This window comes from Scleropages formosus, chromosome 1 (genome assembly GCF_900964775.1).
Source record: "Scleropages formosus chromosome 1, fSclFor1.1, whole genome shotgun sequence".
Taxonomy (NCBI): domain Eukaryota; kingdom Metazoa; phylum Chordata; class Actinopteri; order Osteoglossiformes; family Osteoglossidae; genus Scleropages; species Scleropages formosus.
The window spans coordinates 34987160-35131338 of NC_041806.1; the positions used below are offsets into that span (position 1 = coordinate 34987160).

The 144179-nt window shown below is 43.0% G+C and overlaps 4 protein-coding genes across 6 annotated transcripts; 2 read left to right on the forward strand and 2 right to left on the reverse strand.

The window, feature by feature from the left end:
• Window positions 1–5474: 5474 nt before the first annotated feature.
• On the reverse strand, window positions 5475–11476 carry tdh (L-threonine dehydrogenase). Its single transcript, XM_018743459.2, has 9 exons — window positions 11338–11476; window positions 9110–9303; window positions 8883–8925; window positions 8337–8407; window positions 8020–8169; window positions 7665–7837; window positions 7404–7494; window positions 6936–7205; window positions 5475–6703 (listed from the first exon to the last, which is right to left on the reverse strand). Exons 2-9 carry the CDS (start codon window positions 9291–9293, stop codon window positions 6564–6566), a joined length of 1122 nt encoding a protein of 373 aa, XP_018598975.1. The 5' UTR covers window positions 9294–9303; window positions 11338–11476; the 3' UTR covers window positions 5475–6563.
• Window positions 11477–20085: 8609 nt separating this feature from the next.
• mtmr9 (myotubularin related protein 9) lies at window positions 20086–33843 on the reverse strand. Its single transcript, XM_018743444.2, has 11 exons — window positions 33778–33843; window positions 32667–32849; window positions 31414–31522; window positions 31206–31331; window positions 30639–30812; window positions 26873–27090; window positions 26220–26381; window positions 25181–25322; window positions 24551–24771; window positions 22293–22444; window positions 20086–20324 (listed from the first exon to the last, which is right to left on the reverse strand). The coding sequence occupies exons 2-11, from the start codon at window positions 32846–32848 to the stop codon at window positions 20161–20163; spliced, it is 1650 nt and encodes a 549-aa protein (XP_018598960.2). The 5' UTR covers window position 32849; window positions 33778–33843; the 3' UTR covers window positions 20086–20160.
• A 13927-nt stretch (window positions 33844–47770) lies between these two features.
• xkr6b (XK, Kell blood group complex subunit-related family, member 6b) lies at window positions 47771–109981 on the forward strand. Its single transcript, XM_018743456.2, has 3 exons — window positions 47771–48350; window positions 105300–105496; window positions 108953–109981. Exons 1-3 carry the CDS (start codon window positions 47779–47781, stop codon window positions 109921–109923), a joined length of 1740 nt encoding a protein of 579 aa, XP_018598972.2. The 5' UTR covers window positions 47771–47778; the 3' UTR covers window positions 109924–109981.
• A 19944-nt stretch (window positions 109982–129925) lies between these two features.
• On the forward strand, window positions 129926–143724 carry ccm2 (CCM2 scaffold protein). 3 transcript variants are annotated; one of them, XM_029258128.1, is made up of 11 exons: window positions 129926–130110; window positions 130239–130340; window positions 138242–138418; window positions 140227–140310; window positions 140830–141013; window positions 141230–141366; window positions 141735–141870; window positions 142073–142130; window positions 142396–142537; window positions 142775–142913; window positions 143167–143724. In XM_029258128.1, exons 2-11 carry the CDS (start codon window positions 130311–130313, stop codon window positions 143445–143447), a joined length of 1368 nt encoding a protein of 455 aa, XP_029113961.1. In that variant the 5' UTR covers window positions 129926–130110; window positions 130239–130310; the 3' UTR covers window positions 143448–143724. The 3 variants fall into 3 exon arrangements, with proteins under 3 accessions (XP_029113961.1, XP_018598958.1, XP_018598959.1); XM_018743442.1 differs by having other exon boundaries at window positions 129926–130015; XM_018743443.1 differs by lacking the exons at window positions 129926–130110; window positions 130239–130340 and adding an exon at window positions 137111–137257.
• The last annotated feature ends 455 nt before the right edge of the window (window positions 143725–144179 follow it).

The window sequence follows — 144179 nt, forward strand, 5'->3', positions numbered from 1 at the left end:
TGCACAGTCTCTTTAAGAACAGCTCCGCTCAATGTCTCAATGTCCAACATAAAGCAGTTCATGTACTGTCCTGTGTAATTAATGTTAGGGTGTGTTCCTTTTTCTCTTACTCCACACAAAGGGCCAAGTTTACCACAAGACTGGCCTGTAGTAGCAGGAATTACATCATTTCCTCTTTCTTGCCAGTGATAAGAGACCACTCCGTAAAGGGGGCCTGTAGTGACCAAAACTGCCAACTGGCTGAATGGATTCAAAAGTCACAGTGGAACATGTAATAAGGACCCCTGCATATAAAATATCTCTTCATGCAATAAAAAGATTTGCAGTGCTTCAGTTTAGTGATCACTGTATTTGACACGGTCAAATGACAAGGGATGACATCATCGCTGTACACGAACAGACTTGTTCCTATAGCAACAGGTTTCTTGTAGATGAGATGTGATAGTTCCACATCTTGTCTTACATACACTTTCGCTCTAGTTACTAACCAACCAGTACATGTCCATGTAACTCCAGCTTTTCAAGAACTCAGCCTCCCCGGTGTCTGAAATTCTATCACTCTCAATAAAAAAAGGTACAATAACACCATCATTGCTCACATAGTCTCCCACTGGCTGATGGGAGGGTATGTGCCTGGAAGGAGGGGGCTGGTAGGCCTGAAACAAGATCCACGGCATAACTGTGCTACTCAACAGTCAGGAAGCTGGAAAAATCTTGCCAGAATTCCTTCTCACCGTGGCAATACCCCACACGATCATATCCGAGAAGGTAGTCTCCAGGCTGTGCAAAAGATCTCACCGGAGATTCCGCTTGTTCCAAGATATCTTGGTGTGTTATTCACAGACTCTCCCTTACCATGAAAACCACGAGTATTTGTCATGAGACAAATGTGACACGACAGCACTTCTTCTTATCCGACTGATTGCTTAGTCACAGGATATCCAAGCACTAAGGTGAGCTGAATGGTCTTCACAGATTTATAATGTTGCTATGCTCTTGTGTATTTTTATGACTAGAAAAAGATTTGTGGGGGTGCGGTGGCGCAGTGGGCTTGGCTGGGTCCTGCTCTCTGGCGGATCTGGAGTCCGAGTCCCGCTTGGGGTGCCTTGTGACGGACTGGCGTCCCATCCTGGGTGTGTCCCTTCCCCCTCCAGCCTTACGCTCTGTGTTGGCAGTTAGGCTCTGGCTCATCATAACCCTGCTTTGGTCAAGCGGCTTCAGCCAGTGTGTGTGTGTGTTTGTGTGTGTGTGTGTGTGTGTGTGTGTGTGTGTGTGTGTGTAGAAAAAGATTTTGATCTTGAACCACTTTAGTGGTTATAATGAAAATGTTGAACAACCTAAAATTAATGAATGAACTTGATTCCATGGCAAATTTGAAGAAAAACCTTGAACTGCAAGATCTAAACATGTTTTTCCCTGAATTAGGTTTCCATGCACACAGAAAGCACCTTCTGAGATATTTCTTGAATGCTGAGAGGAATCTGACAGTTCTGAAGAAAAGAGGGAGGTCATTCCACTATAATGGAGGCAGAACCAAGAATCTTCGCGCTTTTCATTTTGGACCTTTTGTGTGTGGGACTGCCAAGTGGCTAGAGGTGGAGGATAGCAGTCTGGCTGGGATGTAGTGAACAACGAGGTCTTGTACATATCAGGTGGCAGATAAGGTTTTGTACTCTGTAACCAGAGTCTTGAATTTGATCCAGGCAGCTATAGGTTGCCAGTGCAGGAAAACAGAAGAAGTGATACATGGGAACACTTTGGCAGGTCAAACAGAACTTGTGCAGCAGCGTTCTATATCAGATGGAGGGGCTTGATGGGCAGACAAAGAGGAGGAAATTAAAGTACTCCAAGAGGGATATCACCATGGCCTGGACCAGAGGCTGCATAGAGTTTGCTATAAGGGCAGATGGAGAAGAGTAGGGGGCCGAGTACTGAGCCCTGTGGAACACCAGTTGACAGAGACTAAGGGGAAGACAGGAAACTATGCCAGACCACCTAATAATTTCTGTGTGATAAGGTGGACTCAACTCTTCTTATATTATTTTGATGCAAAACCGCCAAAGAGAGGAATGTGTTTGACAGTAACAAATGCTGCTGACGGGTTAAGGAGAATGAGGACCAAGGAAAGGTTTGGTCCCCATCTCAGTGACTAAATGTATATATGCAGTTGTTCATGTAATGTAAATTGGTTGATACAGCGGTACATGACAAATTGTCTGTACTCAAGAATCACATGTCTGCATCCAAATCTCTGTTTTCTGTTTTTTCTCTGTTCTCTGCCACCTTCTGTTGGTGCAATGCTCTTTCAGTATTGTTCTCTGAGATTTAAGTCACTTTGGAGGAAACCATGTGCTAAATGAATAAACGCAAATGTAAATGAAGAACCACTCATATGGTGGAAGGCCAATTATATTGTGCCATGACTGTAACTTGATCTTCCATCATGTGGGGTTTCACAGCACTTCATCCTCAGCAGCCCTTGTTATTCAGCCAAAGATATGACATACCCTGGTCCAAGAAATCAAGTAACAAGATATGTTGTTGGTCTCTACCAAAATATCCTTATTAAGTAATCAAACACATGCTTGTAGGGTTCTTGAAGTTCAATCAATGCCATTCAGGCTTTCTACACCCAAAGCTCAGTCACATTGTAGATGGGATGTTGATCTGGATATAATAACAAAGGTATTTAGTGGTATTCATTGCTAATTCTAGCCACCATAAACACAATACTGACATAAGAATGATGTGCCCATGTGACAAGCTAAAGCCTGGCAATGGCCATGGCCAACCCACAAGACGGACAGCTGCTCCTGGGAGCAGCCTATTAAATGGGTTAATAAGTCCAGGAGCATCTAATAATCCAGTGGAACTCAGTAACTTTGGTTTACATTGCTTTTGTGGTCTGCTGGTTATGTGGCTTTTTTCTGTTGCAGTTGTGTTTGTGATACTTCAGACACAGGAAGAAAAATTAAAAGAACCACAAGGCTGCTGTTGCATGCTATACCCCATGGTTGCAATTATATCATATGGTGGAGTGATTGCCACATATGGATAAAGGTCCAATACACAGTGTGTACAGTGACTTGCAGAAGTACTACATCCCTTGACCAAGTCTCATTGCAAGGATTCACAGATGGTACACCGTAGAACTTAAAATTATTTTAAGGTGACTTTCTGTTTGAAAATATTTAGGGAAAAAAACAAATATGCTGCTTGCTTAACTTTTCTAACCCTGCACATTAATTCTTGGGTCTTCCTTTTGGTGCAATAATAGCTTTAATTCATATAAAACACATATTTTATTAAGTTTAAACAATGTTTTAATGTTTTTGCTCTTTTAGCAAAATTTAAGGTGCGGTGTATGGTGCAAACATAACACTACCCACAAACACCACCCCTATAGTCCAGTATGGTGACAGCAATATAGTGTGAAGATGTTTTCCATCAGTGGTGCCTGACAATGTTGTTAAAATAGAAAGAGGAATAGATTGAGCAAATTACAGGGAATAATGTAAGAACACCCACTAAAAAAAAACCAAGCCTGGGAAAACACAAGGCCAGAAAAACACCGGAATGGCCCAAGAATGAAAAGGTGAACGCCCAACAGTGACCTAGTCAAAGTCCTGGTCCTTGACTCACTAACAATCTGAAAAATATTTGAAAACTGCTATGTACAAGTGTCATCTAGCCTGAACAACATGAAGCAATCATCCTTGGAAAATGGGCCAAAATCACTCCTAGTGTTCAAAGTCTCACCAAGTTCCATACTTACCAAGGCTCTACCAAGTATTAACATGCGGTGCTTAAATACTAATACAAACAGCATGTCCTTTAAATTTAAAAAAAAATATATATATTTTCTAAAATGAAAACAATGTCACTTTGAAAGACGGGGGGTGTGGTGGTGCAGTGGGTTGGACCGGGTTCTGCTCTCCAGTGGGTCTGGGGTTCGAGTCCCGCTTGGGGTGCCTTGCGACGGACTGGCGTCCCGTCCTGGGTGTGTCCCCTCCTCCTCCGGCCTTACGCCCTGTGTTGCCGGGTAGGTTCTGGTTCCCCGCGACCCCGTATGGGACAAGCGGTTCAGAAAATGTGTGTGTGTGTCACTTTCAAATTATTTATGTTGAGTTCTACCATTTTGAAATTGAGTATCACAGAAAATAAAATGAGAGAACTGATCAAGAGGCAAGGATCTGAATGTATGTGTCAGGCAGGAGCACAGCCGTGCCCACCTCATCAAGTCCAAGCCACACCTGATTAAGAGCTGAGGATCAAGTGTGGCCTTACAATTAAAATGGACAGATGTAGGACAGGGAATTGGCACCCTGCTGAGCTGCGCTTCGAGGAAGTGTAAATGCCGTTGCAAATAGCTCTTTTTTTGTGTTTTTCATTAAACTGTCAAAGTCTGTCCTGTACTCCCTCATGCCTGGTCACATCCTGAACCAAGAATGCATCTAGTAAACAGATATAAAAGTAAATATATACAATTTACATAGATTTAGCAATTTCTAAGGAAGAGTCTCCAACAAAGCTACATACACTATAGTGCAGGAATGGGATCTGCCTGAGACTGAATTACATTTATTTAGCAGACACTTTTCTCCAAAGCAACATCCAATGAACTCTATGTAGTGTTATCAGCCCACACACCTCATTCACCAAGGTGACTTACACTGCTAGATACACTACTTACAATGGGTCTACTCATCCATACATCAGTGGAACTCTCTCACTCTATGGGTGAACCTGTACAACATGTCTTTGGACTGTGGGAGGAAACCCACACAGACACAGGGAGAACATGTATACTCCACACAGGCTGAGCGGGAATCAAACCTACACCCTCTTGCACCACCCAAGCACTCTGAGACAGCTGCGCTACTCGATGTGTCACCGTGCTGCCCGTTCCAGAGTACAGCCTGAATTCTGAATTCTACAGAAAGCAGAACTACGACCTCACAAGAGCTGTGAAGGAAGTAGGAAACATTTTTCTTGGGAATTTCTGCAACCTTTATTGACCTGTAGGTTTTATTCGCATACAAATTCAGTCCCCAGTGCAATTTTACAATTGCGTACTTAGCTTTCTTTATGAACTACTATTTCAGAGCGCCCTAAGGTTTGCTCCAAAGGAATGCTGCAGTGAATAAGAGTGTGTCACACATACAATATATATGCTGTACAGGTGGGCAAATGTAGAGAGTATGCTTCACCATAGTAGTTATGTAACTATATTTTTTGTTATGTGATCTTCACATGACTGTGGGGTGTGGTGGTGCAGTGGGTTGGACCACAGTCCTGCTCTCCGGTGGGTCTGGGGTTCGAGTCCTGCTTGGGGTGCCTTGCGACGAACTGGCGTCCCGTACTGGGTATGTCCCCTTACGCCCTGTGTTACTGGGTAGGCTCTGGTTCCCTGCGACCCTGTATAGGACAAGTGGTTCTGAAGGTGTGTGTGAATATATATATATAGAAAGCTTTGTGAAAATACAGGTATGCTACATGAAAACAGTTCCAAATTTGAGTGCAAAGGTTCTCAATGTGAAGAAACAAAGAGAAGTGACTGTCATTCCATCAGCCATATGCTATGCAAGAGGAAAACTGATTTAAAGATCCTTCAGTTGGAGACCTGAAGAATGTAAATAAAAGAGACCAACAACAAAAATAACAAATCATAATTCATTTGTATGATCACTGGTACATCTTCCTAAAACAATGTAAAAGCCAAATTTGGCCATGTACAGAATAAATATCTCAAAGAATAAATAGCAAAGGAAACTACTGATGACCAGTAAAAAGGACTTTACAATAAACCTGTAACTCTGCTTTTCGTATACTTTTACAGAACTCTGATAAGCATCTCATATATGATGCTGTCAGTATCCATCAATACTATATTTATGCATCACAGCACCGGTACTTGTCAAACCCACTTAAAAGTGGGTGTTTCCAGTACAAACATCTGAATACCAGTTCTTTCTTTAAATGAGCCTTTAATTAGAGGGCTCCAGTGCAGCCCATTTGCCATTTAATGTATCACAGTAATTACATTAGTGACTAACATTTTGCATAGAAGCAACCCTTTGGCTGGAACCAGCCCCTTGAATCCATCAACTGTTGTCTTTCTTTATAGATCTGCACAACCGAAGAGAATCCACAATAAAACAGCACACGGTGCAGCTTCACTTTAACAACACAGCTGATATGTTGAAACTTTCTCAGATCTGAATGAATGTTGAGTAGCAGCTCAGAGCCATAAGCATACATCTCAGGGGCTGTAGCTAAGTGCTGCTACGTTCCCTTTCCCCTCACTCTGGAGGAGTAGGACAATGACGGCTGCCCAGCAGATGAACCAGAATCACACAAAGGACATTCAAATCCCTTTGATGCTTAGAGGAAGTCTGAGGTCATAAGGCTGCACGATTGTGCAACTGTAACTGCATTTAAAGGGGTAAAAAAAAAAAAAAAAGGCTGTTTCGATACAGAGAGAAGAAAGACTATTTACAGACCATGCGTCTCCGTTATCGACAGCTCAGTTTTTACACTATGTACAAAAGGCATGGACCCGCTCAGTTAGCACGAGCAATTCGAGAGTCGGATCCGATAAAGTTCAGCATCGTCTGGACCAGCTCAGGGAGGTCATAGTCGTGTTTCCAGCCCCAGTCTTTCCTGGCGTTGCTGTCGTCAAAATTCATGGGCCAGCTGTCAGCTGTAGAAACAAACACGGAAATATTAAGAAGTTAATATGACGACAAGGTGTCCTTCAGGTATCTGTATACCACTTTCTCATTATTGCAGAAGGCAATTGCAGAAAGGGCAGCTTAAGGTGCCATTCTACATACAGTTTACACAATCAACGTGTCATTTACCATGTGAATGAACAATAGTGTGTTATATTGTACACACGGCCCCACCCAGTTTGTCGGAGTGGCATCTCTTACCTATTGCCTGTCGAACGTGGTCCACTTTATAGGTGACCTGCATGTCAGGCAGCTGCTTTTGGACCTCGGCAACCAGCTCCTCAGGCATGAAGCTCATGGCATTGATGTTGTATGTCCGCATGGAGAGGGATTCTGCCGGGGCCTCCATCACCTCCAGCGTAGCACGCAGGCAGTCGTCTATGTACATCATTGGCAGGCGCGTGTCTGGCTTCAGATTGCACTCGAACTTGCCCGTCTTGACTGCATCATGGAAGATCTGCACAGCATAGTCTAGGATGAGATAGAAGATTAGACTGGGAATTTAGCAGGGTATAAGTGTGTGAGCTTTCCCAGCAATCAAAGCACTTTCAAAGATGACCACTCTGCACGCGCGCACACACACACACACACACACACTATATATGCAAGTTCAGCTCAAAGGAATCAAATGGTCCTGAACTCTTCCAACGCTACACTCAGCTGTCTCACCTGTGGTTCCACCACCAGGCTGGGAATCAGCAGAGATGATGCCTGGGTAACGCAGACAGCGGAAGTCCAGGCCATACCTGTGATGGTAGTACTGCAGACAGAGAGAAGGTGGCCAACAGTAAGAGTCCTGCACAGGCAGCTAGGCATTTACATTCATTCATTTAGCAGACATGTTTCTCCAGAGCGATGTACATCTCATAGAAAATATTACCTTAGAGCACTTCCTCAGGATTAAAAACACTACAAAGAGTCTACTCTCACCTCCCCCATGAGCTCAGCATGAACCTTGGAGACACCATAGATTGTGCGAGGACGCTGCACACACAGGTCGGGGGTAGGATTCCTGGGCGAGGAGGGGCCGAATGCTCCAATGGTGCTGGGGACAAACAAGCGCAGGCCATGCTCTGCTGCAATGTCCAGGATGTTGTGCAAACCTGAAGACAGAATCCATGAGCTCTGGTTATTCAGAGTTTCCCAGCTCCAAATCAAGGCCCGTATAGCTCGGACCACTGAAATTTCACTCTAAGCGTACTAATCTCATTAATGTACAACACGTTTGTCATCGAGCCTGTTATAGATAGACGCAGTCATGTGAAGCGACAGGAGCATTCCTTACCAGTGATGTTCACCGAGCGGGCTAGGGACACATTAGCCTCCCCGACCGCGCTGAGGAGCGCGCTATAGTGGACCAGCCAGGTGATGCGGTTGTTCACAACTATCTCGCGTAGGTTCTTGTAGTCCAAGATGTCCGAGTAGATGAATGGACCTTTGCGGTGCAAAACAGCAACGATTCACTGATAAACCCTGGTCATGGCCATCGCTGAGCATTCAGAGTATAAGGTTGCCTCTACAGTTGCGTGTAATATTGCACAGACTTGTTTGTGGGTCTGCAGAGATTTGTTCATAAGTAAAACCTGTATTAAGTCCACTCACCACTATGAAAAACATGACTGGGTGGTTTTCTGATATCTGACAGAATGACATTGTTGTTTCCAAACCGCTTCCTGCAAAGCATAACATCAAACAAAGCTCACAACACAAATCAAAGAAAGTCATCTTGGTCAAACACAGTGTGCGAGAGTGTTCCGGCAAATATTTACATTTATCTGACGCTTTCCTCCAAAGTGACTTACAGTGTTAAGCTACTTACAATTATTTATTGATTTATACAGCTGGGCAATTTTTTTTTTCTGGAGGGTAAGTATCTTGCTCAAGGGTACTCCAGCTGGAGGTGGGAATTGAACCTGTGACCTTTGAGTCCAAAGACAGCAGCACTAACCACTAAGCTTCCAGTATTGAAACCCCCTAAACAAACATTTTAACCCCTCAAACACACACAAGCTAAATGGTAATCCACATAATATACACCGGGAGTAATTTCATATGTATTTAGGACATTTTAAGGGTATGTAAAAATACAGAGCGCAAACAATTGAAATCTTTTGGTGTTCCAATAAAGTTTGAAGGCATGAACCTTACCTCAACAGGTTAGCAAGCCCTACCCCAAGCTGTCCAAGGCCCCCTGTAAGGAGAAAAATAGGGGTTAATACAAGCTTAGCATAGATCAAGTGTTTTCCAAAACAATACAGTGTGGGCAATATGGGCAATTCCTTGGATTGCCATAAGCATCAGAAGTTATATGCAGAAAGCCTTTGACTGTCTATTTCAGGCCGGCAGGTCCAAACGTGCTTGGCACGCAAACATACCGGTGATGAGGACTTTAGGGTGGTCCGTCTCAGAAAAGGAGACGGAGTGAAAGCTGGCGTCTGACGTGACTTGGCGGGGAGAGAAGCTGATGTGGCGCACAGCAACGGTCAAGGGCTGACACCCACATCCAGAGCCCTGGAGGGCCTGTTTGGCCGCATTGCTGAGGGCTCTAACGACAGGCATCTCGAAAGACCTGTGAAAGGCAACATAAAAGTTCGGGGAGAAACAGGTACATCTAAACATATACATCCATTCTCTACATTTGAAAGAGAGACCTTGAAATTTAAAAAAAAAAAAGAGAACCAAGCACAGCTCTCTATTAGACTCAGCGTTTTCTGCTTCTTTTGTACCATTTAAGGCACCTTGAATACAGAGATCATATTCCGTTGCATTTGTCAGAACTGCTTCTGTTTTCAGCACATTCTCCGCATCCAGCTAGAATGGCCATAAGTGTGGCTACAGACAAGGTGAAAGGCCAAGTGTGATGTAAATCAGGACCCGCAGTGCATTTAAGATCGCTCAAGGGTGACAAGGGGGGAGGATCTGCTGGATCGCAGGGGATCGCAAGCGCTCCCCGTGTACCCCACCGAGGGGAAGGGGCACTGGACCCCGATGGAGCGCAACTCAAGATGACAAGTGAAAAAGCAGCTGGGGGGGGGGAAGACTGACTGTGATAACCTGGTGACTACTACGTTTCACTGAGAAACGGGTTTCGCCAGTAGTTTTACCACAGTGTTTTAAGAGAAATGCTCACATTACTCATCGAGTTGCTTGGACTTAGTGGAGAAACAGGACTTTGAAACGTTAGCTATAGGTTCATAAATACACACAGCACAACATCTACTGTTCCAGGAGTTCAGACTATTACAACGGGAAGGTTATTATTTACTACAGCAAAAACCCCCGTGTTCGACGTATGTAAAAAGAAGACAAAGTTCTTTTCCAAGTTTAAGCACGGGAACACCGAGTTTCCAGCCCAAGCGCTGCCCCTGAGGGAGGGGTGGGGAGAGTCGGGGGGGTTCCATGACTCCTCCAGCTAACCTCAGCGTATTTATAGGGCCCGGCCTTCGTTTTCAGCCAATAGCAGGGCAGCGCGCGGGAGTGGGTGTGGCCACGGCCAAGACACAGCGTGACTGTCCGCTTTGTAGCAATGGTTTCCAAATACCTGACCATATCCCTACGGTCCACTTCGCTGTAATTCTTTTTTTTTTTTTGTTGTTGAAAGAGTTAAATATTAAACAGTGGGCAAATACAGTGTGTACTCTAAAGGAAGAAGGAACAACATTTAAAATTATAGTCCATTTCAGATCCATTTTTAAATTCGCCCTCGGCTGGATTGAGGCGATTACGTAGAAGCGATTTCTATATCCAGTCTAACTGGACAGCCAGGAAACCGCTGTGAACCGCTACTTACACTGAACACTGTCTTCTATCGAAAATACGCGGTCATGTCGGCAGACACACCACCTCTACGTCGTCTCCGTTTGCCCAAGCTACCATTTGTCTTTTTACACAATATAAATGCAAGAAAAATAACATATTTTACAATAAAACCTTTACAGTGCACCCTAAACTGAGTGAGGCCATGAAAAACGCTTAGAGAAAATATTAAAAGGTAATGATGAATAAACTGACACGCCGCAAAAATAACGGGACAAAGAGGAACCAATTTTCCGGAAGATCGGTTACAGTACAGCACACACGGGGTTAAATTAATGTCATGATTATGTATGTGTGTGTGTATATAAATATATATATAATATTATATGTATTTGTATCGCTAGGAAAAAAAGACAGCACACATATTATAAATACATGAGTCATGACAAATTGAACAAAAAATATAAATAATACAAAAAATAGATCATATTCAGTTCTTTTCAGGCTGCATTCCATACAATACCAAAAAACGAAGATAATTCAATGATACATGCTGTGTAATACTCTGTATTATTATACAGTAGTATTGTCCTTTGAAAAACCACGATGGATTGCAAACTGCTTCCGGACCATTTAAACTCTCCGCGAAGTTACTGTAAGACCTTAAAAACGTTCCTGAACGCAAAGTCTCAAACTTGTTGAATTAAAATATTATGCCCTGCTAAATTACAACGCAGAGCAGTAGTCAATTGTGAAATACATGTTACAAATGTCTACACAATCTATTTTTCTCGATATTACTACTGCACGAGCCTTAAAATGCGGTTATATGTTAACCTTTACTTACCAACAAGAAAATAATAGAGTGGCCGAAACGAATGTTTTTTTTATCCCTTGGCGGCTGACAGTCCTAAGGTTATCAACTCTTCTGCGTCTACGTTCATACACGTGTTATCTCGCGACCGATATTGCATCAGCTTTAGACGCCAGTTATATCTTGAGCCATCTGCTCCCAGCAGAAGCCGGTTTCAAGTCTGATTGGACGGAAATCTGGGGGTGCGGCTCCCGCCCCAGACACGCCCACATTACGTCAAACATGCGGTACCGCCCACATTTGCTGCCCTTGACCCCCTACTGTTCCCTGTCTCATGTTGACGCTCAACTATCGACTGTTCCACCCAAGTGTGCGGGACTTAGTCATTATGGCGAGTTTTAAAACGGGAATGGAGAGGTTGTATAATTCACGAGCAACAAGAGTGTAGCCTAATCCTGACGCAGTTTTCACAGTGACAGTGAGTCGAGTCATCTGAAGAAAAATTCTCAATTAATCATTTCTAATATAATGCGCAAGTTGTATGTTCTATGAGGTGGTCGTCTGCTAAATGAATAAATGTATGTAAATGTAGAGAACAGATCTGAGGATTTTTTTGTTGAACCCCAGAGACAGGACTCTCGCTACTGTCAGTGAAGGGCTCCAGACCTGTTGTTTCCCCTCTGTTTTAGGGTGACCACAGCCTCTCTCTACTAAAGTTGAGAAGACCTTTTGAGGAAAACCACTTTTCTCCAAAGAAATTTACAGTGTTAAGCTGTAATCGTCATTTTGCCATTTGTACATCTGGGTAATTTTTATTGGAGCGATTCAGACTAAGTATCTTGCTCAAAGCTACTACAATTCAAAATTCAAGTCTACAACTTATTCCTTTAGCTGATGTTTTTCTCCAAAGTGACTTACAATATTTAGCCGTTTACCACTATTTGCCCATTTATACAGCTGGGTAGTTCTTACTGGAGCAAATCAGGGTAAGTACCTTGCTCAAGTGTACTACAGCTGGAGGAGGGATTCAGACATGCAACCTTTGTGCCCAAAGACAGCAGCTCAATGTAATTGGTTGTTTCACTCATAAAAAATGTTATCTCCTCTGTGAAGCTAAACCAATATCCAGAAATGTCTGCATGACCCATTATCATTTAGCACTTGTCAAATGAAGGGTCAAGGTGGCCTGGAGCCTATTTTGGAAGCACAGGACATACTTTACTTGCTTTCCATGTAAATGAGACAAAGTGCTTCATTAAGCTACTTAAAATTATTCATCGCTTTACACATCTGGGTAATTTTTATTGGAGCAATACAGGATAAATACATCAAGGACACTAAAGTAGTGGATTGGATTTAACCTGTGACCTTTGGTTCTGAAGGCAGCAGCTCTTACCGGTATGTTACCTGCTGCCCAATTTATTTCATCAAATCTACAAAAGCTTTAACTGTAAGTTGGAGGAAGTGGAAATAAGTGCTTGAAGGTAAGGTGATAATATGTAAAATTTTGAAGCATTCCAATTCGTATGAATATGGCACTCATATTAGGACTCGTGCAAGGCAAGGACCCTGCATTATGATGTAAAGTTTCTCTCCCTCATCAATATTTATCTTACAACAATAAGTAAGGCCCTTGCCAACAGGACAGAAGTAGTTATCACATCAGTTATACACCCAGATCAAACTGGTATTTACGAAAGACAGACATTCTAAAAATAACACGTGCCACCTGTTCAATCTTAAGATACAATAAAAGGAATTTGACAAAGTTAACTGGACTTTCCTTTCGACAGTTGTAGAAAACCTTGTCTTTTGACAATCTTGTGTCAACTACTTTAAAAGTTTGTACAAATCACCTAGAGCAGCAGTTGTGAGGAATAACGTCTGAAAAGCACCATTCTATCATTAAGTAATGAGGGATCTGTACTCCGCATGCAGCAAGTTAGAATACCTACGTATCAGCATTTCTATCAAGGTGTCAGAGCTGTTTCAAGTCAACTTTGAGCCACTGTTAGGAAGATCACCTGTAGAAATTTTCCTTAACTGCGTAGTTGGATCGAACTGGTTGGAAAATTACCATTAGTATCACTGGATGAATATCTGTGGTCAAAATGATCACCCTGCCAAAAGTTTACTTGTTCAGCAAGTTCCCAGTCACTCCATCTAAAAATGGCTTTGAGTCATCAAAATTGCAATTACAGGTGATCTCCGATTTATGATGGTTCGACTTTACGATGGTGAGCTGGCAATAGACATTCAGTAGAGTACAGTAGGGGACCACCTGTACTTCAATTTCCAAAAGTCTTTTTAATTACACAATTTTACTGTTTAAAAAAAAAAAAAAAAAACTGGATCAAACTTTGCTTTACAGAAAGAAAAGGAACTGGGAGGACTCAGTTCCCCACATTTCACAAAGTACTGTCTAGCAAATCAGTCACAATGTTATACACTGGTTAAATCCTGGACCAGCGCATTCCTTGGATTGAGGTTAACCAGTGATCTTCAGATTTATGACCATCGCTTTCTTAGTAAATCAGTAAAACACACTTCAGTAATTCGGTAATCACAACAGCTCTAACAGCTTGGTTGAAGGTAAACTATCGCTGGAGTTACACTGTTCCCCTGCAAGTTCACCCCAGTCTGGTGAAAACCACGTTTTTTTTGATAACTAAGAAAACATTCATCTTCACTCACTGGAAGCAAAATGGAATACTGTACCTACTCCATATTCTTAGGATAACTTTCTGTGCTTTAAAGACTTAATCCACATGCACAGCATCCTATGACTTCAAATGTCATTAAATCTAAAATCTCCATTCATAATAATCGTCAGTCCATCCCCATTTATTGAAAGCATAAAACAGATAGCTAATTCAAAGACACCTCTCGTCAAACGTTTTAAACCATTACTACGCTAAACACCACCACATTCCCTCCCGTTGAAGAATGGTAGAAAGATTTATCAGTAACCACAGAGCAACTTTCTGGATTCAGATTTATAATATATCATTTATATAATTATCACATATACTATTAGTATGTATTATATACTAATATATAGTATATAAGAATGTTAGTTTATACAACTCAAAGTTATGCACAGATTGTTTCAGAACAGAAAATCAGACGTGTATAATGATGAGTCCATTTTATTGACTCATGTATCCAAGCGACGTGGTATTGCCCAGTTCATCAGTTTTTGAGAGAGGTGGTTCATGAAAGTTTCATAAATTGCAGTGTCCCACTGTCTCCAGAATTGCTCTTACATGATGACGTTTCAGTTGTAAACCCACCAATTAATCACATACACACATTGATTGAAACCGCTTGCCCCAAGCAGGGTCGTGGGGAACCGGAGCCTAACCCGGCAACATAGAGTGCAATGCTGGAGGGGGAGGGGACACACCTAGGACAGGATGCCAATCCATCACAAGGCACCCCAAGCAGGACCGGAACCCCAGACCCACCAGAGAACGGGACCCACCCAAACCCGCTGCACCACCGTGCCCCATCCATACCCATTAATGTCACACCAATATTTGTGGCTATTGCCAAGACAGCCAAAATCCTAAACTGAAAATCTAAAAAGATCTCAATTTTCTAATAGCTCAGTCCTTTAATGGACTGAAGTCAATCAGCTCTCTGCACTTCATAAACACTAGTCTGAAAAATTTAAGGAAATCTGGTCTACGGTCCTTAAGTCTTTAGACTCGCTGGTTAATTAATAGCATAAAATTTTCAGCTATCTTCAGACTTAAGCAAATATGTACAGAAATACATTACAAATCAATGCCTTCTCTTAGATAGAGCTAACCATGATGGTGAGAATTGTCTATTATGATTTTTATTACTAACAATTTATTGCTACAACAGTCCCTCTTTGCTATATTCTGTCTGCTTCTTTTTAATTGCAATTTTTACTGCATTCTAATTAATGTGCAATGAGTTTACCCATTTACCTACCCCATTTTTTCATTTTCCCCCCCTCTTCTTTTTCATGTGAAGTACATTTCGTGAATTTCATTAGGTCTTTTTTTTTTTTGTATCTCAAGACTTACATTTAATACACTGCATCGTCCTAAGTACCACCTCATCTATGCTCCTGACGAGTGCGACACTGGCACTTGATTGACTGAAAGCACCTTAGGTTTCCAGCCCCACAATAGAAAAACCTTAGAAGCCAGGGTCTCCTCAGCCTTGGGTGGGTCAACTGGGCGAGTCACCTGGGTGAGGATGTCTGATATTGAACGACATCCCACGAGCCCAGCTTATCTCACTAATGATGTGTCCAGGTGCACTGCAAGATGCGCAATATTAATGCAGATGGGTTCCATTTGACATCATGCTGAAAAATGAAGTATTTTGTGTGTGCTCTCCCATCATTTCACAAAATCTACCATTTGACATTGCAATTTCTACTGCAAATTTCACCCATTTCCAGTTGCTGCAGTGTTGAAGTTTTAGAGCCCCTGCATGTCTCTGCTTGTTTCTGAAGTACTGCCGTTTCATGCTGGAGGACAAACTAAACATACTACATTCGCTAGTAAATTGGAAACAAACCAGCCTGTTACATCTAGCCCTCCCATCAGAAAAAAAGCAGATCTGTTAAAGGACTCATCTTTACAACTACTACTTATAACAACTATTAAATAAGAAACAGTGAGGGACAGCTGGTAGTGTAGTGGTTAAAGCAAATGTCTTTGGACCTGAAGGGTGCTGGTCTGAATCTCACCTACTGCTGTAGTATCCTTGAACAACATACTTACCCTAAATTACTTCAGTAAAATTGCCCTGCTGTATAAATAGGCAAATAAAGTAAGTTAACATTGTAAGTTGCTTTGGAGAAAAGTGTGAGATAAATGACTAAATGTGAAAACAAGAGTGGTGAGATGAACATTGCAAACATTTGCCCTTTACTTGCTAATTTCAAGCCAATAGCTGTATGTTCATAACCCTATTATTTATTATGCAGGATACTTTTAATAAGCTTTTAGACTAATGGAAGTCAATATGTACACTACCTGAGCTTGAACTGTCATATACAGCAAAACAACTTCCTTACAGACTATATCAATCATTAATGATAAAACCACACCTGGAATAAAATACTGAAACATTTCAGAATGTGCAAGCAATAATATGTACAAAGTAAAGATGCTTAAATTTTGCAGTCTTATTTCTGCTGTAGAGAAGGTCTTTGGTGATCATTTTGGAACATGTGATGCAGAGTAACATCAGAGGTCTGGCCATTTGTTCCCTACTATCAAAAATTAGATTACTGCCACTAGTGAATGCGCATTTGAGCGTGCCACCTGGCACGTAGTATCCTTTGCTTTCGATCTAACAACACCATACAGAAATCTATACTTTGTGCACTTCAAACCACCTATATAACAGGAATGCCATGTCATGCTAAAAAGGACATACCATGTAAAACTGTAATAAAAATAAAAAACATGAAAAATTCAAAGACAAAACTATTTTCAAGTTCTTTAAATTTTTACTGCTATTGTTTTACCTGTTCAGGAAAAAAAATGGCTGCACTGTAGACATACTTAAAAATGCATTATATTCAACATCAAAAAAAAACTCAAAACAGCAAGAGTGTAAAAAATGCAATTAAATGTCAAGTAACATTTTCCTCATTTGTTATCTCAAACCAAAACTGATCAAGTTACTATGCTGAAATCTGCAGACACTTTTATTACCATATTAACATATCTTCCTCCTTGAAATAGATTTTACTGAAAACGGAGAATTAAATGCAGTAGTGCTCAAATTCTCAGTATTTCCATCAAATTTTTCTTTGAACAATTACCACAAATATAAACACGCAGTTCTCAACACAGAAAGGCCGTCAAAATATATACATAAAAACCTGGCAATAGCTCCTAAAGGCAAGAGAACATACTATCTACAGTACCGTGTACATATTAAATATGGACCACAATACTTGGAAATAGTTTCAAATAAATAATGGGCCAAATGATGTTTGCTTTAGTTTCTGGGTAGTATTCTTTGTTTTACACTACGCTGATTTTTGTCATCTCACTTTGATCTGACGTTAACCTGCTCGTGGTAACAAAATACTTTGAACAGGGATGTATTACAGTTACTGTCAACTACTCAGTTCACTGTGTTTCTTGCACAGAGAAGGCAAGAAGGTAAGATACTGTCTTGTAAGCAAGACCAATTTAACACACATTTATAGATTACAGAAATCAAAAAAACAGCACCACATGATCTACTGTGTAGAATAAGGGTTAATTTCAAGAATTGTTTACAAAGATATTTTGGCATTTGAAAAAAATCCAGGCTTACAAGAGAATACTACTCTATTAGGCTGACACTTCTATACAACACAAAAACATGACTTAACACAGTTGACTTGAAATATCTATGGAAAAGTATCAGGGAAGAATTTACACTGATCAGTCACAACATTAAAACCATCTGCCTAATATTGTGTAGGTCCCCCTCGTGCTGCCAAAACAGCTCTGACTTGTTGAGGCATGGATTCCACATGAGCTCTGAAGGTGTCCTGCGGTATCTGGCACCAAAACGTTAACAGCAGATCCTTCAAGTACTGCAAGTTGGGAGGTGGGGCCTCCATGGATCGGACTTGTTTTTCCAGCACAACCCATAGATGCTTGATCGGACTGAGATCTGGGGAATCTGGAGGCCAAGTCAATACCTTGAACTCTTTGTCATGTTCCTCAAACTATTCCTGAACAATTTTTGCAGAGGCCACTGCCATCAGGGAATATCATTGCCACGAAGGGGTGCATGTGGTCTGCAACAATCTTTAGGTAGGTGCCATATGTCAGAACAACACCCACGTGAATGCCAGGACCCAAGGTTTCCCAGCAGAACATTTCCCAGAGCATCACACTGCCTTCCACCAGCTTGCCTTCTTCCTATAGTGCATCGGCTGCCATCTCTTCCCCAGGTAAACGATGCACACGCACCCGGCCGCACACGTGATCTAAAAGAAAACGTGATTCATCAGACTAGGCCACCTCCTTCCATTGCTCTAGAGTCCAGTTCTGATGCTCACATGCCCATTGTAGGTGCTTTTGGTGGCGGACGGGTCAGCGGCTACACAGCCCCATACACAGCAAGCTGCGATGCACTGTGTGTTCTGACACTTTTCTATCATGCCCAGCATTAAGGTTTTCAGCAATTTGTGCTACAGTAGCTCTTCTGTGGGATCGGACCAGACGGGTTAGCCTTCGCTCCCCACGCGCATCAACGAGCCTTGGACACCCATGATCCTGTTGCCAGTTTATCTGTTGTCCTTCCTTGGACCATTTTTGGCAGGTACTAACCACTGCATACCGGGAACGGCCCACAAGAGCTGCCGTTTTGGAGCTGCTCTGACCTAGTCATCTAGCCATCACAATTTGGTCCTTGTCGAAGTCGCTCAGATCCTTACGTTTGTCCATTTTTTCTGCTTCCAACACATCAAATTCAACAAGAGACTGTTCACTTGCTGCTTAATTTATCCCACCCCTTGACATGTGCCATTGTAACGAGATAATTTTATTCACTTCACTGGCCAGTGGTTTTAATGTTATGGCTGATCGGTGCATAAACTGCACCAAACATACAGGGAAATGTAAGAATAAAAACATTCTCCCCATCCAATGTTTAAGAAATGCTCTGCGTTATTCTGTCACAGTACAGCAAGGTCCAAGATAACCAATGTTTTTCACTTCACCTGTCAGTGGTTTTAATGTTGTGGCTGGATGGTGCAAGCGGTGCAAGTGCTGCAATTAGACTGAAGGGAACATGGTGATTTGGATCTGCCTTACAATTGTTTGCAAATCACCAAATGAAATCTGAACTGGATTCAGACTACACAAAATACTCAGTTTTACAAAAATATGGTCCTTGTGAATTTGAACACATTGTCAGGGCAAGAGTACTCCAGACATTTAGACCAGCATGTTGAGAGGTTTTGGTTTAAAGTGAAATCATGAAATGGCAATGCCATATCATAAATCTACTGTCTAATAAGGCATGCATGAGGAAGTACACTGGAAATACATTACATCTAGCCTGAACAGTTAACCTACAGAGGAGAATCATACACAACCAAAGGCACAATCACACTGTACACATGTACAGCAACATTACTGTAATGTGGTTACCATATTATTTAGAGACTTTCCTCCATAATATTAATTTGTATTACAATATTCAGGTATTGCATTTCCTAGAAAAATTTATGTAATTTGTTTTAAAGTCAACTGTTAAATCTGTCCAGATCTTTGCGATATCTAATAAACATTTTAGTCCGAATTTTACCATCTTAGCTCACACGTTGGATCTGCAGTGCCAGCATGCATTAAAAAAAATCATCAGTTTTGACATTTGTCACTGTAGTGCTCTATATCTTTCAATCATGGTCCTGAGAAGTCTTTAAAGTCCCAAGTGAGTGGCCTTAAGAGTTCTCTCAATCTGATCAACCTATCAGCACAGTGTCTCAGTCACACAGGACTTGCAGTTGTTACACTCGACCCAGACTTCCCAGGACTAAGAATGGAGATAGCCATTTTTAGTGTTATATTGTACATGAAATGCAGGAATGTGTGCTGAATTAGTGTGTGAAGAACAGGACGGGTACAGCGTACCTGTGCATGTGTGTGTTAGAGGATTGGAGGAAAATTAATGCATGCATCTGCATGTGTGCGACGCTGTGGAGGAAATGGTCGACATGTTTGTGAAAGGCTGAGAATGGGAACTCTCTGTCTGTGTGTGTGTGTGTGTGTGTGTGTGTGTGTGTGTGTGTACTTGTGCACGTGTGTTTGTGTGTCAGGCTGTGGACAGGACTGTCATGTGTATAAGACTCCACTAAGGTGTCTCAAGCAGGCCATCCCCTGTCTCCAGCTGGGCCAGCTGTCGTCGCAGGGCGTTGACCTTGCTCTGCAGTTCTTTGTTGTACTCGATGATGTGAACCATCTCATCATAGGCCTCATCCAGGCATTTGGAGGACCGGTTCCAGCGCAGGAAAACCCCTGTGTAGAAAGGCAAGGCAGTAAGGCACAAAAAAAAAAAGTGTTCTGACCACTAAAAAAAGAAGACTACTGTGATGCAGTTATTTCAAGCTTAACAAGTGATCTTTAAATTTATTTTAAAAAAGCAATAGACTAGTCATTCTTTTAGTTCATAATGCATCTTTCAACATTCCCCCACAAAACGTACTCCCAACAGCAGCTTTACATCTAATGATGGGGGAGTTCAGAAAGAACAAAAAATGCAGTGAGTAAGATGCAGGAGGATTTCTGTTTCCCAAAAACACTAGTTGTACAACGACCTCAAGTTCACTGACTTTCTGGAAAATTGTCATCAATGTAATGCAATAACTTTTGGGAAAATTACCTCAGATTAGAGAACATTTAAAACAAGGCCAACTCTTTTCACACGTACAAGGAGGAACTTTGCACCATTCAACAACTGAGGCAAGGGCAACAGTAAATGAGAAACTAGACAGTCCTAGGACTCCTACCATCCAGATATTATGACTGATGCCAATCTATCTTTGCTTCCATTAAATATGATGGCTACAGTTAACCTTGGCATATTTGATGGTTCAGTTAAAAATCTGAGCATTATGTGAACTTCAGGTTTGAGTCCATTCATTCACACCTCTGAATATTAACCTTGTCCTGGGACAAGACTGCATGTCATGTTCACAAAGTTCCATTTACATGGAATAAAATAAAACCCATAGTTCATTCTACCACCTACAAAACGATCACTGGTGTTTTATGGGAGAGAAGGTGAGAATTGTTGTGCATTTCAGGAGCTGACCATTTATTGAAGTTGTGAGGTTTTTGAGCTTTACCAGTTACTACCATTGCTTGTCAGAAAGATTTTTTTTTTTTTTTTTTTTAATTACTAAAATGTGTAAATATGCATGCAATGCTGTTATTGCTAAATGTTTCCACCAGAAAAGCTTTCAACATTCAAGTCAAATATAAAATTGGACAACATTTTCTCCCCTTTTCAGGACTAGCATGGCTAAGACCCTTATGGTGTTAAAATTTTGAAGCTGAAGTAGGCAGTAGGTACAAGGCTAAAAGGAATGAACCACATATGTTCACTGCCCTATCAAATGTGAAAAAGCAACACATTTATAGTTGAAGCTGTGTCATTAAACTGCCAAAATCATGCATCTTGCAGATCAAAGTGGTCCCCCTATATCATTCCTGAAGTGATTGCAATGCCCTTTCCTTTGTGATATTAAAAAAAATTTACAGTAATGCCCTGATGTGAGTGTCAGGGTGACTCCTGGAATCCTTGGATGTCATTAATGAGAGTCACGCAGGTTCACATGAGCTCACTGAAACCAAACACCAACAGGGACCTGCAGGATATGTAACATATCTAAAAACAGGGTACTGGTAGATTACTTTTCCTGACCATATGTGTGTAATAAAACTCAATACAACCCAACAACTCAACTTCAGAATGGCAAAAAAGAACTGGCCTTATTTATTAGTAACCTGACAATTTTTGAACACGGGATAAAGCAAAATTGTGCCATGTCAAAGTTAGCGCACCAATTTTCAGTCATAAAACCCTACAAATGACACAGAAAGTGGGCACTTCTAACTTAGGAAATTCAGCTTCTTTGTATTAACTACAAGAATCATTAGCATACAAGTGAACATGTCCCTTTTGCCCATCAGTCAGGTGCCAAACTTAAAAAGTGTCCGAATGAATTTGACTTTTACCAACTAACACTGCCCTCTAGTGGAACATAAATACTCATATGGCACCACACAAACACTGCATTTGACTATATGAAAGTTATCTGCAATATTGTGTTTTCTATGAAATTGTGTTGAAACAATATTCAAAATTAATTTACTTCATTGCCACCTTAAAATGTTAGCCAGATTCCTACATTCCCCCCTCCCCCTCCCACCAAGTCTGTCCCAAGGGTAGACAACAGGCACTAGATATCAGGCGGCCCTTACCCTCCCACAACAGCAGGCTCTGTGGGGCCACCGAGGGCCAGATGACCAAGTTGTTGGGCTCATAAAGTGGGTTGAGGAAGCGCTCCATTTCCTGGGGTCGGTTCACCCAAGACCACAGGGACACTGTCTTCTGGGGGAGCTTAAGCTTCAGCCTGAGAGAACCCCACCCAAACACACAGACAGGTTATGTCCTCTTCTTTCCCATGCCATACTAAACATTAAATAGAGGTTTCTATCATTATGAACTGCAAATTCCAACGTGGCTGTGCTATTTCTAGATCACCACAAGTTTATAAGATATCATGGGGGGAAGCTTTATTAAGTGTATGGTAATGGCTGCAAAAGATTAGCAACAAGAAGAAAAGGAAAAAAAACCCCAGTATTCTCAATGTCACGAGTCCAGGGTTATTTTTGGTAAGAGCATTCTTACATCAGTTAAAATAAAATGAATGAAAGGATGAGATCACATGGATAGACCTCAATTTACACAAACTTTCCTAGGAGAACCTAATACTCCGGCCTAACAAGTATGCAAAATTGTATGCAGGAAATTCTCAAAATAAACATGAGATACTGGCTTTGAAGCTTCAATTACACCAAATTAAGCTCTGCTGTCTGAAAACTCACAATTAATATAGCTACGTTAAGTAATGTCAAAACGAATGATATTTTATCTCAAGGTGTAAAAATAAGCTCAACAGCGGTCGCAGATTATTAAACGTCATGGATCAAAGAGGTTAAAAGAATATAAATTTAACCACAGCAGGGTTCCACTTTGCAAACATTAATTTTATATGTACAAGTGGAGTGTGGAATAATCCATATTTAAGAACGTAAAAAGCAGGGCAAGGTAGTCCTTAGTTTTAGTCTGCATTAATGCAGCTTTTACTGAGTTGATTAAATATATTAATAAACAATACTGAAATATATTGATAAATATATCATTTTAATCTTTAAAGAGTTTCATACTGCAGGGGGGCACAGCGGATTGGACCGGGTCCTGCTCTCCAGTGAGTCTGGGGTTCAAGTCCCACTTGGGGTGCCTTGTGACGGACTGGCATCCCGTCCTGGGTGCGTCCCCTCCGCCTCCAGCCTTATGCCCTGTGTTGCCAAGTTAGGCTCTGGTTCGCCGCGACACCGCTTGGGACAAGCGGTTTCACACAATGTGTGAAAGTTTCATGCTGCAGTATAGATTCTGTGAATTTCAAGTGTTTCTAGTTACATAATTAGCATGCATTACATTACGTTTATTCTTCTAGCAGATGAATCTCTCCAAAGCAACGCACAATGCAATGTAAACGAAAACGCATTTAACAGCGAAAGACTAGCTTTAGGTTCAGACAAGCAATTGTCAAAAGTTACTTTGTACGATAATTTTTCCTGATGCTTATTACGTGAGTTGCTGACTAAAAAACTAAGCCTGACAGGAAATGCAACAGCGATAAGGAGACAGTGGGAACTCTAGAATGCTGAAAGGAATTCAGGAGTTCTGAATGCAACACCTTCTTACAAGACACCCACTACACCTCAGCCACAATCAAGAAAATCCAGAAGAAACAAGTTGCATTCAATCTGTACAGCTGGAGGTAATTATATTCTGCACATAAAAGCCCATTATTGCCTCAGTGAGCTCTTATAACAAACTTTCAGTTATGACTAGAACTGGCTTCCTGATGAAGTACACAGGAAATGGGTTTCAGTCGCAGCATTACTAATAAGAGGGCCTCTTTAGATATGATGCTCATTGACATGCTGAGGGCACAACAGCAGAAGGCACAGCTAAAAATAGGCTCTAGTCTCAAAAGCAGGTGACAGTGTTTTTAATATATCCCCTACCAAACTTACAGTCCAAATTTCTAATCATTCTCATCATTACTTGTTGCAAAACTCTACGTGACTAGCAAGGGACCAAAACATGAAGCTCCTGACAGCTCATGGTGTCTCTGAACCCCCCTAAACTCACCACCATCTCCAGTTACATGCAATATCACGTTTACCATACTCTCTGAACTTAAGCGTCGTTTTTCTTTAAAGAGAGACAAGTGGCTGATTGATTCAGCCCTGTAACAAAAAGAGCATCTTTAGATGCTTCCAAATTTCATATAATAAAGTGTGGTAACTGGATGGATTCAAAGAGCTTTGCATTTCTTGTACATATTTTTGTGTATTGGCAAATGTGGAAAAACTGTATGTATGTGCACAGGGAGTACGGTGAAAGTGTATGGTGTACATGCACTGTGCTTGTTTGCCACACCAACCTCTCGGCAGCGTTGTTGCCCAAGAAGGTGCCGAACTGCGAAGCGTAGGCGTGCTCAAAGAGTAGCACGAGAAAGTGCTCGTTGAACTGGAAGGAGCAGGGGAACTGGCGCAGTACCTGCCACACGCAATCCAAGAAGAGCAGAAAGACAGGCGCCTCTAAACGCGCCTTGCTGTTGGAGTATGCCGACTGTGCGCACCGCTGCTGGAACGGGTGACCAGCCTGCAGCAGGGGCCAAAGGACAGGGTTGGGCAAGAAATTACAAACTATCATAAAATATGATGGAATTTACCCACAGTTGACATTGACGTCAAGGAACAACTAATTAACTAGTTTTTTTCCTCTACCACTAAATAGCTGTGATATACATTTAAAAGCAAAACTAAAACTGAGCATACATGTCAAAATGCAGATACTTGTGATATATGCTGGATTGTGACAAATTATACTCTAAAATCACATTTCTGCAGCCAAACCTTTTCTTCTGTTGATGTAATGAATTCTTCTCTGAGATGTACGTTGGTTTGGAGAATGTATGATGAATGAATAAATGTAAGTATCTCAACTAAATTCAGTAATATTATTAGCTTTATATATAGACTGCACTGTGGCTACCTCCAAGGGGTCTTACCTGCAGCCACTCCCTTTCCACCAGAGACTGGAAGCCTCGCATGGTCCTACAGCATGGGTCCAAGATAATCTGGGCCAGTGAGGTGACCTGGAGCGTGGAGTCTGTGCCCTCAGTACCATGGACAAGCACAGAAGCACCCTCCCTGCAGTTTTGGGGAGGAAATATCTATCTATAAGATCCTTAAACTTACAGTTCTGAAGCCATATGGCAAATCTGAGTCTGTGCACCAGCTTTCACAACATTTAGCAGTAACAGGGACTCTACAACGGTTTCCGCAAAGTTCAGGGAATAGCAAAAATTGAAACAAAGCAGAGATGATACCTGCAGACCATGCTGAATGACCCAGAGTCACAAGCAGCTTAGAGCATGTTGGGCTGAGTTCCACAGAAAGTTGGGAGAAAACAGGCCCAACATGAGGCATAATTAACTGGCACAAAGACATCCATCACACCTAGATATAAATTTCAGAGTAACTGGGAGATGTTACAGGTCTCCCAATCTTTGGGCAGAGGAAAAAAAGCCCCGCATAAGTTAAAAACCTACAATTACTTGTGTGTGTGGAGGGGGGGGGGGGGGGTTGATTGACTGTACATATCATTATTCTGGGAAACAGCATTCATTTTCATTTCCTGCTTGATCTGGTCTTCCTATTCTCCCTTCTTAAAGTTTTATTTATTGTAATGTACATATTTCAAAAACGCTAATCACGTGAGATTATGTCTGCCGATTCATCTGAAATGCAATTCTTATGAATTTGGAAAGTGACAGCAGGTGAACATGCTATTCTAAACCCAACATCTGAGTTTCAAAGGCATCTAAGAAGAGCAGGAAGTTTTCACTACTGACAGCATCACACAAACATTTGTTTTTTCCTACTTTTCTCTATTTTCTCTTTAAGTGACAAAGTGTGAAGCTCATATCTCAAACACAGAAAGGGACATTGCTTGGCTTCACTGTAATGTCTCTGAGAGACTAAGATAGATGGGTAGACAGACAATTGTCCCTACAGATAGCAACATGTACAAAGATGCCACCTCACCGGTCGATGCACTGCGCAGCGAGGCAAGCAGTGGTGACAATCTCTTTGACGTGTGTCTGCCAGTTAGAGGCCTCCAGTTTGCTCAGCCAGCGATCCATGCTCTGCGACTGGTCATTGCACGCCTCCACCAGCTTGATCAGGCTCTCCTGGAGGATGTTGTACCTGCACAGCCATTAAGAAAAGGCAAGTTCATCCTAGTGCCCCAGCAATTTGTTCACCAGGTTATAAATAACACTACCTGTAGTCTCAATGTCAAGTCCCCACATTCGTCTAGTACACAGTAGAGAACTAAAAGGTCTGTTTGTAACTAAAATGCATACAGAATTTAACTTTCCATGTCACTGTCTAAAAAGAGCTCTACTGGATATTTGGTGTAAAATTTTTCTAGAACAGCTGGGAGTTTGACATTTAATAATTTTATCATATTCCCCAAGGCTATTAGTTTGTAGAAAACTAATCTTTATCATGATAGCCAACATTATTTGCGTTTTATCAGCATATTTACATTTATTTATTCAGCTGAAGCTGTCTCCAAAGCAACCTGCAGTGTTAAGCTACTCACAATTAATGCACATCACACCAACATGTGAAATGACTAGCAGTACATATGATCTAGAGGGAGGGAATGGATCAGAGGCAGCATCAACTTTCACCTCTCAATGGCTTTGTGGATCCTCCTCCACTGTGGGTAGCTGGCCTCCTGTTCAAAACCGCCGCCCCGCGCCTTGGCCTGCTGTGCCACATTGATGGCACGCGTGTCGATGATATAGCCACGCTTGCCAGGGCGCAGTGTGGCATTGATCAGCTTCTCATCCTCCTTGCAGCGGCGCCCATTGGTGCCTGTCAGTGGCTGCCCGGCACGCATCATTACCTGCCAATGGAAAAGAAGGAAAGGTGCACCGAACCGTTAAGATCACTGCCACACAGGAAATGTGGAACAGCAAACCATAGAATCCTGTACTCGATGTAGTTACTTAATGTAATTATTCATTTAGCTCATGCTACTCTGCAAAAGGAATTGCAGCATCAAGTTACTTACAATTTATCCTTTACACACACACACACACACACACACACACACACACACTCTGATACCCACCTGGGTAATTTCTACTGGAACAATTCATGGTAAATACTTACATCAGACAGAGCAAGCAACAGCTATAACTGTACCACCCACCGGTTTCTTTCAAACTTTACAGGTAAATTTCTCATACTGTTACAGAGACAGACAGGCTGCTTCTCTCAATAGAAGCAAATTATCCTCCCACACTCTCACTTGTTGCCTACCAAAAACACCTGCAAAACCAGCATTTTGATGACTCAAGCAGAAGAAAGCAACCTATGCACAGAAATCTTTACCATAGGAATTTCTACACTTGCAATAAGAGTAGAATAAATTCCTTAACATGACTAATAGGCGTCGCTGATGGAAACCAAGAAAGGGAAGGAATCGTTCATCAGGTCAGGCATCATCATTCGAAACTCACACCACCTTATCAATGATGCTTCTATAAGGGTAAGATTGTAGATACCACCCTGGTTGCCTCTTATCTGTCTTATATTTCCGGAATATTTCTAGTTCTGCTCCTTCCATCAAACAAGGGACTAAACGCTATGCAATACTTGCAGCCTGAAGTGTGAAATTACAGCATAACACAGTTATAAAACATGCACTTTTTTCTATAAAGACACTTTTAAAAGGCAGCCGATCACTAGGGCCAGAGAAGATTTAATCATCCAGAACTAAAGATTTTACATATTCTGCAACTTGCACCTCTGATTTCTCTTTAACTACGCATTCCTTTTTCTTCTTTTGTAAAATATGGTTTCATAAAGGCAAATTCAATGACAAGTACATTCAGGGTTAAACAAGGTTCAGCTGCAGGCAGCTAGGTAGGTCATAATATAACTTTGGTTGTGTGTAACAAAAGTGAACATTTCATACCACTGTGTATGTGTACCTTTATGAAATACCTAGCTAAAAATACCCAAACTGTATAAATACACCTGGATGAAAATGGGACTTGATTTTGGCAAATTTATCCAAAATGAACTGATATGGCTTCAGTAATTTGATTAACTGTCAGATAAGTGACTTAAAAATAATATTAATAAAGGGTATACAGTGAGAAGTGCAAGTGAAGCAAAATTAAGTATTTTGTTGTTTTAAAATTTGTTTTTCAGATTTTCATTCAGGAGTCAGTCTTTTGATTTAACTCAAAACCCTACACCAAACAAACTGAAAGAGACTGGCATTAAGGCTTGACAGTGCATTTCATGAGGAAAACATCAAGAATCCGGATGTTGATGGGTTGCACCCTTGAGGTAGCTGTTGAATGTAAGCAGTATGTGACCAAATACTACGTTCACACAATTTTTAAATTTGTTCCAATATTTATGCTCAGATGAACAGAAAAACTGAATTTTTCCTACATTAACTTGTATTAGAAAGTAATGTTTTAGCCAGACATAAAAGCAGACATTGTCTACTAAAGTCTCACATTCCACTAAATTTCATGAGTATCGGGGGGGGTTTACACCAGTGTCCCAATACTTATGCTTCTCAGTGTGTTTTCATTATTACAACAACTGTGGATGTATCATGTAGCAAAGTTGAAAACTGCTATTCAGTGCTATGTAAGAAATGGAGATAGAGAAGTCCTGAAACACACGGGCTGCCGAGAAAAACTGTGTGCTCCGAAGAAGGACGAAAGATGGGGAGGGTGTCAGTGGGTGGAGTCATGGGAGACTACAGAGGAGAAGAAGGGGAAAGAGTGGGCGAAGAGAGAACAGGTGATTGATTGCCTCATTTGAGACGCACAAGCTATGAGAAAGGAGTCATTTGGCAGGAGGTGAGGACACAAACAGGAGAGCCCAGAGGGCCTGAGCCAGAGAGTCACAGACCAGCACAAGTAGCTCATTTTGATGTGTTGCCATAGACAGAGCCTAGTCATCATGGCTGGGCTCAAGGCGGGCAAGTCAAAATTATTTGTCTATGAAGAAGAAAATAATGCATCCCTCCCATTTTAAAATTCTAGCAATTACAAAAGATGGTGATGTGAGATTGAGAAAGCAGATGCTGGAGGGGGGCAAAAGAAAGCAGGGCATTATCTTTCATTGAGATGACACCACAAGCACATAGCACAAAGGTCTAAGACAAAAGGCAAAACTGAAAGTCACAAACAGCAATTTCAGATCACCTTACTTTTTAATGACATTAAAATAAATACAAAAAAACAGCTGTGTTATTCGTTTAAGTAACACTGTCTATGTAAAGAATATAGCAAAGGCTCGGGAATCTAAAAGCCATTTCTGGCTTTCATCCACTTCCAGTTTAATTACACATACCCCAGCTCTTCTCTGAGTATATGCCCTGTCTCGAGAAGAGACAGACAGCGCAGCTCTGGTGCTGAAGTAGCATAACCTGCCATTCTGACACTGAACAATAGTAGCCATGGCAACAGCCTGGGCTAATCCTGTGACTACTGCTACAGCAGTAGACAGGGGTAGAAGAGGAAGATAGAGAGGGGCGGATAGCCCCTTGTGACTGCGGGCAGTCGATGTGACACGCTCCCAAGCGAATTTAATTAAGCAGCACATATAAATAACTACAGGAGGAGTCCCAGCAGCCAAGGCTCCATTTCCTGAGGCCTGAATGGGTTTTTATCTCTAGTAGCAGACATGAAACATCACAGAAGACGGCAAACACGTTAAACAGTGGGAACCAAGCATTTCTTTTCTTTAACCATAAAAGCAAATAAAATGTTCATTTGCAAAGTTGGAAGAAATTTTCAAGGACATTAGAAAAGCAGCTGTTATTTTACATTTCACAAAAATAAATTTCTACTTCAGTAGCTACTTGTCTAGTGCTAAAGAGCTGTCTATACTAAATTTATTTTCCTTACATGTTTATCTAAATTATACTGATTTATTTTTCCCCCATGCCTGTCACTATGTTTTTGCTGTCACTACATCGTCGACATGTGTGCTCCTATGGCTTTGTACAATTTGCATCTGGATTAATAAAGTTATGATCCATCTATATATTATACTTGTATCTGATAACTAAAACAAGAACAAAATCTGCATGTTAAAATTTAAAAACATATTTAATAAGTAAAAAAAGTGGTATTTCCATTCCCCCCCCCCCTCAGATTTGTAGTTTATAAGTGCAGTATGCATTTTCTTTAATTTAAATTAAGCCAAAATGTATCATAAACCATTTAAAACAAAAGGTTCAAGCAGGATTTACAATCCTTTGGTGATCTGGCAATTCTTAGAATTACAAATTTTTAAAAGATCCCACCTGGCATTGGCACTGGTTATTGAAATTCCTGTGTGTATGAGGGGAAAAAACTGGTGTACAATTGCTGCAGTAAAGACTGGAACTGATAGCAGACCCACAGTATTCCTTACCATGCCATTCTTCTTGTGGTAGTAGCTGAGCACAGGGAAACGGCCTCCATGCCTGAAGGTCGCAACCTTCCGGAGGGTGTCGTCGTCTACAGCTTTTGGCACAGCCACCAGTTGGGGGTAGGTTGGACACACACCAAAGTCCTTGTTTACGCTACTCAGCCTCCACTCATCTGTCTAAATAAATCCATCACATGTAAAAATACCTCCTTCGCTCAAACCTTTAAGAAGCCTAGTCTAATCAGGCTATCTTCAATAGGAAATTGTTGGAAATGTGATGAGAATTTGATAGAAATTGTGCTCTAGGGATTCAACAAAGGCATATCCAGTTATTTTCATGAACTGACAATGCAAGTAAGGTCAGAGTGATCTGTAGTCTAAACGGAGGGATTAGGGTGTTCCCTGAATAAGGCACCACTCCTTTGCAAGACTTAATGAAAAATTCTTCACATACTACAAGATTAACAAGTTCGATCAAAAATGGACACGAGGCCTTCACTCGTTCCATATGATACACTGGGACAGGAATATATTCAATAACTAATTATTTCATACTGAGCAAAATCTTACCAGGGTCTCTATTTCTTTGAAGGCCTCCTCAGGAAGAAACATATTCCACCCATCCTCAACAACTTCAAACATTGGTCGGTAGAAAAAAGGGTACATGAGTGACACAGAGTCCAGGGTTGACAATGCCTAAGAGCAAAGAAAGACCATGACTGAGTTCATAGAGCTGTTTTCAGATATCTGACCACAGAAAGCCATTTGTGCCACTTACTTCAATTGAACTGGCAATGTTGAGGCATTCTTCCATTCCTGGGATATCCAGCTGAATTATTCTGAGGTCTTTGCATTTAACGATAATGGTCCCCAGTGAACCAACAAACCTGTAACATAGATTGATGTTACCACCATTCAACACAACCAGGGTGAAACTCTGAAAATGCAAAGATGCAGACTAAATGGCTACATAGGCCAAGACCACTGCCATCAACATGGTTAGAAGTCTATAGCTTCAAATACTTTCTCATAAGTAAAGAAAACTGCACTTTACTGACTGGGAGTGAGTCACTCTGTTACAACAATGCATGGAAATTTATGGGAGGAACCACAGAGCTGCAACATGATGAAATGAGTTCCCACACAATTACAATGTCTTAGGAGGAAGACATTGGATGGCCACAACTTTTTAAAGTTCTTGTGCAACTGAACAAGCTTAATGATTATCATCAATGACTGATACAGTTTTATTTTCTTCAGCATTGCAAGCCTTCAGAATAAATACGATGTCACTAATTAAAGTTAGCAGCAATACAAACAAGTGCAGCAAATCTTTGGTTTCAGTACACCACACACATTTTGATTTCAAAGTCAGATGGAGAAGCAAAAGTTTGAATTTAATTTTGGTTAGATTATGCACCTCTAAAGGAGAGTCTCTTCTTTAAGACCATTAAATGAATTGGATGAAGGCTAAAGACCCCCCTTCAGGAAAAATATGTATAAATTCCAAGTAAATACTGAACTCAGTTCAATGCACCGAAATTTGATTATATTCAAGAATTATATCACATACAGTAAAAATATAACATTTGTTTTATTTTGTGCTTAACCTTTATTTCATCATTCTGCATGTCCCACCCCCAAAGCAAGCCTGTGCTTCATGCCTCCCTGGGAAACATCCATGAACTCCAGGTTAAAAATCCCTTCTCTAAAGTGATTCACAACCTTATTGACTTACTATATACAGGTAAGCCAGGCAAGTCACATACTTCGCCCAAAAAGAACTATAGCAAGGTGCTTCCCGGGAGCTGAGCAGACAGTTTCCTGTTCACAAGTCTGTAACTTTAGCCACCACACCCATACACAAAAAAGCAAGGGCTGCTGACATCTGAGTATAAAGAATAGGAACAAAGATAAGAGAAAATTATAGAACAGTGGAAGCACTTCTAGTATGTTGTTATAACAGCACTCACATACATGATACAAAAGAAACAGTCATGTGGGTGAACTACTTCCTGCTTTATCGCTAACCTTTTCTCAATGTAGTCGATGTTGGAGTGCAGCAGCCACAGCTCCTCGGTATTGTCCTGCCGGGATGACAGGATTAGATGGTGTCCCGTCAGACACAGAGTGCCCTCCACCGTAGGCATGAAGGGACGGTGCAGCACAACCCCGTCCACCCGAGGGGTTTTTATCAGCTCGGCAAACTCCATTCTAAAAGAGAACACAATTCACTTCATTAAGATACACAGGATGAAAAAAGTGGTTCCCAATAAACATTTAATTTCTCTCCATCTTGGAAAAAATATGTAAGTGAAAATACTGGATAAGCTGCTGCTTTTGAAGCCAAACGTCACAGGTTCAAATCCCACCCCCAGATCATGTAATACGCTTGAGCAAGGTACTTACCCTAATTGCGCCAGTAAAATTAACCAGTTGTATAAAAAGGCTAAATAACAGTAAATAGTTTAATGCTGCAAGTCGCTTTCGTCAGCTAAATGAATGAATGAATGTGTTAAGCCTAGGTAATATAAATTCACGCATGCGCAGTAGTTTTATTCATATTCAAATAGGATAGGGTTCACTTAGTCTCGACGTATCCATCCCCCAGACTTTATGGATGGATTAAGGCCAATAAATCGACATTTCTTACGAAGTAATAGTTTGTTCGGCTGCACGACCAGGCATGATTATGATCTGAAATGGACACCGAGTGATTCAACTCACTCCCTAGGCTACGCCTAGCAAGCAACGTCATAATCATGATCATCATGTTGTTGCCACAAGCTCAGCTAGCATTGCACACAATCATTGCGAAGTATCCACTGCACTGCAGTGTGTTTATTATCAGCTTACTGCACGATTGATGTCTTCCTTAGTTAGCTTTCCCTCGTCGGATTCGTTTTATTGTGTGGTGGTGTGTGTAGCTGAAGCGAAGTCAGGTTTTTTTTCTCGTCTCGCAGCGTGTCGACAACATGATCATGAACATGTTACATGACCGGCGACGCGGGCGGGAAAAAAAAAAAAAAAACACGTCGACGCTGATGAATTATTTGACAACTAACAACACAAAACAAACGTAAATTCTCCTGTCAGGAACATAACACAACTAAAAGCGTGAGTTGTTTGCGTTTAGCCATACCTTATGTGGAGCCAGTTAGCTCACTCCTGGAGTAGCTGGAGAAAGACGGAAGTAGATTTCCCGCACCCGAACACACACCGGTGGGAACCGCTGGAATCGACCAATAAAGGTTCCGCTCGGATTCCCAGGACGAGCCGTTGCCGCGGCTGTTGCGCAACGGTAACCACGGTAACCATAATCACAATGCGAATTATTCTCCGGCTTGTTTGCGACATAAGGCATCACAGCTGGGCTCAGTTTATGCTGACACCGATTTTGTTTTGTCTTCCCCGTGCCAAAGTGACTGAACGATTCGTAGTTTTTCAGACTTTTCCACATAAGTGGAATTGGTTAGAGTTAGGCTGAACTTTTCTAAGATATTCTGTCCCTGTATGCCCGTTATTTCTTATTAGAGAGAGGGATAGTAATTTGAAATGCTTATATTTGTTTTAATCTTGGATTACACATATTCATTAAAATGATGCTTTTCCTCCAAATCATCTAGCCACTTATATTATACCATTTACCCATTTGTTCTACTATTTATTCCAACATTTTTTAGGTAAATACCTTATTCAAAGGTATGGTAGTACAGGGTGGGATTCAAACCTGAGTTTTTCAAGTCCAAAGGCAACAGCGCTGACTGCTATGCTATCTGTTACCCCACTGTACATCTAAAAACATCTTGTTTAAAGCGAGAATAAACGATGACACGGAGGTTACACTTTGTACATGTCATGCTGGGACTGGACTTTCTTGAGAAGATGGCAATGTTTGGAAAAGTTGGAGGAAAATAAAGGACACACACACACACACATTTTCAGAACCGCCTGTCCCATACAGGGTCGCGGGGAACCGGAGCCTACCCGGTAACACAGGGCGTAAGGCCAGAGGGGGAGGGGACACACCCAGGACGGGACGCCAGTCCGTCGCAAGGCACCCCGAGTGGGACTCGAACCCCAGACCCACTGGAAAGCAGGACCGTGGTCCAATCCACTGCGCAACCGCACCCCCGATAAAATAAAGGACACCCAGCAGTGAAATGGATGGGCTCAGTCAGAATGACTATGACCCATCCTTTCAACTATAAGGAAGCCAAGGACAGAACATTCTGGAAGCACCCTAAGCACACAAACATTTACATTTATTCATTCAGCAGACGCTTTTGTCCAAAGCGACGTACATCTCAGCAAAAGTACAATTTATGCATTAAGAGAAGGAGACATAGCTGCAGACATGAAAGTCTCAAGCAACACACACTCTGGAACCACTTGTCCCAAGCAGGATTGCGGCGAACCAGAGCCTAACCCGGCAACACAGGGTGCAAGGCTGGAGGGGAATGGGACACACCCAGAATGGGAGGACAGTCCATCGCAAGGCACCCCAAGCAGGACTCAAACCCCAGACCCGCCAGAGAGCAGGACCCAGTTAAGCCTGCTGCACCACCACACTCCCTCACACCCTATGCGTGTGATTGCTAAGAGCTGACTTGAAGGCACTTAACAGTACAAAATGCAAAATTCAAGTTAGTTTAATACGTAAAGGAAGTTCTTTTCCAGTTCACTGAAGTGCGATTACATCACTTTTATTACTGGACTTGCAGATGTGTGGGTTCAGTATGTCCAGAAAGGGTGTTCCTGAGAACTTCTGATTCACCCACATAAGCCCAAAAAGCATCATGATAAATTCCCTTTCATATGTACTGCAAAAGGTCAGGGACTTTTTCTTTTGGCCAATAGACCTTTCAGTGGAAATTTAGAAAATCACAGAACTTAGGATGACAAAAATCCTTCTCAAGAAAAGCATCAGCTAATGGACCAAATATTACAGAGCAACCTGGAGTCATCTTGTAACCACCCAAATTAAATCTCAGTTGGCAGAAACATCAGATATAGCTGGTATCCATACAAAATTGGAAATGAAACAAGATTATTATTAAAAACACAATCACACACAACTGTGGCAAGTAAGTGCATTAACTATATTCCAAAAATGCCAGCATGTAACCTGTTTTATCCTCCACATCCCGAGTACTGCAGGTGGAGCTGTACTCTAGATATCTTGACTGATGTGAAGTCTGATGCTTCCCGTCAGATCAGCTGATGATCTCCAGTGGACGAGATAGTCCGAATGGAGAGTGCTTGCTGATCTCAACCTGGCAAAGCTGCCCTTGAATGTAGAACCAAGGGGAGTCAGAGGGGTTAATAACAGCACTTCATCCATCCATCCATCCATCCATCCATCCATCCATCCATCCATCCATCATCAATATCTGTTTGTTTAGTGCTATGTTAGAGTGAGGGGGGGTGCAGTGGTGCAGTGGGTTGGACCTCATCCTGCTCTCTGGTAGGTCTCGGGTTCAAATCCCACTTGGGGTGCCTTGTGATGGACTGGCGTCCCGTCCTGGGTGTTTCCCCTTCCCCTCCAGCCTTACGTCCTGTGTTGCCGGGTTTGGCTCCGGCTCCCGGCGACCCTGTATGGGACAAGCGGTTCAGATGGTGTGTGTGTGTGTGTTAGAGTGGTCCAGAGCCTATCCTGGTAGCATAGGATTTGAGCTAGGGTACATCCTCGACAGGATGCCAGTCCGTCACATGGCAATCACGTTCACTCACAGACACACAGTACAGGCATTTTAGTATCACCAACTCACCCAACATACATACTTTTAGTCTGTGGGAGGAAATTCAGGCAACCATGAGGAGAACATGCAAACTCTCCACAAAGTGAACTGGATTTGAACTCATGTCCATACCAACAGCCCAGGAGCTGAGTCACCAACATGTTACGCTGCCACGAAGTTCAAGTATTCAGTAAATAAAGTGTTACTAATGATTAGCAGTAAAAGTGACTTGATAAAAATAGAAGAGATGTGAGCTGAGCAGAAGTACATTTATAAATTTTCTTGAGTTTTTTTGACAAAAAAAAAAAAAAAGGATTTTTGTGAAAAACTCCACTGGGAAGTAAAGCTTCCCCCAAAATTGTCTTACTGTAAGTTGAAATAAAATTAACTTTTTACCCTTTTTTATAAACTACCCTAAATTTTACAGAGACCTATTTAAGGGACCTAAGAAACAGCATGATAAATTGACATTTTCTGGCGATAATCTTTGTTGCAGTATTGAGAATTTTGCTTCATGTGGCAAGATTTTTACTTAGATTAAGTGACAGAAAGGTATTACTACAGTCAAGTCTGCTACAGACCAATGCTTTCATAGTACAGTTTCTGCATCTTGAGCAAAATGATGTCTTACAATATGTTGATGCAAGAGGGAGCATCATACATACTGTACATAATGCACATACTGTAAGTTTTGAAAGGATGCATGAAATCCCACCAACAGAATATTAGTATAGAAACAATAAACTGTCTTTAATTAATTTCCTTCAAGCAACAGGATATGTGTTTTTCTCAGTTCAGGCACTCAGTCCATATTCATGCAATATTTAATGTGAAAGAAAACATCTGCTGTAGGACTGTTAGCTTAGTTTTGCAGCTGCAGATACAGCAATTCAGTTAAACTGATGAATGCATTTGTTTGTCATCAACATAGGAAGGGAAATGTATGAATGTCTGTAGAGTTTTCAATAAAAATGAGAACCCAGAGAACCATCCCAGTACAAGCATGGATCATATTTTTACATTTATTCATTCAGCACACACTTTTCTCCAAAGCGACTTCCCACAAACTATATGTAGTGTTATCAGCCCACACACCTTATTCACCATGGTGACTTACACTGCTAGATACACTACTTACACTGGGTCACTCATTCATACATCAGTGGAACACACTCTCTCTGTCACTCACACACACACACTATGGGTGAACCTGAACAGCATGTCTTTGGCCTGTGGGAGGAAACCAGAGCACCCAGAAGAAACCCATGCAGACACAGAGAAGAACATGAAAACTCCACACAGACTGAACGGGGATCAAACCCACATCCTCTCACACCGCCCAGGGACTGTGAGACAGCAGCACTATTTGCTGTGCCACTGTGCTACCCTCATATCTGTGTTATACCCAGTTATTGCTCCATTGAATCCCTGATCAAACAGAAGTTGTTCAGTACTGAACTGAAATCTACAATAAATACACACACACACACACACACACACACACACACACACACACACAGAAACCACTTGTCCCGAGTGGGGTCACGGCAAGCTGGAGCCTAACCCAGTGGCACAGGGTGTAAATCTGGAGGGGGAGGGGACGCACTCAGGATGGGACGGACTCAGGATGGGACACCAGTCCATCACAAGGCACCCCAAGCAGGGCTTGAATCCCAGACCCACCAGAGAGCAGGACCCAGCCAAGCCCGCTGTGCCACCGCACCCCCCACACTAAATAATATTTTACGGAACTTTTTTACAGAAAGTCTCATATCATTGAGGTAAGGTACACATCTGGGAACATGACATTCTGATGTGATACAGAACACTGGACAAAACCTCAAGTTATATTTTTCTTTCATGTGGCAAAAGAAGGGGGGGTGCGGTGGCACAGTGGGTTGGACCACGGTCCTGCTCTGCGGTGGGTCTGGGATTCGAGTCCCGCTTGGGGTGCCTTGCGGCGGACTGGCGTCCCGTCCTGGGTGTGTCCCCTCCCCCTCCGGCCTTACGCCCTGTGTTACCGGGTAGGCTCCGGTTCCCCGCAACCCCGTATGGGACAAGCAGTTCTGAAAATGTGTGTGTGTGTGTGTGTGTGTGGCAAAAGAATGCTGTTCACTTTCTCACACACACTTTCAGAACCGCTTGTCCTATACAGGGTTGCAGGGATCCAGAGCCTACCCGGTAACACAGGGTGTAAGGCTGGAGGGGGAGGGGACACACCCAGGATGGGACACCACTCTGTCACAAGGCACCCCAAGCAGGACTCGAACCCCCAACCCACTATGCTACCACACCCCCCAAGAATGCTGTTAACCATTTGAACTGTGAAATAATTTAAGGAAGCATATATTTACCTTTGTCTCAGGCTCTTCACCCCTAGGAGAGGAAGCAATGTACCTTATCTTAAATGTAGCAGTAAAATGTATTAAACACTTGAAAAATGACACATTGTTGATAAATGGTGTCCTATGATGGACTGGAATCCCACCCACGGTGTACCCCCCAGCCTTGGGCCACTGACTCCAGGATAGGCTCCAGATCATTACAACCCTGAGCAGGACAAGGACTTACTGAAAGGGAGAAGAAAAGACTGTATGGACCAATGTACTGTACTAATGTGCTCTAAGAAGAGATTCCTGAAGGGGGCGCAATGTACACGACTGGCCTCCAGTTCATTCCAGATTATTTCATTTTTTTCAGTGTAGGGGTCAGATTTTAAAAAAAAAAAAAGAAAAAAAAGACCATGTGGACAACTAGTCGCATGCTTTGTTTGCATAAATGTTGGCTGTTTTAATTCTGTTAGTAGAACACTTTTTAATATTCGTTTTAATGTTCACTGTTTTTAATGACGAAATGAGAAAATATCCAGCCATATGCCATATTTACATATTTAAATATTTTCAGGATCTACTTACATGCAAACATTTTTAAGACCTTGCCACATTCTGTCTGGGTTTTTTTCCTTAAGTAAAGGCTACCAGCATCTGAACAGCATTCCCAAATGCCACTTTATGTAAGACGTAGGATGAGGGAATGAGCAGACTCTATTTTCTAAGAAAGCTCAGATCTTTCAATGTGTGCGGCAAGATGCTGGAGATCTTCTACCAGTCTGTTGTTGCGAGCGCTATCTACTTTGCTGTGGTCTGCTGGGGGAGCAGCATCAATGCCAGAGATGCCGGCAGGATGAACAAACTCACCTGTAAGGCCGGTAGCATCATTGGACAGAACGTGGAGACGAATAGGAGGTCACTGAACAAACTGCTCTCCATCACGGACACTCCATCCCACCCACTTCACGGCACACTGCAGAGACGGCGAAGCTCATTCTCTAACAGACTCATTCAGCAACGCTGTCGTAAAGAACGGTTCAGGAAATCATTCCTACCGTTCGCAATAACGCTGTACAACAGCTCACCTCTGTGTTACAGATGAACTATTCATCACTGTTGTTAGTTCATTTTGTTACTACTCATAATGATTATATTACCATTCTGCACAACTTGCACTATATACTGTTGCACTACTTGCACTACATACTGTTTTGATTTATTTATTTAAATATACTTATTTAGTATTCCTTCAACTGTATATATAATTGTACATATTTTTATCTTGTATTTTTCCACTTGTTTTTATGTTTTTTATATTGCAAGTATTTTCAGACTTGTATTCTGCTGCTGTAACATAATAATTTCCCTTGTGGGATCAATAAAGTATATCTATCTATCTATCTATCTATCTATCTATCTATCTACCTATGTAAACAGTGTGTGGAGAGAAACAAATTAACTATATTTAAGAATCACACGTGCAACTATGTCTCTCTTTCTCTTAATGTAATGCACACATTGTGTTCTCTATGAGATGTATGTCACTTTGGAAAAAAGCGTCTGCTAAATGAATAGATATCAATGTAAATGTAAGCAGATGGTTGCCTGAAGACCACAAAAAGGTTGCTGCTGGATCCTTTATTCATCCACAAATATGGTACAGTTGTGTGATGTGTTAAAATACAAACAGTTTGTGCTGCAGAGGCAACATGTCTGTCTGCAGACCAGATAATGTATGCATAACCCAGCCTGTGATATACTGACGGAAACTGAATATGTAAGAGGGTTGAAAACACAAAATAGCTGCGCTTCATCTAAGGAAAAACTGCTTTGTCAGTTTTTTTGGCTGTTAAGAGACATGCTAGACATATATAGAAAAAAATAACTGGTATAGAAGTAAATCGTTCTGTCTTTGCAATGCATGTTTTATGCAACAGGACGAAACAGAAAACATGTAGAGATATAATTTTACAGGGTTCTTATAAATTAACTGTTATGTCTGGAACCCCTGGTTGCAGAATGCAACATTTTTAACAAGCACATTAGGATCCCCTTATTCATTTAGCTGATTCTTTTTTCCACAGCAACTCATAATTATTTATCCATGTGGGAAATTTTTACTGGAAGAGTTTAGAGCAAGTACCTTGCTCAAGGGTACTACAGCCAAAGGTGAGATTCAAACCTGCAACCTTAGGGTCCAAAGACAGCAGCTCTAACCACTACACCACCAGCAGTCCCACAGATCACACCTATCTATAAATCTATGACTTAAATGTCCGTATTATAATGTGACATATATGAGGCATATGGGGGTGGACAAAATAATGGAAACACCACATAAAAAGGGAGTTTAAATCAGAACTTACAGACAAAGATGCAAAGGTGAGCTATGCTACGCTGGTTGCCAATTAGCGGTGTGTGACAGTTACAAAAGAGGTCTGACTCTTAGCACTTTTGTACATTTTCAAAGCAACATGAAGCAACTAACAGGGTTCGAAAAAAAAGGTTAAGTGGTCAGTGCCTGAACTGCAGGTGCATCAGTCACAAAAACAGCTCAGTTGTTTAATTTGGGAGGAGGAACAGTCTCAAAAATGATGAGAGCGTATGGCAAACCTGGACAAACTGCATCAGCAAAGAACGGTGGTCTGAAGTTGACGACCGCTGACAGGGGATACACGGACACTTACAGTTGATAGTTAACCACAAAAGCACACCCTCAAAAATTACTACAGAACTGAATCAGCACCTCTTTGACCCAGTATGATCCAAAACTCTACATTGTGAGCTCCACGAACCTGGAATTTATGGCAGGGCTGCAGTGTAGAAAACACTTGTGTCCGAGGCCAAAGCATGAACATCCATAACCTGGTGTAATGAGCACAAAAACTGGAGCCCTATGCAATGGGAAAAAATAATATGATCTGATCATTCATCAAACATCCAGATGGGTTTACTTTTAGAGAAAGGCAAAGGATGCCTTCAGCCCACCATGTCCAGTGCCAGCTGTTGAACATAGTGGGGGATCTGTAATGATACCAGCAACCGTTTCATTGGTGTCATTAGGCCAAGGAAAGCCAGGCCATTTTTGCAGGACTAGGTGGAACCCTGTGGTACAAACACCGTTCCCTCATGATGTTCCCGTATTCTTGGATGGCAATGCCTCCATGGACACCAGGATGAAAGTCAAACGCCTTCCATGGCCTCCCCAGTCACTAGACCTAAACAATGGGAACTTTTGGAGCACAAAATGCAAAGCAGATTTCCACTTCCTTCATCCTTCAAAGAACTGGAGGCTTTTCTTCTTTCTAAAAATGGTATATGGAATAACCAAAACTGAGCCAATTGTTAAAACTGGACAGCCGCCCTCATCCTGTCTCAGGAAGGAGGTGAGGGATCACTAAATTTATCTTAAATAATCTCCTATGCTCCTATAATATATGCAGTTCCTCTGAAACAAGAGAATGGAACAGCATCCTGAAAGGTCATTACTAAACGTCTCTGTCATACTAACTTTTGAACTATCTGTGAGATTTATAGTGGCAAAAAAAACTGCTGGAACAAGTATAAATTATGAATGAATGAATGAATGAATGAACGAATGAGCTTTATTGCCAAGTATGTTTACACATACAAGGAATTCGTCTTGGTGATAGAAACTTCCGCAGCACAGACAGAATGACAGTGACAAGACACAGATAATAAAAGTAGAGTGGGCAAATACAAGATAAGAAAGAAAAATATATAGAATATAAAGTACACAATATATAGAATAGACACTAGACATTATATGTTTGTACAGGTATGTTATATACAATGCAAGGGAAAGTAAATAAGAGACATGATGTGAAAAATAAATATAAATATAAATAGCGTTGTTTATTGCACCAGTTTACTCCCTAGGGGGCATTTTGCTGTTCATGAGGTAGAGGGCCTGAGGAAAGAAGCTTTTCCTGTGCCTGGCTATCCTGGTGCTCAGTGCTCTGTAGCGCCGGCCAGACGGCAAAAGTTCAAAGAGGAAGCGGCCTGGGTGCGAAGGGTCTAGGATGATTTTGCCAGCCCTTTTTCTCACTCTGGACGAGTACAATTCTTGGAGAGTGGAGGGGAGGGTGTGCCGATGATTCCTCCAGCCGTCCGGACTATCCGCTGTAGTCTTCTGATGTCTGATTTCGTAGCTGAGCTGAACCAGACAGTTATAGAGGTGCAGAGGACGGACTCAATGACTGCGGAGTAGAATTGCATCAGTAGCTCCTGTGGCAGGTTGAACTTCCTCAGCTGGCGAAGGAAGTACAACCTCTGCTGGGCCTTCTTCACAATGGAGTCTATGTGGAACTCCCACTTCAGGTCCTGTGAGATGGTGGTGCCCAAGAACCTGAATGACTCCACTGTTGCCACAGTGCTGTTCATGATGGTGAGTGGGGATAATGCTGAGGTGTTTCTCCTATTGGTACCTTATGGTACCAATCTTAGCGTATGTGACAACAAACTAAATGTTACTCTGTAGAGTGAAATACAGTGTTTCTGTGCTTGCGTGGCACGTTCAAAGAAACTGAGCTACATGCCTCCGTTCTAGAGGTATTTAAAACACACTCTGTAGAAGAGTTTGAGTTTGAGTCGGAACAACTTGAGGGTAATGAAGTGGACGGTTTTCTCTGGAGCGTACATTTTGCTTCATAGAAATTAACAGCCTACATTTGCCAGAGAACACGTCAGTATGAGAAACACTGCATTTTGAACACTAAGCTAATATTATTCTGGAACAGCAAGGGAACACTGACGATAGTACATAATTTATTTTAAGCATATTTAAAACTACCGACATGCAAAGCGCTACCTACGCTCTCTAGCCACTTTATTAGGTACGAATGGCCGTTTACTTGAACAACTCGGCCACATGGACAGTGAGCCACATGGTGTCTTGATCTATAAAGCATGCACACAGGGTCAAGAGGTCCAGTAATAGTCCAACTGGATGTTAGAACTGAAAATATCTGTGATCTAACTCTGGATGTGTAGTGACTGTTGGTGCAAGCACGTTGGTTTATGAAGAATAACACGATAGCTAAGGGATGTGGTGGCACAGCAGGTTTGGCTAGGGCCTGTTACTGAGTTAGGCTCTGGTTTGCCATGACCCCACCTGGGACAAGTGGCTTCAGACAGTGTGTGTGTGGTGTGTGATGGCTAGGCAACTATCCAGTCTGTGATAATCCTGTAGGGGAAAAAGTCTTGCTGAGAAGAATGGCAAGACCTGCGCAGGATAACATGCTACAAGCGAGCGAGTAAGAGCTCAGTAAAACAGTGGTGAGCAGAATGACATCGCTGAACACACAACCTTTTTACTACTATGTTTTACATTCCGTATATTATCCTTTAGTATTTTGTAACTTAAGAGTTGACGATCAAGAATTAGATAATTGAGATATTTTCCTTGATTTCTAAATGCCCACGGTAAATTCTTAGGCAGATCATTAAGTAATCTTACTTAGAAACAGAAAAATGGGTCTTCATTCTGATGCATTCAGTAGAGAATTGTTTAATTCTTAACATATTCGTCAAGTGAAGGTATTTTCTTTAAATAAAAAACGACTCCGGTTTGCAGTGTAATGTCTCTTAGCTCACAAAGTATTCTGTACCATGAACTTTACCGGACACAGCCGTTGCCTTTCAGAGTATCAGAGGGGTACTGTCTGGCACATATGGACATGGAATAAATAACACACAACATTAGAGAATTTTATAGAAGATCAGCAGGGCTGCTTTGCTCCAATTCAGGTTTCAGTCACCTGTATAGTAAGGAATCCACTGTTTCTTTTATGAGTCACACACACACTGTCTGAACCACTTGTCCCATTTGGGGTTGCAGGGAGCCAGAGCCTAACCTGGCAACGCAGGGCATAAGGCCGGAGGGGGAGGGGACACACCCAGGACAGGACACCAGTCCATCGCATGGCACCCCAAGCGGGACACGAACCTCAAACCCACCAGAGAGCAGGACCTGGTCCAACCCACTGCGCCACCGCACTCCCACTTTTATGAATCAAAAATCTGTAATTATCGTGGCGGTGGACTTTACCAATTCCGTGCGAGTTCATTTTGCTCAAGGAACGGCTGGCTGCACGCACACGCACACCCCGCAACGCGTGCGCGCCAAGCACGCGCCTCCCTGCACTTCTGCGCACTAATGTGGAAATAATATGCTTCAAGTCGACCGCCTCGCGGATCTATTAAAAAGCAATTTATATTTAATATGGCCTGTAATGAAAATGAAAATGGGCACGGGGGTTGTTGGAAGGAGAGTGTTTCTTTCATCGAAGACAGCATTTTTCCCACAGTCCCCTCACCATCGCAACCACCAGCTAACACTCCACTCGCCCATCCCCCCCCCCCCTCCCACGGCAACACACCACTGTGACAGTGAGAGGAGGCTCACACGATCACTCTTGAGAGGATGTCGTCTGGTGTCTGTGGCATCCTGCGAACCCACAAGGGTGAGCGCGTGCCGAGGTTAGAACGGCTCGGCGCTGATCCCGGTGTTTTCGGCCCGCTGCTCGAGGGGGCGGGGCACGTGTCGTTCGCACGGCTCGATGCGGCCGAGGCTGTCGGCTGGGATCCAGAAACTGACAGCGAGCGATGCAGGTGATGCGTCTGAATCTCAGCCATCCACGTTACAGCGGATCCTCTCTTCTTTTATCTCACCATGAAAACGTGGATCTCCGCTGCTGGCACATCCATCATCAGAAGGCGTGTAACTGTGTGAGGGGCATCTGCAAGGAAACTTTCAAGAAATACATCACACCCCCTCGGCAGCCAGGAAGAGTTTTTGAGTATAAAACCATGCAAACAGTTCATTTGACAGACACGTTCATTGTTACTGTATTTGAAGGCTGGAGTCCTGGTTGCGAACACGCAGTATTTCAGCACCGGACAGCGCCATTCGCGCAACTGTGGCAAAGGGGACATGGCGCTCCTTTGTCGGATGTCGTTTATAATTTTTAACCGACGCTTTTCCGCAAGGCACTTTACAACAATCAAGTGCTATTACTGCGTCAGTGCAGTATAAGTACTAACAAACATGGGACTCGAACTTAGAACCTTCAGATTACGAGGAAGTAGTGTTAATCGGCAGAGATTACCCCGCACATCGCTCCACATCCCATCGTACCCTGCCGATCTGCAAAGGTTTTCATCACGTGGTCACTTCAAAGATATTTCTTTTGACAGACGCACAATTTTATGTGATCGCTCCGAAAGATCAGACTAATCATTATTTTTTCCGCCTGCGATCTTTCAATGATGTATTCATTATATGTATTTCTAGCTCTTTATAATTAAAATTTGCCGAAGTACAGTAAGATATTTGTCCGTATTTTGCGGTTTACCGTGCCAGGATTGTGCAGTATGTAAGTGCCTTCGTTCTTAAGAAACAAAACGCCGGCTAATATGAACACATTCACAACATTGAATTATACTGTGTTCGGTTGCGACTTCTGCTTGTATGCACGCAGGTGTAAGGTGGATTTCTACTATGAAAAGGAAGAATAATGAGAAATCAAATGTCTGCAAAACCGATAGCACAGTTATTTATTTCTTTATAACTTTACTTCCTCTTGCATTTTTGACAATAACCTATTCCTTTGGAAAGGGGAGGGAGTAAAATATTCAATTTACGGGGTCACCTTCACATCTGAAACACCAATTACCGGATTATTCCTTAACAAAAAAAAAAAAAAAAAAAAAAAAAAGACTGGGGAACGGTGCGTGCTGTAATGAATTCTTAATATACTCCACAGTTCATGCAAGTGAATCTGTCTATTCCAGATGCTCTGTGCTTTCTATATCGCAAAATATTTATAGGGAATCAGGCGCTCCGCTACCATTCCCACCCGGAGCTCGGGAGCGCTAACCATTACGTCATACTGCAGCTGTCACGTCTGAACATTTTAGAACGCACTACACGACATTTCAGTCTTAATAAACTTGATCATTAAACTGCTGCAACATACCTGCTGGAAATGTTTGCTGCTTTCGTACCTGAGTTTTTACAGATTATTTTCGTGTTAGCTCCGTCCCTGCGGTTTTTACTTTGCGCTGAAGAATTCAAAGAATTAACATCGACCTCATGATATGATATGAACTAAGAGAGCAGCAGCCATAATTCTGACCTAAACATAAGCAGAGAGAACTAATATATTTAAATCCATGTGCTTTCTTGGAGAGCGCAAATATGACACAAATGACACTCATGATAAAGCAAGAGGAGGAGGAGAAGGCAAACTACAACATCATGACGTCTCTTCTTGTGCCGGATGCAACGTGTTTTGCCAAGATGCTCTTCACAGTACATACAGTGGATGGTGCTCATGTGGAAGTCTAAGCCATCATCATCATCATCATCATCATAATAAATGTTGAAATTGCAAATCATAATGAATACATCGATGAATACTGTGTGTTGGTTACATTATACTGGAGTCACCTGTACTGATTTTTAAATCACTCGTAGGAAAACATGAAGAAATAGATTCATCCTTGGGATTATCTGTGTTGAACAACGTCATGAAGCAGATTACAGTAGTACATCGCGTAATGCCCCCACCCCCACCCCCACCCCCACCCTTCACCTCCCCATCCGGAATTCAACACGAAACACTAGGTGGCAACAACGATTAGCAGGAGAAAGGGAGCCAAGTGAGGTGGCATGGGGAAGATGGGCTGCATTTTGGAGCATGTTCACGGTGAAGTCGGTGGATTAATAACAGCGCAAGAAGACAAGCACGGGGAGAAGAAAAGAAGTGCCTTGCTAAACATTCGTCACCTATTTAAGAGATCCGCGCTGGGACACCAAACAGACGTCACCATACGTCTTAAGCCCAGCCTTAAGTCCACCTTGATGTGAGACCCATGCGTTGGATCTTCATGCGGACCAAGAGCTCCGCGTCCATGGCCGCGCACCCCTGCGCGGTAATTACGTGCGCGCTAGATGGCAATCAAGTCTGGGGTACGGTGGGAGGACAGGTGTCGCGGAAGTGACGTCACCAGAGCCGGAAGCCGGAGGTGGGAACTTCAGAGAGCAAGATGGCAGCGAAATCCGACGGTCTGGGGGTCGTCGCCGGTTTCGCCCAGCTGCACAACCTGGACGAAACGGCGGGGAACTGCGAGGAGGAACCCGGGGAGGGCAGCTCGTTCCACATCTGTCACTGCTGTAACACGTCGTCCTGCTACTGGGGCTGCCGGAGCGCCTGTCTCCACTATCTGCTGGGCAAGGGGAAGGAGGCGAGGCGGCCGCAGCAGGAGGAGCGCCTGTGGTTGGACTGCCTGTGGATCGTCCTGGCGCTGCTCGTCTTCTTCTGGGACGTGGGCACGGACCTGTGGCTCGCCGTGGACTACTACTCGAAGCGGGACTACCTGTGGTTCGGACTCACCCTCTTCTTCGTACTTGTCCCCTCCGTGCTGGTGCAGATCTTGAGCTTCAGGTGGTTCGTGCAGGATTACACCGGGGGAGGTCTGGGGGCGGTCGAGGGGCTCAGCAGCCGGAGAGCCGCGGCGGGTCTCACCGCCGGCGCCCCGGGGAGGAACAGGTGCTGCCGGATCTCCGTGTGGATCTGGCAGTCGCTCATACACATCCTGCAGATGGGACAAGTGTGGAGGTGAGTAAGCGCAGGTGAGGTGGGCTTTTTGGAGAACACGTGAATTAAACGTCCACACCCGTCCTCCTCGCGCACACCCACCCTCTGCTTGCTCCCAGCACCGCGCACCCACCACCCCTCCTCACCTGGAATGACCTGAGGCGCGTGCATGCGGGCGGGCGGACGCGCTCGCGCCGCGCGCATTCTGTCTGTCCACACTGCTCTTTCTTCCGCTCGGTTTTAAAAAAAAAAAAAAAAAAAAAGGCGTTGCTTTTTTGAGAAACTTGTGCGCTCTCTGTGCTGGTCTACCTGAGCCCGGAACGGTGGGGGATTTTTTTTAAATCACTCGAGGACGTTTTCCCGTGGGGGCGGCGGGGGTGGGGTAGGTGTGTGTCAGTGGGGCTGGAGTTAATGTGAACTTGACAGAAGGAGAGGAAGGGAACGTGGATGGGGGGAGAGGTGAGGAGGAGCAGCAGTGCTTCTGGACTCACTGCCTCACATCCTCTCGATCATCCACCCTCTCCTCTCCACTCCAGTCCTCTCCTTCTCCTCTCCTCTACCTCTCCTCTCCAATCTTCTCTGATCCTCTCCTTCTCCTTTCTTCTCCTCCACCTCTCTCCTCTCTCCTTCTCCTCTCCAATCCTCTCCTCACCTCTTCTCCTCCACCTCTCTTCAGATCAGATCACAGGCAGACTGCCCCCAGCATTTCCCAGCTGCAGTCCAAACCAAAGATACACGGCAAGGGGCTTTTTTCCTGTGGGCTCGTTCGGTGTCTGTGCTGGATTTGTGAGGCTGCAGGTGTGTGGAGACAGACTGCTAGAGAGACTACGGAGACTACGGAAGGGTGATGTGACAGGGCAGCGTGTTCAGCTACGTGTGTAACGCTGAGCCGATTTACTGGTAATGGGAGCCTTACATCTGTGTGTATCTGTACAAGCGTGTATTTGGGTGAGGGTGACCTCTCTTGCAGTGAGGTTGCGTTGACAGCGATGATGTGAAGTCTCATCACAGTCTTCAGTACTTGGAATTATCTTTTCTTAGGGACATAGACTCATGCTGTGCAAAAGAACGGTATTTCTAATTCACTGTTAGTCCCGGACAGCTGTACCCGTCTCACTGTTTGAGATTTGATTTTTACAACGTGAAGGATCCTTTGACGTGCGGTGTCACTCAAAGCTGTCATGTATCAGACAGGATCAGCTGTCCGTTGCCATTTAAAGAGTTAAATCATAGAATGATTGATCGATGCAGTCTCTGTAAAGTATGTAAATATGGTGTAGTAATTTATTATATAGATTTACAGTGCTACAGTGGGTTTAATAAGTCTCCAGCAAAGGATTTTGATCCTCCTCTGACAACACTTTAATGGTGAGGCACAGTGCTACTGTTTTGTTCCTGAAGATACTTGTGCCACTCTTACACATGAACAGTATGTTGCCATCTGGCTGTATGTAACTTGTCCTTGTCACCCTTTACATTGCCAGGATCACAAAAGCAGACATAATACACCTTCAGCTAATCGGCAGTATAACAAGTCTTCAGTTACACCCAAAGCTTTCCCTTAATGCTCGAGTTTTTTTTTTTTTACAGCCTTTATTTTAAGTACTTGTGGGTTGATAAGGAAGGCACTCTGAATGAGAACGTGTCATCTGTTAGGATCAGCAAATTGTTTTTCTGTTCCTTTTTTCGAAGAGAGTTCAATGAATAATTCAGACAGTGATATGGGAAGTGTTCTGTGGACAAAGCGGAGGAAGTGAAGACATGTGTGCTATTGAAAAAGACATCACTACTGACAGCTCAGCACCCTGAGGGAAGGATCATTGGCACCCCTTCCATCTCATTCATTGCGAACTGCTGCTGTACTGGCCCAAAGGCAAGGTCACACTAGTCACATCCTCACCCCAGCGTAGAGTATTGGCCTCTGACAGATCTGGTTCAGGCGTTGCTTCTTCGGACACTGCTTGTTTCTCACCGTAATATGATGCATGAAGCGACAAGGTTTTAACTGAAAGAATTTCTCACATTCGCTGAAACTATATGGCTGTGTAAGGAGAACAGTTCCACATTTATGGCAACAGCTGGTCAAATTCTATTTGATGACATGCTTCTTGTAGTGACTCACCACCTAGTGTTTAATGGGATTTAACTGGAGTGGCAGATTTGCTCAGTTAGCCATTAAGCGGATTTTCATAATAAGCCTTCTTTAATTTTTTTTTAATACCTATATTTTTTTACCCTTTCGTAGTAAAGTATTTTCTTTTTACAGCATTGATAAATATAAATATTTATTTCAAAATTGCATTTTAATATGCCAGAATATTTATTGAAACATCAGCAATTTTTTCTTATGTTACTTGCGCTGCCTGTAGTTTGCTGACACTAGTAGGGAATATAATGTGATTTTGGCTGAGAAAAATAAATGGGCTTGAAGAAATGTTTCCTGTCACGAGTCTCAGTTGGTGACTCTTTGAGCAACTTATCCCTTCATGTTTCCTACAGTAAAAATGAACAGGTAAACCAGCATAAGCCAAATTAATGTCTAACAGAACAAACTCACAATAGATTTTCCTAGATTAAAAAAAGTTTCTCATTGTTTTGGACCGTTAAGTGCTGGCAGCATGCTTTCTCTCTCTCCCTTTTCTCAAATACACATGGCTGAGTTGTATTTAGTTGGAGCACAAGCTTGCATCTTAGTAATTTTTATTTCATTATTTGTTTTTCTTTTCTTTTATAACAATACAGGACTTTGTGTCATTAAGTTGGAGTCATGGGAGTGTATGAAAGTGTTTTACCGTTGCCTTCTTCCACACATCTCTGTTGACTGTGAGAGAAAATGCACAGACATGGGGAAAACAGGCAAACTCCACACTGGCAGAGGGGCCTCAGATCCAAAATCATAGCCCAGGTGATTCGAGGCTCCAGCACTACCTGCTGTGCCACTCTGTCGCTTTGTTTAATGTACTATCAGCAAATCTGCCTGCTGCATTTGGGTTTCAGTAACGTGAGCTTCCTGTGCTGAATGTGAAAGTACTTTAAATGTCTTCATATGAACAGAAGCATAACCTTAGAGCATTTAATGTCTGTAAAACTGAGTGGAATGCAAATGCGTTCAAAATTGATATAGTTATGTCTCTCAAACACAGGTATGTTTATCCTGTTTAAAATCAGTTTTATATATTTGAAGAAGACTCTCTCTTATAACTCTTGGGATTCTGCTAAATTCTTAAAGAATTCAGTAGTTTCACTGGGCTATTCTTCAGAACAGACTTATTTTCATTAAAAATTCAGTAGTGAAAAAGTCATGTTCTCAAGTTGTATGAAAACGGTTTTTCTCAGAAGAGTTCTGTATGTTCTCACTAATTTATCAACCCATCACTTTCAAGACAATGGCTCAGCAATTAGCACTTGTCTGGTGTTAATCCCACCCACTGGTCTGGATCGACTGCTCAAAGATTCATGGTATCTGAGCACCAGTAATGATGAAGCCAAAGTCACTTTATTTGCTGGCAAAAAAAAAAAAAAAGAAAATCATTGTGTGCTTTAAGAAAGTAAACTTTGCTCTTGGGAAGGGCTGAAACCACACACTATTGCATTAGCACAGTGCCTTGACACTATAATGTCCTTTCCACAGAGAACGGAGTGGAAGTCTCCGCAGGAGAAGAACCATTTGAATATATATAACAACAAGTCCCACAGCGAAATGTTATTTAGAGTTTAATTTATTTTTACGGATGATAATTTTTGTTGTTTCTGTAATGGACTGGATCTGTAGTGTATTTATTGCTTACTATTTTAGGGCTTTCGAGTGCTTTTGTGTTCAGACGGTGAGCGCGACGGAGGGTCGTATGTTTTACAGTACTCATTTTCATATTACCACTAATAGAGAGAGAAGACAACCAATGGCCATATAAAGGGCTTTCCACTGCAAGGGACATTGTATTTAGTGGACGTGTTTTGGTGAAAAGGGTCAGAAAACAGCTGCGTGGTGAAAATACATACTTGCAGAACTCTGCGCTGTCATTTCACCAATGATTTAATTGAATGAAGGTGCCGGAATACTGTAATCAGGCTCTGTTAAGCCACGCTAAGCCGTCCTCCATCTCACAGAAGGCAGCGCTGAATTAATCCTTGGGTGGAGTTTGGAATTTTCAGTTCTCGTTTTCAGGGATTATTGCTCTAGAAATAGCCGTAGCTCCATTTTTGTAGTACTCTGTACCAGTGGCAGCACCCCACTCGCTATCCTTAACTGCTTCAAACTTATCCTTTTTAAGACGTGTATCAGTGGTTTTGAGATGACCATTTTCTGTGTCTGTGTGAACTTGAGGGAAGTAAGAAAGGCTTAATGAATCCCCCCCTGCCAGCTGGAGGCACCTGCCGAATACTGTGCCTCCCTCCCCGTTTCCCTGTGCTTCTCCACTAGTTAAAGCCATCACGGCATCTCGTGACAAAAAGCTGCACTTGACCTCCATTTCCATCAAGGAAACTGGAGCGTGTGCCTGCATCCCTGTTATTAGCACCTGCTGTCTTTTTCTTCTTTGCTGTCTAGCTGGTTGTTCCTTGACTGATAGAGCGCTGTTCTCAGTTGGTCCTGGTCAATGTCCTTTTTTCGTCACTACACCCTCCTGTGATACCATTGGGTCACACTTAGGAGGTCAGAGCGCTGTGGTGAAATATTGAGTGTGTTGGCTTCAGAATAACATATCTTTTGTTCTTGTTCCTTAACAGCTGTGAGTCTTGGAACTTTTTCATGGAACTTTTGAAGCTGATGTTCACACAGGCATTTTGACATGTCGCGAGACCAGCATTGATGACGGTTGCGTCCCTTGTAATTCTTTCCTGTTTACTTACACTTCCTTTCGTCCTTGAGAGACAAAAATACAGCATGGAAACACAGGCTGATGAAGGAGCTGCAGCCTTTCACTGTGTGTCCTGCGAAACCTGGAATGCCAGGTGTTCCCCCCCAGGGGGGATGTGCTGTCAGGCACCCCTGTAGAATTTCACACTCAGCTGTCCGTATTGAGCGTTTGTTGGGCTACCTGTGCTCATCAGGTAGAGAACGGTTTCCGCTAGCTCAAGAATCTGTCCATGTCGAGAGAATCATGGAATCCAAGGATTTGTTTGCTTGTGAAGTTTTTAAAACAGCTTTTTGTTGCCAGCTCGCATTATCTCCCTTTGCCACTACCTTGACATAGCAGTTGGTGGTGACACTTTGAATGTAGAAGCGAGGGACTCCTGCAAAGCTGGTTCAGAGCACACAGATTGGCAAGGGGGTTTCAGACTGCCTGCTTCTAAACGTCCACGGGGCAATGGATTGGCCACCACTATAATGAGATCTCGACTTATCCCAAAGCTAACGTTGAAAATGAAGTGAAAAGGCCACCTGCGTTTCAAACGGAAGCTGAGCTCAAAATTTATAATGCGACCGTTCTATAATAAAGCATTAAATGCTAGACACCCACTGTAATATACTCAACATTATGAAAATTCAGTATACATTGTAATGACTTATTTAATGTGGCATGAAGAGGAGACAGAGATCATCTTGGCTGCATTGTACTGAGGAAAACAGTGTTAATATTGCTGGCATCGGTGCACTGTTCATGCACAAAAATTGATACACATCTTTTCTTTTTTTTGGAAGGAAGTGGTCCATTCATGTGGTCATCAGAAATGTTTTGTAGAGTTGCCTTTTGACCTTTGTGTTTAATTTGTGTCAACTGGAAGGCCTTTACTGTCTTTCCTCCCGGCCACAAAACATCAAAAATCATAATCCTGGTCCTTCTCTTGAGACATCAAAAGCTTTGAATAATTCTGTCCCCATTCTCCGTTGCTCATCTACTGCAAACCTGGGTGCCCTCGCTTCCTGAAAAAGCCATCCAGGGGAGACGAATGTCTGCAGCAGTGTTGTGCTTTAATAGAGCATGCTTTTCAGCAGCCAGGAGACCGCCGCAGGGCCCCATTGTGGAGCAGGTTCCTCTCTGGTCTACCACAGGATTGCGTGCCATGCCGGCCCCCCACAAATGGTACCGAACAAGTGCTTGCAAAATGGTGGACGTTGGCGAAGTGTGCGTACAAACGCTTCCCTGCTGCAGCAATTGCTGGCTGCACTGCTCTGCTGGAGATCCTCATCTGTGTTCCAGCTTAAAGATTTTAATCAAGAGCAGCAGAGTTACTTTGCATTGTCTTTTTTTTTTTTTTTTTCCCCCTGCGTTTCAGAGATAATTTTCATGCTTGTCTTTGCCAGTGAAAAGAAGAGCTGGGTTTTTATGTTTCTTCTCATGTTAAATGCATATTAACTATGTTTAACCAAATGAAAGTACAGTCAGTACAGATTACCAGTAGTTGGGTTTTTGTGGTTTTTCAGTCTCTTGTGCATGATGGCAGACCATCAAATCAGCAGTCGTCCAGGGCCCTTTCGTTGCCACATGCAGCCTTCTTTGCCCTCATTAACCCAAACCTCCCCCACCAGACATATTTCATATCTCAACTCCATAGCACTGGAAAAAAGAAGGAAGCGAGACTTTCCTTTCTCCCTGTACTCCCAGTGCGAATTACATGGTAATGGCCTGTGATTGCAGCTTTGAGCTGACTGCAGGCTGCAGGCCCGGGAGGTAATAAAATACTGTGACAGCTTTGTGTTTGTGCTGCCGGTCCCTCCCCCTGCCCCCCTTTGTCCGCGTGCTGCGAGGCTGTCGCATATGGAACCACCAGCCGAAAGCGCGGAGACTCCCTCAGCGCTAGCCTGGTGCAGCTCTAAGGTGTGGCGCAGCTGAGCTGCGATGGCACTTGTCTGACAGTTAGACCTTGGGGAAGCACGTTGGGGACAGACATTCTGGTGGGGGATTCGCAGTTTGCTCAGGGTGTCTGTCATTCACCCATTAGGGACTTTTATGAATGCCAGTGCAATACAAGGGGCAAATGGGAACGATTTTGAAAATAATAAGTGTTTCTGGGGGACTTTACAAGGAGCTCTTTTTTTGTGTTGTGATCACAGAGGAAGAGTCTAGTTTAACATCTGAATGAAAGTGTTTTTGGTTTTATTTTTGCCTTCATAGTTCTCACGTCACATATGTAGGGGTGCTTAATGAATAATGATGCTACCTAACCAAATTATACGTTGGTACAAACCATAAATTACTCCAATTATGAATAAAAGAAACTATTGTGCAAGCTTTTGGCAGCAGCTATTATCCTTTAGCTCGAACATTTGCTGTTCCATGTACAGTAGCTACAGCCTGGAATATCTGTCCAGTTATTGAAATCAGTGACTTAAATATTCATTTATTTATGCATTTATATAAATTAATGTGTGTATATATAATTAGTTTTTTTAGTCTTTATATACTAGATACATTTAAATTTATTAATTTAGCAGGTAGTTTTCTCCAAAGAGATGTACATCTTATAGAAAATACAATGTGTTCATTATATTAACAGAAAGAGACACTTAGATGCAGACATGAGATTCTTAAGTGCAGTTAGTTTTCTTTCCACCATATGAAGTAGTATACATCACACGAGTAGCCACATAAAACGTTATTCGAAAATCGACAATTTCTAGTCACATTCTTAATAATCATGTATATGTGTTTTTTAAATGTTTACATTATATGTGTAGTAGTAGATATATACTGTAAGGACAACAGTCAGTGCAGTTAGAGCTGTCGCCTCGCACTCGATGGACCCATGATCGAGTCATCGCTGCCGTTGAACGGTTGATCAAGGAACTGATACAGTAAAAATTATAGAGTGGTAAATATGGTTAAATAATTGTAGGTGGCTTAACATTTAAGTCACTTTTAACAATTGTGTCAGCTAAATAAATGTTTTAATAATGAGCGTGAAACCATCTTCTTGGACTTTTTTATAGCAAAAATGATTTCACATTTGGCTTTCAGTCCCTCGCCAATTTTGCCCTGAATAGCCCACATTACACAAATGGGCCTTTTCTGTCCTGCTTGTCTAAAGTGCCCTACACTGAATTGTGTGTGAAAAGTACAGCCCAAGCTCTCACAGGTCTCAGATCAGTTTGTGTGGGCGGGTCCACGGTGCTCAGCGTTTGTGCTTCGGTGCTGCTATATCTGACAGTAAAAAAGAGCAGTGTCTCAGCATCTAGCCTTCACTGACTTCCACAACGGCAGCTTCCTGCTGTGTGCTTCCATTGACATTTCTATTGGCAACATGTCATGTCTAGCAAAGGCATGTCAAGGATTTGAATGGAAAAGATGTCTTTCATGGGAGTTTGGTTCTTGACTTTTTGATCTTTCTGATGTTTATATAAGATCTTTCTTGCAATTTTAAAGGGTTAAGCATCTTTATGGATGTGGAGATGGACAGAACTGGAGATTCTCTGTTCTTTCTATGCCAACTTTGGATGGAAGGTGTGGATAAGTTGAAAGCCAGCATGCTTGAACACCGACTCAACTCAGTCTTCAGCCACAGCTCATCCATGTAGGGCTCTTGGTGCCCCACATTGTTTCACAAGAGAGTTACCTAGAAGAAACCATCGGGGGGGAGGGGCAGATGTGGTGTCCCAGACAGACAGCTTGATTGTAGGTCTGCTAGTGAATGAGAGTGGATGCAAAGCCCTGCAGGCAGCAGCCTGGGGAGGGCTCTGGAATCCCAGGAGTGGTTAAATACCAATCAATGGCACAGACTCGTTGGCCCATGCAGCTGGCAGCCATTGAGGCAAATTTGCTCCACACCAAGCACACATGTTGCCCTTGGCAAATCTGCAGGCCCAAAATCGCTCAGCCGGACAGCAGACCCTGTCATCGATCACAGGGCAGCGGTCAGACATCAGGAAATGGGGTGAGGATGACAGAGTGGAGGAACGTCCCGTTTCCAGGTTGTCTTGGAAAAAAAAAATGATCAGCATTTTAATGAGAATTGCCTACATTCAAAGAAAGTGTGCTATTTTATAGCCTGTATTTATAAATCTGAGCTGTCCACAAATTCAGTCTGCCTTGCTAGGTTTTGTGAAAGTATAGCCTTTTTCTTGAATGCTATTGTCTCTTTGTTTAGCTTTATTTTATGTGGTCTTCTCAGTTATGACCAGATATGGTCATGTTTGCCACAATTTCTCAAGCTTCTGTTTACATCTGTGTACTTTCAGCTCCACAGCCATTAAATATGTTCTGTAGAAATGTGTGTAGATGTGTTCAGAAGTGGAAGGCAAACACATAGAATATTGAAGCAGACATCTGGTGTCAGAACTTTTGATATTCATTCCAGTTACCGTGGGTCTCATCAGACCATACGTGTGGATATGGAGAGGCACGGTTCAGAAACCTTGTAAATGAGGGGGGGTTCACAATTTCTAAGTCAAAATGGTTAGTTTTTATTCTGGTGCATTATGGTATTTTAGAAATAATCAGCTGTTTTAGCTTTATTATTTTAGTTGTACCATATGATGTTGAGAAATTGTGTTTTCTGTTGTTGTTGGGAGCAGAACAACTCACTGAGAGTAACTGCCCTCCTGGTATTGTGTGTAAATAAATTTATATGAAGCTATTTCACTGGAGTTTTCTGCAGAGCATTCCAAGATTAGCGGGGCGTTTAATCACAGTTTTTTTCCGACAAGCTTAACATTTATCCCCGAGCCAGGGAAATACCGCACAAAAATCCTCTCCAAGCAACAGCGGAAGGCCCTGGGAATCTGAAACAAAACAGCTTTGTAGCGTTTGCACTTGGATGCGCTTTATCAGAGCACATGGAAGTGCTCCAGCAAAACAGATTGTGTTGTCTCAGACACAGAGGGTTTTTAAGCTGTGGGCCCACTAACCTGTGCGATTAGCGATCCCAGCGTGTTTTATCAGATGGCATGTTATTTAATTTACATTCCAAAGTGTTTGGTGCTTGCATGAGAATATTGCCCCTACGTACTCTGTGTGTTTCACAAAACAAATAAAAAGATCATTCAGAAAGGTCTGTTGGCAAAACTGCATGCATTAACTTAGCCAAAAACAGCATTCTAGAAAAGATCAGTGTGAATCAAAAACTTTCCTCTCACTTCTGTTATCCTGAGTCTCACCAATCCTTTCGTGAGAAGTGCATCGCACTGGGAGTCGTCATTTTCTGGTCGTGCAGGGCCACACTCTAACGTGCCATAATATTTTTTTTTTTTTTTTTTTAAAACAAATTAATAAAAGTTGAGAAACAACTCATTATAGCAAACAACTCCAGACTCATGATTTCTGCATTACACGCCATTTTATCAGGCACTGGTACTTTTGATGCACTGAGGGAGACTTGGGAAGAGAACCTTGACTTGTCTTTTAGTGACCATCACTGATGATCTATATGTGCTGAAGTCTTCCCTGCCTGCACCTCTCTCATCATCCAGGAGAAAAACTTCAGGTTCATTCACAGAATCTGCCTCACACCACTGCGCCTTCACGGGATGTTCTCAGGGACATCTCAGCTGTGCTTTAAATGTGAAGCCTCTCCAGGCACTTTGACACATCTTAAACTGGGAATCTGATAAGATACACGATTACTGGACTGGGGTACGCACAACGATCCAAGAAACCTTGAGCAAAAATGTTGATTTCTCTCAACCATTCTCTTGTTAAATCACAGTTTGGGTTGTGATTTAAGAGACTCTCTTTTTGAAGATGTTATGGTACATAGACTATCCACTCTTGCATATTTGGCAAAGAAATGTATTTTAATGTTTTGGCCTACACCATAAGTTCCCTCTGTAAATATGTAGATGACAGAAGTGTTTAAATTTCTCCCAGTCAGAAAATTCATCTTTGATTTGCATGAAAATTCTGAAGAATTCTGGAATATCTGGACACTCTTCTGGAAGTTATTAGAAAGTGCTGCATAATTGTAACTGTGACATATTGTTACCTTTTCACCCCAAGCCCTTGCTCTAGGTTTGGGGATGTAATGCACTCTTAAATGCACTGTAAACCCAATGCCCTCAAATGTGCTATGGATTAAAGACAACCAGACTGTGCAATGCCACTGATTAATGGTATCCTTCATAAAGCTGTGTTGCAGTAAACTATGACTGCCGCGGAAAAGATATTTCGGTACCTCTCACCCTTCTTCATTATCTAAGGGCTACGGCGATCTGCTCAGTGTCCTGGCTGCACACAACATGCCAAGTTCTCTTAATGCTGAAGGACGGTCCAGCGCTGTGGGCAGTGACCTAATTGTGGCAGAGGGGCCTGCAGTTTGCACTCCACCCTATATTGCATCTCCTGAGTGCCCTACAACAGTACACACTCTGCTCTCTTCATGCGGATCAACATGTGACAGTAGCCTTTTAACTGTGTGTGTGTGTGTGTGTGTGTGTGTGTGTGTGTGTGTGTGTGTGTGTGAGGTGTCTTTCAGATCTCTTACTGCTTCTTTTATGTGTGCCTTGAGCTATGAACGGGAAGCCTTTGCATATAGTAATAAATAGGTTAATGCTGAGTTCCCAAGATCAGAGACTGGGGTGAAAGCAAGCGTTTCCATTTATGACAGCTAGCCATGTAACCTTTAGCAGAAGGGTCCTGGGGCACGCTTGTGCCATGCCCCTTTGTACTGCTTCCTGCCACACATGCCTCAGGGGTGTATAGATGAATGTGTATGTTCAGTCTGTTAATACACAGAGCCCTTGGGCTTTTCAAACATCCAGGAAATGTGAACACTTCGCAGTGTCTGCTGTCTTCTTCTGATGATGTCGCATGCACCTTTTCTCCGTTTTTCAATAAAGGTTAGCAACTCGCGTTCTCATCGTATTGGAGCAGCTCTGTACGGTGTGGCACTTTGACGTGACGGGCTGCCCCAGATCTGACCTGTTGTGTCTGCAAAGAGAGGTGAACCTCATCTGTGTGTTGGCTCATATACATTCAGAAACTCCTTTCATAATGAAATAATGTGATGGAAGGCATTTTAATGTAAATTATATATTTTTAACTACTTTATTAAAATCGTAATTTTATTTAAACCTGAATCAGTGTTATATAATGAGAAATTTTAGGTAATTAGTATGAAATAGATGCCTGTTGGAGAGTGTCATTGCAATATGTTTTGTCAAATGACAGAAATGCAATTAGGAAGACTGTAAGATCTTGCTGATGTCAAATAGTTTGTCATGTGCCAAGAGTTATGATCTGTCATAACTCCCCCCCCTTCACAGCAGGTCCAACAGGAAGGTCCAGACAGTCCAGGGTCCCACTGCGCCTGACACACTGACCCTATGGTTCAGTCATTCTTTGTCACAGCCATGTGCTGGAGGGTTTTACAGCTGCCATTACACACTATCACATTCAGCCAAAGCTCACCCCCACATTAGTGCCAAGATCCCAACTGTTCACTGTAAAGTCTCCAAAATAATTCTCAAATATCCATATCCTCAAGTTTCATATACTGCATTGTTGATGTTGCTTTTGTACTATTTTTGTCATTTATGTACTCTTTGAATATTCCAGTTATAATTGGGACAAAGAAGTACTGATTAACAGACCTTTTGTTCTTCCTTGTCAAGTAATTTTTTTTTAGAAAACCTGTATCTTGTGATACTCAGTATTCAGTCTTATATCTTGTATCAGTATTTAGTATTGTATCTACGGTGTTTTGTGATACTCTGACATAGCTTTTATTACGACAGAAGTGCTGACATGCTCTTTACCTAAAACATTGCTTACTTCAGTTAGCTGATGCTTTTCTCCAAATCAGCTTACAATGTTAAGCTACTTATAGTTATTACCCATTTATATAGCTGGGAAATTAAAATTATTTTGAGCAATTTTAGGCTATGTACTGTGCTCTAGGATATTATAGCTAGAGATGAGACTGAAACCTGTGACTTCTATGCCCAAAGGCTGCAGCTCTAACCGCTATACCACCAACCGTCCTTTTAATGAAGCAAGTGTGTAATTAAGAAGGCATTGTAGGTGTTTGCATTTTTTTTTTTGTTTTGTTTTTCTTCGCTACCCCCCTGCTCTATTTTTTCATCTTCCTTCCTGTAATGGCATCAGAATCAAATGTCGACACACTATGTCATGGTGTGTTACACTCGTTGCTGTCTGAAGGGTCTTGGCAGATGTTTTTGGACTTGATGTTAAAAAACAAAATTGTCTCACTTTTTTTTCCACACACTGTTAGAAGAAATCATCTCAATGTCCTGATACCAGTGTCAACTGCACTGCAGCAGAATCAGTTCGTGTTTGCAGGCGTCACATGCAAATATTGTAAAGTTTAAATAAAGTACATGGACAGATATCTCTTCTCTTTCCATTATATCCTCTAGACTATAGATGTAAAGCCAACTCTCAAAAAGAATATATTTTTTTGTTTCTTTTTTAAGCAGATGCTTTATTTACTATAGAAGAGCAGCCGTTCCCGCTCCCACTGTGCCTATTGCCACAAGGGTGTCCAAGGTGATGACGGCTGCATTAGCGGTCGATAGTGAGTCTGTTCCTTGGGCTCCACTGAGACCGTGTGCCAGCGACTGCGCTGAAGATTGGGCCAGAAACTCGGTCATCAGCAGCAAACGCACTCCGTGGGAGGTGTTCTGGTGGAATTCGGGTTTTGCAGAACCTGCCAAGCTGCCTTGGCCCCAACATCCTGTTGGAGAAGATGCAGCATCTCTACTTATTTGTTGTGTCTTTGTGGGTTTTTTTTTTTTTTTCTTTAAAAGGAGATTTTTAGCTCCTTGAAGGTCTTTTTCTTTTTTGTAAACATTGAGCTGATGATGCTTTACCTGAAAACTCAAATTTGGTCTTGTGTATGTAGGACATTCTCCCAAAAGGATTTTGGCACGTTCGGGTGTGTTTTGGCAAACTAACAGGAGTTATGGACACCTCCCCTACTTCGAAACATGGAGATTATGTTTTGGCATTGCTTTGCTGTCTATGGCACTAGGTACCTTCAATGTGTGCATGGCATTATGGAGTGAGAAGAATACCAGGACATTTAGAGCAATGACAATGACCCCAAACACGTTTCAGAAAGCGCTCAAGAATGGTTTGACAAAATGTTGGATTGTTCTGAAGTGGCCAGCAGTGACTCCACATCTAAATTGAAAACCTGTGGTGAGATCTGAAAGCAGCAGTTGAGAGAAGACAACCTTCAAATGTGGATGAACTGGAGTGATTTGCACAAGAGGAATGGGGCAAACTTCCAGTGCAGAGATGCAGGGAATCTCAGGGCTGGCTATTGCAAATGATATTGAGTATATGGCGGTGTGGTCAGTGTGGTAGAGTATCTGACAAAGAGTGTGCTACCAAGTATTGGGTCTGGCTGTCAATCATTTTGTCAGTTTTTATTTTTTTCTCGGGGGGGGCACAGCGGGTTTGGCTGGGCCCTGCTCTCGGGTGGGTCTGGGGTTCAAGTCCTGCATGGGGTGCCTTGCGATGGACTGTTCGCCGCGACCCCGCTCAGGACAAGTGGTTTCAGACAATGTGTGTGCGTGTGTATTTATTTTTTCTTATTTCAAGTGATGTGTCAAATTCTCAATCTAATGCAAAGGTTTTAAATTGCTAACCTTCTTAGGGCCAAATTAACAGTAACAGTAGGAAAAACCTGTACCCGCTGATGCTAATTTGCAGTGTCTGCCTGGAGAGGGTTAACAGTGACATAAAGAATTCTGGAGACCAAATACATTGGTCAGTTTCAAGTCATTTTACAGGAAATTGTGAGGTCTTTGCAAAAAAGTGCAAGGGTGCCAATATTTTTGGCCACAACTGCATCTACATTTACATTTATGAATTTAGTGGATGCTTTTCTCCAAAGCAACATACATCTCACAGAAAATACAGTGTGCAAAATCTGTCTGCGTGTGACCAAATCTAAATGTCTACTGTACCTTTGAAATGGTGTCTTTCCTGTTTTTCCTGGGTTTCCCTTCACCTATTGAACCCATGTGGTGTGTGAGTAACAGTAATAGTGGGTAATAGCAGCAGTATAGCTGACTTTCTTTCAGTCGACAGTTTACTGCTTTAAGCACAGTCATGTTGTAACTGCTCTGTAGGGATATTTCCAAGGATATACTATAACAAAAAAAAATGTCCTATTTCTTATTGGCTGAACCAGATATATTTTACTTTCACAAAATCTTTGATATTTTATGGTATAAATTTTTTCATGCGAATGTGGCCCAAGGGCATAATTACATCTGAAAATATGAAGGCGTGTTGTTCATGAAAGAGACATGAAAATCAAGATGTACTACAGTGAATCAGTTTCACTGTATTGTTACTATGGTTAACTGCAGTGCCTTTGTGGAACTATAGTAATTCTGGGATTGACTGCAGTAAATCAATTCCACTGCATTGTTACTGGGTTTGGCTGCAGTGGATCAGTGATGCTGTACTGTTACTGGGTTTGGCTGCAGTGGATCAGTGGCCCTGTATTGTTACTGGGATTGACTGCAGTGAATCAGTGGCCTTGTAATGTTATGAGTTTCATTTAATACCCTTACTTTGGCTTCAGAAGCGTTTCTTTGCAATTCCGAGGACCAAATTTGAGTTTTGTGTGCCTCCTAACAGTTGAGTGATGTGAGACCAGAGCCACCATCAGTTTTTGCAGTTATTGTGTGGCTCACACTACATTCAATTCTCAACCTCCATTAGCCCTTGCTTGCTAGTTTCACTTGTTATAATCTCAGTAATCATAGCTCTGGTTTTGATGATGCAAATGATGTTAACTTGTTTAGTTGATATGAATTCATTTCCATATATGTGCACTGCAGATTGGCCCTGGACACAGAGCTCTTCGGAAATGCTTTTTACGTTGCAACACTGTATGTCTGAAATGTCTTGGCACTGTACACGTTTTGAACGAGATGCGACAGGCAGTACAGAAACCAGCACAAAACACAACTGAACCCTGTGCAGGTCACTCTCAACCGTGCAATTCCTGTCTTCAGTTGCTTGTCCCGAGCAGAAATCTGCAACTTGGAATAAACACTAATAAGACCCTAGTAGGAAATTACAAACTCGTAAACTTTAAGGGACGGCTAGTGGCGTCGTGGTTGGAGTGGCTGCCTTTGGCTCTGAAGGTTGTCGGTTCGATCTCTGCCTCTCGCTGTAGTGTCCTTGAGCAAGGTGCTTGCCCTGCAATTGCTCCAGTACCTTTGCCCGGCTGTGTGTCTGGGCACCTAGTTGTGGCCCTGTGATGGACTGGCGTCCCATCCAGGGTGTGCCCACCCGCCGCCCCTTCGGCCTTGCAGCCAATGTCTCTGGGATAGGCTCCGGCTCACCACAACCACACTCGGGACAAGCAGTTGTTGAAATCGGTTGGTTGGTTAAACTTACTCAACCATGTACACAGTCTTAGTGCAAGGTGGCCCAAGGGAACCACAGTCATCCCCCAAGATGTGTCTCTCTGAGCTGCCAGAATTTGATTTTAGAAGCAGTTTCATTTAATTCCCCTACCTTGACTTATGAGGCATTTGTACAAGTTTATGAAGACTGAGTTTGGATTTAGTGCACCACATTTACATTTATTTCTTTAGCAGATGCTTTCCCCAAAGCATATTACACTGATTATGAACTAGTATTTAGATGACACCTTTGTCCAAGGTGACTTGCAGTCTTGGTGACTTACAGTGGTACCAGTTCATCCGAAACATGTTTCTTTGGGGGAAACCCACACAAACATGGCAAGAAAACCCCCCCTCCCCCGCACCCCCACCGTCTAAGCAGAGATTAAACTCATGTCCAGTCACACAACCTAGGTGCTGAAAGACACCATGTCAGTCTGTGCAGAGAGTTTGAGTTCATTGGCATACATTTCTGTAGTGTTTCATGTTTTGATTTTTTTTGTCTTCAAGTGTGAATTAATATGTTAATGCTCAGTGTCAAATAATGCGTATGTGAGCATTTAGGCAAACCATATGTAGTGACTCAGAGCTGAAGAAGTGCAGGTAGATATTTACATTTATTCATTTTGCAGACGCTTTTATCAAAAGCGATTTCCAACGAACTCTATGTAGCGTTATCAGCCCACACACCTTATTGACCAAGGTGACTTACACTTTTGGATACACTACTTACAGTGGGTCACTCATCCATAAATCAGTGTAACACACTCTCTCTGTTACTCATACACCAGGGGTGAACTTGAACATCTTTGGAGTGTGGAAGGAAACCAGAGCACCCAGAGAAAACCCACGCAGACACGGGGAGAACATGCAAACTCCACGCAGACTGAGCAGGGATCAAACCCACGTCCTCTCGCATCACACAGACACCCAGCACTACTTGCTGCCCCACCATGCCACCCAGGTGTACAGTAGTACTGCTACTACTAATAATAATAATGGCATAAGGTATTATAGATGAATAGGGGGGATTGCCTTGTTATGCTAAGTTATGCTAATTGTTAACTGCTGAAATAATTGTCTATTTTAATGGGATTTTGTGATATTTTACCATAAATGGGTAAATTGGCCTTAGGAATGGAAAGAAAAAATACCATTGAAACTAATTCTAATTAACATCTTTGAATTATAAGATTTCACCTACGAAGGGTTTTCAGGAATGCATTCCCTGCATAAACTGAGAGAAGACGATTTATAATCCCTCAAGAGAGAAGTGTGTGTTTTTCTTGATCCTGATTGTTTAACTGAAGATGTGCTTGAAAGAGACGGTTACTTTGAAAAGCATATGGCTTGTACGTCTGTTAATAATTTCAATGGAATTACCGTATTCATCTGTAAGCTATTTGTCTCACAGACGGTGTTTTGTGGAGGTCTTCTCAAAGAACAGTAAATTCAGGTCACCTGCTATATGTTTACACCAGGGGTAGGCTGTCTTCTGAAGGCTCCCGTGGAGCTCATGTGGCGGATCCCACATCGCACTTCAGTGTGTTAAGTGCCCCTTTGCAGATGGGGAGCTTCCCATGGGCTCTCAGTTTGAAGTGGCTTTCCCAGTTCTCTCTGCATATTCCTGGGCTCAAGACATCCCAGTGTAATCCTGCATAATTAGAGAGCAGAGCCGCCCACAGCAGGGCCAGGGAGTGGGTGGTGAGTAACGCTTGCAGTCACGATCGGAGTGCTCACACTAATCAGTCAGTGAAGTCCCAGTGTACAAATGCAAACTACAGAATGCTCAGCATATGGTACTTACTGTTTACACTATAATCTCCGTATGTGAGAAAGGTCTAGTCCGTGACTATGATAACAACTAGAGGAGAGTCAGTTTTTTCTTATAATTGCTAGTGATATTGTTTTCTCTGCTTTTTACACCTTGGACTTTTCAGAGCACTATGAGGCTCTATAATTTTTTGAAGACAGGAAAAAGCAGGTTCGGTTTTGTTAAAGAGAACATTTTTACTCGATGCCTTCTTTCACACTCGTGCATTTCGGCAGCATGTTTTTCAGCTGAAAGGCATTTCATTAAGGTGTGCGTTTACTTTTCCGCTGCAGATACTCTTATGTATGGGTTTGGAATTTCGAATTCACGCACGCACGCACGCACACAGACAGGCTGAAGCCCCTTGTCCCAAGCAGGGTCGCAGTGAGCCGCAGCCTAACCCGGCAACGCAGGGCCGGGGGGGGATGGGGGACACCCAGGAGGGGACGCCAGTCCATCACAAGGCACCCCAAGCGGGACTCGAACCCCAGACCCGCCAGGGAGCAGGCCCCCTCTAAGAAACATAATATTTTTATTAATTAACCTATTTCTTCCCTCTCAATCAAGAACCATTTGCCCATAACGCTGTCACGCTGATCCAGAGTGTATCCCGGAAAGAGTTTTGGGAAGATGCACATATTTTGTAAGGAAGGGACACCAGTCTGCACTGTAATTTTACTTTGTGAGCCATTGCTGGGGGTGCATTGCTGCTAATAATTTCAGCAGATACCACTTATGATGTTGCTTACAGCATGCAGGGTGTCTGAAGCAGTATGCCTGAAGAACAAAGTTCTGTACTCAGTTGGTTTCACTGATATGATTATATTTTAAAGCAGGCTCTCGAAAATTTGGGAAGAGTGCAATTTGTAAGCCTGAGGCTTTTTGGAGCGAGGCTGGTTTGCTGGAGTTGTCAGTGGTCGGGGGAGGGGGGGAGAGAAAGCATAAGGCTTGTAACAGGATCGCATCTAAAAACACCACTTTCTTCCACTTACATGGAAAAATAATGACCTTTCTTGACTGTTGGTTCAAAATCATCACATTTATTTAGCTGACACTTTTCTCCACAGTGTTAAGCTACTTAAAGTGATTTTACCGATTTATAATGGGTAACTTATTCTGAAGCAGTTCAGGGTGAGTACCTTGACCAGGGGTACTACAGGAGGAGGTGGGATTCGAACCATCGTCCGCAAAGGGCAGCGGGCACCTCTAACCACTGTGCCACCTGCTGGCTCATAACTAAATGATGCATAGAAAAGGGTTGATGTGACAGAATGCACGATGAATGGTTTTCTTCCCGCATTGTCTCGTTTCTCACTCGAAATTCCGAAGAAAGTGCCTTGTCTGAAAGATTTTCGGGTTGTTCGCCTCGGTGTTAAAGAATGCAGGTGTATTGCAAAGCAGCTCTAAACTGAAGTGACAGCATTCCTGTGTAGCTCTGTCCAAAATAAATGTAAAGAACGATAGGAGATGCACGGATCTGCTGGTAAGAGAACATGAATTATGTAGTAATGCAGATGAGCCAGCCGAGTGCAGACGCTGGTTTCGACCCATAGGTAAATAAAAAAAGCATTTGCATGCTCCTTGATGCCATTGTTTATGGCCCATGATTTGCTGGCTGTATCATTTCTCCAGATGGAAGTGGCTCTTGTTACAGCATGATGCTTTGGAGTTTAAAACCATGTGCTGCCTCTTATGTTTTCCATATTTAAGCAACAATGTGTTGCCTTTCCTTCAGTGTGTCGGAGCCCCTTATGAAGAAGCCGTTTATTTCAGTGTGCATTGTGCGCTACAGCGGGCTTATTTAGGATGTAGAAAAACTTAATTATCGATTGGAAAAACAGGCAGGTATTTTTCCGTGTCCAAAAGCAGGGCAATTTAGAGCAAAGCAAATCATCCCAGTGAAGCTGTGATTTTTTTTTTTTTTTTTTTTTTAATAAGCGGTCGCATTTGTGTGTATTTTGTCCCAGCTCAAATGTAACTTGGCTCCTGTTGTTTTCACAAAAGGAGGGAATTCTGCAGTATTCCTCTCGACGGAATGTGTTTTTTTTTCCCCAGCTGATACTTGTATCTTTGTAATGTCCTTCCAGTAGCACTAGTTATACACATATGAATTGATGCTCTGGTACAAAATGTGAAATTAGGATTGGAACTGTATGTCTGTGTGTCCAGGGGTACGTTCTCCAGCTCCATGAGGAGACGTTCTGCTGTCACAATTGATTTGCACTCACATGCTCTAGGAGTTAAGTCACAGTTTGGCGGTATGCAGCGACGCAGAAAGTCACTCTCAACTCTCATTCTGTTATCGGCGCACGTGATTTGTGTTTGTCGTTTCCATAGTGCTTTCTGACAACGTGCGCCGCTCTCACTGCTTTCTAACTTTGTTGGCCGTCATGTGTAATGATACAGAATGTACATGACACGAAGGTGTGACAGGTTTGTTACGGGGCTTTCAACAAACCTGAAGTGATGCCACCTGTCCGCCAGTGGTTTATGGAACGCGTTTGAAGAAAACATTATTATCGGTTTTTCATCACAGTTAGTAGCTCTTCTCTCTGTGTGTCACGTAACGTGTTTTGATGACAGAGTGCTCCAACGTGAGCGTGCCGTGGTAGCTTTTGTTTCTTCTCTGGGGTTGTATCACAGTACATACATTAGTCCACGCATTCTGGCGTATGGGTGAGTTTACATTGGGCTCTGCAAAGCTCACCCTTCTACTTACACTCACCTCCATACATTAATATCTGAGTGAATTATAGTTGATTTTTTACTGCAGAATTCCCTTTGCCTTCACATATGTGGCCAACAGAATTCTGAAGGGTATGAACAAGCTGACCAATGAACAGTTGCTGAGTTAAGGTGGCACGGTGGCATAGTGACTCGCGCTGCTGTCTCACAGCGCCTGGGTGGTGTGAGAGGATGTGGGTTCCATCCCCGTTCAGTCTGTTTGCGTGTTCTCCCCATGTCTGTGTGGGTTTCCTCTGGGTGCTCTGGTTTCCTCCCACAGGCCAAAGACATGCTGTACAGGTTCACCCATAGAGTGAGAGTGTGTTCCACTGATGTATGGATGAGTGACCCATTCTAAGTAGTGTATCTAGCAGTGTAAGTCACCTCTGTGAATAAGGTGTGTGGGCTCATAACACTACATAGAGTTTGTTGGAAGCCACTTTGGAGAAAATCATCCGCTAAATAAATAAATGTAAATTTGGCAACGCTGTAATGTTACGTTGCACATAGCTATTCAAAGTGGTTACGAGGCAGACAGCGGAAGGGCTTCACACACAGTCTGCTGTGATAAATGCTATGGTGTGTTCTACACCCATGATTAAGGAAACACGTCTTACTCATTTACTTCAGTGTGTTTTTATTTAATTACCATCCGCAGGGAGATAATTAGCAACCCAACAGTAAGCAGTGGTTCACTTCAGCAGCACTGAGAAAAGAGCTGTCAGCTTCGCACGTTCCCACCAAGTGTGTTTTCAGAACCATGACCGCAAGTGGCTCACTGCTCCACCACCTTCACCATTACAGCTCATTTGGGTTTCTCCTGTTTTTATTCAGCAGTGTGTTTTCTTCCCTTGCTACTGGTTCAATGTCCTAAGTTTTGATTTTGCCACTTTCGGTTTTGCCCCCCGCCCCGGCTCATACCTCATCCTCATTTCACCAATGCATCCTTTTCTGTTTGTTTGCTTCAGTTGTCCTTCAGGAGGCTGAGGGTCCCTCCTCCCTGGGAAACGGTTGATTTGGGGACAGGGGGGAGGCTCAGGGTCGCTGGTTACGAGTGCGAGGGAACAGCTCATCTGGCGGCCGCAGGGCAGGCTCGTAAGTGCCCGCACGCCTCCTCTCCTCTCTTCTCCTCCACCTCTCCTCTCCTCTCTTCTCCTCCACCTCTCCTCTCCTCTCTTCTCCTCCACACATCATACATGTTCACTTTCTTTTGATTCTCAGTTCTCACATGCATACATAGTGTTTTCATTTCAGAAAACATTTAATATTACTTTCACACACGTAGAATATGTATTTTCTGCTTAAAAACATACATACACTGTTGTGTTCGTGAACTGCTATATGTTGTGTTTCAAAAGGGTGTTCTGAAATAATGTGAATTTGTCTGAAATGCCAGTCCTTTTCAGTCACCCAAAAAGGGAATACTACCTGATAAATGCCACCGATGACAAAAATACATGTCTCACACAATGTTATCATGGGTGATACATAAAAGAGAGCAAATGTGGTGTTATCAGTTATATTAGACCCTGTGTGCAGTGACCATTCAAGAGAAATTATATTTCACCACAACAGTCTAAAAGTGTTGTTTTTCAGAATAATTTTTTTTGTGCCAAATCATAAAACATGAGCGTTTGTTGCTCAAGCTGTGTGTAGCAGCTTTTGGTGGCGTCAAAACATAAGATCAGAAGGCTTTTTTATTTTTCAAAGCAGCTCTGATGGAATGCCTGACAGATGTTCAGTGGAATCTGCAAGGTAGGATGCCACCTTTTTTTTTTTTTTTGGCTAATTTTTTTTTGCACCTTTTGTTTCGGAAATTCGGGGTTGCAGGATGTCACTTTGCAAGCTGTTCAAACTGCTGTTGATGTCTTCAGAAAAGCAGAGCTGCCTTGTTATATTTGGCACAGATTTCTAAGAATCTACATGAATGTATAAGGAGCTTAGTTCAAATTTGAAGATGAAGCCATATTTAGAAGTATTTTAATGTACGTTTCAGTACTAAAGATGTAGAATTAGCAACATGAGGTGCATTCTGGAAAAAGCTTATTTTTTTTACCGGCATAAATCTGATTGCATAAAGGAATATGTTGCACTCATTGTCTCTTTATTTTCCCTTCTGTTTACTTTTATTTAGAGAGAACTGTCAAGTTTCACAGGGTCAGCCTTGAATTTTAAGAAACATTTTCCCAGTCCTATATAGTTCAAACGTTATTGAGGTTAACATCTCAGTCTGTTGTGCCAACCAGCAATTCTGAGGAGAGCATATTTTGACATTCAGTTGTAGAAGAGACGGTGGTAAAGGAACTGAAGTTCCTGTTGGGTAGGGATGCATACTTTATATCTCTATCTGTTTTTCTGTCCCCCCCAGGCTCCTGTTGATTAGAAATTTTTTACCTTTGCAAAATTGGCATTTTTCAAATGTCATCATGCATGGTAAACTTTCAAATTGTGATTGTACAAATGTGTTGTATTAAAAAAGATGAAAATAAGACATGGTAGATGGACTTTGTTCATTAACATTTACCAGTAAACTGCCACACGGAGAAAATGTGAACCTGCCACACTTATGGCTAATGAGTGTTTCCCTTGGAAATACTTCTGAGAGATGTCAGTCTTGCAGTCCTCGTGAAAGGTAGGCTGTTGCGGGCTATGGCCTCTCCCTCCCCTCCTTTCATCGTTCATTTAAGCAGCGAAAAAGAGACATTTAATCTTCTTAAATCTAATGTCGATAGAAGTGCAGCTGTATACACCCTCGACCTTAAATGTGTATTTTGTCTTTGATTCCTTTTAGTAACTCTGTACCTCAGTGATGTGTTACAAATAAGCTCAAATTGAAAATTATCATTTTGCTGCCTAATTGGTACGTTTAGCCATACTTACAGATCCAACCGTTTATAAAGCCGGGTCTCTTTAATGCTGCAGTTAAGGTTTAGAGTGTTGCTCAAGGGTACAACAGCAGGAAAATTGCAATGCTGTCTGTGGCACTGCATGCATATTGCCTTTTTAATTACACCGCGTTTTCTCAGGAATGCGGAGTCATTGATACCGGAGAGCAGAGTTCTTGAAACCCTTATTTTCATGTAGCACTTCCTGCCAAAGCCATTAACCTGAGTAGATCTGGGCTACGTAAAGACATGCCTCTGATGAAAGCCGCTCGGCTTGGAGGAAGGCCGGCTCTTCCAAGGAAAGCTTTTATTAATTCCCCTTTAGGCCAAGGAGTGGAAAAAACACAGCTGTAGACAGAAACAAAGCTGTTGTAGCTAGAAGCTAGTTTGTACCACTGTGCCATTGTGACAGCAGTAAAATCGATATCTCCAAAAGTTACGGAAAACAATGCTTGGCTGCTTTTACTGCTTTTACCACCTGCCAAACAGAACAAACAGGGAGGCTGGGTTTGCGTAAAAAAGGTGTTTTTTCCACCCTAGTTTGTGCCTCTCATGCAATTACAGCCACCCTAAAGATGTGGGATTTATTCTGAGTCCCATGAAAGACCTTCTGTAGCAACACATTTTATTACTGGTACCCTGTGCTTATAATGCAAGAGTGACCTTTATGTACACAGCAAAGGGGGTTAGCTGAACAGGTTAACTCATTATGTGTGTCGTCGTCGGACGCTCTGTAAATCGAGGAGCCGCCTCGTTCAGACGGATCCGTGTTTGATTTTCATGCTTCGAACCATCATCATTTGGCAGTCACCTTCGGGGTTCTTCTCATCTGGGAAGCAGTGACTGCCAGCTATCCTCTGCCTCTGGAGTAGTGGACGAAAAGCAAAGGCCTGTTAATAAAGAGCTTACGCACAGATACAGAGGCAAATTACTGTACTTTTTGAACACACAGTGTCTCCTTTTCAGCCATTTGTAGTATATTTAATTCTTAATGAGGTAACGATTTTCATGTTATTAAAGTTCATGCAGTCTGTGCTTCTTGCAAGATATGTAACTGATTTTCATTGTCCCAAATAAAAGGCTTTTTCTTTACCCTTCCGGATTCTGTTTGTCCTTGTTCCCCGATGTGTTGGAGTGGAAGGGAAATCCCATTTGATAATCCTCTCTTGGAAGGTTCTAATAAGGGTTTTTCTGCCAGCATGTTTGATTTTATTTTTTTTTTTAATTTTTATTTTTAAAAAAAAAAAAAAAAAAATCCTCGCAGCCCTTGTCACTTACTTTCAACTATGAAGGAGGGTTCCACTGGTCTGATCCGACACACGCAAAGCAAGTGGGGCCAGGGCCACTGTGGAATTTGCTCCGTTTCTATGGATTTCCATTCCATCTTTTTTCCCCCATTTGTGGACCCTAAGACCTTCTGTTGTTTTTACTGCTTTTGTAACCTGTTGGTTTTACAGCGTGAAATGGGGAAAAATTACTTGACAAGTATTTGTTGCATCAAAAAGATGGGCCTCAAGTGTTGCGACCCGATTGCGATGCTCCTTTCTTTTGACCAAACCATTGAAAGCCCTGTTTTGTTCAAGAACCATCTCCTCAAAGTCTCTGAATATTTGTCTTAAGAACCAGTTACCACTTGCTCCTCAAATAGGTATTTGTAATTCTGTGCATTCTCTGCCATACAAATAGATACCCAAGCTTGTGAACTGAACACTGAATTAAGCATATGAATGTAAAATGAGCAGAATGTCGCTGACTAACAGAATACTCAGATTGCTCATTTTTTTCTCTTAAGTGAGTAATAACCTTGGTTATTTATGTATTGATGTTGTCCCTGTGGAATTGCTACATGCAGTTCATACTGCTTTAACACAACTGCGGGATATGGTTTGAGGCTGCCGTGGGTGGTGGCTTGCTCCCAGAAATCTTGGCATGTCCACCAGGCAGCAGGCCATCCATAGGACCGGCTAATAGCTTACTGACCATCTGAGCAGCAGCTCGCATCGCTCTGTGCATCTCATCATGTCCCCTGCATCTTGGCGAGCCAATAAAAGCCCCCCCTCCCCAGTCACTGCTGCTTGCCTTCCATGTGGCTCTTAGTAATCAATGACACCCTCACAGGGGTCTGTGTGTGTGCTTGCTGGAAAGCACCAGACTGACCAAGGCATGCAGGGTGATAAGAGTCCCATCTGCTGTCCATTAGCAAAGCTGGGATTGCTTTGTCTTATTTGATGTAGAAGGTCTGTTCACACAATGCTAACTCTTATTCACTGGGTTTTTTTTGTGCTGGACTTCCTTCTCTGGATTGAACTAATAGCAAATGGCTGGGAATAGAAATCTTATAATACAGCTGCTCTCTGGAAATGAGTATAATTGTGACTCCATGGCTGGCTGTACAGTACATTGAGAGGGTTCTCTGTGAACGGGCATCACCTAGTCTTCTTGCACTAAATATAAACCTAACAGCAGAGCCAGTAGGAGTTCAACTGCTGTTGACAATGATTTTTGAGAAGGTTCCTGCTCAGTAACTCAGTAGAATGCTGGCCATTGGGGTTTGAAGCAAAAGCCCTGGGTGTTATCTGATGTTTCTTCTAGTTCACCTTTGTCAATATATTGCTTCCTTCTGTTAACTTGGGTACTATACATGTCTGTGCCCTGTATTCATCTCTTGTATTGATTCTTTTACCATTAATTTTCTCCTTTGATCCCTCTTACATTTTTTTCCTAAATGTTGTGTGCTTGCAGATATTGATGACAGTGCATTGCATGGAAAGACACTACGGCTGTCCCAGGGAAACAACCAGTGCTGCTCATGCATTTGTGATGGAGGGTCATGTCACGCCAAGTCTTCCTATAATGTTTCCAGTTTAAGCCTGAAGCTGAAGTTGATGCAAGATGAGTATCAATGGGACATCAAATATCTCCAATGAATTGCAGAGTATTGACATAAATGGGATATGAAAAGGTTGGAATGCAAAGCTCAGTTGTCTATTGAGAATAGAGTAATGCTTTGCAGAAGGTCCTGCGTGCGATCTTGAGCCAATTGACCTGCTGATATTGAAGTAATCAAGAATGCCATATGTTTATTTTATTGACCTGACCTTGTAACATGTGCCTGGCAGGAGTGAATTTGCTTCATTCAAATTAAACAAAAAAGGAAAATTTCCAACTAATTAATCATATGGTATTGTCTATGCTGTGCATGTTATGTGTGCATACACACTCAGCAGCCACTTTATTAGGTACAACAGCTCATTAACACAAACCACCTGCTCCTCCAAACACCAAATGACATGGCTTTCAGCCAAGGTCGAGAGGTTCAGTTACTGTTGGCCTAAGCATTAAAAAGGGTATTACGTGTGATCTCAGTGATTTTTGAACATGGTGTGATTGTTGATGCCAAGCGTTGTGGTTCCAGCACTTGAGAAATAGCTATGCTTCTTGTATTTTGTGCTCTACAGTGTCTAGAATTTACAGGGGTGTGCAGTAAACAAAAAACATACACTTAGCAGCAAATCTATAGGCAAAAACACTTTAATAAGACAGCTTAGAGGAGAATAGCTAGACTCTTTAAAGCTAACAGGAAGTCTACAAGTGCAAAAATAACAGCTGAGTACAACAGCGGTGAGCAGAAAGCCATCGAGTAAGTAAGACTCGTCAACCTTTGAAGAGAATGGGCTATGGGCAGCAGAAGATTATGCCAGGTTTTACTCCTGTTAGTTAAAGATGAAAAAGATGAGTTCTGATGGGAATGTGGGCATCAAAACTGGATGACTGAAAAGTGCAAAAACTACCTGATCAGAATTTGGCATGGACAGCGTGAATCGATTGACCTAGCGTGCCTTGTGTCAAAGGTAGAAGCTTATAGTGGCGGTGTAATGTTGTGGGAAATGTTTTCTTGGCACGTATTAAACCCCTTAATACCAGTAAAGGCGTTCCTAAGCGTTATTGCTGACCATGTTCATCCCTTCAGTGTAATCTTTTTCAAATGGAAACTTCGAAGCAGGATAATGCATCATTTTAGAAAGCATGTATCATCTCTAGGTGGTTCCAGCAACAAGAAAAGGAGTTAAGTGAGTTCAGTTTACTTCAATGGCTTGCAAAATCATGAGATCTCAACCATCATCTTAGGGGCTGAGGTGGAAAAGGGGGTTTGCAGCATGAATGAGTGCCTGAAAAATTTGCAGGAACTATGTAATCCAGTCAGCGTGGATCAAAAAGATGTTTCCAGACCTTGTTGAACTTATGCCTTAAATATTTCAGGGTGTCCTGGAAGCAAAATGGGCACCTCCTTGGTACTTGGTTAGGTATACCTAATAAAATGGCCTCTGTGTGAGATGGCACCACTTTTGAAAGTGTTTCTTCTATTTCGGATGACTTTCATGACATAACTGGGATGAGGCATTATTACCAGGGTATAGATACAGTATGTGCTGACCAAAAATGGCTGCATTTAGAAGAAAGTCCTTTAATTGGAAGGCTGGACTTGACATTCATTCCAGTTCTTTTACCCTAAAGGCCCTGTTGGACTTTAAAGCATTGGATGCTTCATTGGTTTTCTTTCTCCGGGAACTATTTGGACGCTTTGTTTAGCCCAGAGTGAAGGCTGACATTCTGCGGTGAACCCCGGAGTTAGCTTTCCAAGTTACTCCGAGCATGGCGTTCTGATACTCCATAACAGACGCAAAAATACTGCACAACTGTGTCACATTTACTCCATTGTGTCGTCTTCCTTGCTATCAAGAACTGTTAATGATGTGTATTCGTCCATCACATTTAAATTCTAATTCCCAGTTTGAGTACTAACATATGAAGATTAGATGATTTGAGAGCTATAAACAACACCTGTTGGTATACAGTATTCTATCAAACAAATAACATTTAATTATTCTTAAAAGAGCATGCTGGGCTCACTGTGAGATGAACTATGAGGAGCTACCAGAAGCTGAGAAATCTGAAAATGCTGCCAAACTGAAAAATATATTTTTACAGATACACAGTATCAACAAAAGGCTTTCAGCTTTACAGTCTAATTTTAGATGTCTTCTTCCTGCAAGATGTAATTAGAGCCTGAAATTCATTCGTTCAAATGTTCACTGTGGGTTCTGCTATATCCCTCTTAGCAGTGAAGTCTTTGATAAACCTTATAAGATGAAATTGCGTGATAACGTGTATTTTGTAGTCATGAACTGGAGCTGAACAAATATGAAGATGGTATTTAAAGTCAGCAAGTGCCATCCATAGTCTGATGAATGTCAAAATATAACATCTTTGGCAGGGTTTAGTGATCTAAATTTAAGACTATTTCCATTTATTATGAGGCCTGCGCAAGTATATTGTCATAGAGGGCTCAACATTTGTTTTTCTCAATAGCTGCACTTGTCTGTGGCGAGACCCAAACCTATGATGTCAAGGCAGTTTTGTTAATTGTCCAGGTTGATGCAGTATGTCAAACGTAATCAAAACACTGTGATAAAAAACACTGGCACTGATTAAACCTTGATTAAAAACGCCGTACATGCATAATCCAGGGTTTTCCCATCTCTTCAGTGCTGGACAGTAATTGATGTTGGCAATTAAATCAATTCAAACCAATGGGTAACGGGTCAAATCTGAACAAGCTGTCCTTTTGCATCTGTTTTTATAATTCTAAATGTTTATGATAACGGCCAAAGAAATAATATCATTATTCTTTTTAATCATTACCTTGTATGTCCCCCTGGATAAACCTCAAATCTGGAATGTGTCGTTACGTGATTTTGTAGTTGTGCGAACATCATAGAGTGTACTTATACAAACCTAAATGGTATAGCCTTGATGCAGTCAAGAGACACGGTAAACATGAGATTTATGACGTTGCTGCCAGCATAACATAGCCTACTGTTTTACAGTAAACTTCTTTTATAAGTAGAAAGAATACCCTCTAAATAGACTCTAATGATAAAAAGTAAAGTATAGTAAATGCATAAACCAGCAACATAAGTGTTTATTATCATTATCAAGTGTTATGTACTGTACATAATTGTATGTGCTATACTTTTATACGACTGACAGCGCAGTAGGTTTGTTTACAGCAGTACCATCACGAACACGTGAGTAACACGTTGCGCTACGACGTCACTAGTCGATAAGAATTTTTCAGTTTCATCTTATGGGGCCACCGTCATATATGCGGTCAGTTGTTTCTGTGAAACATCATTAAGCGAGTAGCGCTGCTGTCTCACAGCACCTTGGTGGTGCAAGAGGACGTGGGTTTGATCCCCACTCAGTCTGTGTAGAGTTTGCATGTTCTCCCCATGTCTGCATGGGTTTCTTTCGGGTGCTCCGGTTTCCTCCCACAGTCCAAAGACATGCTGTGCAGATTCCCCCATAGTGTGTGACAGAGTGTGTTCCACTGATGTATGTATGAGTGATCCATTGTAAGGAGTGTATCTAGCACTGTAAGTCACCTTGGTGAATATGGTGTGTGGGCTGATGACACTACATACAGTTCATTAGAAGTTGCTTTGGAGAAAAGCGTCTGCTAAATAAATAAATGTAAATGTTCTTTCGCTAGTGGGGGGTGCGGTGGCACGGTGGGTTGGACCAGGTCCTGCTCTCCAGTGGGTCTGGGGTTCGAGTCCCACTTGGGGTGCCTTGCGACGGACTGGCGTCCCGTCCTGGGTGTGTCCCCTCCCCCTCCGGCCCTACGCCCTGTGTTGCCGGGTAGGCTCCGGTTCCCCGCGACCTCGTGTGGGACAAGCGGTTCTGAAAATGTGTGTGTGTGTGTTCTTTCGCTAATCTACATTCCACCCTTATCCTGCCAGCTTTCTGTCAGCGCTTCCTGTTGCCCGACACCTCAAGATCCTCATCTCTCTGTCCAATGCGGGGAGCGGGACTACGGGTTTCGCTGGCAGGGATGGAGGCACAGCTGCGGTCTGAGAAATGCATCTTGTGTTCCTCATATTCAATTGAGCTCGCAGATTACTCCAAGAGGCTTAATCTTTTGGAATGAAATGCCGCCCCCCCCCATGGGTCCTGCTAAAACTCTAGGGGCCACTTGAGGGCCCTGTCTGCTTGGGGATGTTGTGCAGCCCAGGATAGAGGTGGTGCAACTGAAAAACAGGTTTTCTGTGTCGGCAACAACTGGCAGCCGTGAGCTCCCTGTGCCTTTTGCCTCTCATTCAGATTTTAATGTCTCGGTGAGACATTTTAGCAGCACTCCCCTCCTGCTCCTTTGCATGAGAAAAGCAGTTCGACATACGTGTTGAAGGAAAAGACATCCGTGGGGGTGCATCATGATATTTACTGGAAAGGTGCTTTGAATGGTTGATCTGTGGGTTTGATGTACGATGAATGCACAGGAAAGTATTCAAAGATCCCAAGCCTGGGCTTCCTTCTCCTTGGAAAGCCCCAGCGAGCTGTGTGTCCAGGAGGACCGGTCCCGTTATTCTCTGAAATGGGACATTTGTTTAGCGATTAAGATCTTACAGGGAAGAAACACAAAACAGGAGGTAGAGCAATCTCTCTCAGACAGAACATCAACATCATGCTGTGATGTTAAAGAGATGTCAGGGGGATGTGTGAGAAGTGTGTCCCTGCATAAAGGGCTCTGATGGTATTTAACACTTCCTTTTCTAACAAGGGAGTTTTGAAATCCACCTCTGGCCCTCCCACCAGAATAATCCTGCTGTGTGGTCCAGAACCATATGATATTTTTCCCTCCCTTTCAGCATTAACCCTCTGTCATGATTGCTCAGTCACTTGCCCCCCTGATGCGATCAGTGCACATCCCTGCTGGCACCCCTGTGGTGCTGCACAGCTGCCTCTCTGTGGAGGGAGTCTCCGCGAAGCAGTCCGAGTGCTTTCCGCCACTCGTTCTTTTTGTGCGTATTCACGCTTCCGTCGGACTGCGTCACAGCTACGGTGAACAGACGATTTCCGTTTTCTTTCTTCTTCCTCTCACTGACATGCGAACGTTCGAACCCCGTACGCTATGCAGCAGCAGCAGCCCGCTGCATGTGAGGCACAGACCCATGGAAAAATACGACATGTTAGTACTTTAACAGATAGATATCTTTGCGCGTACAAGGATTTTGATGTATTGGATGCTCATCCAGTATCAATTAGCAGAACAATGTTAAAAATGGAGTAGCAACATTTAAAGAAGACACAATAAGTACTATAATACCGATACTACGTATAAATAGGTATAATTGGTCATAGTCTGATAAGTAGATGGCTTTAGGATGTGTATGATGTTGCCAGTGCAAAGTCTTAACTGAAAGTGAATGTTCCCCAATTCTAACTAAAGAGAACCCAGAGAAGCACTTGTACACCTTCTGTCCTGCAAGCTGGCGTAGATCTGCTGGCGTAGATCTGCTGGCGTAGATCCGCTGGCATAGATCCGCTGGCTCCTGTTTGCTTGCCAGGCAGACGGAAGCGCCAGCGAGGGGAGGTTTTCTGAAGGCCTGCACTCCCCTCGAGGCTCCTGGTGTAATAGCAGCCATTCATACATTATTAACCGCTCTGTCCTAGAGGGGAGGGGCGCACACACTTGTGTCCTACTTCTCACCCCCTGACGTATCCCGTAGTACGCTGTGCGCTCCAGCTCTTTTTCATCGCTCGCTGTGTGCGGAGCGATCGTCTTTGGCTTTCCGTTTCCCATTTCATTCCTTTTTTGCCCGTTGCGTCGTGTGTCTTCCGTCTGCCTTTCTCCACTTTCCTCTGTGGCTCGTCTCATTTTACTCTGCTATGCGGCGGAGCCGAAGTCCTCTACACGCCTGCATTTCGTTCGTCTCCTGTCACAGATGAGCGGGCTCTTTTCTTCGCATTCCGCACCTTCCTTTTCCCTTTGCTTCTCCGCCGCCGCACACACCCACTCGCACGCCCACACACTCGTCCACATGGCTCCCCCATTTGTCTCCCGCTGTCCTCGCTGGAGACTCGTGGCACTTCTCCCTATTGCCTTCGCCCTCTGTCTCTCATTTATCACGATAATGGGCATCATCTTACTGTTCCCTGCCACCGCACATGCGCACGCACACACACACACACACACACACACACACACACACACACACACACACAGACACAGACACAGACACAGACAGAGTGGAGGGATTGTGCACATGGATACCCCCCCTCCCCCCCATATTTCTACGCGCGTTACTGAGTGTTTCTGTATGAGTCAGGCGCACAGCTGCCGTTTGAACTGAAGACAGGTTCGGTGTGCTCTTGGAATATTAAGTTCTAACATTTCGGTGTGTTACTGTCGTACCCTGCTGGCAATGCCCTGATGCCTCTCCCTTTGCGTCAGTAGCATCTAACAGTCTCCAGCCTCCTGCACCTTATCAATGCATGCCAGGGGGCGATCGACTATGGAAGCGCCATTGTTCAGCCGGGCCTAAGAAGTGCATGCGTCACCACTGTCTACCAGATCTGTTATCGCTCCCAGTGTGGGGTACCTCTCTTTAGACCTCTCTCTCTCTCTCTCTCTCATACAGACCAACTCTCTCTGTGGCTCATGCCTTTGTTTTGTCCTGGTGTCTCAGCTCAGATGAGATCAATTACCATTTGAGCGTTTTCTGTCTTTCTTGGCTGCTTTTTGATCACCCAGTCTCTTGACTGGGCACGGCCTTCTGTCCAGGGGGAGTTGGGAAAAGAGAGGGTTCAACGTGTAGGGGCACAGAAAGCTTGCCCCATTCGGAGAATGAACTTCATGTTGAGTGCTCACCTGTTTTTTTGTCCAGTATGATCACAAATATTCCTACATGGAGTTATGAGTCACTAATCCCTCCATCCATCCATCCATCCACCCACCCATTTTCAATAACTCCTTGTCCTGATCAGGGTCATGGTGACCTATTGCCTATCGCTGTATGATCTGATTGGATTATGGTCTTCCAACAATTCCCTAGGATCAATACATTTACATTTATTCATTTAGCTGATGCTTTTCTCGAGAGCGACTTGCAATGTTAAGGTTACAGTTATTACAAGTTTACAATTATTTACCTATTTATACAGCTGGGTAATTTTTCTGGAGCAATTTAGGGTAAGTACCTTGCTCAAGGGTACTACAGCCAGAGGTGGGGATCGAATCTGTCATCTTTGGATCTACTATGCTACCAGCTTTCCATTACCATTACCATACCAGATACCATTTCCTTACTTTGTCATGATGTTGGGCTGTTTTTGTTTTCTGCTTTTACTTGGTTTTTGGGTTTTCGGTGCATGAGTGCTTCACATTGTAGCTTGTAACATATATTAATTAAATTGTTGTACTGTTTCTTGTTCAATATTTTAGATTGTATCTGCTATGATAAAGAGCTCTACACTATCTGTAATTAAGCTTCAAATTATTTTCCTGTTTTGGAACCCACTGTATTACAGAGTTCTTATGCTGTATAAGACAAGTGACTGGAATCAAGTTTTGTCACGGTCAGAAAGGTTTTTGCCAAAGGTGGTGCTGCTGAATTGTTATAGCTCTAGCAAGTTTTTTTAGCCCTCTTATTTAGGTCTTTCACAAAACATGTAGCTGAAGGTACTCCAGTTTTACATCAGTTACTGTTCACATTTTTCCATGTTGGTAATAGAGATGAGCTGAATTGAGCCACAGTTGGGAGGAGGTCTACTGTCTGCATGTGAGCACCACTGTTTTTGTGAGGTCAGATGTAGGTGATCAGACCTGGTCAAATTGATGAGCATTATACTATGCCACATTGTGTGACTATGTCACAGTGCATTAGAGTTGGCAGTATTAGACTTATATGTTAGGGTTATTTACCTATTATACAATTTTATTGTAAAAGGTGCAATATGTAGTGGAGTATACAGTATAATATCCACCATTTGTGTTAGTAACTCTATGAGATATACATTTATGCATGGTTGTGCTTCACATTGTAGCTTGTAACTTATAGCTCCTTCCACTGATTCAAGGCATTTTTAGCATATACTTAGACTGATATAAATTCAAAATATTATAATTTATTCAGTCAAGAAATCATAATAGTAATTTTCTTTTAATTGAGTACTTTATACAAATAGATTTTTACAAAGTGCTGTAACAGGTGTCTTCCTGATTAAATTAAAAACACATTAATAATCAAATGAACCAATAGGGAAAAACCACAGATTATTCCCTGTCACGCTGGTAAGGAAGAAGGTTGAGCCTTAAGATTTCTGAGCATATTCATTCCAGCATTCTATGAGTAGAAGTGTACTGGAAAACCAATGACAAGATTTGCAGTTAAAGTGTCTGGATTGGGATTGCATAAATTCACTGACTGTCATGTAACCTGCTAAGTGGGGAAAAACACACAAACACAGCATGGAAGCAATCACATCAAGAGCTAAAAATCACATCGTCGCCAGTGACTACCTGTAGGAGCACAATTAAGATATGAAATGCCAACAGTTGTCTTAACTACAGTGGATTAGAGTATCCCATCCTGCTATAAACCCAGTGGAGCTAAAAGTAAATCCCACAAAGAGTTATGAATGAAGGCTTAAATCTCAAAAAAAAAAAAAGTGGTCCAAAATCCATAATTGATACCAAGACTGTCGGAAATGTACCTGGTTTATGCACTGGACTGTCACCGGTGCTGGGCTTTTTGGATTTTTTGGATGTGGTTTTGTATGGCTGGGCTGCCTTGTTGAGGAATTAGTCTTCCAGCTGTCCAGCTGGACAGTTTCAGCAAACCTGGAGCACAATGCAGAGCTGATTAGGGGTCGGTGTGATGGGTCATCATGGTGCTGCTTCACTGGCTTCAGTTCACTCTTTGCAGTCGCCCGTCACCTGCTGTGTTTGGCAGTGAAAGACCAACATATGCCATGTGCTGAGAGCTGACGGTGGGCATGGCGTGGCAGTCAGTTCTCAGCCGGTGCTTAGTCAGTCCTTAGTCACGTTCTGCTCAAAGGCCATTCTAACACGGTAAATACCAAGTTTACTTTTCAGCTTCCCCCCCCCCCAGTACTGCAAAGTCTGACTTTACAGTTGTAGGTCAATGTTCTCCCATCTGCAAAAGCTGTTCTCAAGTGTGCAAATTAAGGCTGTCAGTTAACGTGTTCCAGCTTCAAAAAAAGTGTACTGTTGTGTGTCATCATCATCATCAAGAACTTAATTTTAACATGTCTTGGTCTTTTTAGTAGTCATTGCATTGTTAGAAAACACGATTAAAAACGTAGCTACTACTTTTTAGTAGTAGAAATGCGGGAGAGTTTTCTACCTGTTCTAGGTATATGTCTTGATTATATCTGAAGAGCTCTTCAATGTATGGCCCTCATATAGCAACGTTTTTTATTTTGCTTCTTTATCTGGATTTTTATTGAAGTTGTGCGTACCTCCCATTTTAGTAGCTAAATATAATAAGATATATGTTCTCTACTAATATGTCCAAGTCTTCCGGCAGATATGATCAGAATACTACAAGACGGCGATGTCGAAGTCTTAAGGCCGGGATAGATCAGGAAATCGAGGATGTTTCTGTGCCTTTGTGGGACAATCTGAAGGTTCGTTGACCCTCTCTGGAGGAACCGAGTGGCTGTTGTTTTCACAGACAAGTTCTCGTGCTATCCCGCAAGAGTTGTAGACCCCGAGACGGTTGGAGACGAGATGCTGGCTTCCAGCAGATAGAGGGGTAAGAGATGGAATGTGTGCGTGGAATTGTGAAAAAGGCCAGTGATGCACTCTGGTGGGGGGGGAGACGAGGGGGGCATGGAGCCAGAAAATTGCATCGCGTGCTTGGTGATTAGTTTACCTCCTTATTCTCTCCCTCCCTCTCGCTCATCCCCCGCCTTACCCCACCCAACCCCCCACTCAGACACTTCTATTTCACATTTTTCTGCTCCATATTTCTGTCCCTATACACAAAATTCTTGTAGAAGTATAGAGCAGCGATATTACTTGTGGAAAGGGTGTCTTTGTGCAGCAGAGCTATGTGAAATGGTTCCACAGTATAACTGTACTTTTATCTTGGTTTATTCTTGTGTGGAATCTCATTGCTGTGGGGTAGATATTGTGCCACAGTCTGTGACTTCATGCCAAAAATTTGCCTCTCTACATTTTTTCACGACCAACACAGCTATGGTAAATAAAGCATTATTTTATTTGAACTGCTCTGTGCTATTCTGTTCAGGTCTGGTATATTATATCTTTACATATTGCCCAGCTTAATAGTTTTATTTGTCTTGTTAGTTTTATTGGTCTTATTGTAATCATATGTTTTGAGCAAAGCAGCCGGGTCACTAAAGGCATGCTGTTTAACTGGAAAAGGCCGTGCGATAGACTCATAAAGCCAATGAGTAGCTCACGTTTTAGAGCACAAGGTACCTCAAATGCAAAGATGACCAAGTTTCGTACAATGTTACTGTAGGTGTAGCTGTGGTGTTTCTGAAGGAATCTTTTATGGGTAGTCTGCTACAGGAATGCTGGTTTCTGAAGAAATTTTGTCAGTCTGTTATTGGGAACTAGATGAGAAAATGGTATTTCACATGATTTATTTTTTGCTGCCTTTTCCACGTTGTCATGAACGGTAGATTCTGTGGCACAGCTGAAAGTCTAACTAAAGGTGCGTCTTTATCAGATGAGATCACAGATGCTAAAAATGATGTGTGTTCACTTCACAAGGTGATAAATGATGGCGATGATGCACAAATTTGACTTAATATCTAGGCCGACCTGTTTGGTGACCACTGCCTTTCTGTCCTGTTTTCTTGTCAAAGTAGCACGTTTGACCTTGACATGTCCAAAACATTTGGTGTTTTCATATTCTGCTAACACATTATTATTACTTATGCATTTACATTTATTTATTTAGCAGACGCTTTTCTCCAAAGCGACTTAAATCTCATAGAAAATACAATTTGTGCATTAGGATTAACAGAAAAGGACATTGCTCCAGGTGTGTGACTCTTAAGTATATGTAGTTTGTTTCCTTCACCATATGCACCGACATTCATCATGCAACGTGCATACGACAGAAAACTCGATTTTGAATGCCTGAGAAAGATATTTTACCTTAAATACTAAGCATATAGAATATGTGTTTATTAAAATGTTTCAATATGGTACAGTGGGAATTCTGAAAAGACTTGAAGCGGGAAAAAAAAAACACAAAGAAAAAAATATGAGTGCACATTTCATGTGTGATGGTGTGTTTAAGGTATGGAAAAGCACAGCTGACACCACTCCCGCTCCTCATGATAAACGCCGCACAGCCCGACCTGTAAGGAGCTGCTGATTTCCATATGTGGCCAGCAGTATGAATATGAGTTAGCAGACAAATGCAGAGCCCTAATTTGAACTGATTGAAATTATGCAAATGATCGCTTTGTGGCTTTGATAAATTCTCTGCTAGACAAAAAATGCCGCTGGCAACTTGGCGCATTTACAGTTGAATAGAAATTTTTAAAACAGACTTTGGCAAAACCAAAGTTGGCATTAGTTGGTTGGGAACAAGCACACGTAACAGTTGTGTTTCCACGCAATTGCACATGCTTTATGCAAGGACCACAGTGCCTGGGGAAAAGCACAGCGCTCTCGCTCTTTTAACGTGATTTCTTTAGGCAAGCTATCTCAGTGACCTAAATCTTCCTCATCGCAGCATTTTGGATTGAAGAATAATGACAATAATGAAGAACGAACAGTGATGATCGCATGCTTCACAATGTAATGATTTCCAACAAAACTGCTTATACGCAGTCAACAAGGTGTGAAGGATTCGTGTGTTTGCCGAGCCGTTGATGTCACGATGCAGCTCCTTGATTTTGTGCAGCCATGGAAATATAAGTAGACAGGACCTTTGTTTACGTGCAATACGACGTGGTGCCATATGGAGCGGTACAGCGCACCTTCGCATCAGGCACAGCTCTTCGGTACAGTTATCGATGCCTACTTTGTAGGCAGGGTTTAGGTCCTGTGATATTAATGAGCTGTCACTAATGGTGCCAAATTGGTCTTATTGTGCAGCGACAGTACCAACAAGATGTACTGAAAGGCCGCCCTCCCCGTGCATACTGTTCCCTTGTTCTTGTCCCAAACACAGCCCGTCTTGTGTAACTGGCTTCGTGTTTCATTGCGCTTGACTGCATCGGAGTTCAGGCAAACTGTGCGGAAAAGCAACCCACCATCATGCAGTTGTTTGAGATATTGCTTCTAATCTATATATTAAACCCATGTATGTTTTACCTTGAAAAACTTGGGATCAGCATTTGCTACTGCAAAGCAGTAACATCGATTATATTTATTTTTATGAAACGTATGGATTTCAGCAACGGCACTGGCAATATTATGATGCATGACAAGTTTGGGAACCCAACGAGGGCCCTGGTAGGTTGTGTTCTTGTTTGGACCTCGGATAACGCGCGTGTCCAGGCTGCATTCGTACCATTGCACTCATTTTGGCCAATCACATTTTATTACGAGATGCATTCATCATCTCCTGTAATTTCACTGAGCCACCTCAAAGCTCTGAGGCACAACGGCGACTTTCCGCTCTGCCTACCGAGAGGCTGCCAGGGACTGGTTCCAAAGACTCCATGGTTTACCCCTGGTTCAGTGATTCATGTTCCAGTATCCTACTGTGCTACAGTTTAAAAGGACTGTTTAGCTCACTAATTGATTGATTGATTGACCGATTGACAATTTCATCTAGCCGTGCGTGTGTTTGTCTTCTACCCTGCCTTAACGTACTGTGCCGAGTGTTAATTTCGGCAGCCTTCGGTGCTCCGAAAAAGACTTGGGTGATGCTGACAAACTGCAAAGGTTTGGAACAACAGCTAAAAACAAAAAATGAAAGAATGTGATCCAACTGCTGTACTGTCACAGAATAAGGCAGAGCATTTCTCAAACACTGGATGGTGAGAATATTTTTATTCTTGCATTTCCCTGTATGTTTAGTGCAATTTATACACCGATCAGCCACAACATTAAAACTGCTGACAAGTGAAGTGAATAACATTGATTATCTTGTTACAATGGCACCTGTCAAGGGGTGGGATATATTAGGCAGCAAGTGAACAGTCGGTTCTTGAATTTGTCGTGTTCGAAGCAGGAGAAATGGAAAAGTGTAAGGATTAGAGTGACTTTGACAAGGGCCGAATTGTGATGGCTAGACGTCTGGGTCAGAGCACCTCCATAATGGCAGCTGTTGTGGGGTGTTCCTGGTATGCAGTGGTTAGTACCTACCAAAAGTGGTCCAAGGAAGGACAACTGGTGAACCGGTGACAGGGTCATGGGCGCCAAAGATTCATTGATGATCGTGGTGAGTGAAGGCTGGCCCGTCTGGTCCGATCCCACAGAGGAGCTACTGTAGCACAAATTGCTGAAAACCTTAATGCCGGGCATGATAGAAAGGTGTCGGAACACACAGCGCATCGTAGCTTGCTGTGTATGGGGCTGCATAGCCGCAGACTGGTCAGAGTGCCCATGCTGACACATCTACTGCCAAAAGTGCCTACAATGGGTGGGAGAGCGACAGAACTGGACCATGGAGCAATGGAAGAAGGTGACCTGGTCTGATGAATCACGTTTTCTTTTAGATCATGTGTGTGGCCGGGTGCGTGTGCATCGTTTGCCTGGGGAAGAGATGGCAGCAGATGCACTATGGGAAGAAGGCAAGCTGGTGGAAGGCAGTGTGATGCTCCGGGAAATGTTCTGCTGGGAAACCTTGGGTCCTGGCATTCATGTGGGTGTTATTCTGACACGTAGCACCTACCTAGAGATTGTTGCAGACCACATACATCCCTTCATGGCAACGGTATTCCCTGATGGCAGTGGCCCAGCCACACTACAAAAATTGTTCAGGAAGGGTCTGAGGAACATGACAGAGAGTTCAAGGTGTTGACTTGGCCTCCAAATTACCCGGATATCAGTCCGATCGAGCATCTGTGGGATGTGCTGGAAAAACAAGTCCGGTCCGTGGAGGCCCCACCTTGCAACTTACAGAACTTGAAGTATCTCCTGCTAACGATTGGTGCCAGATACCATGGAGACCTTCATAGGTCATGTGGAGTCCATGCCTCGATGGGTCAGAGCTGTTCTGGTAGCATGAGGGGGACCTACACAATATTAGGCAGGTGGTTTTAATGTTGTGGGTGATTGGTGTATATCGATAACTGAGTGGTTTCAAAAGTACGTAGGCTTTGAATGCAGATTTCATTCACATTTATTTCTTTAGCTGACGCTTTCCTCCAAAGTGACTTACAATGTTTAGCTATTTACAATTATTTACCCATTTATACAGCTGCGTATTTTTTTTGTGGCACAGTTTAGGGTAAGTACCTTGTTCAAGGGTACCATACAGCCAGAGGTGGGAATTGAACCTGCAACCTTTGTATCCCAAGGGAGCGGCTCTAGCCACTACACTATCAGTTGCCATTTCAATGGGAAATACTAACGGAAAGATGAAAGTGTGTAACGTAGTGCGTTGCTTATTGTCTGCCATCATTTCTGCCTTAATTCTCATTAAAATAAGCCTGGAAACAGACGGTGGGTGACGCAGTGAAGAGCCTTCACACACACACAGACCTAAGCAATATATGCAGCATATGATCCATCAGATGTAGCCTCTAGTTCTATGTTAATAAAAGATGAATTTTTACAGAGCAGTGTAATCCTTCTGTGAAATGTGACAGTGAGTTTTATATATCTGTCGCCGGTAAGAACGAGAGGAGTTTTCTTTGTGGAAATCGCTGGATGAATAAAAATGTGTTGCAAACCAAAACTCTATTAGTGCTACACAATTTTACTTTTCTCAGCAGTGGTAATTGCACTGGTGAGGATTCTTTAATGCATCAAATTCTTGTTTATGTGGCTAAGGACTGTTCAATCAATGTATTTTGCATGTCAGTGATATAATGATTTTTAAAAACAGTATATGACTGAAAAAATGTTTGTTTTAAGCAGCTGCAAGCATAACATTTTTATTTATAATTCAGATACTACAAATATGTCCTGTTCATCACAGCTGTATGATTGCATAGTTTAATAACAATGTGATGAGATATTCAGACGGTAGATGGGGTATCTGCGAAAACATGTAATCCTAAAGTAGTAGTGTGTCATCTTCTTGCTGTGGAAACGCTTATTTAATGCCTCTTTAGTTATTTGACTTGAAAAGAAAATACTTTTCAGGTAGAGTAAAAAAATTGCTTTGTGTTTTTGTTTTGTGGTTGACAATTTTGTAAGTGCTGCAAAAGCACTTGTACAGTATGTAGGTTCTATTCAACACTGTCTACACTTTTAAAATGTTGCACTCATGTTGGTTGCTGCAAATGCCGTCTCCACAACCTTCTATTCCATGCCAGTTTATTGACAGATGTGTCTCATGTGCAACTTTCAATATCTTCTGACCACTTTCAACTTTATTATCTACAGAATCAATAAGAGCTTAATAATACAGGAATACATCGATTTACTTACAGGTTAAAATCTGTAACAATGTTAAATGTATCGATAATAAATTTAAAAAGACCTTGCAAGTTTTTAACAATTTTAATTACATTCAAATGAAAATTTAAAAAAAAAAAAAAGTCCTTTCTACAAACCCTGATTCAATCCTGATCATTGACCCATTCATCTCATAAACATGTGTAACATCTTATTGATCACTAACACTTACAAATATCAGGCATGAACTGTAAACACCGTGGAAACAAGTGCTTTATCCATAGTTTAGCATGAACTAAAAAGGCCTGTGTCATCGCAGCCCCCCACTTGGTACAGTGTGTTTTATAACGGCACCACCTGTAAAACTCACTCACTGTGTGGGTTTGATACTGTAGCACTTGAAATGGAGTAATATACAGTATTGTGCCATGCAGTACTGCAAGTTTCATTGCTGTATGTGTAAAAGCAGTGACATTTAAAAAATATTTAAATAATGAGTGGCATTTAGAAAGGCAGACAAGAGCCATTTCTCACCATCCACACTTCACATACTGTTGTGTGTGTGTTTGTGCGCTGTACAGGGTGCCCTTAAGCGTAGGAAACCCAGAATGTGTGGCTGTCTTCCTACCGATTCTTCCATTTCATTTCCTGATCTCATGAGTTCACCTTAGAGCTTCCTTCTGAAAAGCAAATAAACTAGAATAATTACAGCAAAATAGCAGATTTAAAAAAAAAAAAAAAAACTGACACCAGTGGGCATGCTCCGCTATTTAAATATTCTTCACGGTCGTGAGATGTTTCGTGTGGGTACATTTGGGAAGGGTTCGCTTACCTTCCCCCAGCTCAGCTGTGCTTGAATCCCGATGCGAATGCGTGTGCGACTCCCACCGTGTCTCATGCTTAGCCGTTTCAGATATTTTTCCCTAACGATCATTTTAACCCTTTAATTTTTCATACAAGCTCCCCCGTATTTTCAAATCCGATCCATTTATATTGCTCCATCATTCTTATTCAGTCAGTGAGCAGACCTTTTCTGGGGCTTTCATCACGACTTGAACCGCCATGTCTCGGTACTACGGTATGCAGAATAAAAGCAAGGCCGACGTGTCACCGCGTACACTCTCTCAGGAAGCAAAGGGCTGTTAAAGAATTGAAGGAATGTTGAAGAGACAGATATTTTGATAGACCGTGGTTGGCTTCCTCTCTCCTGAGGAAAATGTTGAGTGGGCGAGAGCTCAGAAAGGAGCTTGAGGCACCCCTACAAGTTTGTAATAGACGATTACCCTTCATCAGTCCTCCTGCGCCCTTCTTCGAGCAGCTCGTCCAAAAAAATGCACGGTTCAAGAGCGCGTTTGACTCACGCTAACCCTTTAAAGCCCGAATACAGTTTGCGTAGTGGTTTTGTAACACAAAAACGTTGATGCGGAGAGAGGAAAGTAAGAGCACAACAATTACTCAGCGAGCCTCTCCAGGCCACACTCTAGGGTGAAATCTAAAAATGTACAACTTCGTATTTTAAACGATTCATATGAGGTGAACCGTGGAACTAATTCTCATTTTAATCCATGAACATGACGATGCGTCAGCAGCGTGCCCCTACTTGGAAGCGCGCTTTTAAACCGAGTGTTATTCGCAGCTGATCTGTTACCGCGGTGCTCGCGTACAGCGCGGTAAATGCGGGCAACGCTCATCCGCATTTCCATTGTGAGTCGGACTCGATGGTGAAATTCTGTGTTTTGCGCCTTACTGTTTCCGCAATCAGATCTGTAGGTGACCACGGCAGCTTTAGGAAGAAGGTTTCGTCAGTCAGATACACGGGGCGGAGACTCCGGATTCTGAACTGTGCGTTTAAATCAGTGCTGTGGAGTCAGAAGCAATTATTGGGTTACTGGAGTCGGTAAAAATGTACCGACTCCGACTAAATGTACCATATATACCGGCGTATAAGTTGACCCCTAAAACTTAGAGGTGTAATATAGGTTTAGGCCTATATTCGCCAGATAAGTCAACCATCAATATAATGTGCAACTTCTGGGGAGAGCTGTAGAGTTGGAGTCGTGGAGTCAAAACACACACACACACACCCAGGACGGGACGCCAGTCCGTCACAAGGCACTCCAAGCGGAACTCAAACCCCAGACCAGCCAGAGAGCAGAACCCAGCCAAACCCGCTGCGCCACCGCGCCCCCCTCGTGGAGTCAAAGTCGGAAGCAATTATTGGGCTGCTGGAGTTGGAGTCAAAGGTTTTGTGTACCGACTTCACAGGCCCGGCTTAAATAACAGGGAGGTCAAAGGCTGGTCGAGTACGTTGTCGTGAAAGCCATCTGTGGGTCTCCTTGCTAGTCTCACTTTCTCTTCTCAGGATGTGTCTGGCGAGTGGCCTCGTGAGGCAGTCGTTGCACCCCTGCGGGCGCAGTGTGAAACGCGTTGACCCGGTGAGTGAGGCTGGCTGAGCGCTGCTGGCTGCTTGCTGCCCTCTGCTCATAGGTAGCATCCCCACGCTTGGACCGCGGTGACCAACGGCGTGACTCATCCCAGCGCCAGGTGCTACACACATTCCCTGCTTGGCCGCCCTCGCTTCTCTGGCTCCCACCCCAGACGACTCCGTGGAAGGCTTACCAGTACAAATGAGGGCTCTTCACAGCTTGAAGGACACGTATCAGCAGTACAGACAAGCATTTTGCTCTTTCCCATTTTGTTACTATAGTGTGGAGGAAATCTCAGAGGGATAAAGGCTGAGTCTATTTAGGGTGTTTTGATTGGGCTTCGAGTTGTATAATCGGATCTGATTAAGCCTACGTTTTGCGGCATCGCACGCCCCCGGAGCTGAAACGTTTGGTTCGTACAGCACATTCTTGCACGGGAAAAAAACGCTGGCTTAAAAATACATTTACACGTATCTGTTTGGCTGATGCTTTTCACCAAAGAGACGTACAGATGGAGGTAAATAGATGCATTTCGCAGCAGAGCGCGGTCGGTTTTTCGGATGCGTTACACAAGCGGCTGCGTGTAGAATTGAGTCTGATGGGAAATAACAAAGGTGACGGACGATGTCCTGCAACTTTATGGCACTTTTACAGGATCCGGAGAGAAGTGGGTTCGAAAGCGGCGAAGGATATTTGCTTTTATGCTGACGCTCTTTGATCAGCCGTCCACTCGCAGGACTTTATAAAGAGCCGCTGCTGTAATGTGATAGTTCGTGCTATTTTTGTAAGAGAGCCTTTGCAAAAGAGTACGGTACAAGTCTGGTAGATGCCGGTAATTTACTTGCAGAAAATGACAGCTGTCCCAACAAGAATTGTCACGGGTGACTGGCGAGCGGGAAAAAGTTAACGTAGGACATCTTTTTTAGGATAGTGGAATAGCGGATCGAGAGGTGCGGCGCACGTTGCCTAAACGCAACCTTGTGAGTTAGGCTGGTTAACAAGGCTGTGGGCTCAACGCAGTTTCCGATGAAACCTGGGCAGTGCCCAACCCCACAACCCCCACAACCCCCACCACCCCTGCCCCCGGCTCTGTATGCTAGATTCAGCCAGCGGGGAATGGTAGGCTGTCTTAGCGAAGCTTTGACGGGGCAGCCCGGGGACGGGCTGAGTGCGTGCTGACAGCCGCAGTCAGAAGGGCCCGTGTTTACAGCCTCAAGAACGGCTTTACCAAAACCAACGGTGTCACTTTTCATTTCAGGCCTCCCTACCTCCCTCTCTCCTTCACGTCCTCCACCCACCTTCTCTCCTCGCGCGGCGCGTTGCTGTCGGCCTTGTTCTGCTCTTCGCTGTGCTCTAACGTGTGATGTCTTTCTACTCTTTTTCCTCCCCGTTTCTTCCCTAGGCTCGCCCGAGGATGTGGATCAGCCATGAGGAGTGACCAGTACTTTGTGATTAGCATGAAATGCGCGGCACACGTATTTGATCCATCAGTTTCCACTGTTGTCTGGATCTGCATGTTTTGGCGTCTGTAAAAATGCTGTAAAGAACTTCGAAAAAAAGCATGTTTGTTTGAGCTCAAAAGTTTTCTTTTTCTTTAATAATCTCACATTTCTAAGTCAGTCTTTGGAACCCAAAACCAGCTGCAGCGTTGGCTTTTGAGGTTTTTTTTTTAATCACAGTCATGACTTTACAGTATTAACGGTAACCAAAGCTCCATCCCTTTTAAACTCCTGAAAAATGTATAAGAACTTCGCGTCGCACATCTCACTTTCATTGCCACTCAAGTGCAGAGATATGTGCAGGTCATCTCACGATTTCACCTGTCTTTCACATCCAGTCTCAGGACCATTTCTTCACACCATCTCTAAATTGTCTCTCCATCACACAGAAGACACTGAACCACCATCAGCAGGTCGCTTTTGTGTTAGGTGCCACCGCCTGGAGATTGTGCGAGGATGGTCTGGTCACCAGCGCACCCACACGCAGTGCATGAACTGCACATCTTATGGAAACTGAGTATATAAAAATGTGTTACATGTTCAAAGATCTGTCTGATCTTTATTATTGCAGGAGCGAAGAGCGATGGCACCGAAGGAGAGGTGTCGTTCGGCAATTAGTGTTCGGGACAGTGACCTTCTGCAATACTACTGCAAATGTCACTGAATGCCACACTTCACCAGTGGGCTTTCAAGTGCCTTCGATTCTTGAGCTTCCCACTCTTCTGTTTCCCAATTCCCACCCTGCCGCTCCCCCTAATGCAGACAACCCGCCATCGCTGCAGGAGCAGACATGAGCGAAAAGAGAGGTTGCAGGTTTGCTCGCTGCCAACAATCTGGCCAAAATTACAGGAGGTCAAACACTGGTCTAAGTATGTTGGCAGGAAAGTGGCGACCGTGGTCGGAGCAGTCCCTCGGTCGAGGTTGTGTCAGTGTGTGAAGCGGCAGCGTGTCGTCTCGCTTGGGATTAACTAGGCAGTATTGAAGCTGCTCATCTTCAGTTGCTTGCCTTTATTTTTTAACTAACATTTTGGAGGGCTCTACGGTAGACTTTAATAACTCCTTTCTATAACACGCAACTCATCATACCTTCATGAACGCTACATAAAGTGGTATAATCCAGACGCCTGCACCTTTGTTCCTCAGAGGCCTTTTAATTTGGACCTGACTGACATCTGAGCTACCGGGTGAAGGAACATACTATCCAGTTATTGCATGAATATCGCAATAAAGAGCTGAGACTGAGAGGTCCCTTGCAGAATGAAGTTGTGTATCAGTGGTGTAATGACATTCTCAAGTGGGGTCCTTCACAGAAAGGGTCATAATTTAATGCATTAATGAATGTATGGCATTTTTGTGAATTTGCTTCAGAAACAAATATTGAGATACCAAGTGCTTTGCAGGAATACTTTTCTTATGAAACCATCAGGCTCCCTCAGACAGAGACTCGTAACAAGCTAAATGTCTCCGCATTTCGGCAGGACGAGAAGCTGCGGCTTCTCTGGCCCAACTGAGCAGCGAGCGTGGTAAATCATTTCCAAGCTGTACGCTTGGAAAAAGTTCCCTTTGAAAACGTCCTCCTGTCTCTCCAGGTTAGCTAACTGACCAGCGCTCGCAAAGCGGAGCATTTGTACCGTCGCGCAGGTCAGCCGTAGAGTTTCCCCTTCCTGGGAGCGAAAGCCACACCGGGACACGGGCGCGGTGAAACGGGCCCGACCTCTGTTAGCCAAGATTTAAATAACAATTGCAACGTACCGCGGAGCCTGGCTCCGTCTCACAGGGCGTGTTCCAGCTCTCTGTCTGTGAGGAGATGTTCTCTCACAGGAACTCAAGCGTTTCACTTCTATGCATATTTCCCAGTGAATTCAGTTTCAATTAATATTGGACATTAATATTCGCTTTTAAAGAGAAGGCATAGTTCTTAATCGTTACATTTTTTTCATCGGCATATTTCGAACAAAACTTAGACCAGGCAGTTTCTTACACATACACACAACGTCTACGACCGCTTGTCCCGACTGGGGTCGCGGCGAGCCGGAGCCTAACCCGGCGACACACGGCACGAGGCCGAAGGGGCGGATCCCGGACAGGACACCAGTCCGCCGCTAAGCGCCTGAAGCAGGACTCGAACCCCAGACCCACCGCACAGCAGGCCCTGGCCAAACCCACCACTCCACCCTTCAGTCAATTTCTATTTATTTATTATATACAGGTTTGTCATTAAGCAAACGCTGAACTGGAAAAATTGAAGTGAAACAAGTAATACCCAGAAGATGAATTATATAATCTGAAATAACAGAACTCAAGCCAATCGGTACTCTTTCTGCTATGAAGTGCTGATTCATTCATTTATTAGTGCTTAATCAAATTAATAGTTTGAGCTGTTATTTATAATTTACACTACAATAACTTGAGGTGAGAAAGTTTTTTTTTAAATTTAACTCAAACACAAAGTCCAAGTTTAATTTCAGAAGTTGCTGTGTGTAAGCCGTAATGCCAGCCTTACCATAAACAGTGCTGCTTGAACGTGTGTGAACCCTAACGGGGTGGTCATCATTGCTGTATGAAATATTAATATAAATAATATGCAATATTAAACGAGGGGTGCGGTGGTGCAGTGGGTTGGATCGGGTCCTACTCTCCGGTAGGTCTGGGGTTCGAGTCCCACTTGGGGTGCCTTACGACGGACTGGCATCCTGTCCTGGGTGTGTCCCCTCCCCCTCTAGCCTTGCGCCCTGTGTTGCTGGGTTAGGCTCCAGCTCCCCAGAACCCCGTATGGGATAAGCGGTTTCAGACAATGTGTGTGTGTGTGTGTGTGTGTGTGTGTGTGTGAGTGTGTGTGTGTGTGAAATATTAAACTTATAAAATTTAAATCTTACAAAAGACTTATAAAATTATTAAATGATTGCTCATACACCTGATTCAACTTATCTTCTTGGTTTAACCAATATAAATTGAGGTTCAATTATTTTTGCATCTGCATTACTTGCATGTTTATATTTCCTCTAAAACAATATATGGAATTGGTCATTACACACAGTCACAGTGAGGGACGGGAGACAGGAGGTAGGTGGTTCAGACCCAAGCGCGGGCGAGGTCATCCCAGATCCAGTCCAACACACAGAGGCAGACGAAATCGGTGGTCAGGGACAGGCATAGGTCGATCGAGGTGCAAACATCGGTTAGAGGGCAAGACAGTACTCAAAACAAGGGAAAGCAAGCAGAGGTCGAAAGGCAGGTAAACACGAGAACAAGGAGCAGGGTGCAATGGATGAACCGCTGAATTTGCAAGCCAGGGTGTTGCAAGGTTCCGCAACTTTGTGTCGGAACGGCGCCGCCTTCATCCCTGGCCTTGATTACCGTCAGATGCGCCTGCTTGGCTTGTGGGCATGACAGTACCCCTCCCACCCCTTACGGGCGGCTCCAGCTGTCTGCCTGGACCGGCGCGGACGCCCCCTGGGCCGGGAAGCAGGGCGATCTGGATGGTCCTTGTGGAACGAGGAGATCAGGGACAGGTCGTGGATGTCGGACGCAGGAACCCAGCAACGTTCCTCCAGGCCATACCCCTCCCAATCCACCAGGTACTGCATGCGGCCATGACGTCGACGGGAGTCGAGGAGCTCCTGAACCGAATATGCCAGGGCCCCATCCATCTGTACCGGCGACGGGGGCCCCTGAGTCCTGAGGCACCTGGAGGTGGGACACTTTGTACGGTTTGAGGAGGGATCCGTGAAACGAGGGAAAAACTCGGAGGGATGATGGCAGTCGCAGCCGACACGTGACCGGATTGATTTGACCGATGTACCTTGGGCTAAGCTTCTGGGAGGGGAGTCGCATTTTCAGGTCTCTGGTGGACAGCCAGACCCACTGGCCAGGGTGAAAGGAGATGGGACGACGGTGACGGTCGGCTTGTTTCTTGTACCGGCAGGCGTTTTGTTGTAGACAGGTTGTCACCGCCTGCCACGTCTCCTTGCTTGTCCGGTACCAGGCATCGATGGTGGGAACACCGGTGCGCTCGGGGTACCAAGGGAACAGGGGAGGCTGGTAACCTAAAACACACTGAAACAGAGTGAGACTCCTGGAGGTATGAGGCAGCGAACTGTGGGAATATTCGTCTTAGGGAAGAAACCGGGCCCATTGGTGCTGTTTCTGGCTGCAGTAGCTGCGCAAAACCCTGCCCAGGTCCTGATGTAGTCTTTCCACCTGCCCATTGGCCTGCGGGTGGTACCCCGATGTCAGGCTTAGGTATACCCCTAGTTTGCGCCAGAACGCCTTCCACGGCCGGGACGTGAACTACGGCCTTCTTTCTGACACGATGTCCTCCGGGAGGCCGTAGAGGCAAAAGACACGATGAAACAGGGCTTCAGCTGTTTCTAGGTCGGACGGGACTTGTGACAATGGCACCAAGTCACAGGCCTTCGAGAATCGATCAAGGATAGTTAAGATCACGGTATTACCTTGCGACATGGGAAGGTCCACCACGAAGTCGATCGAGATATGGGACCGGGGCCATGTTGGGACCGGCAGGAGCGTCCCCAGCCACGGCCGCTGTTTCAGGGGCATTCCCCTGGGTGTGTTCAGCGACCGGATGCGCTCGTGTGAAGCCCTGGAGTGTGTCTAGGATCTGCCACAGGGTCTACTCGTGGGAGCCGAGCAGTACCCCCTGCACAGGCACCGCCTTCTGCAGGCGCTCCAACTCCGCTGGGTCCATTAAGATGGCGGAATCTTCTGTCACAGTGAGGGACGGGAGACAGGAAGTAGGTGGTTCGGACCCAAGCGCCGGTGAGGTCATCCCGGATCCAATCCAACACAAAGAGGCAGACGAAATCGGTGGTCAGGGACAGGCGTAGGTCGATCGAGGCGCAAGCGTCAGTTAGAGGGCAAGACAGTACTCAAAACAAAGAAAAGCAAGCAGAGGTCGAAAGACAAATAAACACGAGAACGAGGTGCAAGGGATGAACCGCTGAATTTGCCGAACAAGCCGGGGCGTTGCAAGATTCCGCAACTTTGCGTCGGGACGGCTCTGCCTTCATCCCTGGCCTTGAGAACTATCAAGTGCGGCTGCTTTCTTTGTGGGCGTGACGCACACCTTTTATGTCTGGTGAGAAACACAGATTCTCATTAAATAAGTACGTACGTACACACACGCAGCCGCCGAAGCTGCTTGTCCCGAGCTGGGTCGCGGCGAGCCGGAGCCCGCCCCGGCAGCACAGGACGTAAGGTTGGAGGGGGAGGGGACGCACACACAGGACGGGATGCCAGTCCATCACAAGGCACCCAAGCAGAACTCGAACCCCAGACCCATCGCAGAGCAGGACCCGGCCAAGCCCGTTGCTCCACCATGCCCCCCCCCCCATTAAATAACCATTCCGTGGTAAAAGTAAGCGACACGAGGGGTTCGCATACTTTCAGGCTGCACTGTATGCTCCTCATAAAGATACTCTAACAGCCTGTATTGTTTTTGAAGATCCTGACTGTGCAACAGCTGATGCTGCCTTCCACCTCTGGGTGCTATCTGTAGTGCTGAAGCATGAACTACAAACTTCTTAAAAGATGCTGAGTGCACGCAGTGTCTCTTCTCACCATCACAGAGCCAGCCCTGCCCTAAGCTGCAGGATTCCCTCTGGATGCTCCCTTAGGCAAACCCACAGAACTCACCTGTGTTCATGTTTGAGGGAGTTCCCAAAACGGGTTTTTTGTTTGCTTTTTGCAGACTTTTTAAAAACGGGAGCATAGTACCAAATATGACATGAGCCGTATCGGCGCAGCTGTCAGAATAATAACAACAACAGTAATAATATTATCACTGCTGCTGCTGTTGTTTAGCTGATGACTTTGTCCAAGGCATCTTACCGGTATGTTAGGGTCTGTTAAGGGTGTGATGGCCCCATATATTAAGTCATGCTCAGACCCAAATGGGTCTTTTTGCATGACGCGGTCCTCCTGTCGTTTTTTTTTGCCGTTCCGTAAATCGCTCCTGATCTGCGGAAACTCTCTGCTGAGACTGTGTCTCTCACAAATTGCGACAGTGACAGCGATCGCTGCAATTAGCCGTGATGTATAATTACATGGATTTGATGAAATGTTTGTGCAGAAATCATTCTGAAACAAAATGTGTGGTCAAGCTAAATGGAAGATTGTCATTAACCACAAAAAAAAAATATTCAGACTTCAAGTAATTCAAGTAATTCGTTGAAGAATGGGGCGGCTGGCAGCATAGTGGTTGTAGCTGCTACCTTTGAACCTGAAGGTTGCAGGTTTGAGTCCCACTTTGAGCTGGGTTCCTACTCTAAACTGCTCCAGTAGAATTACCCAGCTGTATGAATGGCTAAATAACAGTAAGTCACTTAACATTGTAAGTTGCTTTGGAGGGAAGGGTCTGCTAAATGAATCAGAGACACTCATCAGATGGGGGAGCATTTTAGAGTATTAAGGCATTCAGAAAGACTCGGCTTGTGTGCAGGGGCCAAACGATTAGATGATGAATTAATACAGTTTAATTTGGCATCCGTAATTTAGAGTTTGTTCGTGTCTCAGTATCCCTTAACAGTTAATCTGTTAAATGAGGACATACTGTACAATTATAGGCGAAATCCCTTTGAACAAGGGCTATATTTCAAACCCTTGTCTATACATCCATCAAGAGCGCTCCGGTCCGTTGTAGAACAGCTCCGATGCTCGTTATAATACCTCTGAACCCAGGGACTGGTAAAGGTAATCGTTTCCTTTTTTTTTTTTTTTTTCTTAAAATTTTTTGCTATTGTTTCCTGAACGAAACCACAAGGGCTGGCTCGTGTGCAGCCATTAAATGTTCATTTAGCTCAGCGGATACACAAGGCTGTGTAATTGAGAGCAAGGCTACACCTGGGGATTGGCGTGTTGGTGGGGACTGACTGAGCACATCACAGGCATGTAGTTAATAAAGCGGCGCACGCCAGCGGCGAGCACTTCTCAATGAGTCGTCATGAACAGATGGTATTGTACGGGTGCCAGACAAGCGTTCGAGTAGTTGAGTCAAGCAGACTGAAAAAAAAAATCTCTGAATGGGTACGTCACAAGAGGGGGCATACAGGAACAGAATGTCCTATCCGGCATCCGATGAGGGGCTTGGCTTGGAGAGGGAGAGCCTCGAAATAGGATGCCCTCTGGGCTGTAGTCGCTGAAACGTGCCCTGAATGAAGCTGAATTCTGCTATCCTCGCTGCCAATGCAGCCCGGCAGTACCGTAGAGAGGAGCGCCACTCAGTGGTGTCTTCTGAGTGTTACCACCAAAGCCAGTGTGTGCTGCCAATGCAAGCCGATCGAAGGCAGGCCCCTAGTGAATTTTGCACGCCTTTTTGAAACTAATGTGTCACAGCAGGTAGCACCGGTGCCTCACAGCTCATAGGCTCTGGGTTCAGATGTAGGTTTCAGATGGGTTCAGGTTTGCGTCACTTTCCTCTCCCCGGTAGGAAGACATGTGCAGTGGGCTGGGGACTCCAGATTGCCCTCAGCGTGCATGTGTGTGTGTGTGTGTGTGTGTGTGTGTGTGTGTGTGTGTTTGAATGAGTTAATGTGGACAGGCATCACATGCAGGATGTCCCTACCTCATGCCCTTTACTCTGGGATAGGCTCCAGACCATAGCGATCCAGGATCAGACAGGATATTTATGATATTAGGTGTATGGAGTTCTCACGCTCTTACATTATGTGAAAAAGAACTGAATTATGATTTTATGAGATAATAGGCAGTTTGGTAACTGGGGCTGAAGTTTCGTAATATGAAGGTATGAGTTCAAATCCGGCTGCCGCTATAGTGCCATCGATCGAGGTAAAGCACTTACCCTCAGTTGCTCTAGTGTAAAAATACCTTGCTGTGTACTTGGGTAAATCATTGTAAAGCTGGCTATCTAACACTGTAATTTGCCTTCAACTAAGATAAATAAGTTATAAATAGTAAATTAGTGCAGAATATGTGAGAATTCTACATTACACAGCAAAAATTGTACATTAGCTACCCTGCCACGTTAGAGTAAAGCTAGTGCAGTGAGAAATAAAAATAAAAAAAAATCACGCCACAGTCTAAGAAGCATGTTTAATCTATGTCAGCTTTTAAATATGTATTGTATCTCTAATACAACCATGATGCAGCTGTTATCTTGGAACAACTCTGGAATAAACGATGACTTGGGCTGTGCTTATCAGCTGAGGAATAATAGAAAAGAAAACGTAATCTCATGGCACAACATTCCGGAAGCTTTTTAGCGTAAACTTCACTGCAAGTCCTGCTGTTGCTGGTAGTTATGCTTCAGATCTTCTGGACATCTGGCTGCTCACCTGATCCTCGGCATTTCGCGCCCAGTTCTGCCTGCAGCGATGAGGATGATTCCGGGAAATTAACGCTTTCGGCACCTTCGCTCGCCTCCCGCTTGCACGCTGCGCGCGAAGCGGCACGCTTGAACGTGGCAAAGGTTCGAAAAGAGACCCCTTCATTCAGCCTCGCGATCATTTGCCTCCTCGCTCTTTTTTTAATCTCTTCGATACAAGAAATCCGCTTTTTTAAAATGATATTGTTCAAACGAGTCCTGCAGTAAGACACGGGCTAAACTTAAATGGCTCATTGTGCCGCTTGAACTGCACTTGTCAAAACCGAGATCCCAGAGGTTCTGACAATTATGGAATGTATTTATATGCACTGACAAAAAAGTCAAACGCGATTAGAGACTTGTCAGATACGGGCTCCGCTCGGCTCTTCTGGGGTCTGCGGTTCCCCTACCTCCCACGGTAGCGTTCGGCAGCGTGTCTTTAACCGGGATTGAGAGGAGAGGTCAGTCGTGAGACGCCGTCTGGGCCACCGCCCGATGGGATGGCCCTGTCTGGGCAAGAAATGCAGGAAGCGGATACGCTGTTGGACCGTGGTGAAGTGATGCGGCCTTTCTGTGTGTCACATACGCTTATGAGCACAAAGCTATGGGCCTTTTTAGTTAATTTCGCCTTTTTGACGCACATCCATCTGCTTTGGGGTTTACCTCGTTCTGCTGAGTTACCAGAGGAAAGCAGGGAGGCGACGCTGCTCTTGCCTTCTTGCTCGGCCACCGCAGACAACCCCTCCCCCCGTGTCTCCACATGCTCCTCCTTCTTGCGACCCGCCCGTTGAAAAGAGCGTGATAGGGGCATGTGGCGTACCGAGGGATCGCTGTGAGCAAGCGGGGCCTGTTGAGTGACCTGTCTGTCGGAGTCCACGCCCTGCGGAAAGGGCCGACCTCAGCCATGCTCTCGGCCGGCTCAGCGATCCCCGATTCCCCGACACCGGAGCGGCCAAAACTTACTCGCTCCCTGTCGGTGACTCTTTTACGGCAAGGTCCTGGTGGTCTGGAGCCTATCCTGAATGTATAGGACGCTAAGCTAAGCAGGGTATGCTTTGGACAGGACACCAGTTCATGGTAGGACTGGTCATAACAGTAACAAAATTATTATTAACAACTTTTATTTCCTTTTTTTATTCCTCGTCGACGATTCTCGGCGGTGCACTAATGTGTCTTGCGCGTTAGCCAATTTTCGCACCTCCCGTTTTGCATTTTCTTATCGCGCGGGGCCGTGTTCTTACATTTACGTTTATTCACTTAGCAGACGCTTCTCTCCGAAGCGACGCACATCTCAGAGAAAATACAATTCGTGCATCACCTTAGGAGAAAGAGAGACATAGTTGCAGACGTGTGATTCTTAAGTACAGTTAGTTTGTTTCTTTGCGCGTCGTTTCTTCACATTCGGGTTTGCGAAGTCTTTGCAATCATGTGACGTGCAGATAGAGTAGGCGTCCCATGTAGGAAAGTTCTCCGTTTTACCGTAAGGAAGCGGGAGTGAAACTCAGGAGTCCAGCTGTGGAACGTGTGGCAGGATCATTCAGAAAGCTCCCAGCCTTCGTTTGCTCTAATTCTATCATGCATGCTGGCCTGGACTTTTTCTCATTGCCAAATTGTTGAGAGTAAAACTTCAGGCCCGGAAGCTGAATCGTTGCGGGGGGATCGATGGCGAGCGAGCGGACGGAAAGGCGTATTTAGCGCCGGAGTGGTGCTGGCTAATTGCGCTCACGTGGCCCGGCGGACGCGCTGTGTTTTCTAGCTGTTGCCTCATTATTTCCTACATCAGGTCAGAAAGAAAAGGTTAGCTCATCTCATCTCTCGGATGGAAGAAAGGAAAAAAGCCTCCTTTACGGCTCTGTCTTTTCCCGCGCCGCCTCGTGTGATCGCACCACCGTCTGGCGAGTTCAAGGAGCTCGTTTCAGAAGACGTGCATAATTTACGGTCATGGAGTACGAGATACGCGCGTACTTGTGGCTCTTTGCGTCTGGACTTGGAGGCTCTCGAAGACTGCGGTAGCAGATGTCGCCACGGACCGCACCGTACGTGAGAGGTGCCGCTAGGGGCGTGTGTTGCACAGCACCTTCCCGATCGAGGAGTGCGGTCTCGGCGGCATTGCGCGCGCGTCACAGCGCGTGCTTTCGGCTCTGGATCTTCTGACCTGCATCATGACCCTAAACGCACGTGGAAAAGCCGGAAGTCACGCCTGGACTGCATGAAAAATGGCTCGCGTTTGACGGAATGTCGCGGAAACCTTTGAGTCGCCCGGTTAGAATTCTCTCGCGTTTTCGGGGATACGCGTAGGTCTCTTGTTGACTGCGACCATGCGATCACACCGCGGCAAAGTGCCTCAACCGTCTTTTTATGTGGATGCAAACTTATTTGCTGCGCGAGTCAGTCTGCGTACCTCGGTGCGGAGTAATGCGCCGCTCCATTGAGAAGCACGTCGCTGCTGCCAGTTTGTTGCTCGTCCGTCCTAAAGCGACTCACACGCTCGTTGATACGGTTGGGTGCACGTTGTGGGGATGGCGCGCTGATAATGTCTGACATGTCGGTAACACTTGATAGGAAAAGTTGCACGGTTATGTCAGCCCTTGGCCCTTCCTTCCTGTACACGAGTGACCACCCCCACTTCCGCTCCCCTTGTCCTGCAGGTACATCCGCACCATGTACCTGGGCATCCAGAGCCGGCGGCGGAAGGAGCACCAGCGCCGATTCTACTGGGCCATGATGTACGAGTATGCAGACGTCAACATGCTACGCCTCCTGGAGACCTTCCTGGAGAGCGCCCCCCAGCTGGTGCTACAGCTCTGCATAATGATCCAGAAGAACCGCGCCGAGACACTACAGTGTAAGGCAAAAAGTGGGGCGAGCTGTAAGGCAGCAACGCCGCAGAGAGGCCGCAGCCGTGTCGCTCGCTCTTTCCAAATTCGGATACAGTCGGCTCTCAACGTCACTCTAACAGTACATTGATGGTATATGTTGTTCGACGTTCGAAACATTGTTCTGCATTACGTAGATGTTTTATTCTGCAAGAGTGTATAGAAGTTTGAGAACAAACTGTATATTTATGATATACATAACAGGACATTGAAACATGTTTAAATATGCCTTTGAATGTCTCTTAATGTACACTGATTAAACTGCAAAGTGTAACTCAGCTGCGTGGACAGAGTAAAACGAAAAGGAAATGAGAAACGGATTAGGTTTCCTTATGGAAAAGGGAAGCATAGCAGTAAAGATGATGGATCTGTAATCTGAAGGTTCAAACCCCACTCCCAGCTGCAGTAACAGTGCCCAGCTGTATAAATAGGTCCATCTTGCTTTGGATTAAAGCATCACCAAATTAATACAAATAACATCTTATCAAGTTCCACCATGCTCAAAGTTACTGTCGCTAGTGAAGCGGTTCTCAGATTTATGTATTCTTGGCTTGGTACTTCATTAACATTGCACTATTTGATTATCGTGGCATTTTTTCTGGTATATATGAGTGCATATATACACAGTCCTTTGACCAGTTGTTCCCAAAAGTGTGCAAAGCAAAATTTATTTTAATAAAAACTGCCTGCGTGAATCTGGAACTTTATCTAGAAGGTGGATGAGCCTTGGAATGGAGATGGTGCTTCAGTGCAGAAGAGATTTTGAGTGCTGCACCAGTTGGACTGAAAACACATGTCGTGCACAGATACAGCGGCCTGTGTTTTGCCGTAGCGTTGCCATTATGCGTTGGAAATTTACAGGGTGAAAGTAAGCTACTGATACAAGAAAAAAAAATTCCGTAAAGGAACTATACATAATAATTTCATCATTTCCCTTTCATCCAACTCATTTGACAGAGATGAGAATGAGGAAATACAGGGTTGGGACACCATGACCCCCAAAAGCTGGACGTTTGCGTGGTTCTTCGTAGATCGCGGTTTTTTGGACCAGGGCAGCATAATAGGGTCATATAACTTCATCTCACGGATTCCGATCTAAACATATGAGAGGTCCTTACGGACTCAAGGGTGACTCTGTCAAATAATGGCGAAGAGTAGCATTACTTCAGCCTTACTGTGTTTGTAGCCTGTACAAACCCATCAAGATGTACAGTATGTACAGCTGTGTTCATAGTATGCAGCGTACAAAGACATCTATAGATTTATCATTTTCATACAGAAATGTATACATGTTATGTATTAGTTGTGGTTAACTTATGCATTAATTAACTGCTAATGTTTCCTCATGGTTACTGGCGTACATCATTACTGGAATATAGGAAACCTGGGCTGTGCCTTTGGATGTCGGTTCAAATCTGGCTCGGTCACTGTGGCGTTCGGCGCATCTCCCATGTTCACGTGGGTTTCCTCCAGGTGCTCCGGATTCCTCCAGGATCCAAAGACGTGCGTTTCGGGGGAATCCGTGACTCCATGTTGGCTGTAGTGCGTGCGAGTGAGTGTGTTCTGCTGAATAAATGGGGCTTGATGGTAGGCAGTTTAGTGCAGCGTGTCTAGCGCTGTCAGCGCCTTGAACGAAGGTGTCAGCTAAGTAGCGCCTAGTTGTCATTGCATGTTGCTTTGGAGAAAATGTACAACTAATGGAATGCAAATATAAACCTAAATAAATACTCGATAACACAATACACAGGTGGAGTGGAGTTGACCGTTGCCTTACAGTTAAGAAAGCACTTTCCACCACTGAGGGGTGTATTCTGACAGACAATTATGTGATGGTTTGATCACAATAGACCCTTTTCTGGTAGCCTTCTTTTCAGGGTTCTTCATATTTTCCATCAGAACTGGCCCCTCCAGTGACTGTTGAACAATCCTGTGTGTGCAAGTTAAAGTTCAGTAGACAGTCTTCAACGGAGGTACAGTTTTCACGGTTCGGGACTGAGCTCTGACAGCTGTGTTGATGCCTTATGAACGTGTCGGCATCTTGGGAAGAGGCTGCAGAGAGTGTGCGGCAAGGATGACAGCCCACACTACCGCACTGACAGTCTGTAGCTAGTGAGATGGAGTTCTGACTGAGGGGCACGGAGAGTAAAGCATAAAGAGCGGAGTCAGACAAGGACTCTTTCCAGTTCTGTCTTAGGCTCTAGTCCATTACGAGATTGGTTTTCTAGTCTGGTAAGTGTATTTTCCATATCCACACGACACGAAGGCATTGTATCGCTTGTTTGTTCATTTGGCATTAATAATAATTGATAATTATTAATAGTAATGAAAAACACTGCACAACTTTTTTATTTGGGTTAATCGTTTAAGACGTTATATCTCGAAATATGACAATGTTCTTTTACAGAAGAGCGCTGCGTTTTTTATAGATAAAGATTGCTGTGTTTTTATTTCCGACTCTGTTATTTCTAGTTTGTGTGACCTGCCTTTAAAGTACAGGTGGTCCCCCGACTCAGGATGGGGTTACATCCCGCGAAAGCCGTCGTACGTCGAAAATATCGTAAGTCGAGAATGCGTTTAATACACCCAATACACACCTCTGCGTGACAGACTGGGAGATGCGGATCGCTGCCGCTGCCCAGCATCACGAGAGAGTATCGCTCCTCATATGGGTTGCTCAGGAAAACATCAAAATTCAAAATTCGAAGTACAGATTCTACCGAGCGTCTACCGCAAGCTCACCGTCGTAAAGTCGAAAAAAATCGTAAGTTGAACCATAAATCGGGGACCGCCTGTATTCGCTCTAATGGCGAGGTGTTAATTTGCAACGAAATATGCTTTTTCAGCTTTGTAAAGCGTTGGTGGGTAGATGAAACCATGTTACAAGTTAACATTCTGTTTAGTTTGACGACTCCTATTAAAAGTTCCATTGTCCACTTCAGGTATTTATTGCTTCCTAGAACCTCTTGCTCTCTTCCTACTATATTTCATTTTACTTTCTTGAATGTGTGCAATATATCCTTTGCTTTTCCTAGCCTGGCAGCATGTCTGTCTACTGTAGTGAGAGCAGCTGATGGAGTAGTGGACAGAGCTGCTGCCTTGAGATCTCTCGCGGATTTAAAACGCGCCTACAGCTGTGGTACCCTTGAGCAAGGTACTTACCCTAAATTGCTCCAGGAAAATGAGCCAGCTGTATAAATGGGTAAATAGTGCCTTGACGTTGTGAGATGCTTCGGAGAAAAGCGCCAGGTAAATGGATAAATGTAATGTAAGAAGTACCGTTAGACTTTCACAGATCTCCTTTTACTCTCTCTCTACTCTCCCCTTGCTCTCACTTCATTCTCTCCCCTCCTCTCCTTATCTCTCTACACTCGCACTCTTGTCCAATCCTTCTGTCTTTGCTCTCTCTAACCTTTCCTGTGATCTAGGCGTCTCGTCTGTGGCCTCGCTGCTGTCCTTGGCCTGGGTGCTAGCCTCCTACCACAAGCTCCTGCGGGACTCCCGCGATGACACAAAGAGCATGAGCTACCGAGGGGCCCTGATCCACATCTTCTGGCGGCTCCTCACCATTTCCTCCCGGGTGCTGTCCTTTGCTCTCTTTGCCTCCATCTTCCACATCTACTTTGGCATCTTTGTGGTGGTGCACTGGTGTGCTATGGCCTTCTGGATCATTCACGGGGGCACTGACTTCTGCATGTCCAAGTGGGAGGAGGTGCTCTTCAACATGGTGGTGGGCATTGTCTACATCTTCTGCTGGTTCAACGTCAAGGAGGGCCGGACCCGATACCGCATGGTGGCCTACTACTTTGTGGTGCTGGCTGAGAACACTGTCTTGACCTTACTGTGGTACATCTACAGGGACCCCGCCACCACCGACGCCTACGCCGTGTCTGCCCTCTGTGGTGTCTTCCTGAGCTTTGTCTCGGGCTTGTTTTTCATGTTCTTCTACTACGGGGTCCTGCATCCCATGGGTCCCCGGGTCAGGCTGTTGGCCAGCTCTTGCTGCGCCGAGCTCCTGTGGGGTCTCCCCCTGCCCCCTGAAGCCGAGCCCATGGCACCCACTCCGGGTCCACGGGGCTCCCAGGCCACGCCTACCCGGGGCTCCACAGGGGACTACACCCAGCCAGAGGATCTGTCTGCAGACACCTGCCTGCCCGTGTTCCAGGTGAGGTCCCCTGCGCCCACGACGCCCTCTGGCCGGCCGTACCACCCCGAGGGCCCCCTCATCAAGATCGACATGCCCAGGAAGCGCTACCCAGCCTGGGATGCTCACTTTGTGGACCGGCGCCTGAGGAGGACTATCAACATCCTGCAGTACATAACTCCGACAGCTGTTGGGATCCGCTACAGGGACGGGCCCCTCCTCTACGAGCTCCTCCAGTACGAGTCATCCCTCTGATGGCTCGCCTGCACTCTTCCTCTTCTCTCTCCTTCTCTTTACCTCTCCGCATCGCTCCACTCACTCTCCACCTTTCCGTTGTTCATTTCTTTTTTTGTCTCCAGAGTTAAGAGAGGGAATTTTTCACGTGTTCCTGGGTGTTCCTGACACATCTGATAAGACAACATATGTCTTAAGAGATGTATGTCGAGAACAAAAGTTAGACCCAGACGTTTTATGACAGAAATTGTTGCAGATGAACCATCTTGTTTTTGGGCAATTTTAAAGGCATATATTTTTATGTGTACGCAAACAAAGCCCCTTTCTGTTTTTCGTTTGCATTGGTACAGAGCTCTGAGCCTCTCTGTGCGGAGAGGAGGTGTGCTGTACCTCTGTCGTATTCATTCAAGGAGCTGAAGCGAAGGCTGATGGGAATGATGGAGGCAGAAACAGACCCTTCTCAGTACCGCGTATTTATCTCTGTCCATGTTCGCCCTTGTGTGCCTCATCCTTCAGTAGTTACCAGCAGTTTCCATCAAAAATCCCGAAAGGGAACGAATTGGTTCCACTTGTTAACGGATCCACGTGGGAATGTGGGAAAGCACAGCCGTTTGTCCTTGGGAACGATACATTCGTTGTCCTCATAGCAAGTGGGCTTCAACCGAAGTCCTCCCGGCTCCTTTGAAAGTGGGCAGGTGCAAGAACTTGCCTCTAGTATTATCTTCTGAAGCCTTAACTTTTCAGAGGTACACTCGTCATGTGTTTTTCACGGGGCGAACCGCTGATTCCAGCGTGCTCTTCCTTCCCCTTCCCTCTCCCGCTCGGCTTTTCGTAGAGCCGGAAGCCCTGATTTTCGTGCTAACGCCGGACTGTGCAGGTGTTTATTTACGGTGAAGATTCGCCAAAGTTCACTCGATTTGGTGCTAACAACATTGCAAGGGCATATTGCCTTATTTAGTATCTTCTTCAATATCTCACAGGAATTCAGCTGGAGACCAAGAAAGAGACAGCATGCAGAATTTCTATAATACAGAAATAATTACAATACAACTTTTCTTATTACACGAATCTCTTTCGGCGCTAATGTTAGGATATTTAAATGCGATGCACTTTTTTTTCATACTTGCAAAATACACAACAGCTATTATTTGTGCCAGCAATGCACAAATATCCATGCCACTGAAATCCTTAAAGCAGAATTACATGAAAAAAAGCTATTAGGGTCATGCCAAACACTGTCGGGAGGGCCATAATGAACACCTTATGTTACACTTCAGTGTAAACATAATGCATCTTTGCTGGTATTATGTATTGGATTTGCAGCCACAAAAGAACAATTACTGCAGTCCTGACCATAGCAACTGTTGGTGCTCAATAGGACCTGCAGAGTCCAGGGAGATTTAATTTTTTTTTTTATATAAAAAAAAAAAAGCCTCAAGTCTTCTTTCTGCAACCGCCTCATTTGAAGTAAAGCTGAGCCTTATCTTATAGACCTGCAAGGTTGCCCTCGGTGCCAGAACTGCTTAGGTGTCTAAAGTAAACCACTGTGTCTCGTCTTAAACTCCCTTTAATGAACGTCGCATTCCTTTTTTTTTTTTTTTTTTGCTGTTTCACTCATCATAACTGAGAGGAAGATTAGGACATCCGGAGCCTGCCCTTGCTCTCTCCATCGTGCCTGCACTGATTTTTTTTTTTTTTTATATAACGGGGAGCGCTCTTCTTACTCAACTTTACGAGAAAGCGGAAGGCGAAAGGTTGCATCGTGAAGCGTGCGTTTTGTCCTTACATCCCGTCTTTCCCTAAAATATTCTTTTTCTGAGGAATTGTCACAGGTGACATTTTTGCTGCTAATATTAATGACTATTTCACGCCAGTCAATTGGCCTTTTTTTTTTTTCCTCTACACAATACATTTTTAACGCTCGTGCAGAGTAGAGTGTTACAGAGAGCACAATATTTTTAACTAAGGCACAATGTTGGAACCATTTTTGACATGGAATAGTTTTGCATTGTTGACATGGTGGAACTGTTACTTTATGTATACTTGCAATCAAATGCTTACGACTAAAATGAAAGGCGCTGTATAGTACCGTTTATTATATCAGAAGGCAGCGTGCTGTATTCTGATACAAAGTACACCGAATTATTTACAAAGTGTATGGTGTGTGAAGGCTTCTTTTCAAGATACTCCATCATTCCCTGCTCCGTAAAATACATTTTTGGTTTCCTTATTCCTCTCGTTCCACTGTTCTCTGACCTCCACTCTTCTTACCCTTCACCTTGCTCTGGTTACATTTCTTAAAAAAAAAAAAATGAATTAAATTCAAGTAATAAATGTATTGGGTGCAAATGCATGTCATCGGTGCCAGAATGAATCTTGACATGCATTCCTATATCATTTGTTTTAAAATGTAATTTACTTTTATTGTGACTGTTTAACTGTTGTTTGGTTTTCTATTTGGTTTTTCCATTTGTTTTCTTTAGGAATATTTTAAAGAACTACATTTTAAAGATAACGAAACTAGAAGCTATCTTTGCCTGAATATACCTGAATTTTTACACAGCTTAACAACACGTTGCAGTGTTAAAACGGAATACTTTTATACACACAATCTGCTACACAAGAGGTTTGTCTCTCGGCATACAGGGCTTACTGCTACCGGCTCCTGCCTAGCGGTAATGAATAAAGCCAAATCACACCTTCTACTGTACTTCTCTCCCTCTTTCTGGTGCACTTGGTCCCCTGGGATAAGATATGAATGTGGATTATTGATTATTTGTTTACATTCTGCATAGATGAGTGACATCCCGGGTTCCCTGGACAACGAAACGTACACGACGTGGCCATCAAAACGCAAACCCTGGGTTAATTTTTCCTTAAAAAAAATAATATTGCCTTTTCCAGTAAGGACCTCCATGCGCACTTTGCAAGGAAATTGCATTTGTTAAAGACATCCGCCTTGCTTGACCGTTTATGTATTGAATCATGTATGTGTCTCGCAGCACAGCCACCTTGTGTGGCTGGCGTGAGCTCCTGTAAGTTCAGAGCAGCTGCAAGGTGAGGGGCCGTGCGACGCTGGCCAGGTGCACCGCAGAGAGGAAGACACTGCTTTTCTGACCCTTTTGTGCCTGCTTAGATCTTTGCAAGCAGATGTTGTGCAAGATGAGACCAATGGGGAGACGGGTCCTTGCCAGGCTTGGAAAAGAACCCAGGAACAGGCTGTGTGGAGGAGTCCGCGTGTGCCCGGCCCCAAATTGCCACCGCCACAGCGCTCCTTCTCGCTCGGTTTTCCCCCACCGTCCCCGCCGTCGTCTTTCCTTTCTGCCCTCACACCTGCTGGGGCCAGTCTAACCATTCAGTGGGCTGTGCATGTCCATTGCTCCTGGCAATGGAAGAGAACGACGTGCTCTTTGCGGTCTCCTCGGTTCGCCAGCTGGGCTTCGGAGGACCCCGTGGTTCCGTAAGACCTTGCAGAGTGATCGAAGCCCTAGAACGCCGTATATCCTGGTCTGGCCCAGGGTGCCGAGGAGAACGGTCGTTTCCTTCCACTGCCAAGTAGATCGCGTTGGTCACTGTAGCGACAACCTGCCAGGTTGGTGGGCTCCGGCAGGCATCTCAGGGAGAAGGGGCCCACTTCCCTGGCACACGCGAACTCCCCGGTGCAGCCACACAGGCTGGTCTTCCCCGGCCTTCAGGCTGGGGTTCAACTCCATGCCTGGTTGCTGCTTGCCCTTCCTCCCCATCAGTGTGGGGCTCAGGTGTATTCTGGTGCACAGATTCTCTTTTCAGGATTAACGGTGGGGGTGGGGATAGATATATAGAGATATATATATATATATGTGTGTGCTATACATATAGGAAATGAAAATCCATCTCGGGGAACATGTGACGGGGCATAGCCGGAACCGCGCTCTGCACATCAGGCTCCTCAGTTGCCTTCGAAAAGGAACATCCACGTGTGCAGGTGTACGATCATTCGGTGTTTCCGGCCTTCATCCATCACCAGCGGATCCATTCTGTTTCGACAAGGCGCACCTTCTCCTCTGTGCGATGTCCATGTTCTCCCCTCTGGGATTTTCCATTTCTCCAAAACCGATGGCATTCTGGTCCACTGTTGTTTGCTGGGAAATGACCAATCGTGAACATTTGTGTAGTTGCCAGTCCTTATTTTTGTTTTTCATTTTTTTTTTTTTTTTTTTTTTGAAGACATCGGCAGGAACAGAAGTCGTGCATTGGTTGGGTTTCTTGGCTGCCAGACACTTCACGGTGCATCTTTGCTTACGCATTAATTTACATTCAAAGAGAAGGAGAGAGAATTATTCCTGGTTACAAATACACTGTGAACCTTTCTTCTGCATCAGACCTGCTTTCTAACAAAGGAAAGCATCAGCTCCATATTCAGAACAATATTAACTTTATTTTTTGGTGCACTCACAAAAGAGAAATAGTTTTGTTATTATATTAGTAGTAGTAATAGTGTGTATCTGAGTGTTTTTATATATATATACACATATATATATATTCATATATATATATGTATATATATGTTCATCCGATGCTAAGTTTATGCTCCCTGACTCAGTTCCTCGGTGACGTGTGTCAACTGGCACGCAGATTTATGTGTCCGAAGGGCCTGTGTCCTGTAGTTTGGATTGTCTGTGCTACTGTGAATATTTTTGTGAGCATGTAATTATCCGTTACATGTCACCATGTTAGCAAACGCTACTCATGGCCGTAAGAACCTTATTTCTCTGAAGCAGTTTCCTTTTTAAAAAGGATTCTGCTTTTTCAGCCAATATATCTGTACAACGCCATAGATCATTCGTGGAACTTCATTCCAGTTTCTTTTATGTCCGTAACCATGGCACATTCTGAACACCACACTGTCAATAAGACAAGAAAACTGATACGCTGTAAATTGTAATAACTTCGGTGCTGCCCTTCAAACTCGTCGCATCTCCGTTCCACGTTTTTTTCAGTTTGAGCCGCCCTTAGCGTTTCTTCCGGTCGTGAAGACATGCGAGAGGTCCGCGCGGAGCGATCCACGGCCGAATACCCGAAACGGTTTGACAAGGAAACCTCAACAAACCAAAAACGTTTGCCTGAAACATAACGTCGAAACGTATCGATCGCAGATGACGGGCCAGCGTTTCATTTCCGAAAATATATCCTTGCTGACGTTTCGGCTGTAATGTTTCATTTACAGCTGTACCCAATGTTCACCATAGGATGAGTCCATTGGCTGTGCGTGTAAGAAAAGCACCCCTGCTGTGGAACGGGCAAACAACAACCCTAAAGGCATTGCCGAAGGGCAACAAAACCGCTCAAGTTTACCGTACATTCACTGTCGAACCTCACGCCGCCTCCACCGAACACGACCAAACACAACAGGAACAATAACAGCAATCCTTGGCTCCTCATGCCTTGTGGTGCCTTTTCTTTAGGTGCTTTCTCCTCTGTCAAGGCAGCCAGTTCAGCAAACAACAACGCCAGTGTTTTGTTTTCTTCTGTATCGCGCAACAGTGCAGTCACAGAGACAATTGTACATAAACAAACGTGTGTAACGGTCACGTGCAATATATCATCGCGTGTTGTATATTCCATGGCTCGTGCTATTTCGAAATTCCGACGAACATGAGGTTGTGATGTTGACTACACGTAGTACCGATTGTTCCTTTGCAGAACTATAGACGCTGTTCTCTAGGTGACGGAAAGGCGTGCGTAAAAGATAGGCAATACTGGACATCTGCTGTTGAACTTGAATGATCTCTTCCGGTTCAGCTTACTGAATTTTTTTTTTTTTTTTTTTGAATGACTTCTTGACACCCCATGTAACTGAAGAGCTTCTTCAATTAGGCCTCAAGATACAATATCAAGAGTTCTACTCGTAATGGAAAAGATTGTAATATGATGCTTCCAGTCCTTTGTTTGCGGTTATTTGTTGACAAAATGCGTTCGGCTGCGGTTCTTCGGTTAACGTCTATGGCCTGCGTCCTGCAAGAAAAGAAGTGCATTTAGTGCCAAGGTTCAACAATAGCAAAATTCTCTTTACTCCGCTATTGTTCGCCCTATCAACGACACACGGTCAAGGCGAGACGTGTCAGCAAAGGTGGAAATTCAGTTCACTGTAATCCATCGACAAAATGGTGCTTGTGTCGAACACTGTTCTTTGTACCCAGTGAATATAATTCCTTGTGTAAGAGTTCAGTTCCGGCACAAAATGCTGATTTCCAGTCCGACTGTCGCAACCGTCCTCATGTAATCTCGCGGCGCGCCGCCCGAGAAGTGCATTTCAAGGTGACGCTGTAGCATGTAGTGTGCATGTTCTTCTTCGGTATTCAGTACTTTTGTCTTCTCGCAGCTTTCACAGCAGTACAGGAACCACACGTGTACCGCACAGCCTGTTTGCCGTTAGCCGGCGACAAGCGTGCCGCCCTGTTACGGCGATCCGCTCCGAGTTTTGAGCCGAGCTTTGCGGGAAGGTGTTTTTCCATGTCAACAACAACAACAAAAAAAAAAACAATCTGGTGCTGATGGAAACATGCCCAAAGGTGCTACCACAATGTGAACTGCGTGACCGCATTGCGACCGCGTGCGGTGCAGTGATGAACTCGCTGCGACCGCGTCCGGTGCGGTTACGCCACAGTCCAAGGGCCTGCCTAAAAGCCCGCAAGCTACATTTTGCTGTGAAAGAACAAGCACCCTTCCCTGCTCAACCCAGTTTACAGCAGAAGCTGCTACATATGTGAACATGGTGCCCCCCCTCCCCCACACCACTTTTACAATCTGTATACAAATGGCCATTTTTTACACATATAAATGATACTACTTTCTTTGTAACACTTTCTTTTGCAAAACAAACTGTCTGTTTCAGAATGGATACAAAAAAAAACTATGATATGATTGCTGTGCTATATATTCCTGTCACATTAAAGCCCTGACAGCATCTGTAGGTCATTTATTCTTGTTGCTATAAAACTGGCAGTGTGACCATGTCTAAAAGAGGATTATTGTAAGTTCATTTAATATTTACTTTTTTGCTGTTGGGATTTTTAATGTGGTACTGAAACAAATTAATGTCTTTAAAGTGTGTTTTGTGTTACATTTTCTGCTTTGTGTAGTGTTACTCAGTAATATGGAGAATTTGGAGTTGTTCTTGATCGGAATTTTAATTTTTTTGGATATTTTTTTTTTTTTTGAACTGTTGTTGAAATAGCTGTTGGCTAGAATAACTTAATTGCTATAGTAACCAGTCTGTTCAGTAGAAAATGCAAACCAACTGTAAAATATTTCATACTCTCCCCTTCTTCTTTAATTACCAAATCTGATGTCCAGTATTGCTGTCCCCTGTTATTTTGGGAACAATATTAATATTAATAACATAAGGTGCTATAGTTCTTTTATAAATTTTCATTTTTAGATTAAGATAACAATGTTAAGCAGAAAACTTTGTATGAAGCCTTACTGTAGATCAATACAGCGGACTGTTCATCCCAAAAAGAAGTCATATAAATGTGCATAGCATTCAAAAGTTAAATGAATTTCCTGCATACCAGTAAGTGAATACTGTACTGTACATCTTTTATTATTATTATTATTGTAAAACACTTTTACCTTTATAGTTGTGTATGTGTACTGAAATTCATATGTGAATGTATTTGGAAAATACTAACATTCATAATAATCCAAGAATTAAAGTTATTTAGAATATTAAAATCATACATTCAGGCACTGGCTATTTAGCTGCAACTAATTTGCTGGAGAAAGTTTTTATTAATTGATGGGAAGTGATCAGTATTTTTCCATTTAACGTTATGGCCCAGTATGCTTTTGCACAGAAAGTTCAAAATCATATTTTATTATCACGAGCAATCACACGAAACTTGCTTCTTTCTGGGACAATATTCCAAAAGCAAGAACCATCATGACCACATCTTAGGAGGTATAAAAACTCCAGTGAAATTTATCTATTAAACAATTTGCAACAGTTTGACACTCCATTTTCCATTTCCACAGCTAGTGTGGCTGCTGGCTTAATAACCAGTGCCTAAAATGTTTTCTGCTTTTTAAACAGAAATTGTGAAAGACACTGTATGTATGATGTTGATTTCTCCAACTCAAAATTTGAAACAAATATGTTTTGTCACGACTAAGTTCTTTAGCCGCAATTCTACCTTTTCCACATTTTTTTTTTTTTTTTAAACATATTACCCACATGATTTTTCTGAATCTGGAGGACAACAATCCCCCGATATCTGAAAAAGAATATAAAAAACGGGGAGATTTCATTTTGATCACAATGGAACTGGTAGCTACCTGGTAGTCCGATTCAAACCAGATACTGCTACAACAGGTGCTTTTCTCTCTTGACACACAGTCAAGCTTGCAAAGATTATAATTAAGTGAAAAGTGAAAGAATTAATATGTTGTTGAAAAAAGTGCATGAAAACAATGGCTTGGCTTTAGAAAAATGGCCTTTTTAAGAGAGAATTTAATGTAAGCATATATACAAAATGACTACCTTTCTTAAGGTAATACAACTGAAGCTAATTTTGAAAATTGAAATTAATAATGAAAGTTTTATGTGAACAGAAACCAAGAATGCACTTTCTCACCTTGATGCAAAACCACAACTCAAAACTATGCAACTCATCCCGTTTCTCCAACATGCTACTTTAATGGACTTAAGAGGCATTTCAGTATCAGAAAAAACTGCAAAACTCAAGGTGAGAGTGCTTATTGAATATATTTGATGAAAAGAATTATAGAAATGAAAGAGTTAAAAGCTTTAGTTAAAAACACTTTATTTAAAACACTTCAGTGTAATGGTGACTCTCATGCTGTTTTTCTACAAATGTATAATTGTCTTTTTTTTGTCATGTTTCTTTCCCTCCGAGGTGTTTGTTCCCTAAATTTCAGCAGGAGAAATTTTGGGAACATAGTTCCTTTACTTAACGCTGAATGAAATGTTTTACAAAAGCATCTTTTGACGGACAGTTATAGATAATAGAATTAAAAAAACACACTATGTGGTGCCAGGAGTGGGATAACGATGAATCAGTTCATACAGTATATTCCCCACTTTTTCTGCTATATATTGTTCCTATTTTCTATGTCTTTGTGAAGGACAACTTCAAAATATAGTGTAAAATCTGTAAGGCAGGATAAAATGTACGTCTCTGTGCTATAGACTCGGTTGGACGTTGGCAACGTTGGCCACATGACACAGAGATTTCACTGAAAGGAAAATGCAGTGAAAACATAATTTACAGCTCATGAGTGCTGCAAATGCTAAAAAAAATTTCAAAATGTATAATTAAGAAGCCCTCCTCTGGGTTTCTGGATTAAAATCCTGCCTTTTGGATTTTTTTTTTTCTTTTTTTTTTTTGGTGATGGAAATACTTCTGAATGTTGCTGTGCTGTTTCCTACTGGTGATGACAATAATGTAATACATGTAATACACAGATATGACTTTTGAACAAAGGTAAAATCCCAGCCCAGACTGCTGAGGCAAATGAAATAGGAAATTTAGATTTACTTTTTACGTTTGTAAACGTAATTATCTTGAAGAAAATGGTTAACGGATTTTTGGGGCTGAAATTGTCTGCAAAGTGATTTTTTTTATTATATACATGTATGTACAGCAGCTGAAGCTCAAAAATGAGCAAACTATTAAAGTCTGCAAATATGTATAAATGGCAGAGCGATGGAGGATCACATTAGGCCAGCAGTTCCAGATACCAGTCTGTTCAAGGTTTTCCTTTTCTTCGTGCGCAGACTTCATCAAACCTAACCACGCTGAGGCCACTGTAAGGTTGTACGGAGAGATATATGTACATAATTTCATTTTGCTTCTAACTGTGATGTTAGAGTGTTCACTGGAAGCAGAAAATGCTGATCAAGAGATTAGTTTTCTTTGTTATTGTGTGTAAACAAAAGCGATTTTCTGTGCTCAGAAACAAACCGATGTGGAAAAAAATGTACGTCCGCCTGTAGGAATTTGCTGTTGTGTTGATGCTTGCCGTGTAAAATGTACTCTGTATGTGGCACTGCGTCCGGTTGTTTAGGAAGCCAGGCGTGGAGTGAGTGGGTCCACCAGTCGGCCCGCATGGCCCCACCCAACTCCCTCCACCCGGCAGTCCTGTCCTACCTCATTTTACCTGTTTCGCGTCATCTCGTCACTCTCAGACGCCTAAATTCTGCCACGACATCAGCGCTCGTTTTGCTTTGATTCGTTTTTTTTTTCTTCGCCGCGCTTTCCTTTCAAACTCAGTTTCTGATCAGTTTATGATTTTGCTTTGTGTTTCTGTCAAAGGCAAAAAGTGCTGCCTGCGTAACGCGAAGCTCAAAGTACCTGGTACTCGCGAGCGATACGAGGAGCCGTGTCCGCTCTGTCTCGTGGCGCTTTGTCAGGAATCGAGATCAGGAATGAACAGAATTCTGCATGTATGTAATAGGGTCATATTTTATATTGCGTAATTGCACGGCCCCCCTCGGTCCCTCAAAGCTCACACATAAATCATGCTCCCTCACCGCCAACCGTTTTGCACTTCACACATTTACAGTGCTGTGACTAATTTCCATGTGCTGCAGACGTTAATAGTCACTGTTTCATGTCATCGCCACAATATTTCTGTATTTCTGTGTGCTCCTGCTTGTTTGGTTCCCATTCACTTCCTATTTTAGGCTCTGGCTCCTTTAGCATTCTCCACTGGAGTCACTGACAGGCATTAGCGGGAATATGTGTGGACACTTCCTTCACAGATTTCTGGCCAAGATCTAGTTGGAGCGTCTCGCCTGTAACCTCTGAAGGCTTCATTAGCAGTCGAGCAGATTTGATGGAAGACAAAGTGCTGCGCTGATTTTAGCTCAGAGAGATATCATTTTTAGTCAGACTTTGCGTACACGGTTTTTAGCGTTTCGAAGGTGAGCTCTGTATATTTGTAGAATGTCTGAAGGCTGGAAAAGTGTTTACGAAAAAAGCAAAGCATTATTATATGTTATCAATCATATTTGATAAAATATAAATATATCTGCAAAGAGTAAAAGAAGAAAGTAAAGAGTAAAATATACATATATATTTTATTCTAATCAGCCAAAACATTAAAACTATTGACGGGTGAAGTGAATAACACTGATTATGTCGTTACAATGGCACCTGTCAAGGGGTGGGATATATTAGGCAGCAAGTGAATAGTCAGTTCTTGAATTTCATGTGTTGGAAGCAGAAAAAAATGGGCAAATGTAAGGATCTGAGCAACTTCTACAAGGACCAAATTGTGATGGCTAGATGATTGGGTCAGAGCATCTCCAAAACAGCAGCTCTTGAGGGGTGTTCCCGTTATGTAGTGGTTAAGTACCTACCAAAAGTGGTCCAAGGAAGGACAACAGGTGAACTGGCAACAGGGTCATGGGCGCCAAAGATTCATTGATGATCGTGGCGAGTGAAGGCTGGCCCGTCTGGTCCGATCCCACAGAGGAGCTACTGTAGCACAAATTGCTGAAAACCTTAATGCTGGCCATGATGGAAAGGTGTCAGAACACGCAGCGCATCGCAGCTTGCCGCGTATGGGGCTGCGTAGCCACAGACCGGTCAGAGTGCCCATGCTGACCCGTCCGCCACCAAAAGCGCCTACAATGGGCACATGGGCATCAGAACTGGACCATGGAGCAATGGAAGAAGGTGGCCTAGTCTGATGAAGTTTGCAGTGGGGCAGCTGCAACATATTCATACAGTTGACTAGACTGACTAAATTTAATCAGCCTGTGAAGAGGTTTAGTTTTTGTGTTGTTGAATACACAGAAAAGCAGTTTTCTTAAGGAAACAATGTCCTAACTGAGCTGTTAGAGGCATATATGTGGAAAAAAAAAAAACGAAAGACTAAGCAAAGACACCAAGCAATTTTTGAGTCTTGCTGGTGACCAGCAGATTCTAAGGTTTATTGTATAGTATTAATGTGGTACCAGTAGTATTGTGGGTTAAGTGTCAATCAGCAAAAATACTAGATATTTAAAGAAATCAGAATTGTCTTACTTAACTTTAGGGCACAAGAAAAAAGTAATCTGAATCAGGAGAAGAGGAGCATATATCAGCAGAAATACGTTTGGTATAATCCAGCATTACTTATTATAATGCAATACTTTATATCAAATCCATTAAATTACAACCTTGCAGTTGTATAAACACATCCAAAACACACACACAGTCTGAAACCACTCATCCCAAGTGGGTCACAGCGAGCCAGAGCCTTACCCGGCAACACAGGGCACAAGGCTGAACGGGGAGGGGACACACCCAGGACGGGACGCCAGTCCATCGCAAGGCACCCGAAGCAGGGCTCGAACCCCAGACCCGCCACACAATGGGCTCCGGCTGAACCCGCCACGCCTCCCCATATCCAAAACCATAAATTTAATTAACATTATCTTAAAAAATAAAAAAATGTAACTTATACGTATCGAAAGAATGTATAAAACATCACATTTTACTACAGTAAAATGAATCATTCCGAAATATTCACTCTCATTTTCCGTCAGTTATGCGTGGTGCAGTCAGTAAGTTCTAAGACTAGCTGCCGTGCGACGCTGCTGTGGTTGGAAGCCAAAGTAGTTGCTTAGCTGCACCACACAGCAGCCAGGCTTAGAACTTATTGAATGTGGCGTGTTTGCATGGGCTATTTGGGGAATTCGTATCTGATATACTTCTGGTTATTGGAATATCATATCACTAAGTCTTTCAGTACAGGTGTTTTGGTAGTCCCAGGTAAGGGTTCTGAGCAGTCATGCATGATTTGTTGTGGAGGCAAACAAAACCATGCATCCATCCATCCATCCATCCATCCATCCATCCATTCATTTTTTTATTTAGTGAATGCAAATGGGATGCATTTAAAGCAAACTGCTGGGGACCAGAAGCTGGTGCTACATTATTTGCAACTGTTTTTTTAAATTATGTATTGTATATGTAGTGTATAAAATATATCAAAGTGTCACAGTATAAACTAATTTTGGGTCATGTCATCAGAGTCATCTTATTTTCTGTTTGCTGCAATTGGCCACTTTTTACTCCTGCCACTTTCTTGTACTCTGAAACGTAGAAATTCAGCAGATGAAATGTTCTGCATCAAGTAAGTTCTGACCATTTAATCCCTCGGTTTCTTCCAATTTCAGAGTGCACAGGGACATATCACTTTGTTGTGCTATGGACAATTTCCCAGTAGGAGGACTAATGTCACTGTGCTAAATGTTAGTGACGTGTGTCAGAACCGCCCCTGTTCAGAGGACTGTCCTTTCGCTCTCTAATATAACGTCATGGGATGCCGGTGGCCACATGTAATATTAATAATACTGACTTACGTGAAGGTTATTCCGTTAGACTTGGTCTTGTTGAAGTCCCTCCGCTGCGGGGACGGCCTATGTTAGTCACCCGTTTCGTACTTTAACTGTGTCATCACAGCCTCACAAGCGCTACTATCCTCAGAGGAGGTGACAAAGGGAAGATTATTAATTAGAATGGCGGCATCACAATTTAATTCATTAGCAAAGTCATCATTTGTAGACAAAAAGTAATTTAGATTCACAGAGATCTGTATAAATACTGACCTATGCCAGTCATATATGTATATATGTGTAAATAAAAGTAATGTATATATGTTTAAAAAGGGTGTAAAATACGTCTGAAATAGAGTGTAGCATACAGTATATATTTTTATGTAATGGGATTTGATTTTTTTTTTTGTTCTAATCGTACTGTAGAGAAGCTTTTTTCATATAAGCGTAGGCAGCAGCATCCTTTCGTGGAAAAGGCTGTCCCTTCATTACGTTTACACAGTTTCGTACGTATTTTAATGCGTTTAACAGAGAAATTCACAGGTACACGCAGAGGAAGGGAGCAAGAGACCGAAAAAAAGCCTCGGCCCTGCGTTTTCCATTCAGGCCCAACGGGCTCGGTTGTGTTCGTGATAGTTGAGCTCATCATGTTCCCACGCTGAGGAAGCTTGTTCATGGACTGGAGTCGTGGATGAAAAAAAAAAAAAGAATTTATACAGTAATAAGGTCACGTTTTCTTCAGGTTTTAAAGGGCTACTTCAGTTATGATCCGGACGTATCATAACACACAAAGATTAAGCATTATTTATTATCTCAGTAGCACAACAAAGTAATACTCCCACACTTCCTAGAGGACATCCTTAGTTTGGTTTGCTTTATCGTTTTCTCCTAAAAGGAATGTAACGTGTAAGGGGCAATATTTTTTTCGTAATTGATTTCCTTTTTAAATGTATGTATTTTAACTAATAATGATAACAACGATCTGAGGTTGGTTTGCTTCTGAATGTCATTTCTTCCAGGTTCTTTTGATAGAAGTTAGCTTTATTTCATCTACTTCTGCTTATTTTTTTTTTTTTACCGCCTTTTAAATACTGAACGTTTACATGTGCATCGCCGTAATTTTATGCGCGCGTCCGTATCGTATGTTCGTCGTTGTTTTTTGTCGAATTTCTGAAGGGAATCATTGCGCGCACAAGAAGGATAGACTCGACCTGCTAAAGCGAATGCCAGCGGTATTCTAATAAAGGCTGAAAAGCAGTATTTTTGTGTGTGTGTGTGTATGTGTGTCACATTTTCTGTCATGCTGTGGACTGAGTAATAAGTGTTGAAAATGTTCTTGCCAAAACCCTTTTCCTTTGGTGCGCAGTTTGTCACTGCTTAAAATATACTATTTATTTATGTATTTATTTATTTATTTATTTTCTTTAATGAATGAATGTTCTTGTCATTAGCCCTGTTACAAGTAACTACGTGGTTGCGGTTTATATTGTCGTCAACGAATATAATTTACCCGGAAATACTTCACCGGCTTCGACTTAAAATTTTCCTGTTCCGTTACAAAACGCGCGCGTAAGGTCGTTGTCCGATTTTTGCACATCACGTGCGTTCCCTTCGTTGCTGGAACACTTTGTGGTTCGGTAATGTCTGGATCAGATGACTAGTAGCAATTTAAAGTTGCCTAGCCCCTAAAATCATCTATTAATTTAAGTGGTAAACTGAGAAATTAGACGTAATAATCTACCAGTTATTACATTGATTTTCTTTTCTGTTTCTATGATACATTTATACCCTATCGTGTGTGCTGTCTTGATGTTCTTCAATTAAAGGAAAAGTTATAAACATATATGTAAACATAGTAATTAATTGTAAAGCTATTTTGGGCCATTTTAATTATAAGTACTGTGATAAACTTTTTGTTTGTTGTTTTTTCTGGTCTTTGTTTTGGGTGGGATGGAGGTATTTTGTCATAGTGCTCTTTTTTTTTTTTTTTTAACACTTATATTACCTTTGATTTCCATTGATGTGTGTACTATATTCCAGATTCATTTTAATTATGTTCATACTTAATCAAAGCAAATGAAGAATAATGATGTTTTTTATGACTGTGTAATGCTGTGTTGTCCAGATTCTGTATAAAATCAAAAATATATATGATATATCCAGTATCTGACAGTCAACTGACGACTGTGTTATTATCTGATGTAATTAACAAAATGCATAATGTTAGTGTTTTCAAACACGCTGAAAAATCTTTAAAAATGATCAAAAAAAATCACTTAAGATGTTTGTGATATCTTGCATGGATAAGATGTACTTAGTGCATTGAGAACCGTTGTTGAGCTCCGTGGTTAAAGGGATTTAGACCTCTTCTTTATGTTTCTTCCTTACTTCTTTCTTTCTTCCTTTCTTTCTGATTTCCCCGGGTTAAGGAAGTCTGTGTTTACTGGAAAGTGTCCCTATCTCCACTCTGTTTTCATACTGTATATACATGTATTTTCCAAGGGTTTGCTCTATATGACATATTACAGAAGGTTATCAAACATGCCCAGAGATAGAACATTTCTATCCCAGTTTTCTTCTGCACTGATTGAATCTAGGACTAGGAAACACTAGAGGAGTTGATTAGGGCAGCAAATACAGCAGGTTAAAGACAGGGACCTACCTACACACTACAGGTTATGTGCTGAATTCCTAGGAAGGGCCCTTATACAGCAGCAGACCCTTAAGGAACTGCTTCAGTGGAGTGTCAGCTGAATGAAGGAGTGTGAATAATGACTGGATAAAAGTATCAGGAATTTTTTAAATTATTTTATATATATATATATACACACACAGTATATTCACTGTTACTATATATAATAACACTATGACACTATACATATATGATATAATAGTATATCTATCTATATATGATAGCAACTTCTGGTATGTATATTAACTTTCTGAATAAATTATATTCAGTTACTTGGGAATTTAGTAACTGTGATGAAATAAATCCAATTTTAAAAGAAAATGATGCAGAGAATAATATTTTAAGAAATTTACTCTGGTGTTGTGTTGAACACCATTTGACAAAAAAGTACATGGCAAAAGTACACTTCAGATTACTTTGATCTCTTTACTTCTCCCTTTCTTTCTTATCTAAAAGGAAAATGAATCAATGTTTTCTTTAATTATTAGCTGATTATCTTTGATGATCTAATGTAAGGATTCAGAATCTTCTGTCAGTTAGAAGATGGACTGCAATGAAAATGTAAACAATATTTTATTACCTTAATGTAAATGTTTCATATGTGTGATTTTTTTAATATTGTTGGAAAAAAAAGTGATTTCACAGACTCCTCCATCCTCATGGTGCTTTTTTCTTATCTGTAACTTTTTATTTTATGTCTTTAACATTCTTAGCTATGCATTACTGTTAATTCTACTCCAGTTTATTGTTTTGAACAAATTTAAATCACTTCGATCATCCCAAGCTGTCTTCCCTTGGGACAATAATGAATGTACCTAATGCACAAGAACATACACAGAATGATTGATTGGAATACTGTATTACTCATTTTTGTTTCCGTTTCTTTTACTTATTTCTGTATCTTAGAGGCAGTAAATGTCATTAGCTGACAAATGATACTGTTATAACAACCCTGACATTATTTCCCTGCCAACCTGAATTACATGGGTATAATTGTTGTTTTGTTTTATTTTGTTTATATTTGTTTTTTTCCCTGCAAGGACTGCTTAAATTATGGTTGCAATGTCAAAGGTTTTGGTAATGCAAAAATTATTTTAAAAAACCATGTATAGACTCAGATCATCTGGATAAAAGGTACAATTTATACATGAATCAGAAAGTATTTATTTCAATTTTGTATCTTTCCATTTTAATACATTATAATGTTGTGACTGAAATGAAGAATATAAAGTATTCATTTTATTGAAGACTTTGTGTTGTGTATTTTTTATTGCTAAGCAATGTTTATGCAGAGGTGGGTAGTAACAAATTGCATTTACTCCATAGAAGAAAGTGACAGAAATGTAACGGAGTAAAAGCACATCTTTTTTCTTTACAGATGTACTCAAGCTGATTTTTTGAGAGTAATTTTTGATATTGATACTTTTTACTTGAGTACATTGTGGCTGTCAGTCACAGGCACGTTTGTGGTGAAGCATTAAACATGTCTTCGCCATCAGTGGACTTTTTTTGTTGGTTGCGCTGGCCACGTTCACCAGTAGCGAGAGCAATCAGAGTTTAGTGTTGACCAGCCAGAGTTACAGTTCAGTTTCTTCCTGATCTACATTTACATTTATTCATTTGCAGACACTTTTCTCCAAAGTGACGTACATCTCAGCAAAAGTACAGCTTATGCATTACATAGGAGAAAGAGACATGGCTGCAGACATGTGATTCTTAAGTAAACCTAGTTTGTTACTTTCCACTTGATGCACCGATGTTCATCAATCAAGTAGGTGCATAAAACGCAAGACAGATGAATCCTGATGACCTCCTGCCAATTTTTTCTTTGTTTTTTTTTTAAGAATAAGGTACACAAACAAACAATCACATACAGTGCCAGAGTAGCGGCTGTGTACAGGCTTATCTATCTGACCTAACTGACAACCTAGTTCACTTGCTTCCAAGACAGTTTACAGAGGAAAAAATGTGACTTGAAATATGTTTAATACATTAAGAATGTGTTTTTATTTCCTCTACACTGTCCATTGAATTGTATCAGAGTTAAACAGGTCTTTCTTTTTGAAATGAGTTACAGGACAAGTCCCTCCTATATTATTATTACAAGTATATAGAGTACGATTCTTTGCATTAATGCTTGCAAACATTAAACATACATTAAAATCTTGAGAAGATGTATAAAAATTAGTTCATTTGTATTATTAATAATAATCAATAATTAAAATTGTTGGTGTTATTTGTCTGAAATATATTTTAGTTTACTCATAAGGGGGTAGCACGAGCATGTAGCACGTGCCCGGTGAAATAGAGAGTGTAAAGGTCAGCAAAATGCAGTACAAAGGTTATTTTTTGAAGGTTAATTATATTTTATTTTGGTGAATTATAATTCAAGTTCAAGTTTTATTTGTCACATACACAACTATACTTAGTACAACTTGCAGTGAAATGTTTTTCTGACTGTCCATAATACAGCCTGGTAGTAGAGATAACATAAATGAGGTACTACAAATAAAGTAGAAATTAGAAAGATATATATATATATATATATGTAGTGGTCTAAAAATGTGGAATAACTCATATTATGAATGGTTCAGATAATTATCTATTTCCACTAACTGGAAAACTTTCACGTTGGGTAACATTATGACAAATGCTCACTGATGGTGAGGTAATTTAATGTCAGATATAACTTTTGAATGGTTTTAGCAGATTTTCCTACTTTTATAATAAAGCTATAAGAGAATATAACATAAAAATGTTATATTAGCTACACATGTACCTACACTTTAGTGTGTTGTCATCCTTGTCTACCAAAGGGTGTCAGTGTAAGTGTACATGCCATACACTCTACGGGTCTGCCTTTTTTCCATGTGTAGCATCTGAGCTCACCGTCATTTTTTGTTAGTTATTTATTTGGACTGTTATTTGTCTCTGCCTTTTCTTGTAGGTAGTGTACTTGTTAGGGACTATGACTTGTAACCTAGAGGTAGTCTGTTCAAATTCTGGTCACTGTCATGATGCCTTTGACGGGTATTTATTGTGAATAGTTCACAATAAATACCCCTGTCAAAGGCATCATGTAATTTACTGCAAAACGGCTTAAAGTCGCTTTGGATAAAGGCACCAGCTACATGGAAAACAAGTGGTGTGACTGTGGGATAGTGGTTAGAGCTTCCAGGATGCAGTCAAAAGGGCATGAGTTTGAATCCCTGCTCATGCTGTAGTGCCCCTGATCAAGGCACTTACCCTAAATGTCTCCATTCAACTTATTCTGCTCTATAAATGTGTAAATCACAGCAAGTAGCTTAGTCTAAACAATTAAAACTGTTCAACTTGGACAAAGGAGTCAGCTAAAAGAGTTATATTTGCGTTTATTTCATTAGTCGAACAGACAGCGTCTGATTTTGTTTGCGCAGCAGATTTAAATCATTTGAAACTTGAGAGTTAAAGCAGTAACAGTGTTACGTAGCTGTCAGTTATATTATAATGTATAATGCCACCGTTCGTAACATTAAAAAACTTAATTTGACTCAAGAAGTTTCGGCACTTGAGTACTTTTTTGACACGATATTTTTCTACTTTTACTCGGGTAACTCTTCAAAGTCGCGCTTAAAATAAAAATAACAAATTCTACACTCAAAGACAACATACTCAACAAACAAAGTCGTACTCAAAAATGAATGAACTCCACTCTCTCATTGAAAAAGGACTCGCCGCTGCGCGCGCGCGCCCAAATAATTATTCACCCGCGTCACGCGCCATCTAGTGGCGGCCGCCGTAATTGCGGTTGCACGGCATACAGTTATTCGCATTCATTGAAAAGAGTGTGATGTTTAGGAAAAGAAAGGTGTTTACGTGCGGGATCAGCTGCCCCGTATAAGACGTAAGAATGTGTAGAAATTCGCAGAAGAGTTTTGCACAACTAAAGCTGGTCCAGACACTCTCAAGTGTGTCTTTTTTTTTCCCCCTGCGGTCGATTCACAGGGCGCTCCGAAGCGGGTAGTTAACGCTGCGCCGCGATGCACGCTGGGAAAGTTGTCCTACGCCCAAAATGGCGGCAGGGTTGAAAAGTTGATGATGTTTAAAATCCAGTTAGTACACCCACTCTTTTTAAAAAAACCCGCGTGTGTGTATTTATATAAAAGTCCTCGCTTACTAAAAGAGAAGGAAGCGCCTCGCAGAATAGGTGCGGCGAGCAGTGCGGGAAAGCGAAGTTTAGTCAGTGTTATCCGGGAAAGTTGGCGAGCTGGGGGCTCTTTCGTTGCTCAGTAACGCTGCTTTTTGCATGGAAAGTGACACTGTGTGTTCTTATAGCGGCCGCGATGTCACCGAGACCTTCGAGACCTCGGCTGCGAAAATGATGACGAAGAGGATCTGCAGATAGAAATGGAGGATGAAGGGAAAAAAGCAAAGAAGGTAACTTTCCCCGCGAGTAGACTAGTTGTTAAGTGCTGGGTGTTTCGGTGGGCGGCTCTAGTGACATTATTATCTTTGCCTCATTTTCTACCTTTGCTTTGTGCCTATTTTATATTTTCATCCGACGACGTCTCTTTATATTGGATTAACGTCTTATGTGTGCGCAGTCAGTGTTGTAAATAAATGTAACTTATTGGCCGCTATGTATCTAGATGATGATGATGATACGCCTCTAAACAGCTTGCTCCTTTTCACTCACGGCTTCGGTCGATGACGTCAGCTTTATGCAACGCAGTCGCAGGAGGAAATAGTTTCTCGCAGCGGTGACGTCACTCGACGAATGGATGACGTAGTGAGGAGCCGTAAACACAGTTGTACTGTACTGTTTCTCGTTTTCCGTTGTCGTTTTTAACAGTTTTCAATAAACTTTAAAACATCCAGAATAATATTAAGCCTGTATTAAAATGTGAGATAAAAACACAGAAACTGGAGGTTCATTTTATGTGCTTTATCACTGATATATTGATACAGGTTCACTGGTTCCAGTCTTTTTGTGTGTGTTCTTGCTAGTGCTTCAGTGTCATAGTCGGTTATTGCAATGCTGTCATTCACATCACCGATTAGAGAAGAGATATGACAGAAGTAACTGAAACGCGGGGGGTGCGGTGGCGCAGTGGGTTGGACCACGGTCCTGCTTTCCGGTGGGTCTGGGGTTCGAATCCCGCTTGGGGTGCCTTGCGACGGACTGGCATCCCGTCCTGGGTGTGTCCCCTCCCCCTCTGGCCTTACGCCCTGTGTTGCTGGGTTAGGCTCCGTGACCCCGTATGGGACAAGCGGTTCTGAAAATGTGTGTGTAACTGAAACGCAATAATTTTTTGAGACTGACAAAGTTACGAAAGAAGAAAATAGAATATGAGTGCATACTGGAAGAATATTCAAGCCTTATCAGGGGAACAATGTCATTGTCTCCCTGGAGTGTTGGGGTTTTCCATAAGGCACAGCCACGCCTCTGCAGGGCACATCCTGGCTCTGATTGCCTCTGCTTTTCTTCTGATTAAGAAGGTGAATTGTGTCAGGATACCATGCCCACCACACTTTGTGGCATGAGTGTTTGCCTGGGGAAACGGGAGGCGTTAAGGGCTCAGACAGCAATGTGCGTCACAGATGACTTTCACGTTTTTTTTTCTTCTTTTTTTTTTTAAAATTTAAACTGTAGTCCTCGGGAGGCACAGTGGCATGCTGGGTTTGGCCAGTGCCCGCTGTGTAGCGGGTCTGGGGTTTGATCCCTTCCTGGGGTGCCTTACAGTGGGCTGGCGTCCCATTTAGGGTGTGACCCCTTCCTCATCGGCCTTGCGCCTTGTGTTGCTGGGTAGGCTCTGGCTTGCCGCGACCCTGCTTGGGACAAGCGGTTGTAGGCACTGCCTGTAATCCTCCACACAAGTGCACTGAGTGTCTTTGGATGTAACTATAGACCTGCAGCTATTTAAGATGTTCTTGTGTGTTGTCATATTTTCTTTCTGTCCTTGTACGTAATAGATTTTGTAATTGTAATGTATGGACTCTGTTGCTGCTCTGTTGTACTGTTTAATACTGCATATAATCAAAATAGAGATTGTAATATTGAAATGTATAGCAAAATTTTTAGGTTTTTACAGTTGCTGACAGCTTATTATGAATTAATGGTGCATTTAGAACACAGTAATGCTGCTGGAAGTATAATTTGGTGGTAGCTATATAGAAATGTTTTAATTAGGCCATCCACTGAAGAGCACTGACATTTGAGAAATGCACTTTGTCCAAATCAGATATTTAGTTTTGCAAATTTGTGTACAGGGTAGAAGTTAATGGTTGTTGTTTTAACTCCCAGGAGAAACCCTGTTGCAGTATGACTCAGCCCTCATATAACAGGATCCCATACAGTGCTGACACTAAGAAATTGCTACAACAGCTTATGAAATGTGTACCCTTTCAATACATCAGCCTTATTATTCAGTACTTAAGTGGCATTTGTCCAGTTTATGTGATCATTTTATTTCCACAACAGGTGGAAGAGAGTTGATATAATAATACCAGTCAACTTTTTTTCTCATGTTATTACAGCCAGTGGCAGCTTTTTAAAAGGAACAATTCTATACTGATGCAGCACAGTTGCTACATGGCTTTCAGGCTACCTTGCACACTGGAACAAAACAGTTTAGTGCAGGAAAGGAAAGAGAGTGGCCTTTTAAAAAGGGACAGTTTAAACCCAGGTAAAATTTTATGTGATGCGTCACACCTGTTGCAGAAAAAGGAGTTTGTTAGTAGCAATGCTTTTTTTAATCCAAAAAGAGGAAATGGGAACACTGATCGTTAAGCATTTCTTCAGAATGAGAACCGCACCATTTACATTTAGATTTATTCATTTAGCTGATGCTTTTAAGATACCTAGAATTATTTACCCTTTTATACAGTTGGGCAATTTTACTGGAACAATTTAAGGTAAGCACCTTGCTTAAGGGTTCTACAGCTGGAGATGGGATTCAAACCTGTGACATTTAAGTCCAATGGCAGCAGGTCTAACCACGAGTCAGCCAGCTGCCCTAAAAACACAAACTGTACAGGAAAGGGGCAAAGCTCTTTTAAAAACATAAGATATGCGGTAAATAAGATAAAAAAGATAACTTACAAAGTCACCATGTTCTTCAATTTTTAGTATGGGGTGTCACCAACAGAAAAAATCTCTGTAGTTGTTTCCTCATTGGCATTCAAATCGTGTTTAAATTATCAGAAAAATCCATGAGCCAAATATTCAATGTATATTTTACAGGTAGTTGTTGGTAATTGGGGGGGGTGCGGTGGCGCAGTGAGTTGGACCGGGTCCTGCTCTCCAGTGGGTCTGGGGTTCGAGTCCCGCTTGGGGTGCCTTGCGACGGACTGGCGTCCCGTCCTGGGTGTGTCCCCTCTCCCTCTGGCCTTCCTCCCTGTGTTACCGGGTAGGCTCCGGTTCTCCACGACCCCGTATGGGACAAGCGGGTCAGAAAGTGTGTGTGTGTGTGTGTGTGTGTGTGTGTGTGTGTGTGTTGATAATTGGCTATTGGTTACCAAAATTAAAAGAAAAGCGAGAAAGAATTTTAATTACATCGGTTGGTGTTTTCGTTGCCATGCTTAAAATGCCCTCTGTTTTGGTGTTTTAATTTTAACATATTCTTTTAACATGAGGAATTTGCCAAACGGGGTGATTTTGAACCCTCTTTTGTAAGGGACTGGTGTGATTGACTGGCTAAATATGCTTGGTAAGCAAGTGAATAAACTGTTTAAAAAATATTTTAAATGTATATTTCATTAATGACATGAAAGGATGCAGTAAAGCAAATGAGTATCTTCTTCCCAGCAATTATTTAATTTAGGTTTTCCCAGTCTTATTCCATTGTTTGCATGAAGGAAAGACATTTAACTTAACTGAACATGCACCTGATATTTAAAAGATAAGGCCTCATGGTAGTACTTTTATAGAGATTGCAGATTTGAAGTAATATTCCTAAGACAATATATATCGTATAGATTTAAAATATTTATTACTGTTTGATATGTTCTCTTTGTAGAGAAAAGGCTATTCCATTTCAGGCACATATTTTCCCTGAAGTTGCACAGGAGAATATAGGGCAGGGCTCAGAATTGCCAAGCAGGATATGACACCCTCCTTGTAGACAAACGCAGAGGAGAACACGGTGCAGAATTCACAGGGGATCTTCAGAGCAGGGAGCTCCTACTGGGCTTGAAACCAGCGGAATAAACAGTCCAGTGGCAGTTATCCGCTGAGGTCCGCCTTGCGCTGCTCTTCAGCTTTTAGTAAAAGTTTGTCCCGCACTCCGTTTCTCACAGCACTGGCGAGCTGTCTCTGCTCTGGAATGCTTTCTGGCCCTTTGTTTTTCCTGCCTGCAGTTGATCTCAGTGCTTTTCGTGTGTGTGTGCGCGCGCACGCGCAAGAGAGACGGAAAGAGCCTTCTCTGGCTTCAGTGTAATGGTAAGTAGGTCTTACTTTTGTTTTGATTATAATGTTGAAATTAGTATTTAGCCATGTTTATATTATATTATAACACATTGTAAAATGTGTAAGAATAGCAGAAATAAGGAGAACTTACATTTTGTATATAAGATGTTGTTCTCCACGGTGACTTTTTTTTCCATAATATGGAGTGCTCTTTAGTTTGGTTACTGTAGGTGGCAGCATTCTGTACTTTTTCATATACAGTTTTTTTTTTTTTTACAGAAATACAAGCTTAGCTCATATAATGAGGGCTTCTTTCAGGAGAATTTCAAGTTCTGGGATAAAAAGTTGTCAACTCACATTTAGAAGAATTGGATTTTCAATAACTGTGAGCATCACACAAGGCAAACGACAGCTAAAAAGCAGCAGAATAAATTAAACAAAAACAAAAAAAAACATTTCAAGTTTGAAATGTACTGCATCAACGTAATTAATCCATTGTCACTCACCACTTGCCCATTACTGTACACACAGGGCATGAGGCATGATGCAAGTCCATTAAAGGGCAATAACACTCACACTCATTCACGTTCATTCACTATGGGCAACTTGATCACTAGTTCACCTGAAACGTGTGTCTTCGGTCCGTGGAAGGAAACTGGAGCAACTGGAGGTACCAGATGCTAATGCAGCAGGAACATGCAAACGCTACAAAAACTGATCTGGGTTTGAAAACTTGTCCGAACCCAAGCCTCGAGTGTTTTGCGGCACCTGCTATGCCACCATGCAACAAAATAAGAAAATAATAGGCAAAAGGGGAATGAAGCTCACAAAAATGTTGGCTATGAGCAGTTGTGACTTTCTGCACTTGATTTTGAATTAGACTTTCTCTGTGTTTAAAGGATAAGGCAAGATGTTTGCATGTTGAAAAAATTGTATAAATAGGGAATTAATCAACATAGGTCTTGCTGAATAGAAACATGACTGCTAAACAATTAAACGTGAATGTTTTACACTTTTATATAAATACAGGCTCTAGAGCAGAAAATGGATTAAATAAATGTCTTAATCATCTGCATTTTATTTTTACTTTTGTACATCTTTTTCTGAGGGTTTTCAGGGACCTAAGACATGAATAAATGAAGGGCTACCTTTAATAAGAAACTTTTATTGATTGTGACATAGTGGTCTGATTTATTATCAAATGAAGTTATGAACAGAGTTTTAGTCCCAGTTCTGTTTGTAAATTGAGAACTCGGTGTTTAAATTTTTTGAGACACCCTGTCTTTAGGTGTCAGAAACCCAAATACTGAGGAAAGGCAAGATGTTTGCACAGTTATTTGAATGACTCTGCTTATGGTTTCTCTCATTTGTAATGTATCATTGTTCTTTAGTTGAACTGTCTTATGTTTGGCTGGCATTCAGTAATACTATTAAATAAACTTTGTTAGCCTCTGATACACATTTATTACAGATTTTTTTTTTTTTAATCTGGTTTAACCATTATGACAGAATACTGTAAATATGCTTTACACTTTAAGTGTGGTACATGGTCAGCCCTCTGTTAGCCTCCCTGTCTTTTGAGAGGGAAATTCAGGGAGGTTTGCCCCAAGTTTAAAAATCTTCAATACTTATATCCTCGGCCATCCATTTACTTCTCATATTCCTTTATACCATAGGGTATTTCTAACGTCTATCAGAAACATATTGTTTTATTCTTTAGGTACAGGCAAGCAGCAGTTATAGAGGGTGTAAGAAATATTCAGCAGGTGACGGGTTATCCTCTGTATTAGGACGTAAGCCAGTTTAACTTCCAGGACTGAATTTATTTTGCTGATGCTTGTTTGGGGGGGTGCGGTGGCGCAGTGGGTTGGACTACAGTCCTGCTCTCCAGTGGGTCTGGGGTTCAAGTCCTGCTTGGGGTGCCTTGCGATGGACTGGCGTCCCGTCCTGGGTGTGTCCCCTCCCCCTCTGGCCTTACGCCCTGTGTTACCGGGTAGGCTCCGGTTCCCCGTGACCCTGTATGGGACGAGCGGTTCTGAAAATGTGTGTGTGTGTGTGTGTGTGTGTGTGTGTGTGTATGTGTGTGAGTGTGATGCTTGTTTGAATATTTTTTTTTTTGGGGTTAAGGACTTGATGTCTCTGGTTTTAGCCTGAATTTTCTACCACTAAGTATAATTTACAGTGTAATTCCACAAGATTTTCCACCTCTTCTGTAGACAGTTGGCATTTGTCCATGAGTCACCTGTGTAGCCTGCTCTCACCTCGTACGTGCTGATGATAATTAAATATTAATATACTTGCAACTGGATGCTTTTCCATTGAAATGTACCACTGTAAAGAACCCCACCTGTTGATGGGATCATGTACTGTGATAACTGATTATTAGACTAACAAAGAATTGGCGTAGTCCCATTAACATAATGCCTTTCTTTTTTGTTTCCCCCCCACAAAGGCTTAAAGAATATAATAGTGCAAATTAGAATTTTCTATGAACACATTTTGAATTTCACCTGCAAGCGTTTCCAAATGAATATAATACTGCTGTGCTGTCAGATTTTTGAAGTCTTTTAAAAAGTAGGGTTAATCCCTTAAGCCCATGATAATATTACAGTAAAAGTCATTAATGCCAGTCTAAAATGTTCTCTAAATGATATTTGAAGCCACTGTAGATAATGGCATCTATATTATGGAACAGCCAAAGCCCAAAGTGAAAATCTGTGTGTAGATGTGAGCTGAAAGTGTGTTCACAGGAAGTAGTGGTTACTCTGCTTCCTGTTCAAGTTCTGTGTAGCCTCTCAGGGTTCAAGACGTTTTTCTGGTGTGCCCTTTGAAACGTGCCATTTGCCGTTGCATGGCATGTAGACGTGCTCTCAGCTAGCCAGCAGCACCAGCCGGACATCTTCTCCTGATCTCTTCAGGACTTGCATGAACTTACATGGAGAATGAGGTAGGGAGATGGCGTGTCACTGAGCTGCTTGCCCTGAGGTGCGAGAGAGGAGATTACGAGTAGTTCTTACTTTTTCTTTTGTTTCTTCTCTCTGGCTGTCTGTCTGGTTACTGTCAAACTTTTTGCCGTTGGAATGTACATTTTGTCAGTAGGACGGATATTTTCAGCGAAAGAAAAAAGGCATCATTCTATGACGACCTTGCACGTCTCAGTGTTCGGCTGAAAGGAAGGAAAATGTTAAATGTTTCACCATAACAAAAAAAAACTGATGGTGGTGTACCCGTATTAGGAAGTGTACTTCTGAGAAGTTTTTATTCCTCCTGAAATGACACGATGTCGAGCGGAAGGTGATGCTGACAACTTAAATACAAGTTTCTATAGTTTTTTTTTTTTTTTTATTTTTTTATTTTAAATTGTCTGCAGTAATAATTCTAAAAACCAGAGTATGACCAAGAAAATTGGCAGTAGTACAGCACAGCGCATGCACGTTTGGATGAGTCTTCTTCACAGTTTTTAACAGAATATGAGTTTCAGGAGCGTTACATTCAAGAATGAGCTTGATTCACTTCAGTGGCATTGCTGTTTGCTAACAGACGTATTGCCATGTAAGGAATATTAAATTCGGCATAGAGTGACAGAATTGCTTGTGCTGCACCCGAGATGTACCGTATGTTCCGCCGCACCCCGCGACCGAGTACCACAATGAGACCCGCCTTTCCTGAGTGTGCCTTCCTTTTATCTGTCAGAATTGCTTCATTTGTTTTCCTGAACCAATGATAGAAAAAAATACCCCACATAAGGAATTTTGTAGTTCTGTTACTCAGCAAAACATGCTGTCGGGTATTTGTTAGTTTATACCTAAAAGAATTCTCATTTGTGTTTGTTTATGGGGTAGATAGAACCGGAGGTTACTGGTAATGCTGGTGAAATGAAGCCATGTCCTTGGTTGCCAGTTGTTGATGAGATGTGCCTCCTGTTACACAGCCTGGTATCGCGTCTCCGTTCAAGCGCGTCTTCCTGAAGGGGGAGAAGGGGAGGGACAAGAAAGCCCAGGAGAAGGCGACGGAGCGCCGGGCCCTGCACACCGTCTCCCTGTCCTTGCCTGATCACCGTGTGGACCCTGAGGTCCTGCTCAATGACTACATTGAGAAGGAAGTGAAGGTCAGGACTCTTCCGGATGCTGTTATTTTTTGTCGAGTACATATAAATACACACATTTTTGTGCTTTAAAAATCTTAAGAAAATACTTTTAAGATTTTTCATTTAAAAAGTTCATATGGTGAGTCGTATTGTGGAAAGTAACAAACTAACTGTACTTAAGAATCACACCTCTGCATCTAAGTGTCTCTTTCTGCTAAATTCAGAATCAGAATCAGAATGAGCTTTATTGCCAAGTATGTTCGCACATACAAGGAATTTGTCTTGGTGACAGGAACTTCCACAGCACAGACAGAATGACAGTGACAAGACAGGTGAGAAGATAGAGTATGTGAGCAAGGGATAAAAAATATTTAAAAATATAAAGTACCCAATATACAAAAATAGTCACTAGATACAAATGCAAGGGAGTGTGAGTAAGAGAAATGATGTGATAAATAGTTATAAATAGCGTTGTGTATTGCACTGGTTTACTCTCTAGGGGAGAGATTTAGGTGTTCATGAGGTAGATGGCCTGAGGAAAGAAACTTTTCTTATGCCTGGCTGTCCTGGTGCACAGTGCTCTGTAGCGCCGGCCAGATGGCAAGGGTTCGAAGAGGAAGTGGCCTGGATGTGAGGGGTCTAGAATGATTTTGCTAGCCCTTTTACTGACTCTGGACGAGTGCAGTTCTTGGAGAGCTGGGGGGGGATGTGCCGATGATTCTTCCAGCAGTCCGAACTATCTTCTGCAGTCTTCTGATGTCTGACTCCGTAGCTGAGCCGAAGCAGACAGTTATAGAGGTGCAGAGGACGGACTCAATGACTGCGGAGTAGAATTGCATCAGTAGCTCCTGTGGCAGGTTGAACTTCCTCAGCTGGCGAAGGAAGTACAACCTCTGCTGGGCCTTCTTCACAATGGAGTCTATGTGGGGCTCCCACTTCAGGTCCTGTGAGATGGTGGTGCCCAGGAACCTGAATGACTCCACTGTTGCCACAGTGCTGTTCATGATGGTGAGTGGGGATAATGCTGAGGTGTTTCTCCTAAAGTCTACGATCATCGCCACTGTTTTGAGCGTGTTCAGCTCCAGGTTGTTACGACTGCACCAGACAGCCAGCTCTTGGACCTCCTGTCTGTAAGCAGACTCGTCTCCATTCCGGATGAGGCCGATGAGTGTGATGTCGTCTGCAAACTTCAGGAGTTTGACAGAGGGGTCTTTTGCGGTGCAGTCGTTGGTGTACAGGGAGAAGAGCAGTGGGGAGAGCACACATCCCTGGGGGGTGCCAGTACTGATTGTGCGAGTATTGGATGAGAATTTTCCCAGCCTCACTATCTGCTGCCTGTCTGTCAGAAAGTTGGTGATCCACTGACAGACGAAGGTGGGCACAGAGAGTTGTGTTAATTTGGACAGGAGGAGGTGTGGGATGATGGTGTTGAAGGCTGAGCTGAAGTCCACGAACAGGATTCTCGCATAAGTCCCTGGTTTGTCCAGATGTTGCAGGATGTAGTGCAGTCCCATGTTGACTGCATCATCTGCAGACCTGTTTGCTCGGTAAGCAAACTGCAGGGGGTCCAGTAAGGGTCCAGTGATGTCTTTCAGGTAGTCCAACACCAGTTTTTCAAGTGACTTCATGACCACAAACATTAGGGTGACAGGTCTGTAGTCATTAAGGCATTAAATTAATGCACACATTGTGTTTTCTATGAGATGTATGTCACTTTGGAGAAAAGCATCTGCTAAACGAATACATTTAAATGTGGTGTAAATGTAAAAGGCCAAAAATATAATAATAAAATCAGTTGGTAACCAACTTTTGCGGATGTATTTTTAAAGTATTTAGGGCAGCTAACATCAGTTCCGGGATACTTGAATCCTTCCAGCCGGACTGAAGTCTTACAGTTGATTGACAATGCAAGGGTAAGGGATTTTTTTTTTTTTTTGGTATTTTTCACATTACTACCAATATGCCACTTGTCCACACTCACAGTAGGAGCTGATTTAATAATCTCCTCCATATATGTATTTTTTAACACCCTAAAATCATACCAGTACTTCTTTTAAAGGAGGAGTATCACTTGTACTGGTTTAGTTTATGCTGTAACTCAAACTAACTGTACTTAAGTCACACATCTGCAGCTATGTCTCTTTCTCCTGATGTAACGCACAAATTGTATTTTCTGAGATGTACATCGCTTTGGAGGAAAGCGTCTGCTAAATGAATGAATGTAAATGTAACATACAAACACGTCCTAAAGGAAATTTTGATTCTTTGCACAGTCTATTTTTCCTCAGCATGTGACCAGTCATACAGCAGGCAGTGCCCTGTTCTACAAATATGCCACCCAATTATGGATTGTTCAGTTTAGCATCCAAAGAGCTGCTGACATCTAAATAGGGGAAGTGGGCCAACGTAATATGCTTCTCTGCTGCCCCCAGAAATCCCATTTGCTCCCAGGCCAGCTGACAGTGGAGCAGGATGCACTGGTCAGCCTGTCTGCCTACAACGTCAAGCTAGTGTGGAGAGATGGGGAGGACATCATCCTCCGGGTGCCAATTCATGACATTGCCGCCGTGTCCTACATCCGCGACGACTCCCTGCATTTAATAATACTCAAGACAGGTATGCACTGGTATGCTTGAAGCCCAGTGTGCTAGCAAACAGCCATCAGTAAAAGGTGGTACCCTGCTGCTGTTCTTCACCACACTCATTTTAAAAGGCTGTCTCACCTGACATTAAATAAGCAAGAACAAAATCGATGAGGTGGTACAACATGTGTCATGTTTTGGAACAGAAGATGATGATTTGCATGCTTTGACCTTTGCTCTGCGCCTTTAGCCCATGAGCCAGGAGGGTCCCCTTGTCCCAGCAGCTGTGCAGACGTCTCCAAGTCCCAGACTTTGAGTTCGTTGTCGGAGAGCGGTGCCGTGCTGGTGGACCTCTGCAGTCTGCTGGTGCTTGCTGTGGAGAACAAAGTAAGTCTCCCCTCCCTCCTCTGCTCCACCAGCAGCTCTGTTACCCCCCATCGGGATCATGGTCGAGATGTCATTTACTTTTCAGAGGCTGCAGCACCCTGAGTTAGAGGTGTCAAATGGAAATAAGAGTTTCTGTCTAATGCCCAAATACACCTTCACCCCTTTATTACTTCCGTGTTTAGTATTTCTGCACAAACTTGAAATCCATTTCTACAGTCTGACTGCTGTGTAGCTTTCTTTAGTGTATGATATTTTCTTTTCTTGGATTTGAATTCAGAGGTTTCTGAAAGTTCACACTGTGCAGGCATATCCCTGTTACTGATAGGTTACTGATCTCACCGATCTCACCGTACTTGTGCTTACTGTAGGCAGCAGCTGAAGAACTCTGTTTACTTCTCAGCCAAGTCTTCCAGATCGTTTACACAGAGTCAACCATAGACTTCTTAGACAGGGCAATATTCGATGGAGCCTCCACACCAACCAGGCATCTCTCCCTCTACAGCGGTCAGTACACATTTGGTCCTACATCAAATTAAAGTTAGAACATTTGGGTTTTTTTTTAGTCCAGTTCCTATCTTGCCAAGTTGTATATTTGATTTTATGTGGGCTGCTGTTATATTTAATGAAGAACTTAAATGTTCAATACATTAAGTAAATATATGTTAAAGTCAATAGTTCTTCAGTTCTCTTTTTTTTGAACTGGCAGATGACTCTTCCAGCAAGGTGGATGTTAAAGAACCGTATGACACAGAAGAAGGCTCGTTGTAAGTCTTACCTTCATGTGAGGGTACTGTTTGCCCTGGTTTTAGAATACGGGAGTTTTTTTTTTCTGTCACTCGCATAAGTCGCATGTATGTTAAGCTGACGTTGTTGAGATATTTCTACGACTTGAAGAAAAACACTGTAAACCAGTGTTCCTTGTGTGAAGGTCTCCGTAAAAAAAAAAAAAACTCATCATTTATTAAAGTCATAGTCAGTGTGACATTCACACAATGGCATGTAAAGGAATGAGTGTGTGTCGCACTTCAGCCCCTTCCAGGGCACCATGGACACAGGGGGTAGTTCCAATACCTCGTCCCCCTCCACCCCGGCATCTCCGCAGACCAAGACAGCCAGCGACAGTGAGCTGAGCACCACCGCTGCTGAGCTACTGCAGGACTACATGACCACGGTAGGGCCACATGGCTTGTTCAGTGGGCTTGTGCAAGACATTTTACTGTTTCATGTAGTCTCAACTTTACCTGTTCATTCTGGACAAGCCAATTATTGAGCTGTGTGATCTAGCTCCATGAGGCTGTTTTAAGTGCATTTGCAGTGGTAGAGGGGACAATGGCACTTCATATGACCGCATGGACTGTGAGCTCTTGCCTTAATGCCTCCTCCTGTGTGTGTGGGCGTGCGTGTGCAGCTGCGGACCAAGCTGTCTTCGCAGGAGATCCAGCAGTTTGCCATGCTGCTCCATGAGTACAGGAACGGCTCCTCCATCCACGAGTTCTGCATCAGCCTGCGGCAGCTGTATGGGGACAGCCGCAAATTTCTCCTCCTGGGTAAGAGTGCGGACGTGCTCCTCTCAGATCCACAAGCTGCCTGCTTCGTTTCTGTGCGTTGTTCACATACACCATAGTACTTTAACAACTCATTATTACTATATGAACTTTAAATGTTTTTGCTCTTATAGTTTAATAATGGACATTTAATTCAGTATTTTATAATACGTCACATATTTCACTGCTGTTCTACGGTATTGTTAGACGATATTATTTAATGTTGTTGTAACCTTTTTCACATCCGTTGCTCTAGGCCTCAGGCCCTTCATCCCAGAGAAGGACAGCCAACACTTTGAGAACTTCCTGGAAACCATTGGGGTGAAGGACGGGCGGGGCATTATCACCGACAGCTTTGGGAGGTACCGGCGCACCATGAGCACCACCTCCAACTCCACCACCAACGGCAATGGGGCAACTGAGGGCTCCCACGAGCAGCTGCCGCCCGCCGAAGGCGATGAGTGGGACCGCATGATCTCCGACATCAGCAATGACATTGAGGCGCTGGGCTGCAGCATGGACCAGGATTCCTCCTGATGAGAGGGGCCAGTGCAGACATTCTGAAGACTGGACACCTCTGCAGCAGTATTGTAGCCATTGCCCAGTCCTCTCAATCTGTTGCCTTGTTATAGCCTGTGAAGCGTGAGGGCTGGTGCCTGAGCACTTCGAGCACACGGGTGTTCCTATATCGGCAGTATCTGCCAGTTCAGTACGGACATGTCTGAGCCGCCTTACAGAACCTATCTGGACCTCCAAACTCCAAAGACTTGAAGAAGTGCAGAAGTCTTGCTGTTATGCGTGCAGTTGTATTTTTTTTTTTTTTTTTTCTCCCCCCATTTAGTCCCCTCCATTCCCAAACCCACTTATTTCTGTATACAGAAATCTGAAGAAAGTATATGCGTAGCTCAAGTGATTGTACCTTAGCCTGAAGCATGTTTCATAGAATGATCTTGCTCTTCTCCAGCTTTGCAAAACGAACTCACTGCTGTAGCAGTGTGCAGAAATATCGGTCAAAACAGATTAAAGTTAGTCCTGCCACCATGTTTAGATCCCCAGTTTCACTCCAGAGCTTTGCGTACAATTAGATACATGTAAGCCTTAGTTTAGTCATCGGTTATTTGCTTTGACTGAGTGCTCCCGTTCAGAAATGGGAACAGAAACAGAATGTGACAAGGCCAGTCTATGGTTGATTTTTTTTTTTTTTTTTTCCTTCTTCTTCTATTCTAAATTATTTTTTTTTTCCTAGGCTGATAAGTTCTTACCATACCA

Bases quoted from the DNA above. Each gene is read 5' to 3' on its own strand.
- tdh (XM_018743459.2), bottom strand. From the start codon at position 9,293: ATGCCTGTCGTTAGAGCCCTCAGCAATGCGGCCAAACAGGCCCTCCAG. The intron at 8,170-8,336 runs GTGAGTGGACTT...TGCACCGCAAAG, and splicing joins CAGTCATGTTTTTCATAGTG to GTCCATTCATCTACTCGGAC. The intron at 7,838-8,019 runs GTAAGGAATGCT...TTCTGTCTTCAG, and splicing joins CCGCTCGGTGAACATCACTG to GTTTGCACAACATCCTGGAC.
- mtmr9 (XM_018743444.2), bottom strand. From the start codon at position 32,848: ATGGAGTTTGCCGAGCTGATAAAAACCCCTCGGGTGGACGGGGTTGTG. The intron at 31,332-31,413 runs GTAAGTGGCACA...CTTTGCTCTTAG, and splicing joins ACATTGCCAGTTCAATTGAA to GCATTGTCAACCCTGGACTC. The intron at 26,382-26,872 runs GTGAAAGTTGAT...ATGGCTGTGCAG, and splicing joins ATCCACAAAGCCATTGAGAG to GTACAACATCCTCCAGGAGA.
- xkr6b (XM_018743456.2), top strand. From the start codon at position 47,779: ATGGCAGCGAAATCCGACGGTCTGGGGGTCGTCGCCGGTTTCGCCCAG. The intron at 48,351-105,299 runs GTGAGTAAGCGC...CTTGTCCTGCAG, and splicing joins CAGATGGGACAAGTGTGGAG to GTACATCCGCACCATGTACC. The intron at 105,497-108,952 runs GTAAGGCAAAAA...CCTGTGATCTAG, and splicing joins CCGCGCCGAGACACTACAGT to GCGTCTCGTCTGTGGCCTCG.
- ccm2 (XM_029258128.1), top strand. From the start codon at position 130,311: ATGGAGGATGAAGGGAAAAAAGCAAAGAAG. The intron at 141,014-141,229 runs GTATGCACTGGT...CTGCGCCTTTAG, and splicing joins TTTAATAATACTCAAGACAG to CCCATGAGCCAGGAGGGTCC. The intron at 142,914-143,166 runs GTAAGAGTGCGG...CCGTTGCTCTAG, and splicing joins CCGCAAATTTCTCCTCCTGG to GCCTCAGGCCCTTCATCCCA.